Source organism: Catharus ustulatus, chromosome 4 (assembly GCF_009819885.2).
Source record: "Catharus ustulatus isolate bCatUst1 chromosome 4, bCatUst1.pri.v2, whole genome shotgun sequence".
Taxonomy (NCBI): domain Eukaryota; kingdom Metazoa; phylum Chordata; class Aves; order Passeriformes; family Turdidae; genus Catharus; species Catharus ustulatus.
In genome coordinates, this window is record NC_046224.1 from 60,074,512 (window position 1) to 60,218,690 (window position 144,179).

Genomic DNA, 144,179 nt, shown 5'->3' on the forward strand with positions numbered 1-144,179 from the left:
TCCTGTCATTTTTCTGTAGCTGCTGGATATACCTACTCATTTTCACAAGTCACAGAATTGCACTTTGGTATTCAAGACTTCAGCTTTTCATTTTGCTCACAATGGGCAAATGAAAAGGTCCTCTGGTATCTATAGTATTATTAGACCATATTTTTAAGAACAAGAAAAACCCATACAATTGGACAATGTGCAATTGTTTGCTGGGCATGCAAGCAATTGTGAGACTTTTGTCCCTTCTGTTTTGCCAAACACAGCATAGGACAAGAAAAAAACAAATGGCTTTTAATCATGACATTAAGCAACTCGGGCAATTTAAAGTTTACCAGCGGGCAGTGTTGCCTGTGCAGGGCTGTGAATAGGGAATTTCTCTTTTACTCTGCTGAACAGATACATCACTATGTGTCTCCAGGCTTTTTCCCCACAGGCAGAGTACCACAGCTCCATGTTTTATGAGGAATTGCAGGGAATACCTGACCACAGCTGAAAGGAGATTGCTAAGGTTTACTGGAATATAGCATGAGGCTAATTTGGTTGGTAAGTTCAGTTTTAAGAACTAGTTGTTTGTTTATTAGCTTAAAAATATCACACAGGTTAGAGACCTCCTCCCCACTAAAGAAATGATGATGGGATATTAGTCATTCATCAGACACACTTTCAAATTTCTGTGGAAAAGATGTAAAATTTGGAAAAAAAACCCCCCAAAACCAAAAAAACCAACAACCAAACCTGTTAACTTTTATTTTTGTGTGTGTGAGTTAGCAGTGTAAAGTTCCACTGCCTGAGGAACAGGTCTTCTCACCCTGGACAATAAATCATTCTCTCCATGTGATGACCACAGCCAGGCACAACCTGATGTTCCTCAGTGTTTGTTGAGGTTTCAGCCATGCCTCAGAGCTCAGGTCCACCACATAGCCTCATGTCCTGGCAAAGACCACCCAGGCTGAGTAGATCAGCTGTTCCTTGCACACATGCATTCCATCTGATGCCTCAGGAAAGCACCCTTGGAGCGGGAGTCAGGCTTGGGAAGTGCAGGCTGGAGTGCACAGGCACAGATGAGCTCTGCAGGGCACGTGCAGGAAGTCTGGCATGTCACAGAAGCGCAGGGGATGGGCAAGGAAGAACCTGGGAGAGGATGGATGGCACATTTCAGAGCCTGTCACTCAGCAGTGGTCTACTGCTCCTCTTCTGCTGTGACACCGTGCTGACAGAAATCTGCACTAACTCCTATCTGTAAAAATCAAACTGCTCAAGAAACGTAAAAAAATTCCTAAACTAGGCTGTGTTTATTCATTTAACAGTGGTTTTGAAGCACAGGTTTAATTTAAACTACACATAAATAATTGCCAACCAAGAAGCCAAATCAAGTACAAAAAAGTACAAAAATTCAGCCGAAATGATGCACTGTTGCACAGGTTTATATTTATTATCCATTTTTGCCTTCCCCAGTGATTGTCTGAACTCCATTTGCCCAACTGCCTTTCACTTTAGATAAGGGGATCATTTCCTCCCCTATCAGTTGAAATTAATTTTTGTCTGTAGCTACCTAAGTGCTCACATAGAGCATTTTCCGTCTTCAAAACTAATAATTCAAAACTGAGGTATATAACCCTTCTACCATGAAGTAACAATCTGTACAACCAAAGATACTATTTAGGGGTCCCTTCCTTCATTATACCAGAATTTCATCAAAATTCCTACAAATACTGCCCTTGCTGGGCAACATTATTCCATAATATCTTTCCCAAAAATCCATTATTTAAAAAAAAATTAAAATAACCAAGTAACATTTTGTTGACATTTTTTCTGCACCTCTTCAGCTGACACGAAGAGATGTTTGCTGTTCCTGAGCTTTGGAAGGTGATGCCACCAGCCTGCCCTTGGCTAAGCAGATGGAACAGGATGTAACTGATGCAGGAAAGCAATTTTTGAGAGCCCCAGTCTCTTCTGCAGGCAGGGTGAATATCTTCTTTGTTTCAATCCATTTGAGTAGTTCAAGTTAAGGACTATTAAAGCTGAAAAATCAACATTAGAGAAGAAAAAGTAAGATTGCCTATTTTCCTCTGTCAATCTACAGCTAAGCCCAAATGTGAGAGGATAAGATCTGCTTCCTCTAAGATTATCAAAGTCATGGCTACCAGAAGCTTCCAATTTAATTCTCCTTCTACAGGCCATTATTTCAGTTATTTCATAAAATATTTAAAAATCCAAAGATACTTTTGAAAAGCATCAAGTGTAGTTAAGATAGTTTTAATGAACAATTTTCAATTACCTCAAATAAATTTTAATTGAATGTCAGTTTTCATACAAAGAGAACTTGATGCAAGTCGTAAATAACTAAAAATGCCAAGTACTATACTAATGTTACTGTTATGTAAAAACAGAGGGTGAGAAATTAAGTTTTAATATAATATTTTAAACCTAAATTGGATGTATTTAATATGTATGGATATGATGTTAACTCTATAGATGTTAACTCAGTTGAAAAATGAAAATAGCCAGATCTGCTAATACTGATCAGCTGATTCCTGCTTACATGTTTACCGAAACAGGAAAATCCATTTCTCTCATGAAAGACAACCAAAATTTTAAAAGTGGAAAGAAGAAAGAATAGTTGAAATTAAGGATTTGCATCCAGCTACCCTTGCCTCACCTGGAACATTTGATCAACAATTTTGAATATTAAAGACAAAAATAAGTAAGAACAACGCTTAGCACATTTGCTCATTTTTCTTCTTTTTCTTTTTTTTTAAGTAGGAATTTATTACACATATTTCCCATGGGGAAACCACACAGCCTCAAGAGTTCCAAAAAAAGGTGCTTGTAATTACTTTTCTAAGCTTGTATTCATGCATCTGAATAAGTGAATTGATTGTGAATATGTTCTGCAGCTTCTAATAGGTCCTAACCATTAGGCCGATCAAAAATTTCTCAAGCACATTTATATTGTTACAAAACCGCTGTCATGTCAGAATGCAAACTTTCCGGATAAATTCATATGTTTTGCCAGCAATGGAAGTTGCGGGGGAAGGTTTCAGGTTCGGTTTTGGGGTTCCCAGCCTCTACCCAGAGCCCAGGAACTTCTCGGGGGGCAGCCGAGGGGTCCCCCAGCCTCGGGCAGAGCCCGTGTGTGAGTTTGGCTCTGCTCGGTCCTACAGCACCGTGTGTGGGGCTCCAGGACTTCTTTTATTTCCTGCAGAACGTTTCCCAGCGCTGTCTGTCTCATCCTGACCTAGAAGATATGTGTAAGGTACAGTTTTCTTGTCCAGCATGGATATTTTCCAAGTCGGGATTTTCAGCCTGCTGTTTGATCAGCAGTAAGTCACCATGTGTACCAAACCCAGATGTAACTCTGCTAATTGTTGCTCGATATCCAGCACGCTTTCTTGCCTAGCAGGCGACACGGGAACATGCGAGCAGGAATTCAATTTATTCTTGTAAGGAGTTGAAATTTTTTTTCATTTGAGAATCGCTCTGCAGTTGTGCAGTAAAACCCTTCACATGTAATTCGCCTCTCCTCAATGCATGCGTTTAACTCTCCTGCTCTCTACTCATAATATCATAGGAGTGTAATATTATATATTTATGATTCTACCATGGCCTGATTTCGAGGCAGAGGGAAGCTGTGCGTGCTCGGTGCCTCTGAGAAACACACCAGGCGCTGGCAGGGAAGGGACCGTCCCTCTGCCACCCGCTGTGCCCTGCCAGGACCGGACCCCCGGAGTCCCCAATGCCCCTTCTCGCCCACCACCACCTGCGCTGCCCAAGCGCTGCCCGGACAATCCCCCCGCAGCCAAACTTCGCCCTGACCTCTGCGGAAGGACGGGGACGAGCGGCGCTCCGCTCGCTCCCTCCCTCCCTCCCCGCAAGGCCGGCGCGGAGTTGCTGCCTCGCCCCGCACACACGGACGCTCCCCGAGGATGCTCGGCCGTGCCCGGGGCCGGGGAGCGCAGCCTCCCCTCCCGCCGGAGGCGGCCCCGCGCCGCCCCCGCTGCCCCGCGGCGGGAGGGGACAGCCCGCAGCACCGAGCGCCGGGGCTCCGAGCGCCGAGCGCCGGGGCACCGAGCAGCGGGGCCATGCAGCGCCGCGGCCCCCGCGCATCACCGCTCCGGCCGGGCGGCGAGGAGGCAGGGCCGGCAGTGGGGGATTCCTGGCCCCCCAAAGGAGGTGGGGGAGGCGGGGGAGGGGAGGAGGGGGGGAGGGGAGGCTGAGCTCCCGGAGAAGGAGACGATCGCTCGCACAAAATCCTGCGTCCTCAAAGCAGCCCCGGCGGGCAGGGTATGTATTTGGGGGGCTCCCCCCGCCCCCCGCTGCCCCCGCAGGGATGGGGGTCGGGGCCGGGGTCCGGGCGGCTGCCCCGGGCGGGAGGATCGAGCGCAGGGCCCGTTCCCGGTGCGGGATCGGTGCGAGGCGGTGAGGTTCGACCGCCTCCCCCGGCTGGGGACCGAGGAGACGGGGGGGATGGGTCCGCCTGTGTTGCCGTGCGAGGGTCTGGAACCCCCCCAGCCGCACCCCCCACCTACCCACCCCCAAGCGCGTCAGGGCTTTGCTTCTCCCAACCAAGCTTCCCCTTGGCTTCTTAAAAAAAAAAAAAAAAATTAAAAAAAATATAGACATATAATATCTATGCCCCAAAGCTAGAGAGAGTGAGGCGGGCGGGGGGGGAGCGAGGGGGGGAAGGGCTTTTCTGAGGATCGGGAGAGAGGCGGAGGGAGAGGCGCCGGGAGGCTCTCGCAGCATCCCGTGCCCCGGCCCCGCGGCGCTGCCGCCGCCGGCCGTGCGGAGCGGGGCGCGGAGCAAGGTAAGGGCTGGCACCGCGCTCCGGGCACCCCGCCTGCCCCTCGGGGCTGCTCTCCCCGGCCCTGCGAGCTCTCCCGGCCGGGGCAGGGCGGCCGCTGCCCCGCCGTGCCCCGCCGCCGCCCAGCCGGGAAGTTACTTTGTTCGCAGAGTTGCCGCGGAGGCCGGGCTGGGACCCCCGGGAGCCCCGGGCCGCTTGTCCCTCGCATCCCCCCGGCCGTGCTCGGTGTCACCAGCCGACACCGCCAAGGAAGCCCCCGCGGAAAAGCCGTGCGCGCCTTCCCCGCTAGTTTCCCCTCGCACAGCCGGGGGAAGGGGTGATGGAAGAGGAAGAACTTCCCTTTGTCGTAGGAGAGGATTGAGTGACCTCCAAAGTTTTGTTCCGGGAGGAAACCGCTCGATAAGTTTGGTAGGATTCATGCCGATTTGAGTGTAATTTTTTGCGCTGTTGTTCGGTATCCAGCACGCTCAAAGCATCAGGAAAAAAAAAAAAAAAAAAAAAAAAAAAAGAACAAAACTGGGGACGTTTAGATAGAGATTTCAGTTCTTTTCATTGCTTTCTTAGGATTAGGGTTTTCTGTCTTGCACTGAGTAGTGTGGAATACATTTATAAATGGGTGTGCTTGTCCGTGGGTAACACGGAGGGTACGGATGAAGAGATTTTAAAGGTTCCATTCTCTTTGGCGGAAGATCAATAGTTGAAGATTCCTGCTTGCACAGTCTGTACCTTGAGAATATTATCATTGAGAGATCCGCTGATAATGTATGGTATTGATAGCCCTTTCAACTTCAGTTTAAGGGATTTTGTGGTTAATTTAGACTAGTGTAAATGAGCTGTGGATATTCTGGATAAATTGATAACTTGGCATGATTATTAAACTTTGTGATTGGCTTGTGAGGAAGTGAAGTCTCAGTTTTTCTAAGGTAGATATTTACAGTGCAAGGCTACATTTTAAAAGTGTGCATCTGAAATTTGACTACACAAAAAAATAATCTTCTGAGAAGGGCAGTTATGGAGTCATTGTAGAATGGCAATCTGTGTTGCACCTATTCATAATAAACAGTTTAGTGATGCCAGACTGTAGTATACTACAAAAATGGGGGGGTGCTGATTTCTATTTGTTTATGGATCTCCTTGAAATTATTCAGTGTGGTAATTTTCCCATGCGTGATACGTATGTGAACTGATTCATATTAGTTACTACCCATGAAATTTCAATGGTGTGTTTAAACAGTTTCAGCTTGGCTCTTGAGGTTTGTTTCATTGTCTCAAGCTGAGACATAACAAATCTTTAAATTTTCTTGCTTGTACATTATCCTGTCTGTCTCCTTTTTTCTCTTGCTGATCTCCTGTGGTATAATTCAAAGCAGAGTAAGTGCAGAGAATACCTGTATATCTTCGTGTGAAGTAAAATGCCCATTTTAAAGATACACAAATGTTCTTGGTGGACAAGAGCCATCCCCTCATGCCCTGTATGGAAACCTTCTGGGCTGCTATTAACAAGGAACTTGCTTTGGTGTTAGTTTGTGATGCCAAACAACAAACATTAGAGAGTGCAAAGATAAAGCTGGTGCTCTGATCTTTGTTTAAACAGGTCATGGTTTTTATTTAATGCTGCATGCTCATTATGGGAACTGTCAGCAGGAATGTAAAGCAGACTGGAGTTCTGATCTGGCAAACATTCATGGATGACTCTGTCATTGACGTTTCTGCTTCTTCAGTTAATGGTTCATAGAATATAGTGTAGTTTGTGATCATATTTATTAACTGAATGTACTATATTAAATCAGAAAAAAAAATCTAGATTAATGTCCTTCTAGGAGCTGAACATGTTTAGGTCTGCTGCCTCTGGTGCAGTCCTCCTGACCTGAAGAGTTACACAGAAGTGGACTTTTCTTTTTAGCAGAAAGTGAAGAAGTGTATAAAGAGATCATTAGTTTTTAAGTCAGCTAGAGTTCTGCCACTGAATTACAAGGAAAAGGGACTCAAATCCCCTGAAACCAGGTAACTGCTTAGTCAATTACTCAGTCAGTTCCTTTTTTTTAGACATATAGAAACAATATCAAATAGTAATTAGAAAATGCATTTGTAATTGAGAATTTTATTGCTTTTCATCCATGAGAACAGTTTTCATCTCAGTTAGTTAATAAACATAATAAAAATAATTCAGTGCAGTCCATTTGATCTTTGCTGAATCTTGTTTTGAAGAATCCATACGGGATATGCAAGGTAAGCTGAAGGAAGAGCCTTTTCACACATTCAGTTACATGAAGGAATATTAGAATATCGCAACATACAGTGTGAGCTTTCAAAATAAGACTCAGTGCAGCACTGGAAACTTTAATTTGGGTATTCCGGTTCATACATGGGTTTGGGTTCTGTGATCCTTTTCCATAGGTCAGTTCCATCTGTCTGAGAGTGTCTGAGAGCAAAGTGGTCTCTAATTATTATTTCTAACTTTTTAAAAATGCTTCATTTTAACTCCCGGCTATTCTAGGTTATATTTCAAAATATAAGCAAAGTTGGTAATGGAAGAGAGCTCTTTAAGGTCGCTGGATTGTTATCCTTTAACTTCCTATTAGAAAATCGTCTTTTCAGCCTGTGTAATTGCAAATAAAATAGCATGAGAATGTGATGCGCAGGCAAGGTTGCAGAGTGACAGTCCCTGGTAAGATCTATTGCAGAAAGTGGCAGAGCTGTTACAGAGCTGGCAGTTCCCCTGCTTCTGCAGTAACCACCTCTGGGGGTAAAGCAGTTCACTCCTGGGCACTGTTCACTGCTTGACCTCATTGTTGAAACTGTCAACAAGTGTGACAGTCTTGTCGTGCTTTGACAAGGCAGTGGGAATTGTATTAGGATTAACAATTAGCCATCATGGTATATATGTGGCAATTTGCAGTTGTAACTGACTTGGTATTCATTACAGTAACCTAAACACAAAATGCTTAGCATCTTCCATTCAGTCAAGAGTTAAAATGCTATGATTTACCACAGGATTGAAGACTGAGTTCATAATATCATTTAAATATGCTCTAATCTGTGTCAGAGTAATATCAATGTAGTAAGGGCTCGTCTTTACTGATTGAGAGGTGCAATGCAGAAATACATTTCAATTGCAAGTATTAGCCCTCACTTGTTACACGTCTAATTTGCACATTTCTGCTCAAACCAAGAGTAGTTCACTTTTCTTTGCAAGCTTACTTTTTATGTGGTGTGTCATCTTCACCTTTTAAATTGAATTCCTCAGTCAGCCCAGCTTCCCTTATGGCATCGAGGGTCTTGTCATTGAACCAAAGACTGCAGCCAGCAGAGCAGCTGCACAAGTAACATATGAAGGAGGCTGATGGTGACTGATATTTCTGATTGTTTTCCTAACTGGCTGTTTTGCACAAGCCTCCTTTTTGTGCCTGCTCTCGGAATCGCATCACTTCGAGTAACGCGCTGTGTAACTCCTGCACGCCACTTTGCTCCTTATCACCTTTCCCCTCCTCTCACTGACTCTTATCACATCCCATCTTCTCTCCACTTCTGCCTTTTGTGATGCTAATCTTGCATTATTTTTTCCTTCTCCGTAAGAGAAAATGGAAGGAACGCCGTGTGCTGCCATTGCACCGATCATTCCTGTGCTGCACTGATTTCCTCCCTTGTCCTTTGTTGAGTTTCTGGACACTGTAATCTGGGGCAGAGACTTTTACTGTCGGGCTGTACAGTGTCCAGCATCATTTGCTGCTGGGTTTCACCTGGTCTGTGGATACTCATAATGTATAGTAATAGAAGGATTATTCTGGCTTTGTGGGACAGCCTTTCTTCTGGTTCTTTGGCAGAAAAACCAAATATTTCTGCTTGGAGGTTTTCTATACTGTACTGCTGTTCTGAGTTCTGTCCCTCAACACTTTGTCCCTAACATGAGGGGATTTTGGTAGAAGTTCAAGACACCTTGCCTAATGTGGTGGGGATGGGGTAGATTAGAGTTTAGCTGTTAGAGGTTAAGTGTCCTGTACCTTCAACAAGAATAACAATAAATGTCGATTTCAGCACATATTAGTGGAAACCTCAGGTTTGTCAACATGAAAAAAATGTTCAGATTTCACCATGTTGATCAAATAAAACAGAAGGGAAAATAAAATTACCAAAAAAATGTACAGAGTGTTTGTTTCAGAACTTGGTTATTTTCCTCACAGATATTTTCACATTTTAATCTCGGTTTACTTTCCATCTTTTCACCAGTGCAAATAAAAATTTTCAAGGGAGTTTTTCAAGCAGCCAGTGAATCAGCTGATGGATGGTGCACAGTTCAGGGCAGCCTTTCTATATCTCCTATGGACCATGTAGAGGGGCTCTTTGTGGACATGACCTCAGGGTAGGAGGAGTGGCTGTAGGCTGTTTTTTCCTTACATCAGTTCTGGAGGCAATACATGAAAAAAATAAAGGTAACAAACCCACTGACTCCCTCCCTGGACACGAATCAGAAGACACAAAGGGTTTCAACAGGATAAATGCAGCTAAATGAGGGAGAAGTGGGAACAGCAAAACTGATATGACAGCATGCTTAATTTTCAAAGTTTTGTGTATAAAAGAAAAAAATGTAGCTGTTAAGGGTTTCCTTGTTTAATTTTATAATTTATCTCCAGGTCTTAGTAGGAAAAGAGACACTGATCTCAGAAGTAGTATCACTATAAATATATTTACATGTGAGCTGTGTTCTACATCCCACCTTTGGCATCTGTGCTGGTGCTTTGGCATTCCATTCATCCTGAACTACGGGGATGGATAAGCCACTTCTCTTTTGTGCTCGTGTCCTTTCAAGAGTTGTTAGCATCAGATCTCTTTCTGAAATCAGATGAGAATATTGGCAGCAGAAATGAATCCACAGCTGAGCGGTGCTGCTGCACGAAAAGGGAAGATCCTGTCAATTTATTTCACACAAATTCCACTGAAATCAATTTGGATAAAGTGAGTGTTGCAGGCAAGTGGCTCTCACCCAGCAGGGCTTGTACTAGGCTAGGAAAGGAGGATGTGGCCAGTTGTCACCAAAGAGTAAAGAAAAAGAACACTCTTCAATTAAAAATTAAACAAAACTGTGTCTGAAATATGTTTCAGTGCTTCCACAGTCTTCTTCTCAGTTAATAATATTTTGAAAGATTAAGGAGTTTAACCAGATGACATGCACAAATTGCAAACTGAAATGCAGAATCAAACCCCCCAACCCTAATTTATTCCTGTTGAAATGTCCATTTTTTCTAATTTCCCCATATAACCTGTATTTTTGCCTATTTTACTTTAGAGTGAGTATTCTCATTTGGGGACTTCTAGTTTTTCCTGCATGAATACATATACATGGTTTACAGTACTGTAGCAGATTATGTATTACTGTCAGAGACTAAGGCAAATTTTTTAGAGTGAGGAATGATTTTTGTGTCTCTTAGATATTTATTTAAAATTTCCTTCCCTAGAGGTATTTGCTTACATAGATTAGCTACCTCTGCAGGTATTTTTAGATAAGTAAAGGTAGTATTGAGCAAAAATAGTGTATTTTTCAGCAAAAAGATTTGATTTTACTTTAAAAAATGTATCTATTTAAATATTTCATTGAAATATGACAATGTTTTATGTATTCAGGCACTATCATATGTAGGATAACAATTATGCATTAAACCTTGACAAATATTCAGTCTATTTGTCAATATTAAAGCACTCCAGTGTCTAAAATATATTGGATATATGTTAAAGCAGAAGTCTAAGGTGAAAAGAAAGCATGATTATTAGGTTGTGATGATTTTTCAAATTGAATAAATGAACAGTTTATTTGTATGGATGAGAAATTGATTCAGAGAATGACGCTGCTAATGAGCCCAAATAAAACTAAATCTTCATAAATAGAATATTCATTTACTGTATAGTTTTAGGAACCAAACAGGGAAATGAGAAAAAGTAATTTAAAGCCACATGATCATTTCAAATAAGACTGACAAAGAAGCTTTCTAAGTGGTAACTGCTTTAAATAAATACAGAATTTGATTTCTGAGGTGACTGTGCCATTTTTGTATTTTCTGAACTCAGTGTCTCTATCTTTTCCTGGATGCCTGGTCAGAACTTTGGTGTACAGTAAGTGCAGTATATTTTTGGCTGAAACTTCACAGAAGTGGATGTAACTCCTTAGTCCCAAACCCCAAATAATTTATCTCCTTTCCTACTTGCTGTGTCCATATAATCTCTTTATTACAGTTAAAGCTCACAAGTATGTTAGTGTTCTTTATAAAGAAAATAAGGAGAGAAATGTGCAATATTTACATTCTGGAGGAAAGAAAGTAACTAATTTGAAGAAAAAACATTTCAGTCAAGAATTTTCTCATACTGTATGTGACAGGTCATAATAACCTGCAAAGGAGAACAGTGATGTGTGTTTTAGAATGGTGAGAAATCACTTAGGGGATACTGTTGCCATTTTTTTTTTTCTTAATGCAGGTTAAGATGATTGGAATTACAGAGAAATAAGAGGTTTTATTTAAGTCACTGTTTTGTTTCCATGTTAGAAACCAGATTGCTCAGTGCCCCGTAGATCTGCAGTTAACAAATATGTGAGATATATGATGAGGCACTGAAGTATTCACTGATATGTGAAATATGAGATTCTAAACAGAAGAGGACAAAAAGAGGAGAGTTTTGAGGCTTACACGTAATTTAGAATTTTGTTCCCTGGTTTTGCTTATATGGGTGGAAATAGCTATGACTTCCAGGGAAAACATACAGTCACAGAACTGAGCATTATTTGACTGATAACAGTTATCAAACTTAGATTTGCTGGCACAGAAAACCACCTCAGACATTTTATAAAAAGGCTAAGAAGTGCATATTCAGTTTTATTTGTTTTAAAATGCAATGGGAAATGTTCCTATCTCCAACAAATTCTATTCATTTAGGTAGCCTAATGATTCCATCAGGAGAAGTGTGCAGGAACAAACTGAAAATCCACAAGTGTCTCCATGACATTTGTCTGTGCTGCCTTCTCTTTAAAGTCCTCATTTGTCAGGTGAGCACACCAGGCTGCCAAGGGGAGGCTCAGTAGTTTTGCTTTCCCAGGACCTGCATTCTGTTTCGGAAGATGAACAGGAGGAAGAGGAGAGTTTATCTCCCTGGAAAGGTTTTCATCAGCAGCATGATTTCCCTGGTTTATCCTTTCCCAAAGAATAATGCCTTTTTAGGATTATTTCAATATTCATTTTCTGGTGGCAGAACCGGAGATAGCAGACTGATTCCATTGATTGGCCTCTATCTGAACTGTCTGAAATGGGTATTTTAACAAAAACCCTCAGCATTTTCAGCCTATTTCTCAGAGTAAGAGGTTGCTTTTCTAGTCTCAGTATGTTCATTTACTGGTGGTCAGTTTGTAATGAGCATTCTTCAGGAGGTTAAAGCAAAAGCAGGAATGTGTGATAGTGAAGCTGGTGATTATAAAAATGTTCCTGTGATGATCTGGACCATTGATGCAGAGTACTCTGCAGTGATTTTGGGGGGTTTAAATAAAGGGTCTAATTCCTCATGTCAGGGCTGCTATGACAGTTTATTAAAAAAATACAGTTTTGATGTTTTATAGCTGCATGGAAATGCCCTTTTTTTTTTTTTTTTGATACTACACTTAGTTTTTTTCATTGCCTCCCCAAACCACAGCTTGTCAGGCTGGCTGAGCAAAATGAGCATGTTTTCTGTAGCTGCATCTTTACCCCTGACCTTGGTACTGCCTAGTGGAGTCCCAGCAGTCTCTTTCTTTGTCTCACTGGTGGTGGAAAATCTGTTCAGCTTCTTGCTGGGATGTGCTACAGTCACATTATGCTTCTTGACCTCCAGATGTTTGCAACTTAGCAAAGTTCATTCCTCAACAGAGAAGACCTTTATAGTTTTCTCCCAATTCATTACTTTTAAAAAATTATTATTATAATTATAATAATCAATATTTTATCTTGGTTTCTAATTGCTTCAGTGACATCTGCTTGAGCCGTGTTGCTTCAAATCTGGATTCATATTCTGTGCTGCTGGAATTATTTTCAAGAAGTGTCAGTGGTGATTTTGGACGAGACAAAGGGTGGATGATGGAGAGAACAGTGAGGTCTGTGGAGTGAGATTTGGGGAGAGATGGACATGAGAGTGAAACTAGAATAAAACAAAATCTGTGAGTGAAGAAGTGAGATCAAGATAAAATATTGGCTTGAAATGAAAAAAAAAGATAAATAGGATGCATAAAAAGGCTGGGAAGTTCATACAGATGGGGAAATATTTATGCTGGTGAGATACAACACCAGAAATTTCTGGTTGTAAAAGTAAAAAAAAAAAAAAATCTTAATACAGAGATTTATTTGAGGACCTCATAAAGTACTTAAGTATATCTGGGTTGTCCTACCTGCCTGGTCCAATGTTTCAACACTCACAGTTTATGGGCTGATGTAAAACCTTCTGCAGGCTGAAGCAGGGTCCATTGCACACAGTGGACTTTGGGGCCCATTTGAATGCATGGTGGAGAAAACAGCAGGAAAATAACGTACAGAGAACATTCCTGCCTTCAGTAAGGAGATGGCTTAGCTGATTTAATAGCTTTTTCTCAGTCTGTGATTCCAACAGCCAGGTTTGTGATATTTATTTTAGTATTCATGTTCTTGCAGTCCTTTTTACATTTCTCTGTTTTTCCCTGGCAGACATCCCGCAGCTCCATAAGTCTGGGGGAAGAGGATGGTTAGCATGTTGTTGCTGTGGGGATCTGAGTCTTAACTCTCTGTGTTGGTAATGCTGGGCATATAATTTTAAAACTTGCATGCTACAGAAGCAGATAATTATTTCCCTGCTGCATTTTATACTGTGGTTTGGGAAAGCAATACATTTCAGAATATTAAAAGAAAGAAAAAGTTATGATTTGGGGGACTGTTGGAAATGGAAACAGAAAGAGGGGAGTAATGGGTGTCAGTCTGGTTATCAGTCAAGCTGGAAGGAGACAGCTTGTTCTGTCGAACACCAAGAATGTCAGTAGTCAGCCAATCACTTATGCAGGAAGAAAACCATAGACTGAAAGGTAAGGTTCAAAGACATCTGTGTATGTTTCTGAAATGAGCTTGAAATCAGCTTACTACTGAATTATGCTTACTGATCCTGTGTGTTACATAGAAGATTTCTGTTTAGCACAAGGCATTTCTATGATTGCTGTTCATTTTCTTTTGTCAGGATCTGTTCCTTTCCTTTCCTTTCCTTTCCTTTCCTTTCCTTTCCTTTCCTTTCCTTTCCTTTCCTTTCCTTTCCTTTCCTTTCCTTTCCTTTCCTTTCCTTTCCTTTCCTTTCCTTTCCTTTCCTTTCCTTTCCTTTCCTTTCCTTTCCTTTCCTTTCCTTTCCTTTCCTTTCCTTTCCTTTCCTTTCCTTTCCTTTCCTTTCCTTTCCTTTCCTTTCCTTTCCTTTCCTTTCCTTTCCTTTCCTTTCCTTTCCTTTCCTTTCCTTTCCTTTCCTTTCCTTTCCTTTCCTTTCCTTTCCTTTCCTTTCCTTCCCTTCCCTTCCCTTCCCTTCCCCTTCCCCTTCCCCTTCCCCTTCCCCTTCCCCTTCCCCTTCCCCTTCCCCTTCCCCTTCCCCTTCCCCTTCCCCTTCCCCTTCCCCTTCCCCTTCCCCTTCCCCTTCCCCTTCCCCTTCCCCTTCCCCTTCCCCTTCCCCTTCCCCCTTTCCATCTTGTTTTTATGTTTTTTAGGGTTTTTATGTGTTCAGGGCTGGCAGTGAGTGACTGTCACTGAGCAGAAGGCTCAATATGCTGTTACATTTTTTTTCCATTCCTTTTTATATTCTTTTTTTTACATCAAAGGAGATAGGTTGTCTTCCCATTTTTCACCTGTATATAGGGTGAACCTTTTGCTGAGTGTTTGCTGCCGTTCTCTCAGGCTGGCCTAATGGTGTCACTCACTCACTTTCCCGTGTGCAAGGGTTGATTGCCTGAAAGAGCTCTTCAGCACTAAAGGGTGTGCCTGGTGGTGTCCTGGTGTATTTCTGTTCCCAAACAAATTTGTGTTTTGAGTTAGATTGTGCTGGTAAGTGCTATTCCACTAACCCAGAAAGAGGAAGAGAGACAAAGGGTGGATATTGGGGTACCTGCACATTTCTCTGTTGTTTCTGCAGCAGATTTGACATCTGACCTGTGGTAAGTTGTAAAGGACAGAACCCAAAGAGGAGGCTGGCAGAAGCTGTTTCCTCAGCTGCTGTGAGCTCCTGAGAGCTCCTAAGGCTAAAGGGTGATTCTGGGTCCCTAAGGCAGTGCCTTAACTCCTCTGAAACACCGGTTCAGTTGGGTGTAAGGTGGGCACAATTCCTGAATTGTAGAAAAAAGGCTGTGATCTCCAGGTAGTTCTAAATCCTAGTGTAGAGCTGTGGAATCATAAATTTTTTATCTTACTGGAGAATATTTCTAGAGGTCACCAGTTCTAATAGTTTCTTTCAAACAGAAGTAGGTTCACTTAGAACAGTTTGCCCCCTATAAAATCTCTGACCTTGACTATTCAAACTTCTTTACAAATGCATCATTTAATACAGGAAGCTCCTTAGGGAAGGTTCTTCACATCTGCTGTCATAATTTCTTATTTCCTAAATGCAGCAATTTATACTTGATTATTCTTACAAGGATCGTTCCTCCCTTCCCTCCCCCTGCTCTGGCACATTGCTGCTTCTTCTATAGCCTGAGCAGCATCTGAAAGTGTTTGAAATTCCAAATTTTCTTTGTTGATATTCTAGCATTTCCTTACCCCTCCATTCTAGGGGAGGGCACGTAGATAGGAATCTGCTCCTTTTTTTTCTGAGGCTGTTTTGCTGCAGCTTGTTAGTGACAGCAAATTGTCATCGTCTTACAGCCATTCAGCCAGCAACAAAAACCAAGCTGAATCTTTCATTTCGGCTTCCTGAGAACAAGATTTCTCCAAACCAAAATACCCTGCCACTTCTTGGAGCACTTAACATCTGCGGTAGTTAAGCAGAGGGCTGCAGCCCAGATTTTTAAAGATGCTTAAGTGCTTGACTGCCACTAAACTGAATTGGACCTAAGTACTTGTAAATAGCTCTAAAAATTTGAGTGACTGTGAAGGCCTCCCTCATCCATCACTCTCTGCTGTGGTCCCTTCAGAATGGCAGAAGGCACATCAGCATGGTCACAGAAAATGCTCCTGGTCCTGCTCTCCAAAATTCTGCGTATTAGGTAAATCGCTGCATTCTAGCGTGGCTTTTCATGAAATACATCTTTGAGTCAGACTGCTTGTATTCCCTAGAAGAAAAGAGCCCCTGCTTGCATGAAAGTCAATATTTAAGTCAGACAAGTTTTCAAAAAGGAGGCAAAGTTATACTGTAAAAATACCCACCTTTATAGCTCATAATCCATTTTTTATTAAAACTGGGAAATAAGAACAAAATTCACATTTAAATTACTTTCTGCTGTTTCTAGGGGATACTCTTTGCATTCCAGTTGGTTTCACGTTGTTTTTCCCCTACCCATTTCTGGTACTGCTGTTCTAGGCTTGCATAATCTTCGGGGAAAAATTTATTCCCTAACATAAAACATGTTTGGTTTTTATATTTTTTCAATATTTAGTAGCATTTAACTGTGTGTTAGCCTTGGAATCACTCTGTTTTCCTGTGAATCCGGAATGCTGGGCTAGTACTGACTGACAAGTGTTTGAAGAGGGAAGCCCTTCATATTTATGTCCTTCACCCAAGGACTTGTGTCCTCCTCAAGGAGTTCCTTCAGTGATGCTAGGAAACCAGGATCAAGTGCGCAGAAAGCCATTCAGTCTTCTGTTGATGTAAAGAACAGGCACTTGGAATGCTTCTCCCTAATAAATGCCATGAGTTTGGGAAAATTTAGTTGAGCTAGTTCTTGTTCAATTAACTTGCATTTGAGGTGTGTGTAGTCATGTATTCTGTTGTAAGTTTGATGGGGGTTTTTTGAGGGAGGATGGAGAATGAATCTTCATCAGTTCTGTGAAAAAAAAGAAAAAACCCAAAAGGAAGTACAGTAATTTCACAATTATAAGCCACACAATTTTGACTAAAATTTTGGTCTGAACCCGCAGTGTGGCTTATAATCAGGTGCGGCTTATATACGGACAAAGAACGAAAAGCTGATGTTTTAGTTTGGAGGACAGGTGTCTGCTGAGAAAGGCAGGAACTTCTCTTTGAAATGGAGAATGGAAACCCCCTCCCTCCAAATTATTATAATTTTGAAATCAAGGGGCTTTCAGGCAAAAATTTGGAAATTAGGAATAACAGTTCTTTACAGGGAAATTAAAATAGAAATACAGTACTACAAAGAAACAAACGCCAAACCCTGACAAAGTCAGAGTACAACCTGACACCCCGTCAGGCAGGGTGTTGGTAGCAGTCCCATTAAATGGTGGCTGCATCCTCCTGCAGTGACAGATGTGATTCAGTTGGAGCAGTGCTCCTGTACAAGGTGCAGTTTCCCTCCGGAGGTCCAGTGGTGATGTGGAGAAATCCGGTTTTCCTCTGGAGTCCAGTGGAGAAAGGGGCTCCCTTAGTGTCCCAAAACCTCTGTTTTATCTTGGTAAGAAATGTTGGGCTCTTCCCCCTGGCTGGAGCAACTTCCAATGGGATGCAGTAATTTTATCAGTCCCACAGTGGGACTCAATGGCCATTAGCAGAAAATGACTGGCTGGAGGAAGGATGGGTTGTGAAAAGATAAAGAACAATGCCCTGCCTGGTTTCAATGGATGGCCCATTAGCAGAATATCTGCCACAGAGATAAGGATCACTGTCCCCACCCTCAACAGATGGTGATAGAACAGATACCTTTTATCACACTCTGTATTGGAATGTGCGGCTTATAATCAGGTGCGGCTTATGTATGGACAAAGAATGAAAAGTTACCGGCACCTGGAAGTGCGGCTTATACTCAGTGCGGCTTATAATCGTGAAATTACTGTAAATTATTGTCTTGGGAAAAACTGTTGTGATTTTGTGTGGCTTTCTGAATGATGGTCTTGCCTTTTGGGTTTGGATTAAAAGTCTGAAATACTGGAGCTATGTTCCAATTAAAGCACTTCCACCAGGCTGCTGAACTGGGGAAGTTTGCAGCGTGTCCTTTGAGCGATGTCCGCCTTCAGCTGACGGAAAATAACGCAAACCCCGAGCAGTGCCCCGCAGTGACGCTGCCTCTCTCCCGTCCGTAGGTGTTTGGAAGCGGGGCGCACTGGCTGGGCGGGGGGCTGCCATGGTGCTGGCCCCCGCCGCAGGGAGATAGCAGCGATGGTGGCCTGAGGGCGCCGGGCCCGCGCGCAGACATGGCCTTCGCCCAGTCCCACATCATGGCAGCCAGGAGGCACCAGCACAGCCGGCTCATCATCGAGGTGGATGAGTACAGCTCCAACCCCACGCAGGCTTTCACGTTCTACAACATTAACCAGGGACGCTTCCAGCCCCCACATGTGCAAATGTAAGTATTATAGTGTTGTTATGGCTCCGGCGCAGCCTTCGGAATGGTTATTGCCTTGTCGATGGGGTATTTGATGGGCCAGTCAAAAAGAATTCGAAGAACACTGTTTTGCTGCCTTTCTAATAATATTTACTATAATGACAAGAAATCACTCCATTTGAAAGGTACTTTGTTAAAAGATGGGAGAAAGATTTCCTCACTGGTGTAAGTGTAATACATAGTACTTACGTATTAAAAAGAGAAATAAACAACAAGCGGTGGCAATAAAACACGAGATGCTACAAGGATGATACTTTCTGCAATCTTAATAATGTTTGTTTGCTTTGTGCACTTGCATATTGATGTACATGGCTGCTGGAAATACCAAGTCTGGATCTGTACAGCACACATTTCTCTTTGGTTGGTTATATTACAGCTGCATACAAGGGAAAAATCACACCAATACATAAAATACTGTGGGCACCCATCCGACAACTTACTTTCCTAAAATGCCAAGTGCTTAAAGAGTCATTAAAATAATGTGTTTGTTTCTGACTTCTTATATAATGACAACATCAGTAAAATTAACTACTCTGGATGATTTACTTGTAATGTAAAGTGGAGAATTATAATTACGAAACGAAACCTGCCATAAAGTTGAAAGCCAGAAGGAAGAGTAAAACAGTAAAGCTATTACAAATAAATTAAGTATAAAATTCTACTGTAAAATATTTTTATAGGAAATAAAAATGTCTGCACCGTTTTATTGTATTTATTAAAGAGAGAAGCAGCCTTATCTTTTGATCAGATGGCTGGTTTTCATTTTTTAAAGGGATCCCTTTTCCTTTAGGAAGACTGAACAAATAGTCACCTAGCTTGCATTTTTGGTGTTTAATGTGATTTAGTAACTTAAAAACATAGGTCACGATTTCTGCAGTTAAAAAACTCAGCACTTGTGACAGGTTGAATGCTGTGTGTCTAATTAGTGAATGCTTCTTAGGCATAAATCAGATTATATTAAAAAAAATCTGATGACTAACATGTATATCAAGATAGTGAACAAACACTCGCTTTTTGGGGGCAGTATATTATGGTCTGTGTTGGGGTTTTTTAGATCCTACTGAAATGCAAACAGTAAAATGAGTTGAGTGTTAGCACTGGGAAACATCTTTTGTTTATAGAGCTGGCAAATGGTACAAAAAGTACAAACAAACAAATGTGGGTTCAGAAATACTTTTACAAATGAAAATGCCAAATGCAGGTTGCCTGATTTGTTGAGGCTTAGCTATTCTTTGTGAATATTCAGACAGCTTCTGGGCACTCAGGAATTTGTTTCCTGGTCTTAAAAGCTGAATGTTTTTTTACTGGGCTGAAAATAAGTTATTTATTAGCATTCACTTGGTTCTCAACAACAGGCTGTTTAAACTTCTAACCAGTAAGAAATCATGGTACTGGAGGCTTAGGCAGTCAACTACATGATAGAAACACAGCACCCAAGCAAGGAGTTGAAAAGAAGCTATCCTTAAAAAATAGTTCCTCAGAAGAGTTTAGCAATCTCTCATGAATGATTAATACTATTGAAGAAGCTTGTGCAAATAGAAAAACAGGCCAAATCAATTGAAACATGTACCACAATCTGACCTACGCTTTCTCTTTGTACAGAAATAGTAAATAATGTTTCTGAATACCAGCAGGATTGCTTTTTCTTCCTACCAGTGAATAGAACAGTAACAAAGAAGGGAAAAGTAGACATTAAAAGGGTGACAAAAGCACCTTTTATTCACATGATTGTTGTGAGTGAAATCTTAGCCCTGCTTCTGTGCATGCAAGTTTTGTCCTTAACTTCAGGGAGGTGAAGGCTTTGTGCATGCTTCAAAATGCCTCCATCAGTGGTATTGCAGGCAATCATAAACGTTTCACACAGACCTGTTAACATCTAAACCCACAGTAAACTACTTTAACCACGGTGGGGAGGGTTGTGTGCTCCTTTTCTTCTGGATTCGGTCTTGGAGCTCTTCCTTGGTCCTCTGTGAAGTTTGGGTTTCTTATTTGACATTTTAGCTCTCAGAACATGTTGACAGTCCTTTCTAGACCTTTCCTAGTCCGGCATCCCTGTGCTTGTGAGATGACTGAGTTGCCTCTGACAGGAAGGGCGGTGAATTCTGCCAGTGTTTTCAAGTCCATCAGTCATTTCTGGAAAGTGCCTGCCTCACTGAAATCTAGTGTATAAACTAACCTCTAAAAGTGTTTTTGCTCTGAGATGTTCCAACTTCGCTTTTCAGTTTCTCCACAAGTTTTCCTACTGATCTGAAGAAAAACAAAAGCATTTGCACAAAAATAATCAGCAGATCTGTATTCCTCTGCTCGTGCTGCAAGCTGTGCATTGGGTGTTGGTGTGACAGCTGCTGTGGGAATGCGTTACACAAGAATATGGGGATTGAGCCTTCAGAAATTATTTCCAGTAATACAACTTCGACGTGTTTGTGAAACTTGACATATGCTTTTACCTATATATGGTCTCAGTGCGTGCATATCACTTCAACATGAGAAATCTGCATCTCATTTATTCGGGTGTTTTGGTTTGTTATTTTTTTGGTTTTTTTTTTGTTTTGTTTTGGGTTTTTTTTGTTGTTTTTTTTGTTGGTTTTTTTTTATATTGATGCCCTTTTCCCACGAAAATTCTCTGGCCTATTGCAAAGAATTTAAAAGTTACACATACCTCAGCAACCAGGAAAATGCTGTCCACACCTTCCCCATGCCCATCCAAAGCATGTGCACTGTGTGCTGCATGGGGTTGCCATGGTAAGTCTGCTGTTCTTTCCTATGTGCAATGTACACTGCTCCAGAACACCCAGCTCACTGCTGTCCTGAGCTTTAAAAAAATTCAGAAGGAGAAGCACTACCTGCTTTAATGGACTCTAGCATGGAAAGTCAAAAACATGGTGTCTTAGACCAGTCCAAATCCTTCTGTTTGCCAAGGCAGTATCCATGATTTAAAGCTGGCTCCTTAAGGCCATCTGTAACTTGCCTTGGGAAGCGCTGGGCAGGGAGAGCAATAATTCAGTTTACTGGACTGATGCATAATCCTTTCAGCTTGAGTAGCTGCAGTGACAGCCAAGATCAGCCCCTCATCACTTTTACCCAACCATCCTGGTTCATTTTGTGCATCATCCTTCACACAGCTCCCATCTGAGGGCAAATCCTCACCATTCCCCATCCACATTCCTTTGCACCCCTGTTGCCTCCCCTGGAGCTTGCCCTGGGCAGCTCTCTCCTCCAAAACAGAGGCATTTTTAACATTTCAGCTCTTTTCCTTCATCTGCTCTTTCCCATGAGCCCTACATGAGGTGTTTCCAACTTCTCAGAGTCCAAGCACTGCACTCCTTGCCACCCAAATTTTGGAGTTCCCACTACATCCTTGTTTACATATGCCCCTGGCATGTAGCTCATCAGGTAGGATTTGGGTTTACTGCTCAGCTCATATTTAGCTATTTTCTGCTCAAAACCTGGAACTTCAGGAAGACAACCCTAAGGTATTTGTACTAAAAGGCTGCTCCTCCAGTTTTGCTGTAAAAAACCCAATATTTCTTCTTCCTATATGGGAAAGATGGGCACAAAATAATTGGTTCACACTCTGGTTTTGTAGTTACATTGTAGAAAATGCTAAGACCTTTTGCTGTGTTTAACGAGATTTCAATGTTTTAGATTTGTTCCTCACCCTCTCACTAATCCTGTGAAGTTGTCAAAACTACTCAGTTTATCTGCCTATAAATTTCATAGAATTTTTGACACAGAGAAAAGGTTGAGTGATTAAAGCTTATTATCTTACACCTTTTAAGCAATAAAATGCTTTTTGAAAATTTACCTAGTAAACAGAAGTAATATTATTAAAAGCAAAGACCGCTATGATTTTCTTCTCTGAGTCTGTTATGTAAAAGTAAGCTCCTGAATTAAAGCACAACCAGCAAGGGATAGAAATATGTATTGTATACTGCAACAGTGAACAAAACTAATTTTATTTGTCCTTTCAAAAGAAATATTGTAAAAGTAAAATACTTCATAACAATTCTGTATATCTCTCTGGTTTCTAGTGACATTAATATAACTCTTGCATCTCCTGCTTTTTGATTTTTTTCCCACCAGAATTCCCTAACTGGAGTAGCAGATACAGTATAGCTGCATATAGATAGATTTGCTTCTATGTATTCGAACAAAATATGGATTGAGGTTAAAAAGATTGATTTGAAAACAAGTATTCCTTCTATAGCAGAGAGGTGTTCTCTGATTTCCTCTTGTAAATTATGAGCCTCATCAAACTGAGTTAGATATTTTCATTTTTTCAGTTTTGAATGTAGAGATTGGGTTCTGAACAATGCAGCCTCACCCCTCTCAGCATCTGATTTCATTTAGTGAAATTAAGCCCAGAAAGTCGTCACTTTGTCCTGACAATAGTCAGGCTTTAGCGTGCATTTACAGCTGTTAGGAGAGTTTTTATGTTGCTTTGCATTAACACACTGAAACATATCTCCAAAATGTGTTAATTAAATTTGCTGGAATTGAGTAACTATCAGAAAAGGAGTTATAATTAGAAAAAAAATTAAATGTATTTAGGTATCTAAAATAAATCTTTTCCCTGTGTACGGTGTAATCATATTTAAACAATGAAATGGGATAGTACTTTTCCTTTGAAACTGGCAATGCCTTTGATTTATTTGTAAGTATTTGTGTCAGAGTTACTGCCATAGTCCAATCTCTTTTCCTTAATCTCTTTAAATTAATCTATCCACCCAACAAATACTGAAAATGTTGTGATGTGAACATCAAGAATTTTTACACCTCCCATTAGTGTTAGGTTTGTTTTAATAAATCCTTCCATCAGGCAGATTTAGAAGTCTGTGCAATCTTTTGTAAAGGTAGAAGGTGGCATTAGAATTGCAAAGCAGCCACTAAGAAGTACGTAAATACTTTATAACCTTGTTATGATGCATTTCCTACAGGGTTGATCCGGTGCCCCATGACGCTCCGAAGCCTCCAGGATACACACGATTTGTCTGTATTTCTGATACTCACTCAAGAACTGATCCCATCCAAATGCCATATGGAGATGTGTTAATACATGCTGGTGATTTTACTGAGCTGGGACTTCCTAGTGAAGTAAAAAAATTCAACGAGTGGCTAGGTAGGTATTGAATTCTGCGTGGATTCGACAGTAAATTTGTTTACTGATTGTATCTGCCCCTTCTGCCTCCCAGTTAAAAACCATCACGCACTCAGAAATCATGAATATTAATTTGACTTTTAAATTTGAATGGCAGCAAGCAGGAATCAGATTTTTTTTCCCTTACTTTCGACAAATATTTTTGCATTTTTCCAACTGAGCAAATAGGATTTGTGAGACTATTCATCTGTTCTGCCTTCACACTCTCAAGTGTACATTAAGCAACTTCTTGGTGTTAGCAACAATTGAAGTCAGGAGGGCTTTAATGATTTACATAAAACCTCTTCCCTACATTGTTACAGCTTTGCAGCCTCCCCCAAAAAGTTGTTGTGACTGAAAACATTTTTCAGTTTAACCCCAGAGGCCTCATAGGTTTGGAGTTTTTTTTATATCTGAGGCTCAGCTGCGCCACAGAGATGAATTCTGAACAAAGCAAACCGTGTGTGCCTGTGGTTGCTGCCTTGGATGTAGCAGACCAGATGTAGATGCCTTCTGTAGGCAACTTTTGGCATTGCTAACTGAAATTCTGTTCCACTGGGCAAGAGAGTGATGATTTACATGTGCTTCTGCAATGTTTTGTATATGCTGAAAAAAAAAAAAAAAAGACAGTGAAAATTGGAAAGCGTGCACTGTATCCAGACAAAAACCCTCATCAGTGCTGCTCCTGCAGCATTGCAGATACCTTAATTTAGAATAAAACTGGCTTCTGGATTCTAAGACTTCACTAATAAAAAAAGGTGAGAGGGAATGAAGGAGTTGGAGAGAGAAAGGGCACAGTTTAAGCGTAATGGATTTCAAGTTTTTGTTTTGATTTTATTTCCTGTGGTTAATATTTTTGCATTTTTTCCTGTCTTTTTTCCTTTTTTTATGCTACATATTGCAGCATTCTGCACTAGGAAGGCACAAAGCAGACAGATGCATGTAGGCTGAAATGGAATTTAAAAAGGAAAGTCAGGACTTCACAATTTAAACAAATATTTACTAGCAAATAATTATCAGCAAGGCTGATAAATATTTATTTGAGCTTATGAACCCAGTAATATGCCCCACATGGAACAATTGTCTCATTCTGTAACTCTGAAGGTAGGAACAGCATGTGGAATAATTGATATAGAGCCATCAACTCTGTCTCTGCACCCAAATGGAACAGGTTGGTTATAAAACAGCAAGTTTTGACCCTATTTTATAGGTCTCTACCATGTATTATAGTAATGTGCTGAAAATAGCATTTACAAATTATTCAAACCATATGGTTACCCCTTCTAAATAATCCTGATTTTATTTATCTGATGGTGTGGGAAGAGAAGTGCTTTGGGATATTGCTGTTGAGCAAGGATGGGGCTGTGCACATTGCTTGCTGCACAGTTTTTGTCTCCAGTTCTCCATCTGCCTCCCTGCTGGTCACAGCTGTACAGTGTTCTGAAGATGTCTGTAAGCTGAAATCCTCTCAGAATGGTAGGGAGATTTCCCAAGGCATTCCTGTGATGTTCTCTTCATCATTTTTATTCCAAAAAAAAAGGCTTAATTTTCTGACTTTTCAGGCATGCTTCCAATTTCATGGTAGCGTGCGCTTGGGAAAAGGTGATCTCGGAGTTATATTTTTGCAAGAACATCTTTGAGATACAGGAAGTTAGCAATTTAAAAGGTTTTTGTTCAGTTTCTTGGCAATTTAAAATAAAGATTTAGCTTACATTTTTAATAAAGTTTTTGTTTGATTGTTTTAAACGAGCAGTTTATCAACTCCTGAATGTATTGAGTGTTCACAAAATCTGCAGTAAATGGCAGAATGGTTAAAAGCATTCCCATTGGGAAGGAATTTCAGGTTTTGCTGGTTGTCCATTTTTTTCTGAAGGCATTACTCTCCAACAGTTTTGATTTTTCTAGATAGCTGCTTCCAGTACCTTCCATAATTTTGCAATTCCACAGCCAACCCAACCTTCTCCTTCTCCCTTAATATTGTACTGGTTTCTTGAGAAAGTAACTGACAGACTCTGGCACCGACTTTTCCTCCACTGACATTCTTCCTTGCTGCTGCCAGATTTCCCTGTTTATTCCTTCATGCACAGGGCTTACTTTCCCACTTATTTTGTTCTTTGTCTAATCCATGTCTCCTGCTGTCATGAGATTATGACTTTGTTTATGCCTTGCAATAAACACTAGCTTTGATACACCTTGATCTCAGCTACCCCTCAAGCACGAGATACAAATCCTCCTCCTGCTTTTGCTCCATGTCTTCATGCTCAGCATTCATTCCAACCTTTTAGTTTTCAGCACTGCCTCTTGGGTCTGTGCCACTATGGTCTCTCTCTGTTTCATCTTTCCAGATGAACTTGCCCTTCAGCAAGTTCAGATTTTATCTCTGCGCTTTACATAAAACTCCTGTGCCTGTGTGATGGAAAATTTATTTTACATTACCATCATTAACTTCCATGGGCCTTATGGTTCTATCAAGCACATGCTCAAGTGTTGTGCTAATAGAGGCACATCGGCTGGATGAGTAATCCCCTAAAATCTGTTCTCTTTTTCTGACTGCCCGTGGGTTCCCAGGAAGGGATACCAGCTCGGATAATGCCGCTCACGATCCCACTGTTGTCCCTGGCTGGGGCTGGTAGCCCAGGTGCTCTCTTTTGGCTGCCCTTTAGTCACCAAAGTTTATACTTCTGACCCCTAAAGCCCTCTGCTTCATTTCAGTTCGTTCTTTCTGGTGATTAATTTTTTTCCGTCATGTGTCTTTTTCTCTCAGCCCTTTCTCAGGGACAGAGTTGAGGTTTCACTAGGGCTGGCTTGGCGTCTAACTCTGTGGAAGAGATAAAATGTTGGTGATCACTGGATGTGCTAACTTTCTCAGCCTTCTCTGGTAGGCAGTCCAGCATCGCTTTTAATTGAATATGCAGATTTTTCTTTTCTGAGTTTTTAAATTTGGGTCTGTGCAAAGTTTGAGCACAGACGCAGTTTTGCAACAGAGTTCCAGAATTAAATAGGGATTATTCTGAACCTGCTTATTCTGAACCTGTCACCTACTAGTTTCATTTGGTATTTCCTAATACTGGAAGAGGCAAATGAAAAATTTATCATTCTTTATTCTGCTTAAGAATTTTTAGGCTCTTTCCGTATCTGCCCTTAAGACATTTTTCAGGCTGAAGATTGTTCAGAAGTCCTTAAATGCCTTTGATCATCTGTGTCACTCTTTGTACCTCTTTGTTCCACATCCTTTAAAAAGAATGAGACAAGAACTGCACATGTTCTGAGAACACCACAGATTTATCCCCTGGCACAATGAAATTTCCTAGTTCTCTTTTCCTTTCTGGTGTTGTGAATTATTCTGTTTTGAACAGAACAATGAGATGGCATTGTCATAACATTTCCTAATACAATTCCATGAAGTCTTTCCTGAACAGTAGTACCTAGTTCAGAACCAACACTGCATCTATAGTTTGTGTATTATTTTCCAATTTTTTTTTAATTATTCTGCATAAATTTATGTTCAGTTACATCTGTCCTCTTACTGCCCAGTCATGAAATATCATGATGCACTTTTGCAAGTGAGATTGCTATTTTGCTAATGTTTTTCAGGGTAACTTAGAAAATTAGGGGAAAAGGGGATGAATAGTCAGTTTACAAAGCTTACAAAGTGTTCCAACCTGCTCATTGCGCTCCCTTATTGTTTTTTCTGAGCTGACCCTTCTCCCGTTATCATATCTGAACTTTTTCCTTTTCTTTATCTAGTTTGTTCTCTTACTATATTTTACTTCCAAATTTAAAAATTCAGTTTTGGAGAATCAGAAAAAGATGAAGTACAAGGTATGTTTTATGGTAGGACTGAACAGAAGGCCAAGAATCCAGTGAAATGTTCTGATGAATGATAAGAATGCATGGTATGACTTCGAACACGTGCTAGTTTTCCAGCATGTTCAGGAGATTTTAATGATAACACTTCAAACAGACAAAAATAATCTGCAGCATTTTCATTATTTAGGTTTTATTATTTATTCCCTTCTTCCCTACCTGCACAGCAATCAAATATGTTGTAGGACAAATACAAAGACCCATGTTCTGCCTTAGTACTCGTCAAATACTGACTCCAAAACCATCTCTATTTTTTATCTCCCATATTGTTGGCACTGGAAATTGCCTGCTTGGCTCAGTTGCTCATGTAATTCCCTTTGCTCAAGCCTGTAATATCATTTCCAAATTGTGTATGCTCCAGGACCCACTGTCACTTTGGGCTTGTGGGTTACTTTCCTGGAAATTTAACTGAGTAGCTGATCTGTGGCATAAGCTGCAACACATATTTCCATCTTTTCTCTGAGAATTCTCTTCTGTGCATGGATTGGGAAGATTACTTAAACTAACACATTTTTGTAATATATATTGTTTCAGTGTGTTTGCTTGAGATTTTCCAATTTCTAAGACAGACTTTCTATTTGAGATTTAAGTTCAAGGCAAATTGGAAATAAAAAAATAGAAGGTGGCTTGGAGCTGTAATGGAAAACAATAATTAGCTCTTCAGAGTATTTTCCTGAAAATATTATTACATGCATGTTGTACCCACACAAACACAGACAAAAAAAAGGATTACATTTTTTGACATGTACTTCAGAAGTTGACCTAGGAAAATTCAGCACAAAGCATAAGATTTTTATTTCAGACTAAAAAATATTTTTGAGTGAAGATGTCTGCCAACTGTAGTAACCAGCATTACTAGAATTACCTGTTTCTAAAATTAGGTTGTATTTGATCTAATCCTGTGGTATTAGACTCTGTAGACAGAATCAGAGATTTGTCAGTAAACATCATCTCTACTTTTTAAAATTCTTGATAAAAGATCTTCAGAAAAAACTTGTGGTCACTAGGCTTAGCTTTACTTTTGTGTTACTGCTCAGCTTTGCAAAATGATCATAATTTTTTTTCTTCCTCTCTTATCAGGTGTATTTTTAAGTTCAGTAATACTCATATTTAAAACAGATTAAAATCATGTTGAAGATGAAAAAATTCAGCTTCAGAGCAGCAAAAAAGATTAGAATTTATATACTGTAGTCATGCCATTTTGACCACTGGTAATTACACTATTTTTATGTTAATATAGAAACCCCTTGAAAGAAGTATTTAAGCACTAATTATCTGTTTACAAAAGAATAGCTTTGGAAATGTAGTGAAAAACATTGAGCTGTGTAGGGATTTAGAACAGATGTCAATTTTTAAAGACTGGGCATAGTAAAAAAAAGTGTTGGTTTTACTGCAGTTCTTAAATGTATGGTGGCTTGGATGGATTTATACACCCAAGGCTCAAACACAGAAAATTGTGCTGCAACACAGTCTCCCAGTGTTTCTCCAGTTCTGGGGAGTTACGATGTCCTAGGAACTTCAGAATATTAAACTGGCTTCTGTGAGCCTCAGGAATATTTAAGTTGCATCCCTATATTGGGAAGATGATCCAAAGCAGCTGTTTTCCACATACACCTTCTGTGCCATTGGTGAGAAGCTCTAGAGGTGATGGGTGCTAAAGCATTGTTCCTTCATATCCTCCACACGTGTGTGCTTCTGGGGGATTTCTTGCACTTTGTACTAATACTGAACTTGCTTCTTTCCACTAATGCCTTGGAAAGCAGCCAAACTCCAGGATTCTGAGTCTGAGGCTTCATAAATACTGAGATCCCTGACCCTTCAAATGAGCAAGTGAATAAAAATACCCAGTATTATCCCAGACTAGCAGATAAGGGTAGCTTCAGGAAGGCAGTGTGGCCCAGAAGTGAAGAGAACAACGACAGAACTGGAAAGATCTGGGTTGTGAGTCTGTGAACTGTCATTGCCTCTGGCAGAGACATTTGAAAGAGCCTGAGGAAGACAGGCAACCAAATTCTAGTTAGTCATCTTCAGATTTGACAGCCTCTTTATTATTCCCCCTTGTGAAATTGGGAAAATGATGCTTGATCCACCTACCACATGAATGTGTTGGAGGATTAATTATTCTCAGCACAGCACTTTGAACACCTATTGTGCAGCACTGTACACAAACATTAAACATGGTTATTAGTGCTGTGCACCTCGTACGCTGACATGACACACGGCTCTTTGTAGTCTTCCCTTCCAGAAGGTGACAAGTGGGAGATGCTGAAAGCACCTCCGTGGGATCTGAAGATCTGAATAGGAATCTGTATCAGTGTGCACAGAGATCCATGTAGGAAGTGTAAAGTATTTTTTAATTGTTAGTTTTTAACTCAGTTTTCCCAGCTCTTTCCCTTTCATGGTCTCCAGATACAAGTTGTAACCAAAACTAAAATATTTCAGGGGGCAGAAAAGATGTGGTAGGAATTATATCTCCTCAGAAAATTCAAGACTATAACTATCACAGGAAGTAAAAAAAAAACCTGAAAACTTCTGAAAATGGACTGTGACTTATGTAGTTGGTGGCTTTCAAGCCAACAAGTGTCATAAGCTAAGGGGACACATCAAAGAAAGGTTCAGTCCAGACATTGCAGTTGTGTAATTTTGCAGATATCTCTTACAGACCACAAGTGAAGAGAAGGTTCAAATCCAAGTAACCTTTTGTCTTGACTCATTGCAGCTACTCTAATGGCCTAGTTATGCATTGGGCTGGTTCTGCATAATTACAGGGTAATTAAATAAACCAGGCTAAAAGGAAGCCACTTTCCCTTTAGAAGTAATTTTGACCAATTATTATATGTGTGTGGGTGTGTAGAAAGCAGAGGATATCAAAGAGCCTAAGTTGGATTATTATCAGGTGTTTTTTTAGTTTGATTTGCTGTCTATTTTAAGGAATCCTGTTTTACCAATGTGAGCAGTGTTTTATGTGTTTGCTGTTTTAGTGTTTGGTATAATTACTGGCTTTTTCAACGCAAGAATGGCTAGAGCTGGAAGGTTACCGATGACTTCAGAGGGAGTGTTCATTTACAGTATTATTCCAGATTACACACCATACAAAAAGTATGTTAATGTGAATTTCCCAGACATCAGCCCCAGTGTTTAAACACAGAACTGTCAAAAAGATGCTAAAAAGCAATCTGAGACAGTTATGCCGTCTTTCCACTGTATCACTCACTGCTGTATTCTGAAAGGTTGAAATGAGAGGGAAGAAGCACTAAGTGGGCACTTACATGATTGTCGCTTCTTTTAATGAATACTAAAAATTCTGCTCAGTACAAAATACCAGGAGAAAAGCAAAACACATCTGCCTGTACAAGTTTGCATTTAGCTCAGCAAAGTTGGGAGCTGTTACCAGCTGTGAGCTTCAGAGGAGGTCCAAGGTTGATAAAGACGGTTCACTTGGTACAAGGGGAGCCTGGAATACGGACATCATGAGTTTGCACTTGGATTATTTGCAGTGTTGATCTGCTTTACTGGGTTGCTGATAGAACAGGATGAACCCTTAAGCACAGAGAATTCCACTTTGAACAAGCTCAGCTGCAGAGAAATAGCAAACAGACAATGTTGCTCAGCAGGCTGCATTATGCAGCCTGTGGTTCAAGTAATGGTTCCCCAGAACTGCAAGTTATTTTGTAGAAATTATGTTCGCCATAAAAAGAACCTACTGGAGTTTGGAAGTTAAAAATTGCCGCAATAATTTTGTAATTGGTGCACAAACATGCAAAAATTAGATGTTTGGTTGATTTTCTTAATTAGTAATCTGCACTAGTGAAAGGAATAAACAAAGATGTTCCTAGCTAAAATATATATATGTATATATATGTTACCAGAACTGCTGTCACTTTCTTATACTGAACAAATGAAGACTAAGAAACTTTCTGAGGAAGGTTTGCTGTAAACTGACAAAAACTCCAAGGATGAAATGAAGAAGTCTGTAAGATGACAATACATCTGACTATATATGATATCCTGAGTTTGTTGGTAGTAAAATAATCTCAAATAACAAGAAATTATATTGATGGAGTAAATTTAGGGCTGATTTGTTGGTGTGGTGAGTTGTTCTGGGAGCAGAGCCACTGCTGCCTGACTTCTTGGATCGTGTCTCATAGACCTGCTGTGGGTTCCAAGTTTCCTCATTCCTTTGAAACCTCTCCTTCAGACTGGGCATTACTCACCTTAGACAGTTTCAGGAAATTCAAGGGAACATAATTACCTTTGAGGTCTTTATATAGTAAATGGCTTTTCAATCTGTTGGGCAGTTTCAGACAGATATGGAGTGACAAACAGGCAGAAGTTTAAAGCATTGTACTTCAACAAGTTCTACGTTTTCCCTAAGAAAAAAGATATCTTTTGGTAAAACTGCTAAATTAAGGGCAAGATAGTGTGTCTCCAGCATTTTACTGCACATAAGGGGAGATTACAAAATGGAAAGGGGAAAATAAGGCAGGAAAGAAAAAGGGCCATGTAGCTGAGAAGAAGGAAAAAGATGGGAGAAATCTCTTATCCCACAATAAGACAGAGGCTGACAGAGTGGATGGTGGCTTGGAGCCCCATTCCAAATTGGCAGAAGGCAAGAGTTGAATATGGCCTGAAAGAGAAAGCTCTGAAGCCCATGGCTGAATATGAGCCAGTGTGTTTCTGACAGGATTTTGATTTGTAAATATTTCATTCCAAGTCCAAATAGGATGACGTGCATAGAAGCTGATTATGGAGAAAAATAATTTCAGTTTCTTGCAAGTTAAACATTATGAGAGGAAAAAACCCCAACACTCACTTTAGGAAAAAAAAAAGGAGGGAAGTTTGCCTAGAAATTAAATTTTTATTCACCCCAAAATATTTTAAGTGAACATTTTGCTTCATTTTTTTTCCCTTGGTAATGTCAGAAAGCCTGTGTGAATTTCCAAATATATCCCATTCCATCCAAGTGGTATTTTAATACAGAAAAAATATTTAGGTAAAATTTTTCCAATTATTCTAGCTGCAGTTTATGTCCAGATTAGAGGCACATTTCAGCAGAATCTTTTCAGATGCCAAGAACAGAAGGATCCCTGGACTTTGGACAAAAACACTTGCCTTGTTTTGGCTGGTCAAAAGAAGAGATCAGACAAAAAAATGTAACTTCCTCCAAATTAATAACTTTTCATCTTTTTTTTTTTCTTTGTTTGAAATTACATCTTTGACTTCCATAGCATATGTTCTTGCATGTGTTTCTTGGCACTCCTGAAGGGCAGATCTGTTTCTTACATGCTTCCTGCCTTAATTTTTTCTGGGGAATTAATTTTGTCCTGGATATGTGTGCAGAATTCCTGTGACAGCCATAATTTTTCTTTAATATCATTGTATACGCAGAGCTTCTGTATTAATACCGAGTTTGCTACCTGCCCACCAGCAAAGCCATATGCTAGCATCAAATGTTAATTGGTTATCAGTTGGGGATTTAGTCCTACTCATCTGCTAGATGGATAGTGTGAGAAACTTACACCAGAGCTAATGGAACACACTCTCTAGTCCTGTTAAATTGCCTGTCTGCCATAGATTTGTTCCATTGCAATCACAACACAAAATGAGGTTTGGATTTGTTTTAGCATTGCAGGCTCTTTAAAGTTCTGGTTTGTTTTCAAGTGTGTGCTGACAGGAGCCTAGAGAATCAGGGAGGATGGAGGGGACCTCTGGAGAATGTTGAGTTCAGCCTCGTCCTCAAAGCAGGTGTGGTTAGAGACCAGAACCTTGGCCCAGAGAACTTTGATTGCCTTCAAGGGAGGAGATTTCCCAGCTGCTCAGGGCACCTATTTCACTTTTTTACTATCCTCATGGTAAAATTATTTCCTTGTAGCACATTCCCACTTGTGCCTGTTGCTGCTCCTTGGGCACCTCTGAGAAGGACTTGCTCTTGTGAGCTCCTGCATCTTCTCTGGGTCTGAACAGCCTCAGATCTCAGCCTCTACCCTCATCCCAACCACCTTGGCAGCTCTCTGATGGACTTGCCTCAGTTTCTCAGTAGTTTTGCGGTCACTGAAGAGCCCAGGATGGGACCCCACACTCCAGAGGAGGTCTCACAAGCGCTACATGGAGGAGAAAGATCTCTTTGTTCAGTTGGATTCTCTGGTGATTAACGCAGTCAGGTTGCCATGGCCACAAAGACTCACTGCAGTCTTTTTGAGTGGAGTTACTCCATCCTGGGTGTGGCTGTGGGAATAGCTGATGAACCTGGAAGTGTTTGAATTATCTGTGATCAAGAGCTGCTGGGATAAAAAAAGGAAAAGTGTTTGTTCTAGGGTTGTGCATAGGAGCACAGCCATACAACAGCTCTTAGATTATGTGCTCTTGGGGATGTCCATTCCTAGCCAAGGGAGCCAGGGCTACAAATTGTGCAGGAATCTGTTCCTTACACATAACTTCACAACAGCAGGGCCTAGGCAGGAGCAAGATTTCCAAGATTTATACCTGAGTCTGATTTTGTACTTCAAGAGCACTCAGAGTAAAAAGCAAAGCAAGTCTAAAGTCTTCCAAAGAACAAGGTTTGAACAAAATATTGCAAAATCTATGAACAAGCAGCAGAAAATACCCTGTTAGTAAAAAAAATCAAGATTTAAAGGAGACAAAAAACAGGAAATAGTTTTACTAAAGCCTGGTGTGGAATGAAATGGAAAAAACCAAACAACTAAGCTGCATACTCATCAAAAACACAGTTGTTAATTGAAAAGCTGACAGACCTGTAACTACAGCAGTGCCTCTGGCCGGCACTATAATAAATGTAACTGTACATTTAGAGTAATTTGCTAATTTGCCTAAGTAACACCCACAGACAGCAACATGACATAAGTACATTAGTGGAAGCAACAACTATAACCAGCTCATACAGATTCTTGGCTGCTAGATGGATGGATCAGATGAGCTGGAAAAGATTTACCAAACAGAACAGAAATGGAGTTGGTAACAATATTGTGGGATACAGGATTTCTTTATTCCTTTAAGTCCTGAAGATACCCATACATATCACAGCATGTAAATAACATTTTTAACTTGTGTGTGTATGTGTGCGCACACCTGGGAAGGTTGTACAGGTGGAGTACATGTCTGCTAAATGACAAATGTTTCAGAAGTAAAATGGAGAAGCCCTTCAGGTAAATTATTGAGTCTTGAACATTTAACGTGTTATTATAAATATCTGAAAAGAGTTTTTGTTGAAAATTCTAAAGACACATGTATTTGTATGGGAAAGACTGGAGCCTGTACCATCAGCTTTCCTAACACAGATGTCACAAGTGTCTGAAACTTGTACTTCAGAAATACCCACGTCTTCATTTGGCAAAGTTCAGCTCTATGTCACCTGCCTTAGGCCAGCACTGTTCTGTCTTCTGTTCCCATAACTCTGAATCATACTGTCGCATTTTATTCTGAAGTCCTACTCATGACAACTTTTGCCACTGCCTATTAACTGTTTTTTTGCATTCTCTAAGTAGCCTGCCTCCAGGTTAAGCTTGGGCCATTGCTAAGGATTTTTATGTTATCAACAATGCATTTCTAAAGTTAAAACCCCACAAAATTGCTGTTATGCAAGGTGGGTTTAATTTTCAATAAAATGTTTCTCTCTGGTCCCAATCTCCTCTTCTGACTGTCTTCATCCTGATACAAATTAACAGTGCAGAAACAAAGCTAATGAATACAGCTTTGCACAGTTTCTGTCTTTGTTTCCTCCCAGATGTGCTTAGGAGGTTTGTGCTGAGCTGTTTGAGAAAGGCAATGCCAGCACTCAGGGGCAGAATCCTGTGAATAACCAAATGAGGAGTCAGGTGGAAAGTTTCTGTTTCAGTGCTGCCATCAGGAAGAGCCCACGTGTGTGGGCATATATATTCTTGCCTTCATCAGGAGGTTGTTCTAAGGTTTTTCACTAAATACGGGTTGTAAAATATTCTTGAACATGAGTCACTTTAAATTATAGTCCATGGAGCTAAGGGAGTCACTGAGAAAATGGAGTAGGAAAAAAAAAAATCATGGGATAGAGGCGAATGGTGAGATTCCTCTGTGGGATGTGGATTTTTGACAGCCAAACTGAATCCATGCCCTGCTTGAAGGCTTGGTATTAATTTCAGGGCAAAGACCCCTCTGGCTGACCCAAGTTCTGAGTGTTAGACCTCGTCAGTGCAGGCTGACAAAGACCTCAGCTCTGGGAGAAGAGAGCTGACATGATTTTATGAAGCATTACGGCTGATCTTCTTTGAACCCTAATTTCTGTCAAAGAGTTATCATCACTGTCACAGTAAATGATACTTGCAGCACAAATGGCAATTAACTAGAAGTAAATAGTAGAGCAGAAGTCTACAGACTGGTTTTTAAGGTTGATGAGTTGAAAGTAATTTCAACACATTAATGCTAAGCATGCTAAATCATAGTGTGCCATGAAAAAGACAGTCATGTCATTTACCTGAAATCAGCAGGAATTACAATAACATGTAGTAGGGGTAGGCTCAATTGTTTCAAATATGTGAGCATATTACAGGAATCAATAACACTTTGTCTATCTGTTTGCTTTTATCAAACTTTCCATAAAACAAGTAATTTGTTTGTTTTTCACTGTTTTAGGTAGCCTGCCCTATGAATACAAGATTGTGATAGCAGGAAATCATGAATTGACCTTTGACCAGGAATTCATGGCTGACTTAATCAAGCAGGACTTTTACTATTTCCCCTCTGTTTCTAAGCTGAAGCCAGAGAGCTATGAAAATGTACAGTCTCTTCTAACAAACTGCATCTATCTTCAAGACTCTGAAGTGACGGTGAGGGGATTCAGAATATATGGCTCCCCTTGGTAAGCAGGTTTTTAAACATACATAAAAAAAATATTGTTGATTGCTATCACATCAGCCATTTTGTCTGCATCATCTGCATTTGGATTGCTGTGTTAGGAAGAAAAGTAACACTCACTTTGATAAAGATTTTATATTTTCTTGTAATGAATCATTCTTGTGTCAAAATAATGTACTGTACTGTGGGTATGGTTAACCAAATAATGATGGGGGAGAAGTCTGGTGTGCTCTTCAAACTCTCAGCCAGGAGCAGTTGTTTAACAGTCCATGTAGGGGGCTTTTGTGTCATTTTCTATCCTTGGTGAGTTTATCTAATTACAGGTTAATTTTATGGCAAGGGTAAATTCTTTTGAAAATTTCCATCCTACAGATGATATTGGAGGTCCATTAGTGTGTACAGCAGTCATTTAACTCAGTGAGCTTATTTCAGCATCTCTGAAGTTCTTTTATTGGATATCCCTCAGAATCTTACTTCCTTTTAGCAAGTAATAGCTTTCCCCAAGGTCTAGCTGAGCTTCTAAACTAAAGTCAACAAATCAGTGGCAGCTTAATATTTCAAGGATTTTGCTCTACTGCATGGTGAACACTTAGAACTCCTTCATGGAGTGTTGGAGGCAGATGGACTTTAGTTCCTGACTTTCTTGTATGCGCTGCTTCTCTGTCTCTTACTAATGTCCCATTGGTGTTTATGATTTCTGCCAATGGGCCTGTAAATTGGGTCTTTCATGAGCATTTGGTATGTGTTTAAAATAAGTAAAAATGTATTTTAAAAAGCAGCATTTTAAGGGAATATATTATTCTTCCTTTTAACATCACATCAGGCTGAAATGTAGCAAACAAGTTGTCAAACCTGATGCATATATCCCAATGTGAATTTTCAGTGTGAATAAACTGTGAAATCTCTTGGATTTTTTTTTTAAATGAAAATTGGCTTTTTCCCATTTGGTTCCTTGAGATGGATGTTAATTTTGTCTAAGCTTATTATTCTACTTTTGTCTAGATTAACTTCCCTCTTAAATGCACCCTTCTCTTTCTCCCTCTCAGACTTCCAGATCCTTCTGGGGTTTTTTCAACCTACCAACCTGCTGTATTGTAGTTCATCTTCCTCTTGTGTGTACAGTGTATACAGCCAATGTGCAGTTTACTTAATTTTCCAAATTATTTGGGAAGATGTTAGATGGTATCAGTCCCAATATTAACTTCTGAGAAATGCCACTTGGCATCTTTTCCCATTTTGATGCTCAACTGTAAATAGTGTAATTATGCTCTGTTTACAATATGTCTGGCAACCTTATATCTTCATTGCAGTGTTCGTAACCAGGCACCATATTTCCAGTGTCAGTAATCATTTTCCAGGCAGTGAAGTTCCAAAAGTATCATAGAAGTCTAGAGAAATTAAATAAATACAATACACTACATATAAAGTAGCTCTATGTAAAGGCTAAAGAGAACTATTTGAACTTTCTGTATGTGATTAGATCTGCAAAAACCTGTTGAGAAAACCTTTTGTCCACCCACTAACCCATAAATAATGTTTCTGTAAAATCAGCTCTACCACATTCCCTCTGTGCACAACTCTGCACAAGTTGCCTGAGCTATCTGCCATGACCTATCCTTCAAGTAAAAAGAACATTTTCCATCTTTTCTGCAACTCCAGGTTATAGCTACACTTCCCCACTCCACATTGCACAGTGTTGCTAACTCACCTTATGGTCCAGGAAGTTGAGTGTTGTGAGGTCTCCTGAAGATATTTGCTTTCTCCATCTGGGAGAGAGTCTTGCTGAAAGTTTTCCAGCCAAACTGGGTTTTTTTACTCACTATTCAGCAACGCTGAATGAAGTTTCCACGCCAATTGATGACATGTCCAGTGGAAACATCAACAGTAGCAATACCAGCCCTTCATTAATCCATCAGGGCAGCAGATGCAGCGTCCCATCAGCCAGCACAACAATCAGAAAGCTTGGGAAGACAAACAGCTCTTTCTTGGGGGGTTTGACTAGCTGCTGTTGGATTTCAGGCTGTAGTACACTTCTGTGCCTAGTGAGCACCACTGTTCTTTGGCATTTCTGTTGCTATACTTCCTTTGCCCTACAAGGAGAGGTTTAACAGAGCCACTCTGGGAAATCAATCTCAGTTCCTTTCTAAATCATAGCAATGTAATCTCTAAAAAGATACAGAAATTTGCTGAACATTACGTCGTGTCTTTTTTTGACCCAGCATGATCAAGCTAGTCATTAGAAAATATTTATGAACATAGTCAAGACTTCAAAATTTAAAGTTCTTTGAGGTCTCAGAACTCCGTAAGAAAGTTAAATTTCATGCTGTTGCTTGTCTAATATCCTGAAATAATTTTCTTTTTCTGCTTTGAAAATGTGCACCTGGACTTTCAACTTCTGGTTGCAGTGCTGACCTTCTGTCTTACATCACCTTTTGTAGAAATAATTAGAAGCTAGAAAAATCCCTCATTCATAAAACACATATATCAATAGTTGCAAAGTACTTTGAGAACACTGGAGTATGAGTGAAAGCCAAGCAGCATTAACTTAGTGTCTTTTGCCTGTAGCCATCTGCATTTTTATATATAACCTGTACACATTAGATTTTACTTCTATTTAGAATGTTTTAGTTGCAAATTAAACCATGAGAGCTTGATTGGTTTGTATAACATGCCAGTCTCTAAGGTCGTTTAAATATGTACCACTTGTGTGTGGTTAAATATTTTTAATAGCACTTGGTATTTTGTCTTCTATTATTATCTAAAACTAAGTGGTTATTTTTAATTGCACAGAAGAAATGGGACAGTGTTTTGTCTCAGAAACCAATGCTCTAACTCTCCTGGGCTCAAGGGCAAGAATTCAAGTGCCAGATTGAGCCTGTACTCACTAACGAAAATTTAACTGTCTTAATTGTTAATTACACAAGTATTATCATTGAGCAGGGAGCAGCCATTTTGAAATGCAATGCACAAAAGCAGCTACTTAGGAATTAGTACTTGCAAAAGCTACATCTTGGACCATGGATTATCAGGATAGGTGATAAGGAGGAGAAATGTGAAAAGATTAGAAGTTTCACGAGAAACTCAGGAATACCAAGATTTTAAATGTGTCCAGAGCAGTGCTTCTCACAGTGCATATGGGGCTGGCTGCCAGATCTGGATGAGCAGGGCATCCATAAGAATGTAATGTGCTTCACAGAATCCCAGGATGGGTCAGGCTGGAAGGGATCACAGAGGGTCACTGGTGCCACCTCTCTGCTCCAACAGGACCATCCCAGAGCACAGGGCACAGCATTGTGTCCAGCTGGCTCTGGAATATCCCCAGTGAGGAGACTCCACACCCTGTCTGGTCTCTGTTCAGCACTGCCCAGGGAAGAAGTTGTGCCTCCTGTGCAGGTGGAACCCCCTGGGCTCTGGTGCCATTGCTGGACACAGCTCTCCAGGATGTGCCTCGCAGGGCTGGGCAGAGGGGCAGGATCACTCCCTGACCTGCTGCCACTGCTCTTAATGCACTTCCTTCAGTACAGCCCAGGTGCTGGGAACTATTAGGTCTTTGTCAATATAAAGCCTGGACACCCCGAATATTTTTTTCCAAAAACTAGTCACAGTTTCACTGGTGACTAGTTTTTGAAATGCACTCTGGTTTCATTAGAGCAAAACCCAGGGCATGGCCAAAACATATTCACAGATCTGGAAACAATATTGTGCACATTAGCTATAGCTGCTGTGAATGTAAAAGAGAAGACTTTAATTCCTCAATAACATTTACTGTAAAATGGAAAGCTTCTGGTTGAAAAGTACTTTTAAACACTGTCTTTGTTCTGAACTATTATGAAGATAGAAAAACTGGCAGATAGAACAACCCAAATAATGCTATGTAATAATTCCATTTGACTGCTATGAAGCCATTATCTGGAAGTTTTAAATTTATTTTTCAGTAACAAAAACCCGCATGTAATAGAAGTAAAAGTATAAAGAGAGAGGTGGCAGAGTAAACATCCTTGAGTGTTTCCAAGACTTGGCTAGACAGTCATGGCTGACCAGATCTAGTGGTGGTGGGAGGGAGTGAGTGGTAGGTTGGACTGGAGATCTCCAGAAGTCCTTTTTGTGCCATCTTTCTGTGATTCTGTCAAACCCAACTGTGTGTCAGGCAGATACCTGAAATGGGCAGGTGTCAACAAATGCTTTGCAAAAGGGAGTTTGCTGTTGTTATCGCACTCACTACAAGCAGTAGATGGTTCCAACAGGTGGTTCAGAAGTCAGGAAGCTCAGATAATTGTGGAAGTTTGAATTTGGATTTGAAGCAGAAGGTCTTTGTCATCAGACAGGGTTCTGTGTTATCAGACAGGGTATTAACTGTATAATGACATCATTCATAGAACCACACCAAGAATTTATTAGTGAGTATTTGAGTTACAGATTTTCAGCCTTCTATTGTAGCTCATCACACCTGCCCCCAGTACTATTTTACAGGTAAGAGTTTTAGTACTTGCCACGGCTTGAAGATAGACTATGCCATCCACTCTTCTTCTGTACTGCCAAAGATTTTAACTGCACAATTACACACTGTGTTTGCACAAAAAGACCTGATGCATTCAGTGCACAGGATCTACTGTGCTTGCTGAATGAGTCCCCTGTAAATTAATCATTTTACAGTTGTTATTCAGAATGCTGTATAAGAAGAAATGCCTATAAAGGTGCATGTGCATTTATGTATAGACATGAGAACAGGTCTCTGAGGTTTGTAGAAAAGATGTGCACCTGCTGAAGACAGGTATTCTTTGATCTTGTGGAAAATGGCAAGTGGCTTTTCTATTAAGAAGTGGATTATTGTGCATTAGTGACAGAATAAGAGTACACATTTTACTTGACAGTGTAAAAGAAACACAATTGGCAGAAGAAGATCTTTTCCCTAGTTTTCCATAATAATTGTAAGCAGATGTATACAGAGCTGCAGGAGAAACTTTGGTCCTCCTGCTTTCAAACAAGCATACAAGGTGGCAGAACATTTTATCTCTTTCAGCACTTTTTTCCATTTTCCACCACGTGGGAAAGAAAGGGACAATCACAACTGTCTTGCAAACATATGACAGTTTCATTATTCTAAATGACACATTAGCCTGAATAGCTTAAAGAAGCCCTTTTGGATGAGATTGCCTCCAGACTCATTATCCAGACTGGATTTTTACTCGACTTCAATTTTCTGGAGGGATCTATTCCTGTGAAACAGAACCTCATTTTTCTTTTTGCAGAAGTAAATTTTTTTTCTAGTGTCTATGTATTCTCATTTCCTCCTTCATTTTTTTGTTAAAGAACTTCAGAAACTCTTAATTTCCCGGTCAGGGAAGATGGGAGAGCAAATATTTCAGCCTAGAAAGGCATTTGTGACCATTTGTCCTGCAGTGACAGATGCCTGGGCTGGCTTTTATAGTTTCCCTCCAATGGTGCATTGATTAGATTTGGCCTGGCATGTTTACACATAGACCAACAGCTCTGGTGCCACATGATTTTTCCAAAATTGGGAATGAAGGGAAGAAAGTTAAGGGTGTGTATGGGGGTAGCAGTTTCTTTCTGTTCAAGTCTTGTTTTTATTGAGTTCAGCAAACTGGGTGAGGCCCATCCTGTGAGCTCTGGCTTTGTCAGAGGAGATGGATGAATTCCCTCCAGTCTAAAGGACATCAGTGTCTAGGTTGCATTAGCAAGGCAGCCTTGTCAGGGGGCTTATTCTCCAAATCATCATCTCCCTTTGGTTGGAGAGCTGGCAATTTATTCCTGCCTGCTCTTTCCTTGGTGCACTGCAGTTGTCTGTACTCTTCCAGCCAAGTGTCTTTACTCAAGTTGTGCATCCAGTGTAGTGAATAGCGCTTAGCTGTGGGTGTGTAACTCTCATCTGAGTTGTTATTTTCTTGTCTGATTTGTGTTTTATCACAGAGTAGGTGACTTTGTTGTTTGGCTCTTTGTCAAATGTTCTCTTCTTTGTGTGAGTGCATGTGCACAGCTGCACTTTGCATGGAAAGGCTGGTAACTTCCATGTGTAATCAGGGCAGTTTCAAAGAGCACTCAAAGGGCTGAATGAGGCAGCCTTATTTTGGTTCCATGCAGACTCCAGGCCCAGGTCTCCATTTCAGTGCCTTCCTCCTCCATCTTTTCAAGAGCAGCTGTAATAGTCTCTTTCATTCCTCACTGAACTCCGCTTCCATCAGCAAAGATTTATAGATTCATTTCATGAGAGGGACACGCTTTCATTTTGCCGGTGATGAATCACCTAATGTTTACTTTCTGGGACCTTGTACAAATTTTTAGTCATTGAGATGAACATCAATTAAAATGAAACTGTATTAAAATAAAATACTGACTTCATTTAACATAATAAACCTCCCAAGCTGGGAGTGTGGCTTCCATACAGAGCAGCAGCAACCGCTCAAGGTGTTACACTGTGGGTTTCACTCCCCAGAATTCACAGAGTAAGAACTTCTGTCTCAAAGTGGCCATTCCAATGCTTAGTTCTTATATCCCCTTTCAAATCAAAAAACATATTTAGCATCTTCCACATAACAAAAACAAAACACAAAAAAGGAATAAATTTTTTTTTGCTGGACAAAACCATACTAGATGTTTTTCTTAGTAAAAAACTGGATCCTTTTATGTTCTTTTCTTGCTTCACCCTCACTTGGTCAAAAGATAAAAATACAAAGAACTGAAGTGCACTTGCTTCTGTACTGTTTCCTAAGGAAAATTCACTCTAAAACTCTTGCAAACTTCAGATTAAGTAGATTTCTGAGCAGGTGGCTTGTTTGCACATCTGTGCTACAGTTTTGTTTGGATGGATGCAGAAATCCTGAATGTGGATGAATTATAGACTGCTGGGTTTTGGCTGCTCAGAAATATGTTTTTAAAGGGGTAGCTGTTCCCCAATTGTTAAAGTTGGGAGGTATTTGGAGTTGTTTTAACTAGTGACTTTGAGTCAGGCGAGAAGTTTGGCATCTAAGCCTACCTGATGTGGCTGTGTTACTGTAGTGAGAATGCTGAAGATATTTTATTTCAGGCATTCAGTATAAAATATGTAAGATGTGACAGATGTGTAAGAAATAGCAACATGTTCAGAAGAGAGAAAGAAAAGTTCATCATCCTGTTAAAATATATTGTCACTTTGAGGCACATAGATACAGGTTTGATTGTATTTTAACAGCATGCTGGAGTGATATTTTTATTTCCTCTTCCATACTTACAAGAAGCCATTTTCCTTTTTGGAAGTAGTGCTTCTAAAACAACTTAAAACCACAATGCACTTGTAGTTTAGTCTGCAGCATATGGAAGATCATAAACATGATTTTTCCTGCAAAATTATTTTGATCTATTAAGCTCAGCTGTTCGGGGAAATTGGTGTGGAGAACTGAATGATACTGAACTTCTGGAGTGTGAAAGGTTTTCCAGTGGCAGAAAGTGAGATTTAACATTCTGTCTGCTTAAGCATCAGGAACAGATCACTGGATCATTTTTCTCCTTCTTTTGTTTAACAGCAACAAAAAAATAGCTTAAATTGGTGCATTTGATGCGATAAATTTGTCTTGGAAAGCATTTCATTTTCTTCTTGACTTGAAAATACAGGAGATGTGAATGTCATTCAGCAGGCTCTGAGTATACAGGTGCTACTGCTTGTGTGAGCAATCATACTGAATTCAGGAGAGGTCTTTTTAATGAATGCTTCCATACAAATTAAGTGACTGAAACTAATTAGCAAGGATGGTTAACATTTCTGAAAAAAGTGCATGGAAGAAAATAAAAATTCATTAACTCCAAGTGAATTTTCTATATCAAGATGAACAGGTATAGTTGTTATTAACTAATTAAACTCTGCAATAGGTATGTGGACAAATGAAAATGTTGACTGGATTACATCTATTGTAGTCCATAAATACCATCACAGTCAAACCAATGCAATAAATTCCCCTTTATTAGGTATTTTTGAGTCAGTTTAGAAAATCACTTCTTTTTTTTCTTTTCTTGTTGATGAACATTCCAGAAAATGTTTTCTCTCAAATAAAATTTCTTCTCAGCATTGCCTAGGGCTGAGGAGTCAGGAACAGTTCAATCCCAGAGTACCACAATAGAGAAAAATCAGTGGTTTAGATGTTTTGTGTATTAGGGATATGGATCAGTTCTTTAACACATTTCACTGTGACCTCTTGCAGCGGGAGTTTAACCAGTTAATGAAGCCAAAAGTGCTTTGCATCCACTTTGCAGTAAAGCTCTTGCACCGTGTCTGTACAAGTGTGCAGGACACACACATGCATGTATGCTGAATATAGACCAGAAATTATCTTGATTCTAACATCACAATTTTGGGCAAATCCTATTTCTTGTAATGTCTGAATGCTTTGCATGGCTTTGTATTTCTTTCTGTGAGTGGAGATGTGCATTTACTTGCTTTTCGATGTTCCTCGCTTTAGTTAAATTTGAGAGCAGTTGAAAAATATATTGCTTTAGTTTAATTAGCTTGGTAGGAAAAAGTCCTTTCCTGGGCAGTAATTATTAGTTGTATATTATTAAAAGGAAGTAGTTCACATTCAGTTACTTAGCAGAAATAATTGAATCTTCTGATCCAGTAAACTAGCTCACTTTGGATTCAGCTGGTTTTTAATTTAAGACCTGTAGAAGAGGAGACCTGTAATCTCACTATAGGGAATTGGCTTCACTTTCCTGCAGTTCATAAACCACAAGAGTGAAATTGCTATCCCCCACAGCAGTTTTCTCTTGATTTTTCGCATTTGCTTGAAAGTTTAATTTTATGAGACAGAGCTGATTTTAAAGTGTAAAGTGCCTTTCCTTTTGTTGTTTTGTTGCTTTTTCCCCCCATTTTTTTTCCTCCTTGAACAAAAGGACTACCAGCTCTATCTGTAGTCTGAGCTGTAGTCCCAGACAGCAGCAATTTCAGGATGTTTCAGAGATGTAAACACAGTTGGGCACTGCGATGAGCCCTTTGGCGATTTTCCAAGAGAAACACAAATAGCCAACTAGTTTGGAGCGGGTCTATGTGGAGCTGATTCTCAGCTGGAGTAACTTGGCAGTGCTCCACCAGCTTTTGAGCCACTTACACCTGGTGAGAATCAGCCTTCCTACTCTGTGGTAGCTTATATGTGTGCATTTTGCCCAAGTTTTGACACAGAAAAGGGGTTACTACATCAACAAGGAGATGGTGGCTCTACATGAAGAATCATAAATAGAGCCACTGACACAGCAACTAATCGTAACAAAGCTGTCTGAGTTCTTTCTCTTTTCCCTGACCGGATTTTAAGGGGAAAAGTAATTTACCACTTGTGAAACTGTTTTAACATCAGAACAGTTTCTTTGGAATTGCTATTATTTAATTTAATCAATTAGCATTGTTTAAAATTAATTAAAATGAGGCTTTTTCTTCACCATTAAGAAAACAGAGAAAATTGGAACCAATCATAGAATTGTTTAGGTTGGGAAAGACCTCAAGCCCAAACATAAAACAAGCACTGCCAGGGCCAACACTAAACCCTGCCGCTAAGCACATCAACATATCTTCTAAACCTCCAGAGCTCAGCCACCTTCCTGAGCAGCCCCTTCCAGTGCCTGAGCCCCCTTTCCATGACAAAATTCCTCCTGATGTCCAACTGACCCTCCCCTGGCACAGCTGGAGGCTGTTTGCTCTCATCCTGTCCCTGTTCCCTGGGAGCAGAGCCCGACCCCCCCAGCTGTCCCCTCCTGTCAGGGAGTTGTGCAGAGCCAGAAGGTTCCCCCTGAGCCTCCTTTTCTCCAGGCTGAGCCCCTTTCCCAGCTCCCTCAGCCCCTCCTGCTGCTCCAGCCCCTTGCCCAGCTCCGTTCCCTTGCCTGGACACGCTCCAGCCCCTCAGTGCCTTTCTTGTGCTGAGGTTCCCATGTGTGCCCAGGCTCTGAGCTGTGGCCCCAGCAGTGCCCAGCACAGGGGACAGTCCCTGCCCTGGCCCTGCTGCCACCCCATGGCTGGCACAGCCCAGGTGCCATCGGCCTCTGCCCCCCTGGGCACACCTGGGCTCATGTCCAGCGCTGTCCCCAGCACCCCCAGGGCCTTTCCCAGCTCTGCAGCCCCTCTGCCCCCCTGGGCACACCTGGGCTCATGTCCAGCGCTGTCCCCAGCACCCCCAGGGCCTTTCCCAGCTCTGCAGCCCCTCTGCCCCAGCCTGGAGCTGCAGGGCTTGGGGTGACCCAAGGCAGGACCGGGCCCTTGGCCTTGCTGGCCCTCAGAGCACTGGGCTGGCCGTGGCTCCAGCCTGTGCAGATCCCTGAGCAGAGCCCTCCTGCCCTCCAGCAGACCCACACTCCCACCCAGCTGGGTGCTGCCCATGGCCTGGCTGGGTGTGCCCTCAACCCCCTTGTCCAGGTTATCAATAAAGATTAAACAGGACTGGCCCCAGTGCTGAGCCCTGGGGACTCCACTGGGGCCGGCCTCACCTGGGTGTGGCTCCATTCCCCACCAGTCTGGTTTTATTCCATTCCCCACCAGTCTGGTTTTACACCCTGTGGAGCAGGCGTCCACCCGCGCCCTGAGCAGCCTGTGTCCCCAGAAAAATGTGTGGGACACAATGTTAAAAGCTTTCCAAAGTCCAGGGAAACACATGCACAGCCCTTCCTTCATCCACTGTCACAGCAGGAGCTCGGGTGGGCCGAGCAGGAGCTGCCTGTCACAAGCCCACCTGGGCTGGGGCTGATTCCCTGGTTGCCCAGCATGTGGTGGCACTCAGCTCTCGGGTGGATCCATCCGGCCCCACAGACCTGGGTGTCTCAGTGGTGTAGCAGTCACTGCCTATTTCACCCTGGATTATAGGGCTCCATTCTGTTCCCTGTCCCTGTCTTCCAGCTCAGGGGCTCAGTACAATGACAACAACCAAAAGAGTGAGGCAGAGAAAGCACTGAGTACCTCAACCTTTTCCTCAGTCCTTGTCACCGTGTTTCCCTCTGCATCCAATAAAAGATGGAGATTCTCCTTGGCCATCCTTTTGTTGCTGATGTATTTTTTTTTTACCATCTTTTACAGCCGTAGGTAGATTAAGCTCTATCTGGGAATTGGTCCTTCGACTTTTTTTCCCCGCATAACCCACAACATCCTTGTAGACCTCTTGAGTTTCTTGTCCTTCTTCAGAAGGTCATAAATGCCCTTTTTTTTTCCCTGAGTTCAGACAAAGCTCTCCGAATATCGTAACACAGGATTGCACCTGTGCATGTCAAATATTTCTAATTGTATAATATCTACATCAGATAAGTACATTTTTAAGGTATCTCAGAATCCTAGATAGCTGAAGAATAGCTGTTAAGCATCTACAATAATTGCACGATTATAAACCGCATATCCGGATGTCGGCAACTTTTCATTCTTTGTCCATACATAAGCCGCACCTGATTATAAGCCGCAGGTTACAATACAGAGTGTGATAAAAGGTATCTGTTCTATCACCATCTGTTGAGGGTGGGGGCAGTGATCCTTATCTCAACAGCAGATATTCTGCTAATGGGCCATCCACTGAAACCAGGCAGGGCATTGCTCTTTATCTTTTCACAACCCATGCTTCCTCCAGAGAGTCATTTTCTGCTATATGGCAGCAGTTTGTTTCCATCACTGCACTGTGGAGTGAATTTAAGACTGTGTAAATATGATATTTAGGACTGCTTGGATTTTGTTCACTTCAGGTGGACACATGGCATATGAAGTATCAGTATGCGCTTTTTTAAACAAGAAGTAAGTTCATCTGTTGCTAAATTGGAAACATTAATAATAATGCACTTCATGCATATATGCACACATGTTGCATTAATTTATTAGTTTTGGAAGCGTGTTCATGCTTGTTTAAATCAAAATGGATTTGAATTTTCTAAGTAAAAGAAGGTAAAAAAAAAAAAGGGAGGAAATCAGAAGAGAACTGGCAGACAGTTAGTCCATATGACCTGATTACTCCTGGTATTTTGAGACAAGAATGTAAACCTGGTGAATTACTAAATGGAGTAACTCTTGGGCCTGACTGTAACTGGGGGGCTCAGTAATTCAGTGGCTATTGTGAGCGACTTTTTTGTTGTTTCTCATGACACCTGGTACGTATCCTACATATTTTAGTCATGTTTCATCTGGGAGAGCCCCTAAAAGGGATATTCCATCTCCTCAGGTGGCAAACACCTGCATTAGGGGATTCCAACAAACACCAGCTAGCTGAAAGTGTGGAAGAGCATTCTTTTTCTTTAGCTGTCTGGGCATCTGACAGTGAATAACCACAAGGATGCCATGCATAGATGGGCATACATTTTTTTTCTTTCTGGATTGGCCGCTTCTTGGCAGGTTTTACATTTAAAATGAGATTGTGACTGTACTACAGAGGGGCTGTTAGCTCCTCTTCTCTCCTAACCCTTCTTTCTGTGACTGCCAGTTATCACTATCTTAAATATGGGCTTGATAACTTTGCTATATCTATAATTTTAGACGCTGAGAATTCAAAAGACTGGGGGAACAGGTCTGAGACATCAGGAACTCAAGACCTTATCTCTGCATTAAATCCCTAAGACTGAACTGAAAGTCTGTACAGTTCTACATCCGAACCCTCAGCATTGAATCTTTTGACTAATTTTTCCAAATTAGCTTCCACCTTAATTTGCTTTATTATTTTTAAAAAATATCAGATGGGGTATAATCATTTTCCTTCCAGAAGAATGAGATAAACTATCTGCATTTGGTACTGGCATATTTTAAATTCAGTCTTTCATTAATTTTCCTCCTTACCTGTTACCTTCTTGTTTTCTTGTTATGAAGATAAAGTAGATTTCATTTTATTTTTCATTGTTTTATAACATATTAATGTTTAGAAATGATCAGTTCCTATTAGTCATAGCTCATTCTTTCTTCTTTGCAGGCAGAGCTGTATGAAATCCTTTACTAAACAAAAGATGAATGATTTCATGTGTAACTCGAATTGCAAGAGAAATAATTACTGACAAAGGGCCATACTCAGATTTTTATCCTTCTTTCCTTTTGTGAAAACAATAATTTAATTTGATTCAGAGTTTCAAGAATGGCAACCTTGGATGCAAAGCAAGCAAGGCAAACTTCCCTGTGGAAGAAAAGCTGTGTGTTATGGCCAGTAAAAGATTTGAGTTGCATCATTTCCATTTGTTAGTTATAAGTACAAGGCCTTACCTTTCATTAAAAATGACCTGGCTTCAATACTAAGAATGAAAATATTTAAATTTTTTTTGCATACTTTAATTATTTTTGCACACTGCTGTTCTCTAAAATCACATCGCCCTTGCCTCTCTCACATGGAAGTTAGTTGTAATATAAATTTTCTTATGTTCCTGAAGACTTCTGAAACTTGTTTTTCCTTAGATCTCAGTTATGTTTGGCTCAGATGCCCAGACGTTGAATGAAATTTCAAAGCCTGTAAACAAATAGTGCTCTGACAAGCAGTCATTCTTAGCACCAATGGCCTGATAGCTGCTTTTGTCCTTTCCCTTCCTACTTTGGATGACCCTTTCGCATGCAAGGAAGAAAAGACAAAAAGGTCTTTTTTATTTCAAAACTACTTCAGATGAAACGATCAATTAAAAAAAAAAAACACCAAAAAAACAAAACAAACAAAAAAAAATAGGAACTTTTGTGAATGCTTACTTGGAGAGAAAGTAGAGTAAAAAATACTAGAAATACTCAGTAGAATAGTTAATTAGTTACTGGGGAAAGGCTAAAAAGGCAAATGATTGGGTAAATTCAGCTTATGCAGTGGTGGGGAATGTAAAAACATTAAAAATATGAAAACATGAAAATAAATAAGTAAATATGAACAGCTGAAGAGCCTGCACACCAGGGAAGGGATGCAGTGTGTTTAGTACCGTACACCCATGTTCACAGGACTGCAGCTAGTTGTGATAATAAGGTGATATCAAGACCAGGAAAAATTAGACTTAAATGTCCAACACTGACTTTTCTTGGGCTGGGAATCAGGATGTGTTGGAGTTTTGCCCATGTTTGCCATTGATAAATCTGCTTTTTGTGCTCCATGGCCCTTGATCAGTAACCCCTACAAGATGGCTTTCAGCATGGACAGTCCAGTCTTCTAAATATTTGCTTTTTTCAGGAAGAGGAGCAGGATCGAGAAGGATGGCTTGGTCCATTCTTTTCCCACTGAGCTTCTTGGCAGTCACCAACCAATATCTGTTTATTTTCCTGTAGGAGAAAAATTACAACAGTTGTGGAGAAAAGACTGGAGCAAGTTGCATGTGTTTGTGAACCTTTGAAATTTATTTGGTAAGCAAAGGAATTCTAGTGAGAGAACTTGTCATTCAGCTGAAAAAAAAAAAAAAAGAAAAAAAAAAGGAAACAATAGAAATTAGGAGGTACAATGTATTTCAGTTCTGCACTTTTTGCAACCCGGATGTTTGCAAGATGCTGCCCATTGAAAAACTGCTGCTGTTGAGTCAAACCACCCATAGCTCCCTGTGGCTACTGGGCTTTCTCCTTGGAGTCAAAGACAGTAATTGGTGCCTACTGGTGTCGAGATTTGTGTTACTCAGCTTGGCAGCCTGGAGGCAGCTGCTGCAGTAAATCTTGCAGCTCTTGTGTGAGCTGCCACCCCCCAGCCCTGCTGGCAGTGCCAAGGGGGGGTGTTTCTGGGAGTGCTTACTGGTTTTCTGCCCTGTTTGTTTGCAGAGGTGCCCAGGTACTCTGGAGAGCCCCCTTGAGCTGGAAAGGAAGGAAACCATTCTTTAAGTTAAAATGTTTAAATTGAATCAAGGCAATGGAGAATCAAATTTCACTCTTTCATCACTCGCAATAGAAAAATCCATGTGCATTGGTAGTTCTCCCAGTCAAGTGTCCCTTGTTTGTATGGCTGCTTTCAGACTGAGATGGGTACCAGTGGTTTAAAAATGAAAAACCTTCCGTTTTCACATAAAGGGCAAGTTAAATATGTGTGGTGCATCCCCACCTTTTGCAGTAGATCACATGTAAAACTAAGTAAAGCCCCATTTAAATGACAAAAGAATTCTTGGGCTACATGTTAGCTCTTTCCAGTACTAGCTGAATAAAAGAAAAAAAACCCCTAATAAATAATTAGGGAGGTAATATGTTTGACCATTATTTTTTTAGTATGACTTTTTTTCTGTTACTATTATAACAGAAATGATCCTTTCAAAGACAACTAAAGTGCTAATGATAGCTAAGAAGGTCATTCCTAGGAGGTTAAACTGGTTTAATTAGAATTTATGAGAAGGTTACTATAGGAGTGCAGAAAGATGTTAAGGGGTTAACCTATAAGAGATTACATTGTAGTCAGTGTTCTGTTAAAGTTTGAATTAATTTTTCCCATGGGTTTTTCACATTCTAATTTTCAACTAAATGAGACATCTGTTTCAGAAAAGGAAAATTTGCTATGGTTGTCATAGCAACTATCATTCTGTAAGAAAATTATTCCAATGGTTACTTTAGAACAGAAAGATAGAAATTCAGTACATAAAGCAACATCCGATTTCTAGCACAAACTCTGATAATTCAACCCTTTTTGTGTGGCAGATTATTTGGCCTGCAAAACTTGTTCAAATGTTTTAAACATCAGGTTAATTGTGCTGTAAACAAATTCACCTCTGATATATTTTCCCCCTTGAGTCTTCTATGTAGACAATCATTATTCTTATCAAAATAATAAAATGGTTGAAATTCAGTAGAGTGTTGGAGACACTCAAACTGTTCGCTTGAAAAAGGTAAGACCTAAATCAAACTACATTTCTATAGATGAATGCTTCACTTCAAAGGTGAAATGTATTAATGATGCATATCTTTAATTACCAAATAAATTTTTTCTTGGGTTGGTTTCTGGGTTTTTTGAGGATAGTGAATTTTTCTCTTGTAGAACATACATGACAATATTTTCTTTGTCAAATGAAAAATATTATTGAAAAAATACATTATAAAAATAATTACACTTTTCCTGCGTTAGCACTAAATGGGAATACAGAAATTCAGTACTCAATACAAATAATTTGTTTTCAGGTTCTATCATAAATGCAAATTTTAGACAAAGTTGTCTTTGCATGATATCTAGGTCATGGGCTCATTAGTGGGTGTTAGAGAAGAAGGCTTTTCCCCTACTCAGAAACTTTGATAGTTGTTTTGTAATAAATTTTCAGAAGAGATTTATAAAATCCCTATGTGGTTATAAAGATGGTTTTTGCTTTGGGGGTGGGGGCACTGAAGTGTGTGATTTATCTTTCTTCTCTCCAATGCAAAGCATGCCAACATCCTCCGCTGAATCCTTTCTTGGACCTGGGATATATATATATATATTTTTTTTTTTTTTTTTGCCAGAAATATTCCAGACATTTCCTTCCATCTCAGGATTGTCACAAAAGACAGCATAATGGCAAATCACACAAGTTATAACATCTCCCCTTCACAAAAGAACAGCTCCAGCATGCATAACTTACCAGCCCCGCTGCAGTCACCACAAAGGGAGCGAGGGAGGGAGGAGGGAGGGATGGGGAAAGTGCTTCTTGTCTTAATAAGCAGATCATGCCTATTCATAAGGGGAAATGGGCTTTTTTAGAAAGTGGCCCTGTGTAGTTCAGCGCTGGTAGAAGCAGGCAGAGGCTCTCACAGCTGTGTATGCAGTTTGTCCTCTGGATTTCAGCAGGATTAAGCTGACTTCTTGTGAGATCTGTGGCAGTCATGATTATTTCTCTTTTAAAATGCTTTGTTGTAGTTTTAAAATAACTGTTCTGTGACTTCTTGGCCTATGCTTCTTGAGCAAACACTTGGTCTTTCCCTTTGGTTTCTTTTCTGTATTTGGCATACCTGTGGGTTGTTGCCTCCCCTCGCTTCCCATTGGGACCCCAGGGATAATCCTGTCCCTGCCCAACAGCACCACCAGGCCAAGGGAGGGGTGGATGTATATCCTTTGAAACTCTCAATGACTTAAAACACATGATTTGCTGTGGTGACACTTCTTTTGTCACCTATTTGCCCTTGCAAATATTTTCTGTCAGTGAGATCTTGCTGCTGGAAAACGTGCCCTAGGCATACAGACAATTTGCCAAACAGTTGTGTATTTTCCTCTTGGTGAAGAAATATACTTGGCATGTTAGGTGTGGAATGCAATCCCAAGGCAGGAAAGGGTAAAGAGTTTAGAAAAAAACAACCACTGTATATTTTTACTCTGCAATATCCAAGCACCTCACAATCTTCAGGTTATTTATTTTCAAGGCATTCTTGTATGGTAGAACTAATCTCCTTATCTCAGTGGTGAGCTGAATGTAAGGGGGGGCAGATCCAGCTCCACAGAGCTTGTGTGGTTGCCCTGTGGCAATGTCACATGGTAACATTGCTGGTGCCTTGCTGCCCAATAAGCCAGTTAGGAAAATCCCATAATTGTTCAGGAAAAGACCTCTGAGATGATCAAGTCCATCCATAGACCTGGCACCACTAATCCTTGTCCCCAAGTGCCACATCTACACATCTTTTAAAGGCTTCCAGGCATGCTGACTTACCCACTTGACCTATCAGTGAATAATTTTTCCCAATATCCAATCTAAACCCTGGTACAACTTTAGGTCATTTCCTCTTGTCCTGTTGATTGTTACCTGGGAGAAGAGACCCAATTCCCATCTTTCTAAGATCTCCTTTCAGTAAATTTTAGAGAGATAAGGTCTGCCTTGACTCTCCGTCTAGACCCTGGCAGCAGGAAGGTGAGGAAAGGCTGCTTGGAATGTTGAACAGGTAACCAGGAAAGTGTCAGTTTGTGGCCTGATGTAGGGATGAGTGTTTTTCATAGGCAGCTGCCTTGGCCTGGGCAATGTTACTCAGAACAAGATTTGTGCTTCACTGCTAGTGCTGTTAGCATCTTTGCTTCACACACCTTCTTCACCTCCCTCATCACAGCTTCTGGAGGCTGTATTTCTGGTATTTCTGGTCATGATAGCAGATGTTCAAAGTTTCACCTTTTTTTAAATTTTTTTTCCTGGGGCAGCTGTTTCTCAAAACCCTGATTATCCAGGGCATGTGATAAAGAGGCAGAGGATGAGAAACAAAGCCTTTCAGTCATCGATAGTTGAGTCTCTTTTTGTCTGTGGAAGAAAAACTTTCTGTTCATTGTTCTTCAAATATGGGTATGGCTACAAGATGCCAATCAAAAAATTATCTAAACTTCCAACCCAAAACTAACCCCTCAATTTTATGACCTAGAATTGGAGCCTAGTCAGCAAGACATAATTTAACACTGTGATATAATTGCTGTGAGATATAATTTTTTAATCAATGGGATAGCAAGATACAGATAAATTATGTTCTGACTGGCAGTGTTACAGTCCCGCTGCTCCATGATGAGCTGCTCCATAAGTACATTTTAAAAAATGTAAATGCCTGTCTGATAAGGAATCCTGACTATGGAAAGTCTTACTTAAAAGCAAGTCAACACACCAGAGGACAGAAGAAATTTGTGTGTAAGAGAAGCAGCAGCATTCTTGTTCTGATGGGATGTATCCAATTAGGGGAACAAAGCAGCAGAGATGTCTCTGACTTTGGAGCAGGATCTGTCATGGTGCCAGGGTCTGTCCTTGCCCAGCTGGTCACAGGCTAAGGGCCAAACGTGCTGGGAGCCAATGTGAAACATAAATCACATGGAGGTGTCTAAGACAGCTGTTCTTCTAAATGTTGTGAGAGTCAGTGTGATAATCCACACATGGAGATCTTGGTATCCCGGGCTTGTAAGTGGTTGGAGCAATACTGTGAATATTTTACTGTGTGCTGTCTACTGAAAGTGGGGAGGACTGCATGTTTTTGCCACCAAGTTAAACAACACTGCTTGTATGGAAAGAGGGGATTACTGGGCACACAAAGAAGAAAATGAATGCTATTTTGTGTCTGCGAATTCCATGGTAGTAAAGAGTCAACCTCAGTATTTTAATTAGATAACCAGTACATGGAAGTAGTACTGAAGACATTCTCCTCCTCTCTTGGCAGGCAACCTTGGTTTTATGGCTGGGGCTTTAATCTTCCACGAGGCCAAGCACTATTAGAGAAATGGAACCTTATTCCAGATGGAATAGATATTCTTATAACACATGGACCACCTCTCGGTAAGAAAATAATAGTGCTCTTAGCTGTGTGTTTCAGATGATTATATGGTAACTGATGGCTCTCCTTAGAGAGTGCAATCCTGACTTACAAAAGTCAAAAGCAACATGCATACTGATTTCAGCAGCACCAGGGCTTCAGCTCATGATTGCCTATGATATCTCTGCTCAATGGCAGGGAATTAAATAATGGCTTAAAAAATAAAACATTAACACATAAAGCCATAATGAGCTTTATAAATAGCAGGGTCTAGTTTTCCTATGCACATGTCTAACCTGCCACTATTGAAATTACTAGATTGAAAGCATGGAGCCTGTTTCAAGAGAAATGCAGGATTAGGATCTTATTTTTTAAAACTTTCTCCCTGACTTGCTACTGCATTCTCCCACCAACAAGTACCCAGAATCTCTTTTTTTCCCTCATCATGCTGACTTGGGGCACCTTCTGCCTCACAAACCCAGATGGTCCCCATTGTTTGCCCATTCTTTGGATGGGATGGTGGAATTCCTTATCTTTAATACAATTTGGCAACATGAACAAATAAAAAGGAAATAATTTTGCATGTGCATTTCCCAAATATTGATATAGCTGATATAAAAGCTATCTATAATAGATTTCTCATATTCCTAGAAAATTTTGACGTTACCTTTGCTGCAGAAATAATACAATCACACAAACTTGCCCAGATTAAGTAAAGGCTTAAGGCTTTTAAGCTTTTTTTCAATGGATTTAACATATACCAGTCTATATTTAATGTGACTGTGTGTTTGACTCTCACTAATTTAATAAATGGATGTTAATAAGAAGCATGTACTCAAGTGTTCTGCTGAGTCTTACTGTGCTTTGTATGAAATGAAGGCAGTTGGTTTCTTTAAACCTTTAGATTCCCCAATTTCCTGAAGCTAAAACCCTCGTCTTCCACCCTTTCTTCTCTTTCAGAGCTTGGAGGAGAAAGTATCTAAAGGGTTTGTGTTTTGTTTTCTTTAGAAAGACATGTTTGCATTCCACTGCTCACTAATCCTGGGGGAAAGTAGTTCTTTGTGAGCAGAGTTTCTCACAGTTAGGGGTGTGTGTTTTGATTCTTCACCTAAGTGCAGTCTCATGCCATGCCACAGACTGATTTTAATATGAACCTCTATTGTAAAAGTGGATGCTAGAAATTAAGTGTTTCAGCCCTGAGATATCAGCTTCAACCCACTGTTATGGGGGCAATCCCTGCTAGGATCCAAAGCACAGTGCCATGTCCTTCATGTAGTTTTATTTATAAGTCATATTCAATACTTTTTCAGAATCTTTTTCAGCACTTTGAAAACCCCTTTTAAAGCCAGCTGATCAGCTGTAAAACAATCCAACCTTCAGCTGACTGAAGATTCACTTGGAATCTAATGTTGGAAAGCTGAGAGATTCAACCACCTTGCTACTTCAGCCACCAGGCCTCCCCAGTAGCCTCAGGCATCAGCAGAGGGAGGAGGACCCCTAAAGAGCACTGCAGAGCTGGCACTCAACAGACAGACTTTAGTAATAAATGTAATAGTAGATTTAATAATTGAAAAGTAAATTAATAATTGCAGTAATTTGGAGGAAGGGCCACCCATCTCCAGTGATTGTAATGGAGTAATGTGAATTCCACTCATCTCCATGGCTCAGTATGTGTTCTCTTTTTTTTTTCCTTTTAATTCTTTATCTTCAACCATCCCCCAAGAATTTTTTTTTTTAGAAGTTCCTGTTTCTTTGTCTCTCTCTTATTGATGCATTAATAGACAGCTCAGGCACAGAACCCTCTGCCTGAGGGCAGGAGCTGTTAGTCTTCCTGAAACCCATGGCAACAAATATAGCACACTTCAAAGAACTTAGCACTCTGCTTAACTTACAGAACATCTTATCGTGCAGCTCTGTCCACAGACCTTTTGGGAGGCAGGATCCTCCTTGACCCTCCCAGCCAATTATTTTAACCAGAAAGCTGTTTCCTGTTCTGATCTTGGAACTCAGAACCTCACTAGAGTTGTTCCTAATGATCATAAATAGCAATCAGGCCTCTTGCAAATTTTGGGTTTTGTTTTTTGTTTTTAACTCCAGCATGGCTTCCTAAATTCTGTCCATCATTCATTTTTTGTCCTGCTTTCTCATTCCCTCACTTCAAAAGAGTGTTTATCTTCCTAAACTTATTAATACTACATTATTACATAGATTTGAAATGGTCTGATTTAGATGCAGAAGAATTATTAAGTGTTAATTAACTTTGTTTTTCATTTAGCCATGTAACAGAAATCCAAGTAATTTTTCTCTTCTGTCTTAAAGTAGTGCTTTGGGATGAAACCAGGGCAGGGATTCATGGGAGGTTCACACAGGATGAGAAAAACAAAATGTTAAAACAGCTATTTTTTTTACCATTTTATTAGTAATCTGTTTATTATTATTAAAAAAGATATGCAATGTATTTCACAGCTTATGAAATACAGTATTTGTGATTATGGGATCAGTGCTAATGCTCATTTCCATACCAGCATATTTTTGTTTCCTAAAGATCTCCATTTATGATTCTTTTATTTCTCTTCCAAAAGTTCACTTTTTTTTCTTTGTTTTTAATTTAATTTCACCTTTAAGTCTTCATTTGCAGCTGTCTGCTTGATAGTCTGTGACAAAGATTTATACTTTCCTGACAGCTGCAGAAACCTGTTTCAAGTAACCAAACATTAAAAAACCCCTAAGATGAACTCTAATTGTTAGCTAGGTGTAATCAATTATTCTTAGTTTGTGTAGTCAGGTGTACATAATAAGCTGCAAACATATGGGAAGGCTTCAGAAGGGTGATAATGCATGTAAACAAAAACATGTTCAACATAAATAATGCTTAATTTAATGGAGAAGTTAATTTTATGGATTTTTGTTTGTGAAGTTTTTGAAGTGGAAATACTTTTGGCTTTATGTTCACTGCAGACATTTTGACAATTAACTGTTTCAAATCATTGCAGTAGTAAAATCTATGGCTATAATATGTTTATCCTGAAAAAAAAAAAAATTAAAAAGCATGACTTTATTCCAGAGGAATTGCTGGCCTCACTTTGACATCATAAATACTGTTTTTCTCTGCTGAATTTTGACCTCCCTTTGATGGCACAAGTGAATTCAGCAGGAGTGAGCATTGCTCAGTCTAGCTGTAGTTCAGCAGGGCTTTCTTTTTCTACATCCCCTGACAGGTACCAAACACCTTCAGGTCTTTGACCATGATCAGAACTTCCTCTTTTTGAACTTAGGATGCCCCATTACCAACTTTTTTCTGAAAATTGAACTTGCTCTCCGAGTAGCTGTGAAACAAGTGCAAACTTTTGCCATTTTGGTAAAACCTCACAGTTTACCGAGCCCAGTTTTCAAGCACTGGCAGCTAAAGAGGGATTTCTCAATGTGTGAACCTACCCTGAAGCTAGCAAATCTGAGAGCTTTTCCAAGAGCTTGAATACCACCCTTCTGGTCTTTTAAACCAGTTGGTTGGCTGCTTAGCCATACTTGAGTGGACATCAAAAGTAAATGTATGAAAACCAGGTCCAGGCTCTGTACCTCTCGCTGAAAGCACAATATATTCACACTACTGCAGCAAATCCAAGAGATGCAAAGCTATGACAGGCACACAGGGAAAATATCAGAACAACAAAATAAAAGCAGGAAGATTTTATCTTTTAGGTTTCCAAATTTGAGCCTGATGAAAATGACTGAACAATAGAAAGGAAACAGATTGGTTGTTGCAAACACTCCAATACAACATCCTTCTTATACTACTACTTGGAATGAAACATGAGACTTCAGTTGGCAGTAAACTTCCCCCTGCAGTATTTTTAGACAAAGAGGCAAGTTGATGTAACATTTCTGTCTATTTTCATAAGAAATAAATTTTTACACAATTTTTGTGCAAGTCAATGAAGAACTTAAATACTTCTGCAAACAGCCTGAGTTTCTCTTGCTATCTGAGATCCATCAGTTTAGGCAAGTGGGGCTTGCTGTGTCATAAAGTGGTTTAACTTGAGGTTGTTATTTTTTGGGCATGTAGTGGATTCCTCACCTGAGCTCCACTTATGTAGGATTCAGTATGATAACAATATAGTTGTTGCATTGGCGATACAGATTCCATTACATTGGTTCAAGTGTTCAATCTAAAAAAGTAGGTCCCAGGACTGGTTTTAAATAGTTAAATGTTCTTTTAAATTCTTTAGAGGCTCTCTTTGGGCTTCCTGCTCTTTATACCTCATACTCTTCAGGAAGAAAATGGGTAAAGCCTCTTCTGCTTACCAAGGCAGACACTTTTTTTTTTCAATTCTTCTGTGGCTGTTTGTGAAAAGCCATGAGACATGAAATCTCAAGTGTTGTAGAACAGCACAACTTTGTGGGTTATCTGTCTTCTCTTAAAGCCTTCATTTCTTTTCCAAAGGTTTTCTAGACTGGGTTCCTAAGAAAATGCAACGGGTAGGATGTGTTGAGCTGCTGAACACAGTCCAGAGACGAATACAGCCAAGGCTTCATGTTTTTGGACATATCCATGAAGGTCAGAACACATTTTTTTATATATATATATATTTAGAAACCGCAAACAGAGAAAGCTTAACCAGCATTTTCAAACTTGAATGTCTGAACTGAAGCACTTCTAGAATTCAGATACATATTTAGCTGCATATGTGGAGGTGAAATTGGCTGTTACCCAGGTTTCAATACTTGTACTTGAGCTTACCTTTCATTTTCTACATCTATAAAACAGGTTGGTGCTTCCTTCACAGGGATGAGTACAGTGAATTTTAAAAAAAAAACACAAGTCCAGTAGTTACACAAAGTGACTAAATATTAGGATAGAGAGATTATTTTTTTTTTTCCTCAGCAGAATCTGTACTTCACAATAATTCATGAAAAATCTCTGTGTCTCAGCTTCTGTGATTGTAAAAGGGGAAGGAATGTTTTGAGGGTTGCTTCTAAGGTTTGGTCTTCAAGGCTGTACAATAATGGTTGTCTCTCCCCATCAGTGTGTATATGAAGTCAAAATCAAGAGGGATGTCACCACTGACTGGTGTAGAAGTTTCAAGATATTTATGGATGCATTTAGTTGCTTTGGCAGGGAAAACATTTTGTGCTCAGACAAAGCAAGTGGTTCTATTGACTATATGATGTTTAACCGGGGAAAAATAAGAGTTCCCTTTCACACAAGGCAGTAAATGGTGACAGATATGTTCTGCTGAAGTCAGTGACAGCAGGAGTTCATCTCCAGGAAAAGGGAAAGGTAGATGCTGTCTGTTCTGTTCACAGAGTGAGGCAGCAAGGCTCTAAGCAGTGCCCCCACTCCAAGCAGAAAGCAGTGGGCTGTGCAGGAGTGAACCATTGGCGTGTAAGTGTGTATTATCAGCTGCTCAGTCTTTGGCAGTGGTACCTCACTGGCAGGAAAAGGTGCTCCACAACTGCCAGTTTCTGCTCCTGGGACTGCTCCAGCCTTTGCTGTGGGACCTCTGTGGGTCTCACCAGTGTAGAGATGGAAATACTGGAGGATCTGGCACTCAGATACTTCTGGTTTTGTGAAGAACCCTTCCCAAGATATCCCTCTCTGACTTGCTGCTGGGGGCTTTCACCATGGCACATTAGAAGTGACAATCGCTCCTGGTGGAAAATTAATGGAAAAGATATTCAGATCATTATTTTATAGCTCGAGGAGTAGGTCCATTCTCCTTATGGGTCTCATCTCTGGTGACCTGTTAATGCCTGGTTAATGTCCAAAGTGCTGTTAAATCACAGAGTAAACAAATAATGCTGCTAGAGCAGTCTTTGATATTCCAACCAAGAGAGCTGGAGAATACAGTTCAAACTCATTGTCATTTCAGAAATTGTGAGCCGAGAGGGTTGCAGGGGATATAAGCAAACAGCAAGCCATGAAGCTTCAGGCAGGTAAACAAAATCACATCTGCTAAAACCAAGCCCAACTTTGGCTCTCGAGGGAAGAGAATGGCACCTCCATAGAATGGTAAATCCTGTGAATTAATGTAGTTGGCACAGTAGGTATCAAAACACAGAAACAAGGTACTCTTCTTGTTAACTATCATAATTTAGAGAAAACAAATGGGGAACTGCAGAGCTTGTTTTTTCAGTGGGATGCTAAATCTCTGCAGAGGAGAATTCCCATTGCAGGCAGCCTGTGCAAACGAAGCTGCACTTTGTAGAGAGAATGCATGATTTGAACAGATGAGTTCTTCCTCTGAGTGAGCATAGCTACATCTGCAGCAGTCATTTACTGAACATCTGGGGGAAGAGGTGCTTATAAGAGATGTTTCTTCTCTATTCCCTCTCTGAACTACCATATCTGCCAAAAAATACCTCTGCACATAAAAATACCTTGCTGCTGATCCACCCATGGAAGGGACAAGCAGCACGGCAGGGGCTCTGGCCAAAAATTCTGATTTTCCCATTATACCCAGTACTCCACTGAGGTCATGGCCAAAGAAACTCTGCTGGCAGTGGGACAGGAGTGAAAGCTTCCAGCAAAAGGAGTGTGTTAGCAGGCTGATTCTGTTCTCTCCAAATGTGTAGCTGCAGAGACAGAAAGTCCCAGCCGTGGTGCTGACTGTCCTCCGTGCATTTTGTGTTTTCCTCAGAACAGTTGTTCTGTGGCAAACAGAAAAGGATTTAAAGAAATGCCTGTGACAGAAACCTGACAGAGTTTTCTTCCCTCCCTGGTCCCTAATTATAGTGTGGCTTTTCCATGGGAGGTGCAGGAGGCCCTGCATTATTCAGGATGTTTTAAGGAAGCAAAAAGAAAGGCATTTGGCTACTGTTTCTTTGTTTGCAAATTATGCAATTTTCAGTGCTCTGAAAGACACAAAATTGCATTCAGAAAAATCATAGTGTCCTCAGTACCTAGGATTTGAATAGCTAGAATTCAGTGTGTATATAGCAATGAGTACATTTCCCTATTAACTTTTTGAAAGGTGAGATTGAATCTTAGCAAAAATGCTTTCTACCAGGTCATTTCTCAAAAATCAAGCATTTTTGATGAGGAATGCATTTCTTCATATTGATCATAATATTTCAGTGAAAGTTTTCAACATTAAGCTTTTAGCTTTCATGTAATCAAGCTTATGTTTTTTCCTAGAGATTCATTGAAAGATTTTTGACAATGGAGAGTGGGTCTGCTTTTTCATAACACCATGGCTGTCAAAAGGCTTCTTCCTCACTTTCTGAAACAGCATTTCACTGTACTTCTACAGGCATTAGAGCTGGAAATTCGGTTTTCTGTAGATTTAACGCTGGAATTGTTTGCCTCAGGTGTCTAGCCAGACATGAGATGTAGCTGAAGCTTTTTAACCACTGGTGAGGCAGAGGGATGTGTGTGCTCTCCTGTGGAAATGCTCTGGTGTTTTAGGATGTGAATTCACCTTCTCTGTTAGACAATGCATCCAGTAACAAAGCCATTTTTTCTCAGCCTGAGCAGGCATTTTAGTGCCTTTCCATCGAGTTTGGTCAACAAGTTCAAAGACATAGCAAGAAGAGGTTCCTACTTGGCAAATCCTGCCCAGATGCACATGCACACATACTTGCCTCAGTTTAGCAATGCTCTTTCTTCATTGGTTGGTTAAAGGAGGTTCAACACAGGGCAGGGAAAAGAGGTGGGAAGATTAAAATTGCCCAAAGTTTGCTGCACTGATGACTACAAGCCTAAACAATGAGAAGTATCCTTTCTAAAACTAAAAGGGTTTTAAGAGAAAAATATCTGCAGAGAAAAATATCTGTCTTTCTAAGCAGGTTTAGTGAGCTGTCTGCCAGAGATAATAGCCACTAGCTCCTGAGGGCCCATTTTGCTTTTCTTACACAATTTAAAAAGTTCTGCTGTAGGACAAAGATTGTCTTGATTCAGGGAACATTTATGTTTTGCACAAAGAGAATTTTAAAATTCATTCAGAGTAATAAAAAAATGTGGCACTTATCATTGTGTGATAAAAGTAATTAAAAAATAAAGAAGATAATAAGGAGCAATGCCAGTAACCAGAATTTTTCTTCCTTTGTAGGTTATGGTGTCATGGCTGATGGAACCACCACCTATGTGAATGCATCTGTGTGCACTGTGAATTACCAGCCACTTAATCCGCCTATAGTTATTGACTTACCTACTCCAAGGAACACATGATTATAATGAGGATTTAAAGTTGTACCCAACACATTAGCAACTTTATATTGCTGGCTGAGAATCCCAATAGGGAACCATTCAACAAAAAAAAGCAAAATCCTTCTTTTTTTCCCTGCTAGCTCCTCACAGATAAATTTAGAGAAACAAAAGCGGACAAGGAACAAAGACATTTTGGTGCCAGAAACAGATTAAAGACTAACATTTCACCATTAAAATGTTTGTGAACACAGAAAAGTGAATGCATTCCACATATATATATATATATACACACATATATATATATATATATACCTATATATATATCTATCTAGTAGGGGCTTTTGTACATACCATATACTGGACTTATTAAAAGAACGATGTCTTTCAAAGGAGTGTTTCTTTAAGAAAGTTTGCAGTTTAAACATAAGTGTTTAGACTAGGATTTCCTCATTTCAGATGTTTTCCAGTGAGCTCTTGGTAAAAAAAAAATGATGCTTTCCCTTAATCAACATGGCAAATATAAAAGATGGTGCACAAATGACCAGTCACAGGAGGAAAGCTATTTCTCCAAGTCCTCCAGGTCTAAGTCTTTGCATCTATTCAAAACCAATGCAATAGAGGCCCTAATTCACTGTACTGAAATGAAGTTTTACTACATCTGGCATTACAGATGGCAAGGGAAATGGTGCATATTGCCAGCATGCTGTAAACAGCTCTACATTCAAGAAGGGAGACTGTGTTAAGTGCAGTATAAACTCAGGAATTTGTAACCTGGCCTCGCCTGTTAAAAAAAAAAAAAAAAGAAAGAAAAAAAAAAAGGATGACATTTCCCTTAAAAAAAAAGGAAAAAAATATAACTGTGTTTTCATATGGTAAAGAGATATGTGATTGTATTTAAGGAAAAAAGAAAGAGATAAAACCTGCAAAGAGCCCACCCATGATTAGTAATGGTATTTTAAAAAAAACCCACTGGGACCATTGGTTTAAAACCTGCTAATGGGACATGCAGCCAATGATGAGATGACTGGTTTGAATTTGGCCCTGGTCAGGAGGGGTTAAATGTCATTGTGATAATTTTTAACCTTGGGAAACATAGATGGCAAGGGGAAGACATCAACCCAATGTGTAGTTTGGGCACTTGCTTTTGGGTGACTGTGAGTAATGGGTACACACCAAAGTGTGCAGAGCAGAGGTCACCTCACCAGGGGACCTGGTACTGCTCTTTGCCCACTCATGGACACTGCTGAGACCCAGCACAAACCCAGTAGAAACCCACCTGTTGTGTTGCTTTGGCACCAGGCAAAGCAGGGGATGTGTCAGGAGCTGGTTGGGATGGTCCACAGCCAAAGTACTGCTCGTGCAGCTCTCCTGCAGTGTCAGAGGTATGAAGCTGCTGGGATTTCAGTCCTGTACTAGGCAGAAGCTTAAGAATTTATTACTAAGCCACCAAAAAACCCCAGGGCTTCAGACATGTCCTGCAAGAAATGGATTTCTGCCTTGAACTTACAAGCATGTCCTTTTGACTTGGTGGAGATAATTTTACTGCTGTATTCTGAATGTGGACATCCTGAATTTGGGGCTGACAGCATCTAGACATTAATCTTGTTCACACACATTGGGCAGACCACAGCACTGCCAGCTCAGAGTTGGTTGCAGGTCTGTGCATAGCCCACACCTGCACACATCCATTGGAGAATTGTGTGTGTTACATGGATGTAAATGTGAGTTTTACGTAGCAGCTGCATGTACATTATACACATAAACAATTTAAAATGCCTGTGTTGCAAAAGCAGGCCATGTGAGCTTCAACTCTGAGCAAGGTGGGCACAAACTCTGCTTTTCACTGGCTTCCCATGTGCAGCAGCTCTTCCAGGTGCTGCCTGGAGCCAAGATGTTCAAGCCCAGTAACTGACTCATGCTGTGGACCCACAAGAAACCACCAGACCCCCAGAAAACATGACAAGTCACAGGTCTGTCATTTCTTGTAAACTGTTGGGTGACCGTGTGTCTAAACTAATGTGCTGCTTTTTATTCCTGAATACAAAACCCAAAATGATTGGTGACGCCTGCAACTGGTTTTTGGGTGAGTGGTTCACAAGTGCGTGAGCAGTTTGCCATTAATTCAGATGGGGCCACTTTTGTCACAGCTACTGGTGTAGAAATTTCAGCTTCTAAATCAGTAAGAGCTGAAAATCATAGTTGAATATGAACTCCTGTCATCATTGGGAAGATGAACAATAGCATGTAGTTAGAATAAAAGTGGCTTAGGTAGTCACAATTCAAGTGGTTTGCAACAAATGTGGCAGGAAATTGGCTGTATGTTAAAGTCTGAAATGTTTACATTTGCTCATGGCACTTAAATGTTAAAGTGAAGGGAAGAGGTTCTTTTATTAGCCTCAGCAAAATTTCTATGTCAACCATAAAATATTCTCTTAAAAATAATTTTTCCTAAGGTATCTTCCAAATACTGTGTATTTTTATGTGGAAAGGATATGAAAGCAACTGTTACTTCAAAATATCATTTAAAGTACTTGAGGTATGAAAGCTTAAAGATTATTTAATCATTTTGACATAACTTGAGTGTTGTAATTTTTGGTCAAGCATGTTAGACGAATAAAGTCTTAAAAAAAAAAAACACAAACGAAAAACCACACAACAAAAAATAAGGTCTCTTAATGTTCAGCTCATGTGATCAGCCCCATGTTGGAATGACTGCTATCTTCTCCAGGGACAGGAGCCAGGCTGTGGGACATTAAAGTTGTTATGGAGGGGGATCAGCAGAGGGTGCCCTGCTCTGTCCCTCAGCTTCCAGCCACCAAATCTCCTGCAGAGGGTAATGAGTTCAAGGTTGGGATTGCAGAGAGAGGGGAAGACACCAACCACTGCCTGTAATGGATGTATTTTGGTGGGAGAGTGTGCCAGGTGTGTCTAGGAGGGAGGGAAAAGCTATGGTGGGAGTGCTGCAGCACAGCTCTGGAGAGGGCAGGAGCTAGGATGCCATTTTTTGGGAGGGGGCAGCAGCTGGGAGGAAAGAGAGTTCCTGTTCTGAGCTGGGTATAAGGACACATCTTCACAGAGATGGAGATTAATATTTTTGTTTTAACTTTGTGGGACAGAAAGACCTGAGTTTCTGATCTGCTTCAGATAAGGGAGGCCATGAAAAGGAAGATGTCCACAAATGCAGCTGTGCAGTTATCAGCTCCATTTAAATTTGAGCTGGCCTCTCAAGTAATTTCCTGCCACACCTCCCCATTGCTGACCTTCACTGGTATTTATCCAGGTGACTGTGCTCCTGAAGGAAGGTGTGCTGATGTATATCACTAATATGAGCATTCCCATCACCAGGCAGAATTGTTGGCTGAGATTAATTCTGGTTCCTTTCAGCCATGAATAGGGGAGATATCACTGCACGTCAATGAAAAAAAGAAAAAAAAAGATGACAAGATTATTTTTACCTCCCTCAGTCACATACGGCTGAGGATGTGAAATGTTCTTTGACTAAGAAGGAAGGAGCAGGCTGGAACTCAGCACTCACCCAAGCAGCTGCTTTTGGTGCCCCAGGAAGGATCAAAAACCCTGTCTTGGGGTCATGCTGGGAACACAGAAGGTGGGAATGTGCTCTGCTCTTGCTGCAGGAGGGAGCCAGAGGAGATGAGAAGTGGTTTGTCTTTTCCAGTCACTGACTGCTGCCAACAGTTAATGCAAATACTTCAGAGGAAGGGGGAACGAGACATCCCTTAGAAGGCAATTTTTGGAATAATCTGCCCATGGGGATCTTTGCCCCCCTCCCATTTATTGCTGTTTGTGTGAAAATTTCTCTCTTAAAACCCATATTATTGCTTTCTGCTCAAGTAACTCACACAGAGCAAATATAACTGCAAATGGTCTTTCCTTTCAGGTACATTCCTGTCCCTTTCTTGCAAGTCTCTCTGCATCTGTGGTTTTAGTGATATTTTGGAACAGGGAACACCCTGGATGATTATGCACAGTGCATTAGAACAACAGTATTTCGCTTCTCCTTGTATGTGTGCTGCTGCTTGGGTTTATTGACTGTCCCTTTGCTCTCTTTTTATGTGAAAAGTGAAAATAGGAGCACTTACACACACCTCTTTTGTGCCATTTGTTATTTTGTATATTGGCCATTATATTGCTTTTTACTCACTTCATCTAGAAATTAAAATAATTTCCATTCTAGCTAGACTCTATTTCTAACTCCCGTACTTTCCCATCTTGGAAATGCTCCCCTTCTCTCTTTTAGATGTGCCATTTGGGAGTTGGTGTGAGCAGCAGTGCCAGAAGAGGACCTCCTCTTCCTTCCTATCTGAGCATTTAGACACAGTTCTCTGCTACTTTCTCTCCTGCCTTTTATCTGATATCTTCAATTTTTAGGAGTTTTTGGGATAATAGCATATATCTGTAACCCCAATGGACCACTGTGGTGAGTTCCCCAAGGCCCTAGCTCAGTTTTCTCTCCAAGAGGTGAGAACTGATCTGGACTTACCACAACCATCACCCCTTCCTCTCAGGGAGTCTTGCCCAGGCTGTGTTCATGTTGGGGATCTTCTTCCCCTACTCTGGCCTGTTCCCCTGGCTTTGATGGTGCCCTTAGCAAGCCTCATCATCCCTGGCTGGGCTTTGCTGCTGGAGGGTACCTCATCCAGCACTTGTGGGGAGCTGAGGGTGCTGCTGGATGGGATAAGGAGCTGTGTGACATTTGCACAGCCTTCATCCTGCTTTTGGGGTATTTGTTTCTTAGCTGCTGCCCAAACCATGACCCTTTTTTGCCTCCCATGAATAGCTCTTCCACAAAGGTCTTTATCAAAACCTTCACAATTGTCTACACCAATTATATCAGCGACAGCTCTTCTGGCCAGGACTTTGATGTACAAAAGCTTTCAAACAGATTAAAGGAACTGGCTTTTCTTTTGCACAAATCGGTCGGCATTGTTTCCCTCCTCCCAGTGAAGTGTATTCCCTCTCCAGAGCATCATGAACTAAAACTGAGCAGAGCAATTAACCTCACCACATGTCACTGGCTCTGTGCACACCATGCCCTTGTGCTCTTTGCTCCCATCCAGGGCCATGTGGGTCTGGTTAGTGAACAGATGCTTGCTGCTGTGGGAGAAGGGCCCATTCTCTCCCTTGGAGCTCTGGTCTTGCCTCTGCATGGCCTCAGGAACAGGGGGACAGTCATGGGAAAAAATGAGGCAGACAGGTTGGTTGTTTGGAGTACTCTCATTGCATTTACCCTGTCATTCTATCTGTGCTATGAATGGGGTGAGCAACTCGAGCAGGGAAAATGCTGGTTGCTATAAACACATTGCAGCAGCTTATGGCAGAATGAAGCTTCAAAATCAGAGTAAGGAAAAAGCTTTGCCCAACCACATGAGCTCCCCAGCACCCAGGAAAGGCTGGGAAGAGTCAAAGGTGAGGTTAAAGCATGCTCCTACCAGCGCAACCCCAGGTGCCCCTTCCTCACTGCAGTTAGAGCCTGGTTGGGGGGGCTAGGGCTAGCCCAGCTCACTGACAAGTGCCACTTGGGAATACCAGAAGATACCAAGATTGGTGGTACAAACCTTTCCCCTGGAAAAGTGGGAAGGGGTCTCAAAGGGTGCTGAGATGCCTTCTCTCAGTGAGTGCCCCCTTGTCCACAGGGGAATGTGTCCTGGTGGGGACCCTGCCTGTGGGGGGGTGGGGCTGAAGCTGATGGAGGGGACTAGGGGACTTCATCTGTACCTCTGCAGGGCACAGAGCCGGAGGGCCCTGGTGTTGTGTGCTGTGAATTTCAGACAGAGCCTTGTCCCTGCTGGGTTTTTCTTTCAGCCTGGTGGTGCTGCTGCTTTGCTGAAACACAAGGGACAGAAAGCAACAAGGTCAGGTCCTGCATGGCCCTGCACCTCCAGCGTGCTGAGGAGGCCTTTGTGCAGACAGAGATACTCTCCTTTGTGCAGTGTAATAACCCACAGTGCCAAATTTCAGGGTCTCCTGCCAACTTTACCTCCCACCATGATGACCTGGGCCAAATTTTCTACAAATAATAAAATTATGCAGGATAAACCAGTTTAATACAGGCAATGAAACCTGTATTTCTATAATTTTCTACTCTTTTCTAAGCTATTGCATGGCACAGCCATTCTGGTTGCATCTGTTACACAGTATTTTAAAATGCTCCTTCACATGTGCCAGTCACTGATTACGTTGCCTTTATCAGCAGCTCCTGTGCTTCCCATGTGCTTCCCTGTGTTTCCTATTGGTCCCTGCCATTTCTCAGCACTCACACTGGGGCGCCCTGAGAAGCATCTTGCCATGGACACCCCACTCTGGATACCTCTCTGGGCTCCCCAAGGGGGATGTATGAGGGTCAACACAGCCTGGCCTTGCTTTTGAGCCCACAGACAAACACCAACAGCAGCATTAGCTCCAAAGACCTGCAACAAGCCATGAGTGGTGTAAGAAAATGAGACAGGTCCTCCTTCTTGGGGTGAGCCTGGGGACAACTCCTGGCATCACCCCAAGTCTCTCCAGGTGAGCCAGTAGCTGCATATGGGGTAGGTTCCCTCCACTAGGAAGGAAGAGCCCTGTTCTGGGGGAATGAATACCAATACCAGACAGAGCAAAGGCAGAGCAGGACAGCAAGGTAAAGCATGGTAGGGCAGGGAAAACCTCCAGAGAAAATGGCCCAGTGGGGTCCACAGCACTGGAGTTTGTTCCATCAGTTTGTGAAACTGTACAGACATCTGGAACCCAAAAACCTTGTGGCCTGCCCGTGGTGATTCCCACCCCTCATTCACACACCGGGGGGTGCAGCACCTCTGCCCTTGCTTGCAGTCCCCTGTAGTGACACACAGGAAAGGGAAAGCTGCCGTGGGGCCACCAGGCAGTCGTGAGAGGAACTGCTTCCAACCTGCTTTCCCATCACCTCAGCCTGTGCTCTCTGGATACTCATCTCTGGAAACCATGGTTTACCCCCACATCTTCAAAGCACCTTCTTTACCCACCTGTTCCAGTTGGAATGCAGTGTATACATAATTATGTTTATTGCTTGTTCAGAAAGAAATAAAAGCTCTGAAGAGTTACCTGTCCGTTTCGTTTCTGCAGACACCCTTAACAACAATTAATCATATGTATTAACATGGGGTCAAGAGACTTGTCAAAACTGCAGCTCTCGAGTGGTAAACAGAGCACATGCAATTAGCAGTCCCCACTCTGAAAAAGCTTGGATTGATTCATTGTTCTTTCTAACCCCTAAGAAAGTCAGGGAAGTAATAAATCATGAAGATATAGACAAGGCACTCAGCAAACTATGATGAAGACACTTCATCAGCTGCCTGCAGCTCTGCATCCCTGTGTTTGCACGGGAGTCAACACTGAGCTGGTTGCACGAGAGCTGCAACCACCAAGCACTCACAAATGCTGCAATAAACTCAGAAATTTTGTGCCCTCTTCTGAGTTAAAATTAGGGGATTTCTTAACTGCTTTTAATCCAACTGCTACCAAGCTTATGCCATCCCTTAAAATAAAGGAACAGGAGCTTTTAGTGCACAGATTTTAATCAGATAGTAGGACTTTCTCTGCCAAGCCCACAAGGCTGTGTGGATGGAGGGGAAAGGGTGCAGCTGCCTTTGCTGGTCAGGAAAGGGTCCTTCCATCTCTCCATGAACTCACATGCCACAGTGCAAGATAACCATCTCTCCTGGATCTTGGACATGCTTTATTAAAGCAGCTCCTTTTAACTAGCAAAAAAACCAACAGAAAAACATCCACAAAAACAAAACAAAAAATTTGCCAAAGGAATAAAGGAAAAAGGGACAACGGTGGCAGAAGAGGAACAATTCCTCCAAACTGTGAAGCTGGTGTTATCTATTAGAAACAACAAAAGGAACTCAAAGCTGGGAGATGGAAAGCAACAAAATGTATGAAAGCAAATTACTTGAATGTGGCTCTCAGAAGTGCTGGTGATGTTTTGTGCTCCCTATTGGCTTTGTTTCTGAGTGAAAAAGGAGAGCATACTTTAAAGAACAGCCTTATCTTAGTAGTCTCTGCTAAGCATTATTAACAGTGGTTGTGTTCTGCAGTTGTGATATTGGTCTAAAAATCATCAGGAACTCACAGCCTACAAGTAGAGTTGAAATAAGAAGGTGTTATGTGTGCTTTTTTTTTTAATAAAGAGAAAATAAAGACTGTTTTTATTCCTTACAAGTTCCTTGTAGTTGTAAGAGGCAGTCACTTCTGATTCTTTGATGATTTCACAGAGGCTTTTCCTTTCCTGGGTACATGACTTCAGAGAACTGCGAAGCTGCTCCCACAAGAAAAGGGTGGTGATACCAGTGGGAGTGACTCTGTCAGACGCCCAGGGTCCAGTCCACTGAGTCTGGAAACCAGCTGTGGGGAGCTAAGGGACCCAAGTCTCTTTTCCAAGTTGTTCAGGTCAGAGCACCTCTGGAAATAGCCAGTCTAACCTCTTGCTTCAAGCTGTGGAAGCTGCTCAGGGCTGCTCCAGTTGAGCTTTGAGTATCAAAGATGCAGAGCTCATCATCCCTCTGGGTATCTGTGCTGGTTTTTGACCACCCTCATGGTGTAAAATGCTCTGTCCTGTGCAATGGAAAGCTCAAGCCCTGCATTCCCAAGGGAAGCCACCTGCCCATGTGGCTGCACAGTGGCAGCCTTCAGGGTGATGTCCAGAGTGGTGGCCAATGCCAGGCAGCCACCACATCCATCTGGCTGGCCCAGCCACTCCAAATCTTAATGTACATAGAGAACCACAGCAAAACCCTGGGGTCTGGCCAGTTTTATTTCTGGTGCTTTGATATCTTCAGTGATTTGCTTTGTTTGTTTAAAGAGAGCAGAAAGAAAACCCACTCTGAAGAAGTGAATGCTGGACTTGGTCCTTCTCAAATCAGCAGAAGAATGAGCACTGAGCTCAGCAAAATGAGCATCTAAATAAGTATAAGTCAAAAGCATCCTTATATGACCTCACCCTATGAAACCTCTCAAGACCTTTTCAAGAGAAACTGTGTTCATCTTTGCACTGTGCTCTTTTCTGGCTGGGCTGAAGAAGCCAAGAGTGACACCCACTGTGCTGAACCTTCGCTTTGCTGGGCTGCTTGAGAGCAGCCTCCTTTCCATGGGAAAGGTTTAACTGGGATTTGAGACTTCAAGTGCAGGAACTGGAGCTATGGCAAGCAAAAAGATCCATTCCTTGGGGAAGGATTTTGCTTTAGAAGTTGTTCAATTGATGACTGATAAGTAAATATGGTGTACAGCCTTCTTTCTATTTCCAGAAGTGAAGTCTAAGGAATTTTGTTTATTGGGACAGTGTAAGGCAGAAAGCATCCCCTCACTGGGACCTGCAAGAAGCAAGAAAAGACAAAGGCAAGGAGGAAGATCAGCTCCTGTTGCTTGAAGAAGAGGAGGAAAAATATCCTACAAAGGACAGTCTGGCACTGAAATGATGAACTGACAGCAGAACCAGAGTACAAAGGACAATACCTCCTGAAAACAGAAGACATTGCTGCACTGATTCATGATCTAACTTTGTAAAATTCACTCTCCAAATGGGACTGAGGGAGAGGGATGTCATCTTGGAGGAAAATGAAGGAAATCAGAGGATGTAAGGACCTGACACTAAAAATGCTGCGTAACTGGGAAGTGCAAATTAAATAATTTTTGCTTTTTGAGGCAACAGAGAAACTGCATGGCTTGGAAGAACTCCACTCCTGCAGAAGACAGGGCTGTATGGAGCTGCAAGGGGAGGTTTCAATTAACAGAAATGTCTGAAAAGAAGGGACCACCAAACCCTCAGGTTGTTCAAACACTCGGTGTTGGCAACATATAATAGAGACAGACTATGCAGTGCAGAAATTCCTAAATTGATTATATATCAAGATTAAAAGCCCAGGTAATAAATGCAAGGAATAGAAATTGCCTGTTTAGAACCATGCATTAGAACAAGCTGATATTAATGAAACCTAATAGGATGACACATGACAGGAATGTTGATTAAGTTGTTTATAATCTCTTTAGAAAAGATCAACTGGGCAAAAGGGAAATAAAACTGGCTCACGCTATAAAATGTTGATGCTGGCAACTATGAAGTTAGTCAGCTGGAATATTTATTCATCCATTACACCTAAGAAGTAAAGCTTGTGGTGTCCCTCTAGGAGATACACGCTTCACACCATTACATTCAATTCAATCATAGAATATCCTGGATTGGAAAGGACTTGCAAGGATCATCAAAACCCAACACCTGGCCCTGCACAGGACAAAGACAATGCCGAGTATCCCACTATGTGTGTCAGGGTGTTGTCCAAATGCTTCTTCAACTTTGCTGCTGTGACCACTACCTTGGGCAGCCTGCTCTAGTGCCCAGCCACCCTCTGGGGAAGAAAGTTTTCCTACTATCCAATCTAACGCTCCCCTGACACAGCCTCAAGTCATTCCCTCATGTCATTCGTGGTCACCAGTGAGAAGAGATCAGTTCCTGATCCCCTGCTTCCCTCCTGAGGAAGTTGCAGACTGTGATGAATCTTGTCTTAGGCTCCTCTTCTCCAGCTGAACAGACCAAGTGTCCTCAGCCACTCCTCACGAGGCTGTCTTCAGGCCTTTCACCATCCTTGTGGTCTCCTTTGGACACTCTCCTATAGCTTAATGTGTTTTTTATGTTTTTTATGTTGTGGCACCCAAAACCACCCACAATATTCCAGGTGAGGCCACCCCAGCGCAGAGCAGGACAATCCCTCCCTGGCCTGGCCGGCCATGCTGGGCCTGGTGCCCCAGGACAGGGATGTTCCTCCTGGCTCCAGGGCACTGCTGGCTCATGTCCAGCTGGCACAGCCTGGTCCCTTCCTGCAGCTGCTCTCCAGCCTCTCATTCCTCAGTCTGTCTGTACATCCAGGGCTGCCTCATCCCAGGGGCAGAATCAGCCTTGTCCTTGTTAAACTTCACACAGTTCATCCAGGGCTCTCTGCAGGGCCTCTTCACCCTTGAGGGAGTCAGCAGCTCCTCAAGGGTTTGGTGTCATTGGCAAAATGACTGAATCTTCCTTGGAGTCCTGCATCCAGGTCATTAGTGAGGGTGTTGAACAGTGCAGAGCCGAGGATGGAGCCCTGTGGGACACCACAGTGGCCAGCCTGGTGTCACCCTGGTCACTGTCACCCTTTGTGCCCAACCACTGAGCCACGTGCTCACCCAGTTTGTCCAGAAGGATCCTGGGAGAGGCAGTAAAGCTTTGCTGAGGACCGAAAAGATTCCATCTCCTGGCTTCCCTAGATCAACCAGGTGGGTTACCTTGTCATAAAAGGAAATTAAATTCATCTTTTATCCCTGTAGAGGAAGACTACTACTTAACCACACATCAATATTGTTTGCAGCAAACCCTCACTTGTCATTGTGAGGCAGCTTGTTCTGAATGGTAAAAAGTGGAAATTTCAGTCCGCCAGAATTTTTGAAGTCCCCAGATGGCGATTTTCTGACAGAAAGGCTACTTCCAGCAGGGACATCTACATCATGTCTCATCTTGGCGGCCAAGGAGAAATCGTTCACAGAATGAAGGAGCTGAAGCAGCTTGAGGTATCAGCAGCACAACTTTGGTCACATCCACTGTGTGAACATAAAATAAAGAGATAAACCACGTCAGATAAACTCTTTGTTTTCCAAAAGGGAAATTTCACAAAGCCAAATGTTAGCACAGCAGTGAGAAGGAAAAACATTGAAGCAGGAAAATAAAAATGGTATTTGCAAACTGTTTAATCAAGTTTGCCAAAGAACAGTCCCAGAATAAAGAGAGACTCAAATTAGTTAAAAAAAACCCAAAACCCACTCTGGTTGGGAGGGTAAATAAAAGCAGACTTGGAAAAAAAGATATATGAAGGGAAAAATTTGTGTTAGAAAGGAAGTAAAACAAACACATAAAGGAGCTATCAATGGCTTAAACCAGTAATAACAAGAATACAAAAGCAAATGGACATGGGAGATATTATTAAAACAGTAGAATTTTAAAATATCTTTGTTATTGCAGATAAAATGGCCTGCAGTGGTGGTGGGACATTGCACACAGTTACTTGTAGGCCTAGTAGTCCTGAAAGAGCATGTTAAATGGCAATTATCAAATTTGTCGACTCAGAATTGTATTTGAATAGGTAGGTTTTTAAAGCTGCTAATAGTGAATGAGTGTTCAGACACATTAGGACATGAGAGAAGTCTCAGCAGTCCAGAGAAGGCTGAAATTGTGCCAATATCTTTGAAAGGTAGAGAGAATAGCCAAAGCAAGAGAGCATTACTCAGACTTTGATCCCTGGGAAAAAAAAGCAGTGGTGGGATTGATTGTGCAAGACTTTAGCAATAAAGAATTAAAAGACTAATAAAATTAAATGCTAATCAAGGTGGGTTTAAGGTAAATGGATCTTCTCAAACTAATTTGATATCTTTTTATGGGATTACAAGTTTGGATGACAAATGAATTAGTCTTAAGCTAATAGACTTGGTAATAGACTTCTGTAAAGCACATGACTTGGAACCTCTGTCTGGTATTTTCAGGAGGAAAGAGGAATGATATAATTTCAACCTGGCACACAACAAATGAATTAAAACCCACCAAAGGATGTCATTAAGTAAGGAATCATCTTGAAGAGTCTATATGTTTTGCAGGGTCATCCAGGTACTGGTTCCTGCCCTGACATGAATTACATGCTCCATCTTGATCAGGAAACCTGCCTCCCCCACCCCAAAAGGTGTCATTGAAGCTTTAAAGATGAACCAAGTGTTGTTCTGCAGGAAATACTGAGTGGGATGTTTCACAGAGACACTCTGGTCCAAAGATTTTAGCAAATGAGGTCCAGCAAAATGGTCCTACATTTCAGCATGGACACACCTGAATCTCTCATCACAAGGACATGGAGTGACTTGCTTCAGGGAGAAAAGCTCTGAAAAAAGAGGCCTTGGATGTGTGTCTGGCTGGCATAAAGTGTGCCCAGAAGAGCAAATGCAGCAGTTGACTGGGCAAAGCTGGCAGAGGGAGGCTGCACAGCCTCTGCCTTTGCCATCCCTACAGCTGAGATTTGAAAATGCTCAGTTCAGACATCCTTGACTTGAGCACGAATTTGAGGAGGCTGAAATTGACTCCAGAAAAACCTGTGGAAATGGGGAAAGGGTCAGAAAATTTGTCCTAAGATGTGAAAATCTGCTAAGTTCACTGTGTCTTGCTGAAAACAGAAGAGGTTTAAGTTGATTTTGCTGTGACCTTTATGTAACTGCAGGGTGCACCAGCTGGAAGCTGCACAGAGGCAAATTCATATCTGAAACAAGGACACCATCTTAAAAATGTATGTATTCATATGATTGGATATGGTGCTTTCTTTACAAAGACAGTAATTAACCACCAAAACAACCTTTGAATGATTACACTGAATCTTTGCAACTGGCAATTTTAAAATCAAGGTCTGATGTGTATCTTCAGACAGAAAATAATTATGGGAGTCCCATTCATTAGCAATAAACAAGTAAACAAACATCCATGCGAAGCCTTTCAACTCAAGTGATTGTGATTTGGATCAGGCCCTGCCTTAGCTGGGGGAATGACCAGTGGCCAGGTTGCTTCAGCCTCACTGTGCAAACCTCTGCAACTAAAGAAAATGTTCCTTTACCTAGGCATGTCATTTCACACCCCGGCAGGCAATTAAAATGCAAATTAAAAATGTTAATTAGAACTGTTTCAACATCTATTCTAATGCACAAGATGGGAATTCTGTACAGTGTACAGAGAAAGATGCATTGTTCCTTAGGCAAAACACTCCCGCCACTCTTGCTCTGGAGTGAGCAGAAAGAGCTGCTTTTTTTTCTTGTAAACCTGCAGGAAAAAAAAATAAAAGAAAATGGACTGCTGAGATCTGATCCTGATCTCAAATGCTGGCATAAATCTACCAAAGCCAGAGGAGTGGATGTTGATTTAAAGAGGTCAGGATCAAGTCCTGTGAAATTATTTACAGTGAAAGGAGGTGAAAAAGGGTATCTACCCCACAATGAAACATCTGTGTAAGAACTCATTTTACTGTTTTCCTCCTGTCCTTTTTGTAAATCACAGCCAATTTAGATGTAGTGACCAAGACAGACTCCAGCTAAGCTGAGGCCACCTTGTTTCAATGGGGATTTCGGAAGAAAGGAAGAGGCTGTGCCACAGCACTGAGCCCCCATAGCTCTGCCTGCACAGCACTACAACTCCATTTTTACACTGACAACAGCTCTGTAAATGCATGCCAGCAGGTCTCCTTTCCACGTTAAATATGTAGTTGCTCATCCCATTAAGGCTCATCCCAACACACCCTGATGTTTAAGACAACTTTCTTCCCTTTCCTACTTGAAATCTACCTACATCAAAGATGAAATCTTGATGCTGCCAGAGCTGTGATGAGGTTGTTTTTACAGCTATTTGAGCAGCATGTTATACCTGCTTATTTGAAGATGATGATATTTGTATTGTTGCTAAGAATTCATGCCAAGCATAATTTTGGGGCGTTGTGAAGATATCATATTTGCATATTTTAAGTATTGATATAATACAAAATTCTCTTTATGACTCTTTTCACAGCATAATAATGCTCTTTCCACTGCATGACAGCCTTTAGCTTAGAAAAATTCAAAAACAGAAGAAAATTACTTTTTTAGAAAATGGATCTTTTTTTAAAATCTGATTTTCATTTTCCCGTGTTTGGAGCATCCCTTACTGCTCATGACCTGCTGCACATCACTCTGATAAAAACAGTAATTGCACAGAGATACAGCCACTCCACATAGTAATGTCTTAATCAAACAAATGACTGCATTTGTTTGATTTTTTTTTCCTGAAGCACTCTTTTTTTGTAGTCTTACAGACCTCATTCCAGTTGTCTTTGTAGAAGATGATCCATATGAGTCTCAGGGTGGAAACACAGGGGTCAGCACATGGCTGACCCTTAGAAAACAGGAGCAGCTGCCAAAAAATCCCCAACTCCTCTTCTATTGCAGAGTTTATCCATCCAGCAGTTTGCAATTTTAATATGAAAAATCGCTGTGGTTATCTCAAAATGCTGGCAATTGAAATTCAGTTTGTTGGGGTTTATATTTTTGAGGTTGTATAAACAGTAGCAAAGTGACATCCCTGCCTTTAAGAACTCAGTAAGAAAACCCAGCGTGATTTGATTTGTTTTTACAGCGGAAAGATTGTTCTTTAATCCCTTTGGAGTTGTTGGATTTGATACTCCTGCCAGTCGAACTAATGAAAAATCCTCTGGCAGAGTGTGTGTGGAAGCTCAGAGACATCCATCCCCTCACTGCACTGCCTGTCCTGAAGATGGTGGAAGCCTGAAAACTGCAGACAAGGGACAAAACTCCTGCATCCCTCTGAGTAGCTGCACTGCATGCCAGAAACCAGGGCAGGAATGGAAATCTCACTGAATTGATAAAAAATTAAAACCAGTTATCAAACAGGAAGTAGAGGACATTTGGGGAAAACAAAAAGCAAACAAAGAAAAGACCCAACTGAGCAAAAATACCCAATAATCTTGAGTAGTTAATTTTTTCTCCTTGGTTATAAGCAGTATTTGTGTTAATCTTGGGTATCAAAATAGCAATTCACTGTTTAATTAATATGAATGATTAATTCACTATATAAACTGCATGGAATAATAACAGAAAATGTTTCTTATTAATGGAACTAGGAATTTTTGCAATGATCTAGTGTGGGAGAACATCCCTAAATAACAGCAGTTTCAGTTTTCTCTGGTAATCAACTATCTAAGTTGCAATTTCAGGGACATACAGATAGGCATCAATTTTGGGAAAAAAGTCTAGCAAGCATTTTTTAATGCTTATCTGCCAAATCCATCCAATTCCAAAGGTATTTATTTTGTAGTAGAGTACTAATTACACAAATCTTAGAAGCTAAAAGAAAGAATATGAAAAATCCAACCTTAGGCCTCCCCAAAGATTTTTACAGTAATTTCACGAATACAAGCCGCAGCAATTTGACAAAAATTTTGGTGGAAACCCAGAAGTGCGGCTAATAGTCGGGGGCGGCTAATATGTGAATAATTTTCTGACATTTACAACCCCAGACGTGCCAGCCAGAGTGCCGAGCCAAGCACCGGCCAGTAAAAGCCGGCATTCCGCGATTGTTACAGTGTTACTGTGTTGCCCTGGCTCCCTGCAGGCAGCACGGGGGGCGGGGAGAGAGGCGGGAGAGCTCTCTTCTTTCCTCCTCTGCCACAGCCCAGGGGAGGCGACGGGGGCCCTGCGCCGCCATTGCCGCGGCTCCGGGAGGAGGAGGGGTGCTCTGCCCCCGCCCTCCGCCGCCATGGCGGGAGCAGGGGGTGCTCCGTGCCCGGCCAGCGCCGCGGCGTGAGCGGGGCCGGGGCGAGCAAATCCAGAGGCGGTGGCCAGCCCCAAGTGGCAGTGCCGGGCTGGGCCACCTGGCCCCGTCAGCAGCCCCTAGCGGGCCGAGTCTGCACAGCCTTAGTTGAGCCAGTAAACACCCCGCCATGCCGCGGTTCTGTTAGTATTTGGCAACTTTGTTGCACGCGGGTCCTTGCTGCGAACGACAGAGCGGCTTATATTCGGGTGTGGCTTATTTATGGACAAAAACCGAAATATTTGCCAACACCCAGAGATGCGGCTTATACTCAGTGCGGCTTGTATTCATGAATTTACTGTACTTAAAATCTTCACAGTATCTCCTGAAAAGTTTCAAATGCAAAGAAGCATTTTCCCAGAAGAAAAAGCAAACCATATGTTAAAATTTTTTGCCCTGAGAATCTTTCAGATTCATGTAATGGTTCGTACATTCGCTAGAAATAATAAGAAAAATAAAATTACATTGCTCTACCCTTCTCCATTCCAAAGACTTTCCTTGAGATATAAATATACACTTGTATGTGTGTTTGTACACCCACAACTTGCTCCATTCCCCCCACCCCCCATAATATCTGTTGAATTCTCTTTATGTTTTACTTGGGGGAAAGAAAGATACCAAATCAGCACAGCTGACAAGGGCCCTTCGGTGTTCTGATGAAAAGGATTCTGGTTTAGGAGCCAGACAGTGAAATATTTATCTACCAATTGTTCAGAGTGGGTGTTTAGCTGTTAATATAATCCCAGGAAGCAGGCTCTGATGATCATGTTAGCCTTTAATTATCACAAGAGTTCAATGGTCAAACAATTATCTTTTCGTTTCCTTGCCAAGATCTAAGTACCTCTTGAGATATTCAAAAAGGATTTTTTTCTAGAACTGGCAAACTAACCAGAGATTTTTACCTGAAATTTACTGTTTATTGTGTAAATACATACATACATAGGTAGATTTACGCTGTATATATAGATACTATTTATTTATTTATTTATTTACACTATAGAGATATTTATTTATATATTTAATAGACTGTGGTGAGTACACCTCTACTCTGTTCCCCCTACTTTCCCCATCCTTGGACCTGCTCTATTTATTTATTTATTTATCTATTTATTTATTTATTTATTTATTTATTTATTTATTTATTTACACTATAGAGATATTTATTTATATATTTAACAGACTGTGGTGGGTACACCTTAACTCTGTTCCCCCTCCTTTCCCCATCCTTGGACCTGCTCTGTAGTCTGAGAAGACCCTGATAAGCCTTGACCAAACTGGTGAATGATGCCTTGAAACCAATGGAGGTGTGAGGCATCCACTGAATTACCAGGAGCTCCTGCATGGCAGAGGTGGGACCATCAGCTGCCCAGTCAAGGTGGGAAACAAAGGATAAGCAATTATCCCCTTTTTTTTTTAACCTGAATTGTGTCCTGAGTGAAACAGCACCACTGGGAATTATAGCCTGAGTGAAATGTTATGATTGATACTGAATGTCGGGCAAGAGAAATACAGTAAATATCAGCTTGGGTTATGGCCAGGATGGAAACTGAGTGGTGACCCAAATCATCATCTGGAGACCCTATAAACAGTGTTCAGTCCTGAGTGAGGCCCTCCGAGCTCTCCTGGATTGCAGCGGCTGTGCCAGCACCTCCCTTTGTGGAGCTCCAAACCCTGAAGCTTGTGATGCACAAACTATTGTTACTGACCACAAGAATATCCCCCCACCCCTCTGCAGGTCTTGAGGTGCAACCCTTCCCTATGGGAAACTCCAGGGCATTTGATGTGGGAATTTCACTGATTCCAAAGGGAACTTTGGATAGGTGCCTTTGCATGCGCAGGTTTTACCTGTGTGTGTGTGAACTGATTATGGTACGGATGTTGCTGCCTCAGATTCATAGCTAAGGCACTCTTATAATTATTGTGAACCCTACTGAATTGCTTTGCAAATGTTTAAGTGTTTAAATGCTGATAAACCCTTTTTTGCCCTTATCTTTGCTTCAATATCCTTTGTACCCTGACACTCTCTTGCATCCCCAGTTTCCTTGTAAGCCATTCCAGTTTGCTTCTAATTTCATCTTCCTGTGGATGTAAGTAATAGAGTGGACCTTGCCACTGAGCTTTGTAAAGTCGCATTTCCACAAATTCATATTAAACTCTGCTTTTGCCAATAACTTTGATGGTGTCTTAAAGCATCCAAACCTGACATTTGCAACACAGAAAGGTGGGGTATCCACACACAGCTGGCTTCTGCTCAGATTTTAGTGCTTGGTCCATATAAGCATGTCCTTAAGAATACACATACAGCACTGCAAGCAGGGGAAAAAAGATGCACTGAGAAATGGCATTCTTTTTTATGAATAATGAAGGTAAATGTATTAGAAGTAATACAATTGGAAAATGCCAAATGAGAAAATTCAATAGTATGTCTTGTAAACCTTTTCAGTGAAGTTACATCTGTCAGTAATATAATGCATAAAATTTAAAAATAATTTCCTTAAATGAATTGCTTCTGGAAACGTCTTAGGAAGCATTATTTTGACAATGTTAATTGTTGTCTTTTACTTTTTTGATAAATGGATTATGCAAAATTAATTCCCTCACTGTGTAGATTTAATCCACAACACAGGACAACTGTCAGAATTTAAAACTATTTTGAGTTTTCTAATGAATAGATACAAAAAAACTATACTCAATTAATTTATTAGTTTGAAATTATAAATCAGTCGCTGTCTTTATCTACAGTTTCCTTCATTTGGCCAAATCCTACTGTACAAATTCCCAGAGAAAATAATTATAGGATGTTTTTGAAGACAAAGTTCTATCACAGTGTTATAAAATATTGGGTAACCTCCCTTCTCTTATGTCAGTGTTTTACTCCTGAAGAACCTACAAAACTTAAAAACTTATTCCAGTGCTTTGAGTGAGAAAAGTAAAACCATTCGTTTACCTCACTAAAATTTCTTTTTAAAAAAACTTGATGATCCAGGTTCACTCTTAATTTTCCCAGACTATAAGAAAATCAAACCTTCCTTTAGTATCTCTTGCTCTAGCCATGCTAATACTGTCTCCCTGAATGGATGTAAGAGCACCAGGATATGGAGGGGTTTTGTCCACTTTCCACTGGGAGTGGGCAGCACCTCTGTGCAGAGAATCTAATTTACAAAAATTAAACATTTAGAAGGCTTTTATTATTGTCTGGATATGAGGTGATGAAAAGGTGATTGTCCTCTCTATCCTTCTTGGGTCATCTGCATTCAGAGAAACAGAAGAAATAATCCAATCACCCAAACTGAAAAGCCCCAGTCATATATCACAGGGCCCATGATGCAATTTTAATTTTAACTTTAGCACTTAATTTCCATGGGAAAAATGATCAGCCTGCCTAAGTGAGAACCCAACTGGAACAGGGTTCATCTGGTGCTAAAATACAGGTGCATGTGCCTGACATCTTAAAGGTATTTCATCTGGTACATCTTTCAGCATTTCAGCAGTTTTAAATATTCTCAGTGCTCTCAAATGAAAGAATATATTGCATTGATTTCTGAGTTTTACTTCTGGGTTTAAATACACTGAAGAATTTAAACCAGGCAACTGGCCAGCGACCTGATGTGTCCTTGTGTACTTATGCTGGTTTTATTTAGGCTCCTGGAAAACTTGGATTTTTCTGCCCCTTTCACTGTTCAAACTCAGCATCAGAAATCACAGATTACCTCTTGCAGATAGTACAGCCATAAATAGCAGTGTCAGTACAAGAAGTTAGTGGAAAGTTAATTTCCCTGTTTCAGTAAATTAAGTTACCTAGGAGATAAAGGGATCTGTACAATCACAAATCACTTGATATCTTGTCAAACAGCAGTTCATACCTGTCTGGTAGGATTTTGGAATCAGAAATTGCTTCTTGGTCTAGATCCATGAAGATTTAGTGTTGATTTTGTGACTGTTGGTTTTTTGGATTTTTTTTTTTCTTTTTTTTTGCCTAGCTTATGTCATGTTAGAAAGCTGGACTTGAAAGCTGTTGCTTTAACCACAAATGGTAATCATCACATCCTGGAAGTGTCCTAACACACACAGCATTGAATGAGTTCAGGGCCCCACTCTATTTTTTTTTCTTGCAATTGAATAGCAAGTATTCAGTATTATTACAGATAGTGATTATTATTCTTATTTTATTAAAATTGCAAAATTAGTAAAGTTAAGCAAAAGTCAAATGTCTCATGGGTCTAGATGAAGAATAACTAATATTCAGAATATGTGGGTGTGTATTTTCTGTTTGAGGAGATACAAGGTACCTGAACACTTTCAGAGGAAACAGAACCCTTACCTAGTAGAAAATCATGAAAATTTTCCATCAGAAAGATTTGATTTGACAGCTATAATTTTCTGGCTTGTATTTTATAAATGCAACTGACTTGTCTGAAATCTGCAATATTTAACAGTTCAGACAGCTTTATGATAGAATTTAGAATTTTTCTTCGTTGGTGTCCAGCAGTGCAGCATTTAGGGCTGAACTGGCCAACAAAGATGGATGAAAGTGACTGGCATTTACTGACAGCATCGTGAACACAACTGGGCAGAGCTGTAATGCAGAATGAAAAGATGCCGGATTGTAATAATGCCTTAGTCTGTGACTGGCTGCTGAATACTTGTTTACAAATTACTGCAAGATTCTGTTTACACAAGATTATTTTAACCTATAACATTTTGATATTCTTGGGAAGTGCAGATGGTATATTTACTTAATCACTGTCAAAGCCCTAACTTTTTATTATTTTAAACTGATTCTGAAGTCAGTGTTACTTCTGCTCAGTGTTTTTGCATGTGTTACGCTTGCCTTGTTTCAACTCTTGTTTCAGTCATTTTTAATTCTCACCAGTGTTCATTTTTCAGAGTGAAGTTTTTCTTGAAAGTGACTGAATGCATAAGCCAACAGCGGGAATGGTAAGGTGTTTAAGGAAGGACCCCACCCCTTCCTACACTTCTTCCTGTGTTAGCAGTTTTTGAACCTTTCTATGGTTCCACAGCTGGACCATGGGGTTAAACTTCCTTGGGACATGTTGTGACCTGTTTATTTAAACTGGCTCAACTTGTTACATTTCTGTACCCTGAACTGCAAAATTAATTCCAAAACCTTAACACTGGAGTGATGAGTAAGGGGCTTTTCCCAAAGGCAGCAAGCTCCAATCCTCTGGCAGGCTCTGGATCTGATCTACTACCTGTTTCTTTCTTTAAAAAATACATCTCCATCTCAGCCTCTCCCCACACTCTCCTGGTATTTATTGTTGTAATTGGGTACCAGCTGTACTTGTCAGTGAGTGGAGTTGTCACAGGCAAAGGAATGAGTGGGTACACAAATAATGCAGTTTCCAGCCCAAACTACTGAGTACCCCTGCGGACTGCATGGAGGGAGAAAGCAATTTATGGTGACTGCAACTTGGGTTATTTTCATTGCTCAGAGTCTGGATGCTTCCATGAAGCCTTAGGCTGTTTATTCTCTCAGGCTTTTAAAAGAGAGAAGGAATTGTGCCTGCCACCAAAAGAAAAGGATTTTATTTGGGCTTTTTATGATTCTTCTTGATGTGTGTCTGTATACTTAGGTGGAAAGGACTGAGAAATCTATGAGGAAATTTAAGTCAGAATATTACCTTATATGAAGCTGCTCAGACATGGATTGAGACCTTCATTATTTTTTTCTGAATAGAATAAATTAAAAAAAAAAAATAATATTTGAAACAGATGCATAGGGGCTTCAATATTATTGCTTTATCCTCTCCAGAATACTGGGATGGAATTTCACAGTATTGAGTTTGTGTATAAAGGAAACCTTATGTAAAATAATGAGGTACTTTGAAGCAAAACTTAATGGCTTTACCTTACTCTCCCTACTGGTAGTGAATACTTGATAATTACTAATGATGCTTTCTTCATACCTTCGTAGCAATATGTTCATTCTACATCTAAAACCAGTTTGGTAATGTAATTTCTCTATAAAACACTGCAACTAACCGTATCTAAACTAATTAGGCACAGTCAGAAACAGCCTAAAAATGTAGCATGCTCGCTGAATGAGCAGATTTGGAATTTGGCACTGTTCCTACTACATAACTCGATTGGGATGCTATTACTGATGCCTTCCTTTCTGGGCCACAAGAGCCAGATTTCTGTGTCTCCTCTGATCTCCTCTGCCCTGGAGCAGTACTGTGGGCAGAGGGGAACAGCTTGTGTGTAGCTGTTGTGCTGGGGCTCCTCTGCCTCTTCTTCACAGCTTGGGGAGCAGAAATGTGGGGCAGGGAGAGCTGCAAGGGCACAGTGTGACCCGACCAGTCCTGGCTGCTGGTTTTTAGTGACCACCACCAGCAGTACAAGTGGGAACCTCCTCTGGGCTTTCCTTACAGTGCAGCAGAAGCACTGTAAGTCCTGCTGAAAGTCAGGGCCATCCTAATATAAACCTCATGCACTTTTTATTTCTAGCTTGCTTTTTATTTCAACAAAAGCTCTTAAACCATTAGCGCTTGTGTTTTCCCAAATTTTAGCAAATGTGGCAAATTTACTGTATAACTTTGATACACAGAGCATGATCCCAAGCAGTTAAATGCTCCAATTGAAGGATTTACCAAAAATACTAAGCCATTAGTATCTCACGATTGAAAAAAAGGAAGGAAAGTCCTTGCATAAAGTGACTATAGAAACAGGTCATGAAATACCCTGTTAGCAAAGCAGAAACTTATTCTCCTGTGTGTCCAACCATTGTAAGCCCTTTCCAAAGACTCTAGGTAAAAAAACGTATGTTGTATACTCTTAGTGTATTCAAAATGACAGTATTCTTTTAATGGCCTGTGACCATTTTGTTATTCTTTTGGCTTAATCTGTAAATCATCATTGTTTCTCCAAGCTCTTTGCTATTAAACAACAGATACCGTGTTCACCAAAAGCACTGAAACACCATCTCAGACCAAACACAAACCAGTGCAAAGTCACTGAATTGAGATGATTAGGCTGTCACTGGGAGGACTCTGCAGTGATCCTGTGCAGAGCTTGGGAGGATCCTGATGCTCCATGTCTTCCATTGGTGCCTCAGCAGGACCAGGGGAGAGGTAGGAGCAAAACCTCAGCCCAGAACCCTACAATTTATGCACATGCGCTATGTTGGCTTCTAGATCCAACATATACAGTAATTTCACAACTATAAGGCGCACCCTTTTGACTAAAATTTTGATTGAAACCTGGAAGCGCGCCTTATAATCTGGTGCGCCTTATATATGCACAAAGTTCGGAAATTTGCCAACCCGGAAGTGCGAGCTGCGAGCCGTGCACCGCGAGAGCCGTGCCGGGGGCAGGCAGGAGTGCTGGGGCCCACAGCACGGGGAGGGCACCTGGGGCTGCGTTTAAAGGCTACACCAATCTGTGAAAAATGTTTGCAAATTGAGAACCTACCAGTAAACCTCACGATCGCGGGATTCCGTTGCTAATTTGTTACCTTGTTGTGCGCGAATCTTCGCTGCAAAAAAAAATGTGCGCCTTATAATCCGGTACACCTTATAGTAATGAAATTAATGTAATCTCTTTTTGTTAGTGGTTTTTCCCAGTGCTGCCTGGAGAGTTTCACTGGTGCACGCTTGCTGAGGCCTCACCAACACTTCCATTGAATGAATGCTGCAGGAGCGTTCATCACGATCAAGGTTCAGGCCAGCTGGGTTCTTTCCAACAGCCCCAAGTTTTTGGGATACTTAAGTTCTCTTCCTATTGTCTCACACTGCCCAGTCTAGCATTTATAAATAGTAACAAGGAGTGTTCTGTTGCTTTCTCTGAAAGTTGGATCAAATCACAAAGGATGCATGCAGCTAATTGTCTGGGATTCTGTAAGAAAGAACCTATAGTTAATGCAATAACTGAGCTCACAATGGGCCAATGTTTAGATTTACCAGCCCTGACAATTTGTTTGCATCTTTAATTTGCTCAATCTGTTATTTCTTTTTCAGTAGCTAAACATTTCTATGTAGAAGTAGTCAGAAAACTCGAGCATGTTCCAAGCAATGAAAAATTCTAAATATTTTGTTTTCCTGTTGCAGGTTTGGTTGTGCTGAAGAACATGGGTGCAACTCTGCAAGTGGAATGTTTCATTTTTCTTCCTGGAATGATTTTCCTACTTTTATGTGAATCTTATCACTGGGCTGAGGCCAGCATGACAGTGGAGAGGACCAAAGTGCATTTTTGATAGGATCTGTAAGTACTGATGCCAAAATGAAACATAGCTACTACATTCCTAATCCTTTTACCTCTCTCAGATCACTGATCTTCATGGCAATTTTATCACTTAGACTCTCAGGCACTAACAGCTGTAACTTGGCATCCACAAGAAAGTGGGAAAAAACAGCAGAATATTTTAGGACAGGCCCCTAGCGGAAAACCTCACCTGCCAGTCCTGCCTAGCTTTTTTAGATGACCACAGATAAGCTGCCTGTATTTTTTTATGCTGCTTTTGCAGCTATTAGGTCTTTTTAATTTGGGGTAGTCTTTTTTGTTCTCAGATACCTGATTATGCTTGAATGCACAAATTTAATTTTTGTCCAAAGAATATGAAAAAAACATGTCAAAAAGAAAGGGAGAGGATGCTTTGGAATAGAAAAAAAAAACCCCTAGGGTCCATCTTATTAAAAAAAAAATACAGTTTACCTGCCAAAGCTTGCACAAAACTGGGAGAACAATGAAAAAAGGTAAATCCAGGACATTTTTAATTGAATTAGGCCCTTAGTGTGCTGTTTAAACTACTAAGCCTCATGATTAGACATAGTGATTGAGCTGCAGTATAGAAGAATAATGCTTCAACATGAGATGTAAATCAAACACATGCTGCACTGGCATCCTGGCTAAGTACCATTGAGGGGAATTTCTCATGCTATGGGGTGCACCTGAGTAATGCCACCATCTCAGAAGGCCATTAAAGCTCCTCAGTTATTGTTTTTGTTCCAACAAATTATTTCACCCCGAGGGCAAAAAAAAAAAAGAAAAAAAAAGAAAAAAAAAAAAGAAAAAAGGAACATAGAAAATCTTCACAGCCTTTAGGATCATGTATAGTGTATGCCAAACAACCCTATCTCTACAGAAGTGCTGGGCACTCTTGCTCCTGCTGGCTTGGCACCTTCTGAGCTATGGATGGAATTATGAGGCTGAGCTGATTTCCCACTGAGCAGTGCTTTATTCCACAAGTACGGAGTAAAATGGGACTCATGATATAAGCTACTAATCAAAGCAAAGATTATCACAGCCTGCCCTTAGATGAGCTGCACTCAATTCGTGACTCTTTCAAGAGTTATCAGTATTGCTTTTTAGGGTCTTCATTATTGATTTTTAATATAGATCCAATTGGGAAGCTCAGATCGTTTTTGATTTGATCTTTTTCGGCAGAGACTTAAACCCTAAAGGAAGCTAGTCACCTCTTTGATGCATGTGCCAAGCTGCAGTCAGACTTCAAAGGGCAAAGGATACATTTTGAATTTCCTTTCAACTTTCCCCCATTGGCCTGGCTGCTACCACATTATGAATTATAAACAATTCTATTTTGCTCTTGTCGTTGCGCTTCATAAAAGGATCTCAAAGTGTGTTACAAACTTCAATTAAATAGAACAATACCCTGAAGAACTGGGTTAGCTACATTTGGAAACTATTTCAACACTCAATGAAGTTTAGCCATTTGAGGGATTGCAGACAGTTCAAGCAAGTCAAGGGAGTACAAGTAAGTGCCTGTGGTAAAAAGGGGGATGTCATTAGGCGTGATATTAATCAACATCTCACTTGCAGTGTTTTTACCATCCTTAGCCTTTCATTAAAAAGGCCACAGTATCAAATTCAGAAGACCAAGTAGCCAAACTTCAGCAAGAAATTCTTCATCTACTACTTGAGACAGACTCCAGCTGAGCCTTGCTAATGGCAAACAGTAAGTGGCCATCATCCAGGAAAGGCTAAAAGAAGACATTTTCTGTGAAGTCACCAGACTACAACTATCAGGAATGCTTCTGTAACAGCTCTGAGCAATGACAACAGTCAGAATGGCAGGGGTTTGGATTAGCAGTGGTAAAATCTCCACCCAGATTGGAAGGCTCTCCTGGGGCATCTTCATATAGATCTATGTAGGCATATCTTTGAGGGGCCTGTCAAAATCAAAATATCTCTGGAAATACAGGGCTTGAATCTCACTCACACAGAGGCTGGTGCTTATATAAATGAGGCTCCTCAGGCCTGCCTCTAGTTACTATTATGGATGACAGTTTCTATCAAGATTTTTTTCTTCACTTGTCTGAGGTTCTTTTAAGTGTAAAATAGCTCCTGTGTCCTTTTGCTTCTTCTTGAGTGTAAAGTAGACAAGATCTAGCCTGGAGGACTCTTCAGCTGCCTCACTGCTTCCAAAAGAGAAAGAAACCATGAGATTTTCCACAGCTTAGGAAGATGTTTGTTCTCCTGCCTCAGCCAGGGTCAGCCTTAAGCCCACCCTGGCATTTCTGCCTGGTGTTTGAGAGGGAGGAGCAGAGTAGGATCATGCTGCCACTTTTGCTTTCACCTGATGTTGAGGCTTCAGGTTCAGCTCAGCACTTGCACTTGGTAGCTCACCAGAAGTGTGGCTATTAGGAGGAGAGCACACAGACTGTCTTAGGGGAGTTCATGCTATTTTCAAGGGGGAAAAGGAAAATATTTTTAGTTTGTTTTCAGTGCATCCATCTGCAATTTTACACCTCCATAGCAGTGCCTGATAACATGGCAGACTGTGCAACCACGTTGCTGTAATTACAAAGCAGGCCCCAATACTGCCTGCCATTTATAGCCCAAAATGTTGGAACAAGAACTCAGAGGGTGCATCTGCAATGAGCCAAGTATCGGAGCAGTGTTTTGTAGTCACAAAGTCTGAAGGCTGCGTGTCTTGTCCTTCAGTTTGCTTCCCAGTGGCACCCATGCATTCATGGGCAGGAAGGCAAGAGTGATTTTAAATAAAATCTGAAATCTTTTAGTCAAGGTTCCCTCTGTTTCACCTTAGTCTTGAGGGGAGGGAAAACATCCCATCAAACCAACGATGGCAAAGATAAATAAATGTATTTTTTCATTTTAAGCTCAGGAGAAGCAGACTCTTAGGACAAACTGGTTTCTCAAGATTCCCCTGAGATTAGCACCATCAGATGGTTTGTGCTGCCCTGACTTCAGCAACTCATGCTGATTTTAAGGTTATGTGAACTATTAATGCTAAACTGGTAGAATCTTTAACCAGGAAAAGTAACTGAGAGGTGGCCAGGAAGTATCAAATGCCCACCCCCTTCTTTGTCCAAGGAGGGCAGGACAAAATAGTTATTGGGAAAAAGGAATTTGCATTAGCTCCCATGGAAATACTTTTTATCCCAGGCTTTTATTTCTCCACTGGAAGTGGATTAATTTAAATTGAAAAAAGGAAACTTCGAAGATAGAAAATACATAGACAAAGAGCTAGAGAAAAGAACTACTGTGCTTTAAATTCACACCTTCACTATTAGCAATATCATCTCTGTGACTTTGCTTCAGAAACCATGTGATTATCATAGTTCATAACCATACTCAGAGATAAGGAAAAAAGTAATCTCACACAAATGCAGCAACAAATGTTCATGGAATGATAGTCTGAAAACATTTCCATTTCATCCAAATTTTTAAACGGCTTGCCTACACACAGGAGTATGCAAACACATGTCTCTAGCCACAGCCAATTTACCCAGTTGTACACTTAAATTAACAAGACAAAATAATATCATTTTCTTACTTGTTCTTCAGCCACTGGAAATGTCAGTTACATGCATCCCAGAACTCCTCTTTTTCATACTGTATTATCTTTAGAAAAGTAAATATCTTGAAACTCTTTTGCAACTGTGCTAAAACCAGCAGTCAGTACTTCTGGTATCTGTGAGAGGATGGCTCTCCCTTACAGCTCCCAAGCAGATTTAGGCAGGATGACTTTTTGCCCTTCCTCTGTCTAGACAAGCAACATACACAGAGAATCACTAATGGATCCCCTGAATAAATTATAAATCGTTGGTGTGGCATTTAGCCAGTTGAAGAGGGAAATATCCATGGAGAAGGCAGCCTCTGAGATCCTGCAGGCAGTAAAACCTGCTTCCACGAATTCTGGCTTGCACCACAAAAGAGAAAAGGGGCTATGCAAGTAGTTAAGGGGGAAAATAGATTACAGGTCTGGTGACAGGCCAACAAAAGCACAGGATTCTGAGACTGACCTAAACTAAAAAAAAAAATGGTCTAAAATATTCGGTGATCTTACAAAGAGGGTTATTCTGTTAATGCAGAAAAAAAGGGAAATGAGTGCTAACTAGCCCAAAAAATCCCTACCGTATTCTTCTGTCTGAATAGTCTTTAGCAAGCAGTGGAAATCTCTTTGATTGAAAAGGCACTTCAGTCCTGAGATGAAAGAGAGGGCAATTATGTCCCTTTCCTTTCTAAGTTCAGGTATACTTAGGGTGGTGCTTTTTAATCTGGTCATCCACAGTAGGGTCAGTGCAGCGAAATGATGCAGCTGAAGGCTGCAAAGGTACAGAATGAGTGAGAAGGGGTGGAGGAAAGTGTGTTAAAGCCAGCACAACCCCCTGGTTTTCAAAGATAACACTGGAGTATGGCTTTTAAAACCTGCTACTGGAGCTTATTACTGACTAAAGTCCCATTATGCATTCTGCAGAAATGCACACTTTGGGTAAATACAGGAGAAAGTCATATGGCAGGCAAAAATAAATAAGACAAAAGGCAGTTGGTTGTAACAAACTGCAGAGTAAAGAATTGCTAGGCTTTGTCATGGACACACCTGAAAAAGCCAAAACTCAAACGGCATGCAAAAGGCTACATTTCATAAAGTTAAATATCAATGAAGTATTTGCAATATTTGCATTCAACCTCCAGAAGTAGAAACTTCAGTTTTTTAAAATTAAACCAAGTTTTAAGTATAAAATAAGTCTCAAGAATGGCACAATATTGAAGAGTAAGAAAAATAACAATTTTAAAAAACACTATCAGAATTTTGAAGAAGAAGCTGCTTATTTTTGGGAATGAAAGCTGACTTTCCACCCACTGCGCTGTCTAAACTAAATATGTAAAATATCTTGAAAGCAAAGTTTTCACAAACACAAGTAGCAGCCAGTTTTACTATAGCTGTGGTTAGAGGTCCTGGTAAAAACAGCAACAAAAAAAAGTCTTTTTGGTTCAAAGCCATTTCTTTACAGCATGTAAAATATTACTATTGCATTTTATGCCCCCTTGCTGAAGCATAGAATCTTTGCCACCTTCTTGCTCCATGGAATATGAAATTCCAAAAAAGAAACAGATGGCTTTTGGTCCTGTGCTCTGTTTCCTTGTCACATCTCACATGATCATTATAACTGGATGGAAAAGGAAATATGTTTCTTACAGAACTGCAAGAAACCTGCTTCCTAATCAGAAAAAACCTCCTCTATCTTGAGATACAAATACTACTTTTCAGTATGACTGAAAAAATCACTATTTCGGTATTATTTTAGAGAAAACGTGCATGTGGGATAGGCATTATGGTTGGATTGTGAAGAGAAGAAATAGGAGAAGTGGAATTGTGCATGCAGATGCAAAACTGGACTGTGCCATAGAAGTGAAGATTGCAGTGTGCCTTCAGCCTGCCTGACATTGCTGCAACTTAAAGGCACTGTACTGCTGCTTTCAATTCTTCTAATGAAGACTTGGGGAAAGTGTTACTTCTGTAATCTTCTAAAGAAACATATTTTGTAAGTGCCAGCTTTCCTGATTTATTTAATCTCAAGAACTTTTTGTTTATTTCAGGAGACCTAGTGCACTTTGATCTTAAAATGGTTGGGGAGCCAATAAAAAATTAAATCACTTGTTCTTACAAGTGATTTCCTGTACCATGTACATTCATTGTGTATCCTTGACTCCATCATCTGTGAGCTAAAATAATCCCCTTTAGCTGAAATAATGGAGCTGGAGATAAAAATCTCAAACCTTGGACAGGGCACCAGGATATTTACAGTAATTTCACGATTATAAGCCTCGCTGAGTATAAGCCACACTTCTGGGTGCCAGCAACTTTTCATTCTTTGTCCATACATAAGCCGCACCTGATTATAAGCCCCAAGTTACAATACAGAGTGTGATAAAAGGTATCTGTTCTATCACCATCTGTTGAGGGTGGGGGCAATGATCCTTATCTCAACGGCAGATATTCTGCTAATGGGCCATCCATTGAAACCAGGCAGGGCATTGTTCTTTATCTTTTCACAACCCATCCTTCCTCCAGACAGTCATTTTCTGCTCATGGCCATTGAGTCCCACTATGGGACTGATAAAATTACTGCATCCCATTGGAAGTTGCTCCAGCCAGGGGGAGGAGCCCAACATTTCTTACCAATTTAAAAACAGAGGTTTTGGGACACTAAGGGAGCCCCTTTCTCCACTGGACTCAAGAGGAATACCGGATTTCTCCACATCACCACTGGACCTCTGGAGGGAAACTGCACCTTGTACAGGAGCACTGCTCCAACTGAATCACATCTGTCACTGCAGGAGGATGCAGCCACCATTTAATGGGACTGCTACCAACACCCTGCCTGACAGGGTGTCAGGTTGTACTCTGACTTTGTCAGGGTTTGGAGTTTGTTTCTTTGCAGTACTGTATTTCTATTTTAATTTCCCTAGAAAAGAACTGTTATTCCTAATTCCCATATTTTTGCCTGAAAGCCCCTTGATTTCAAAATTATAATAATTTGGAGGGAGGGGGTTTACATTCTCCATTTCAAAGAGAAGCTCCTGCCTTTCTCAGCAGACACCTGTCCTCCAAACTAAAACAGCAACTTTTCGTTCTTTGTCCATATATAAGCCGCACCTGATTATAAGCCGCACTTTGGGTTCGGACCAAAATTTTAGTCAAAAATGGTGCGGCTTATAATCATGAAATTACCGTAAGTGGCATTTCTGCATTTGAAAGTAACCTTGAATGCAGTGTGGGTTTCTCTGTCTGACTCTCAGCTCATGGATGAAAGGGAGCAGCAGGAATGAGCTCATTCAGGGATATGCAGTTTGTTTCCCCAGCAGTGTTTACAGGACATGTATAGTGGAATTTCCACAGGATAGAAATTGTGACTTTTGGCCATTCACTGCCACGTGCCCAATTCACCCCAGCAAGCCCTGTGTGTGTGTATCACTTCAGAATCCAGGGCCATGGATTTTATCATGGGCCACCTTACGTAGCTAGCCTGCTGTTCAAAGTGGGGCTGTATTTTTCTTCTTTAGAAAGTTCCTTGCACAGCCTCATGTCCTTTTCTATAAATGGCATAACTGTGCTGATTAGTAATAAAAGAAGGTTCCACCACCCACACCTACTCAGTGAAGCTGCATTCCTGCAGCTCCTTCCTGTTTCTGGAAGATTTTTCTGTTAAGAGGAATTCTTAATTAGTTAGTAATTCAGTACATAAAGAAAAATTAGCAATTTTCTGGACCTGTCCAGAATTGCATTGTCCTGCCACAAGTCTGACCTTCCCTCTCTGGAAAAGCTCAGAAAGCAAAGACCTTGGGAAACAGCTTACATGAGGAGGCCCTTGTATCTTCCCCTGAAATAAAATGCATTTTCCTCTTTGTATGTGAGAATGACCTTGACCAGAAGGAATCACCCTTTTGACAGCTCACACAGATTTAGAGACTTCTGAGCTTAGCCCGTGGGTCCTCCTTTAGCCTCACAGCACATATCTTCTAGTTATTTTATATAAATTCTCTTCCCTAAATATATGTGGAAGCAGTAGGCTTGGTTGCCTGAGCATAGATTGGGGTGGAAATGTATTTTCTTCTCATGTTCATATAACCAGTGATTTACCAGCCAACCTGTTCCAGCTCTGAGTCTCAGCACTGAAGAGAAGCTTGTGTTTTATCCCTGGTTTACACATAGAGCTGTACCCTCACCTGGCAGGGATCAGTCTGGCTCCATTAACCTGAGTGCTGATTTACACCTATTGAGGATGTGATAGCTGCTGTGCAACAGGAGCTTGCAGTAATAAACCCAGCTACAAGCAAAAGATGAAAACTCCATTGAGGGTCATTCTGTGATGGACCTTTTTCCTTTTGATCAAATCTCGGCAATGCACAGATTGATGTTTTGGGGTCACACTTGCAGAATAAAATATTCTTGGGAGTGTTTGGAATATGCAAAATATACAACAGTTTGACAAAATTATTTGACACAATGAGTCAAAGGTGGGTTGCGTGCCTCTATCTTGCATGGGAAAAAAATCCACATTCTTCTAAATGCAATTAAAATAACTATTGTATTAAATGACTATGAAATATTAAGTTCATATAGAAGGGGGTAAAGAAATGGGAGCCACAGTGAGGCTCTTTACATATTCCTGCTGCAACTTCACAGAAGAACGGGTCAGAAAAATCAAGTTCAGGTCCCCACATCTGAATGAAGGGCTGGGATAGTAACCTGAATTTAGGAAGTAAAGTTGTGAAAAAAATGAGGATGTCACTTCCCTGTCACTTCCCTGGAGGTCCAAGAAGAAATGCAAACTTCAAGAAGAGATGCAAACTCACTGTACAGGAGGAATCCTCCCTCAGGTACTGGTCCAAGCAGAAGCAGGAAGAGCATTATGGATGAACAGACAAGCCTGCAGTTTTGCAGGCAGGGTGATTAGATGGCACTAGTTGAAAACAAAAGCCACTCAACTGCTGAAGAAGGCACTTGGCAGCATGAGACAGACTGCAGAGAAACTCAGAACAGAAAGATAAACATGAACAAAAATAGAGAATTTAGTGTGGAAACAGAAAGTTCAGGATGAAGCTAAGCCAAATGCCTGATTTGATATTGAAATATTCTGCAATTTTTTCTGCAAAGTCTTGGAATTCAATCTGATTTCCAAATATCATAATTTTAGATGAAAAGCCTTTTTTTTTATTTTTAACAAAAGCTTAATCTGTTTCCACTCATTCCAGTAATTCCCTTTGGCAGCTGAAAGACACAAGTGTCAAGAAACTCCTGGTTAACTCAGCTCCTGCCCTTGAGCAGGCAGGAGTGGTAATCTGTCACTTGTGCCTGTCATCTCAGCCTGACCTGCCCTCTCTCCTCACTGCTGGGTTTGACAGGGGAAGGTTTACTCTGCTTCCAGCAAATCACTCAGCAGCCTCAGCTCCAGAAGGCTAAACACTAAATTGTCTGGCCTTGACCATAATCCATCCTTTCCCTATGCATTCCCCTCTCCAGGCAGCTGTGCTGATGCTGGACGAACACCTCACTGTTCTAGGCCAGACCAGCATGCCCTGAGTTAGTGCTTTTAACACTTCACTTTGTCTGCTTCCACTTCTGGAACAGCTCACAGGGGGGAAGGACATTCTGTTCCGGGGGAAGCCTGAATCCTGACTGCAGCTTTCATTAGTTCTGACAGCACTGGCCACTTTCTTCCAGACCCGAAGATCTCCACTCAGGCCTTACTAATTACAAGACTGGCAGGCCAGCCAAGAAAAGTGTGTGTTCACAGCTCCAGGGGCTGGGTTTTTACAGATATTCTTAGAGAATCCACTGATGCTTCGTGGCATCCCAGCTAAGCCAGTGCCCTGTCTCGTCCCTCAGCTCCTCTGCAGTTAGCTGGCAACATCCACGCTAAATGTCATTAACCACTATTCTTTCCTGCTGGAATATTGAGCTGCAATCACACTGCTTAAAAAGTCATACATTTCTTCAATTCTATTTTTGTGCAGTGCAGCCTTACAGCTCTACATTGATGTATTTCAGTGGGCATCCTGCTCAAATACAGATGCTGCAATGTCTATTCTAGAGAGTTAATCATAATGTAAAGCTCATCAACATATGTCAAAGCCATCAGAAGATCCACGTGACACATGAAACATTTAGAAATAATTTCCACATGATTTTTTTCATCTCTCCTTATTCAGCTGTTTTCTAGGGGGAAAAAAAACCCCAAAAGTTAAATCTGTATGGCTTTTACGTTTGTGAATGTTTTCCTTTGTGGTTATGGGTTTTATTTATGAGGTGCCATGTGAGACAAAAGTCATCCCAGGCTCGTACTTTACTAGTTCAGTAAATTTTCCATACTTTAATGATCAAGCTGCATACTTTACTTGTTACTTTTTAATATACTTCAGTGATCAAATTGTATAGCATAATGATCAGCTTTCCTAATGTGCCTGAATGAGTTGCATACCTCATTAATTTACATACATACTTTACAGGCTAAAACTGTAGAGTGTTTGGATGAAGTGAAGAATTTAACAAGCAGCCTTTTCTCACAAGCTGCACAGGAGCCCAGGAATACAGGACAGGATGAAATTGTAAAGGTGTGGGTGGGAAATGTTGGTTTGAACTTGAAATTAAAACAAAGGATATCAGAGCACCTGGAAAGCTGAACCAGCACTGCAAACCTGGTTTGTATTTGCTTTGTCTTTTCAAAAACGTTCCCTTATGGACTAATTTTGGATTTTAATGATGGATTTATCCGTTCTACTCCTAACACAGCCCAACAAGTTGTTCAAGTGAACACTCAATATTTAAAAACAGCAGTTCAAGCTCCAGCCCTGTCATGGACCAAGTACCTCTTAAAAGATGTGGAGACACCTTGTTTTATTGCTGAGTTGAGGTGCAAAGTATTAGGGGTCTTAGAGGACTCTTAAAAGAGACTTCATGTAAAAACACACAGTCCTGTAGAGTTTGAGCACATTGAGCAGCTTGATGAGCTGTTAAGGATGCTTGACACCTCCTTGGAGGAGGAGAGGACTTCACAGCCAACCCTGCTAACAAAAGCAGCTGCGTTCTAAAGGTAGCCCGAGAGTTTGCTGGTGGGTCAGTATTACAGGACAAAAATAGATAATTTCAATAATTATGCAGGCACGTTATAGCTCATTCAGTTGGTCTTTCTGTTGATATGACTCAGTTGAAACTTACTGAATTTATTCCAGCATAAAAGCAAGAAAGGGGAAATGTGTCATTTGCAAACCTCCAGAAAGTATCCCACTATTTCACACATGAAAACCATGTATTCTATTAAGACTGAGTTTTAATTTCCATAAGCTAAAAACATAAATACTTTTAAGTCCCCAACTATTTTAAAATAACTATTATTATGGACAAAGTAACAGTCGCACCACTATAAATATTAATGCTGAATTTACAGAGAATAAAATACATTTAAGCAACCTTATAAAATTTTTAGTAAAGCTACACTTACAATAAGCACTTTGGTAAAACTGCCTATTGCCAACTGACACACAAAGTCTCTAACCAGCTACAAATGCCTGTAAAACATTACAAACGTTTAGAAACACACTGGAAACTTCTGGAGCTGTTTATGGATTTTCCTTCATTTGAAACCTGTGGTACTTTCTCTTCCTTCTCTTGTGCATCACTCAAGCCCTGTAATTTTGATACCTGACAGACTTTGACTCAGGATTTGAAGAAGCTGAGACAGGTCTCACTGGTTTTCCAGCTTTTACTTTATGACAGAAGGTTTAATCGCTGTATAGCTCTGTTTAGCACAACATCCCAGCATTACCATGGCAATAGAGAGGTACAGTTTGCCATTGGATGATGATGACTTTTTTTCCTAATTTTACTTGTGCTTCAAGCACATACTTTCGAAAATGAAACATGGTTCCTTTCTTAGGACACAAACTGCAAGTTAATACTCTTTTCTAGTAAACAACTTTCACATCCTTAGCCAGGTTCAGAAAAGAGCTGTAAGGAAAGGTCATTTGGGCTCCTGAACACTCAGATCTACTCACATCTTTGGTTTACACATTTGATAATGTTCCTGTTATTTACAAACATGGTAAGGATGGCTGCACTGATAACAGGGCATGATTATGAACTGAGGGATCTGCTCCTGCAATCTGCACCAAGTGAGACACTGTTGGCACTGACCTCTGCACAGAGAAACAGCAAATCTAGTTTAATTTGAGTTGTTGCAACTCTCATATTCATAACATTAGAAGACCCTGTCTGTGTCTGCAGTCAGGATTTTCTCTGTACAGACTAATCTCTGTATTTGACCTTCCTGGTACACCTCCTCTGCTATTCTAATTTGGCACCAAGAATCGGGTGGGATTCCCACTCCACTCATTTTTCTGTATGTCCCTGCCAATCCATCAGGAATTATCTGGCATTTTTGGATGGCCCATGTCCTGCATGTTGTAACTATGGTCATGCTTCAGGCTTACTGCATGTGCAGACCAAACTCTAAGTGAGTGTACAAGTTAACTTATAAGAGCAGTTTGGGTAAGGGCTTTGTGGAGTTAAACAGAAGCCAAAAGAAATATTTGTGACTTTTTGAAAATATGTGAATATATGTGAATCACATGCTTAGTATGTCATTGCTAACACATCCAATCCCATCTTTTACATGCATGTACTACAGCTTGTTGGCTCTTTTGGTGTCTGAGGTGGTTTATATTTCTCAGGACACCTGCCAGTGAAATACTCACAAAAGGTTCTTGAGAAGGTGCCTGAACTGTTTGTCTCATCATTTAAAGGGAAAATGGCCAAGTATTTGCTGAAATTCCAGTGCTTACTTACTCCACTGTCATCTTTCTCCAACAGTGAAAAATGCCTGAGAAGCAAGAATTCAAATTATTTAAGCAAACCTAGACATTCCAAAAGAGCAGTCTTTTTTAGTAGCCATTTAGCAGTTCACATGGAAACACCTGAGATCCATATGCCTTTTACTCACAGGTGTTTTTTACATGAAGAAACAAAACACATTTCTCAGAACCACATTTAACTTGAACCTTTCTTTTATTTTAAAAATAAGTTGCAATTGTTGAAATGAGCCAAAAATAGTTTGCGGCTCTGTGATGTGTAAGTATAAGTATGGAAATAAACAACAACCTGCAGTAAAACCTTAAAAGCATTATAGCAAATATCCAAACGTTCCAGAAAAGGTAGTGGTTAAGACAAGAGATGAAGCAAACAAAAAATATTAGAGGGCTGCCTTAAATAATTTACATTAAAATATTTTTAAATTAAACTCATCTGAGCATATTCAGTTTGCCTTTTGTTCCCTCACACCATGAGTGCTGGTCAGGGGAGTTCATTTTCTTCTCTATAAAGGACTCAATAGCCTTTCATCCTCATTAACTTCAGCTCATCCTGAAGGCTTACTTTTTTCTCATCCTCCCTTGCACAAAATTCCCAGCCTATTCATTGTGGGACTGTTCCAGAAGTTTCCCAGGGGAAACAGTTTAGGGAAGACTTGCAGCAGCAGAAATTTTGAGAGAGCAGTTCAAGAGAGTGGCAGAAATACCAAAGTCTAGAAAAGCTGTGGGTCAGTTTGTTGTGGAACAAAGCTGGGGCAATGTGACCCAAATAAGTTTGGAACAAGCATTCCTGGAGTCTCCAGATAGAGTGAAAAGAGATTTCTGCAAAGCAGCAGCATCTCTGTGGAACTCTTTTCTTTGGGCTCTAGTTCCAGGGACACAATTAGCAGTGTGTTTGCTGAAACGTGTTATTTCTGACTCACAGACTGAGGTTTCAGAAATGAAGTCAATGATGACAGGGAGTTTCTATCCCTATTATCCTCCCAGAGACTGTTCCCTTCCCCTTCCCTGTGCAGGCAGCAGGTCTTGATGGCCACACACAACTGCTCAGGCTTTTATTACATTGATGTTCCTTGACCCAGGCCAGAGGGCCATAAGAAAAGTGCTGGTTTTGACCAAGGCAGAAGGCAAGACCACGTTGCTGGGGATGCAGGGTCTGTCTCTAAAAACATGAGCTTAAACTGGGCTTGAAAATGCGGTGCAGATGACATGGCTCTAGAGTTCTTTGTGATGACAGCATTTTTTTCAAGGTTTTTTTGATTATTCTTTCCCATGCTTGATAACAATCGTGCTATAGCAGAAAGAATTATTTCCTCTAGAGGCTGCTGCGTTTCACTAGACTGCGACACAACAGACTACAACAGACTAAGACTACTTAGCATACAGGATTTTTTTTTTTTTTTCCCATTCAGAGCTTTCCAAATTCTAGGGAGAAGTGGTTATTTTTGTTGTTCTCATTTTACAGGTGGGAAAACCAGGAAACATGCTGCTTGACAGCTAATGCATCTTATCTGTCTGTGTCAGAATCAGAAATGGCCCAGAGCATAAATGCAGATCCTTGCAGAGCCCCAGGTGACAGGTGATAACTTCTGCAGCCACCAGAATGTGCTCACATCTGATCAGATGTCTTTATTCTCAGTTGCTACATGCTTCTTCTGCCTGATAAAACCATAATGCCTGCCTGCGGTAGCACATTATATCTAGTTATAACAAGTCTTAGCTTAGAAAAATCAACAGAACTGTTTGGAAGATGTGATATTTACAGGCTTGGGACACAATTTACAGACAACTGGAGGAGGAAAGGGATTTTATTTTTTTGGGAGAGAGGAAGGTCCTGATAATTTGCTGTTTGCTTTTTCTTTTCCAAATCTTACTGTCATAACACCTCTAGGCTTGATTTGTGGAATTTCCAGAATACAATTGATTAAGAAGCCTAAAGTTTTCAGAAGATGGTATTTCTACATAGGCCAAGGTTGCTCGTAGCACTCAATTGCAGAAAAGTTTTGAAGCCTCTGGGGTAGTACCCAGCCAGGCAGAAAAAAAAAATAGACATTAAATAAGATGAAAATTACCTTATACAACAAATCTTGAGATGATGTAACTGTTTCCTTTATCTTTATTAGGGCTTGTTCTAAGCTGAGCTCTGCAAAGCTTGCAGGTGGTGCAGCCTGCTTTTGTTTCTGCTGGTATTCAGATGCTCTGCCATCCTCAATTGCTCTCAGGAAATCAAAATAAGAGAACTTGCTGTCATGAATGCTGATTCCTAAGCTAAGGAAAGAACACAGAATGAGATATCAAAGATTTTAAATAATTATCTCATGTTGTCTGAACCGATTAATTATTATGATGTATTATTTGTACTGCAGCAGCACTTCAGGATATGCTTGTGGTGTCAGTGTATAAATCTTGTTAGTTCCAGCCCAAGATTTTTATCAGGTCTAAGATACCCATCCTGTCATTTGAATTCATCCATAATCTCAGATGCAGGTGCAGATGCAGATTCAGGCAAATCTCCAGATGCTCAGGAGGAGACCTGCTTTAGCCTGGGCCCCAGTGTGAAACCTTCCTGTCCATCAGCAGTAACTCCTTGCTTTTTAAACTCAGCACAGTGTTTGGATCGCCATTTACTGACTGGCTCACCATCCCTGACGTGCAGCCTCCCAGCTTTGTCTGTGGAATTCTCTTTCACATCACAGAGCAAACACAATCTAATGGACCCTGGTGAGGAATGGATGCTCTTGGTGCTAGGTGCTGCTACTGGTCCTTGTCTTTGAGATTTACAAAAACACCTTTGACTCACAGATGCTGCTCAACCCTCCTAAATCTTGTGATCATTCTGAGAGGAAGCAGCAGAACCACAGACAGTCTAGTAAGCTGTTGCCAGACCTGCACTGTGATATCCAGTACCTTTCTGAGCTTAGTTTTGTCGATGTAGCAACACAAATCTATACTCACAATTTCTCTACCACAGGGGAAATAACCAAACTTTTTTTCATACGGTGCTTCTGCCTGTGGTTATGACAAAGGGTTTGACTTCTTTCTCAACCTGCACTTCACTTAGCATGGCTTGGCAAGCCACTAGAGAATTATTTTACACATTCTTGGCAGGACTTGGCCTCACTGCCTCAGGCACAGGTCCTGCCCTCTTTGGGGTGCCCAGTGAGCTGCATTTGGCCCTGCTGCCAGTGCCTTGTGGTGTGAAGTGTCCTGCAAGGACTTCTCTCCTGGGCACTTGTGACCAGCCCAGAGCTGGGAACCCATCCCATGCCTGTAGCCCATCCCATACCAGGGAAACCATCCTATACCCGGGAGCCCATCCCATATATGAGAGCCCATCCTATACCTGGGGGCCCATCCCATGCCTGGGAGCCCATCCCACAGCCTCTGCAGGCTGCACTCAGAGCTTCCCAAATGTCTGTCTGTCACCTGAAACATCTGCTGGATCAGAGACACTGGAGAATTCTGTGTTCTGTCACACTGGAGGTGGAGTGGGAAGCAGAGCTGACTGCAGATAGCTCCAGGTAACAACAATGAATATGTTTTTGCATCAGATATCAGCAAGGGGAATCATGAGATATTGCAAATGATTTGGGAATGGGGTTTTTTTTTGCAGAGGACCATGTTACCAAACTAAATTAATTTTTATTTGCATATTTTACTCTAGAAGGACTGGAATTCAGGCAAGCTTCACTTATACATAAAATATGTGACTCTAAAAGTTATTTAGCATGAAAATTTAAGACAAGATGAATAGCAGTGACCCTTACATGAAAAGCTACTTTCAGTGTCTTGTGACCTGTGGTTTCTTAATGAAAAGGCACCTGGTATATTTTAAACAAGGACTCCAAACAATCCCAGTGAGCTTGTAGAGTTCATCACCACAATGGATACAGGAACAGGGGCTTGCTCTGCCCTCATTTTCCCTGCATTAAGCCAGTGCAGCCAGACTGTGTAATTTCCTGCTCTTAAAAGATTACCAGAGAGCCTCCAGAATGCAATTTATACCAGACATGTTTGATGCAGATCCACTGGCTGCCATGGAACCGTTCCAGACTGACTTTAGAGTTACCATCTTTGGAGAAGTTCATAAAAGACTTTAATAACTTTATAGCCAATTATCAGAACCATGGGTTCTTCATACACATGTATTAGGCAGACAATTCCTACACTGCAGGGGAAAGCCTGCAGGTTTTTTCCAGTCTTGCACTCAGCTTTTTTGTTATTATGGTAATGGCAAGTCTTAGAGAGCCAAGATTTGACAGAGGAGATGGCCCCACCACACAACCTCGATTTTCTTGTTTAAAAATGAATTACTGTAACACACTTTTATCATCTGTTTCCACAGCAAATCACCAGGGACCAATGCCTCAGCTACCAATCACCAGAATATCCAGTTACAAGAATGTCTAATTAATGGGGAGAGCCCGTAAAACAAAGAGGAAGCTTTATAAAACAGGCTGGAAAAGAAATTAACTATAGACCCCATATCTGCTAGTAAGAAAAAAAACAACATTCAAGAGCCCTGATTTTGCATCTTGCAGCTGCACAGCACTCCCACATACTACCCGTGTCAAGCTGGCTCCAATATTGGAGACAGTGTGTGGAAAAGGAAATAATCAACACCATTTCAGCAGAGAAATAAATTGCCAAGTGGGCATTAAAATTTTAGTAATAAAAACTAAATGCATATGCTAATCTACTCTGTATTATTTAGAAAAGACTATTTTGGATCAAGAAAGGAATAATCTGCACAAAATTACAATGAATGGAGGTGTTTATCATCAAGAGGTCTTTGAGAAAGAAACAAGCAGCAGATTCCTATTAAGGTTTCAATTCACAAAAAGTTGATCACCCAATTAAAGGTGAACTATGAAAAGACTTGGTTAATTTTATTTCAAAAATGAGTCTGGTGTGGCAGGCACTGGAGAACAAAACCCAGTGCTGCCAGGCATGTGACCTCTGGGGGCTGGCTTGGAGCAGAGAACTGCAGAACCCAGTGTTGGAGCAGCTCCTTTGTGTTCTTCAGCTTCTACAATAGATATTTTTCTTTTTTCTCATATTAATAAGAGAATTAAAAGGACAGCTTGGCATGACAGCAGCACTGGATCATTTGAAAGCTAATGTTATCTTATAGCCAGATTTAATTGTGCTTCCATTTTGAACAAGATATTGCACATTCTTGCTCAGTTAAACTGAAATTAAATAAGTGAAACAACCTAGTAAACAAATGCACATACTCAAAGAATACTTCAAAAAAACCAAAAAAGTAATAAGCCATTTAAAGTTTTTTTTTCCCCCACAAAATCAATTCATTATGCAAAAATATTTTTCACACATCTGCAGTTTTAAACCTGTGGGTATCTCCATTAGTTTTAACAGAGTTTTTCCATTTACTTAACACTCACTAGAAGCTTATAGGCTTCGGTGGGTGTGAACAAAGAGGTCTTAAGGAGATAATCATACAAACCTGTTTAGAAAATTGCTGAAATCATCACCATCAAGATAAGGCTTGAATTCTTGTAATGTCCTGTGCAGCTCATATATTTTTACATAGCCATCTCTGCTTTTATCCATTATGAAAGGTGTTATTGAAATCCTGGAAGTCATCCCTGAATTTATGCCTGAAAGAGAGCAGAAGTTTATTTTAGCTTCTTTCTTAAATGGGTAAAAGGATACAAACAAATACACAGAATAGTGGTGGAAGGGCAGAGAAAGATTTTGAGCTTTTTTATCTGTGCCTGGTAAGTTCATAAAATTTATTCAAAGATTGCCAAATTGTTCAGAAATGAACTTTAAATCCAATATGCCCTCCACTTAATTTGTACATGGAATTGTATGCCTTGGGCTTCTTGTTATAAAGAAATGCTACTTGGGAGATAAACTGGTTCCTCTTGCCATTCAGAACTGCAGATGCAATACACAGTTCTCTCTTATAAAGCTTGTCCTTACTACAGCCATTAAAATTATAAGGGTTTGGTACCATAACTCTGCAAGTTTTGAGGCTCCTGAAACTCTGTCACAGCAGGATAACTTTAACAAAACCTGCTGGACCTGATCAAAACCTGGAGCAGAATAAGGCCTGATCAGGACCTTCAAACCTCTCTGAGATACCACTTCTTGCACGTGATTAAATTCAAGCCTCAAAGTCTTGACTTTCCCCCCCTTTCATTTTGTCACTTACATTTCACTGACATGAGGGACTTTGATCAAACTTTGGGAACTCAAGCAATGTGATTCTCTGCATCTTGACTCAATCAAAAGCCCCTCTTCAATTTGTTCTCAGCTGTTTTCCTCTCAGCTTTGCAGAATCCTTTATTTTCTATTTGTTTTCAACAAGTTATAAGCTCAGTCTAGCCTCTACAAGGACAATCTATTTTCCTGGCCTATTTTTTCTCCTAAGAATCCAAACTTTTGGAGTTTGCACTTCATAGGAACAAAGAGCAAGTTCCCCATAGCCCTCAGGGTCCAGGAAACACCACTGAGTATAGAATGACCCACCTTAAAAAAGTCTGAATTATGATATAGCTTAGTGGGTTGTTAGCAGTTTATTTATTACATGCTTCAGATCCACTGTATCTTTCACTGTTATGTGCACTAACTCTCCCCTTAACCAAGTTTAACTGATAAGAAACCATTTTCCAACATTTTTCTCAAGTTCAGTTGAAAAGTATGGATTACTGCTCAGCTTCAGAGCTTGCTTGATTTGTATTTTAACAGTTTTGGCTCAGCTTTGTGTTGTATTCAAAAATCTGGAGACTCCTTGAATTCTCTGTAAAGTGTCTGATCAGTAGGTATTTCTCCAACCTTAACTTTATTATCAGGCTGAATAGGTTTATAGGTTTTACTTTAAAAAAAAATAATCCAAACCACTAAAAGTGGTTTCTACATTCTGGAAGCTGGTCTTTCCTTTGCCTTCAGAGTGGTTTGTCTCAGTTCTGATCATACAGGTGGATTAGCAAATATGAGACATTCCTTACAACCAGAGAGCAGAGCCAGACCTCTGCTGATTACAGAAATATTCCATATTAGTGAGAGCCAGGGCTTTGCTCTCAGTCTGTGCCCCTGCCCTGGTTTTGACAGCTGTCCTAGAAACACAGGCCTCACATTTCTCTTTTCCCCCTTTTTTTTAATTTAAATAATACTGCCTGTAAGCCATCTTTTGAAGTCTTTGAGTGTCTTCTAGCGTCACTATATGTAAGGTCAGGGGTTGTCTTTATTAATGTTTTTAATTTGGGAATTAGTTTCCCACATTTACAGCTCAGTATGTCCATGTTGTGTACTAAATCAAAAGCTGCTTGCACAGATTTCAGTGTGAAATGAAATCTCATGTAAATTCCTGTGCAAAGTGGCCTCTGGACACTTTTGCTTTCTTTGTGGATGGCATTTTTATAATGACTCGGGCTTGTATTGTTGGCAGTTCATCTTTTATGATATTTCTTGTCCTTTACATTTGCATTTTTGTCTAATCACATTCTCAGGCCCTCAGATGGTTTTTTTTAGATTCATTACTAGTTTTCTCTCTACTCCACGTCTCCAGTTTAAGCAGGACAGCTTATTCAAGTGATTGGCTTTCCCTGTGAAAACTCAAGAATGAACTCAAAGCCTAAATAAAGTTTTTGAAAGCAAAACCTCTTGTCCAGCGGTCTAAAACTGCAAGGTGTTAAGCGCCTTGTCAGACACAAGGAAGTTTGCTTAGATCTAGCAGAACAATCTGGATTTTTAGTTTTTGTAAAAAAATTACTGATATGTGTAAACAGGTATGCAGCCTTTTCCCCTGAAAACACCATTTACAGGACAGTGGCCATCCTGAAACAGATACTTGGTCCCAAGAACAATCTCAGTCACTTCTCTTTTCATCTTGCTGTTGCTACCTAGCTCAATTTCAAACACCCCACTATTACTCTTAAAGATACCAGCTCCTTTATGAGCTTCTGTCTCTCAACCAGAGGGATGCTCCCAGCAGCACACACTGCTGTGAAAGCACAGCTCTGCATTCTGTGTCTCCTTTTCCCCTGACACTAAAGATTTCTGGGTGCTGATCTCCTGTGTTTATGGATCCTTCCTCAACTCAATGCTTTAACCAAGCCCAAGGACAGGCATATTTAAAAAAACCAAACACTAACTCTTTCTGCCTATAAATTTAAACTACTCTGTTTATCTTTTACAGATTAAGATAATTCAATCATTTGATACAAATCAGATTCTTGCCAGACACCCTTAGTTTCAATAGTCTTTCATCTACATGGATATACTCCTAGGGCAGATATTTTGCAGTGTGTTTGGAGCCACAGCAGTGACTGATCAACAGTTTTTAATTTAGATGTTGTTTGTTCTTAATCTTCAGCCCACTTTTGATACTTTTGCACAGCATTTCTGTGTGATGTTGTGTTGTATTGCATGTTTGTGCACCATCACATAGATCTGGGGATATGGGGGGTATTCTCTTTTACCTCTGCTTTTCCAGTTGCAAGGGCCTGCATTTCCTATAGCTGCTGCAGGATTTCTAGACTCCTGAACATAATGTGAATCTCTGAATTTTCACATATTTCACTTTGGCTATTTGCAGATAGCTCTGAAGAGTCTTTAAATTTTTCTGGTTTCCTTTTCTGAGAGACAGCATATCCTTCTCCCTTTCTAGTATTTCCATATTGTCCCTTACAACTGTCCTAGCTCGGTTAAACAGATTTTTCTAGTATACTTTTTTTTTTTTTTTATCCTACTTTTCTGGGATCTTTTCTGTATCTTTGGATCTTTGATTTGATCCTTTAAAATGGAATCTCTGAAATGTCATAGCTACTTGACTGATCTGTTATTTTAAGATCAGCCAAAAATTCTTCAAAGGATTCCTACCTCTGCATTCTTATATGAAACCTGTTTCTTTCAAAAGTTCAAGTTTCCTTGCAAGTGCAATATTCCTTCAACTTACTTTCTGTAACTGCATGGATTGCCCTCTCACCCCAGCTTGGCTTCATGCCATTAAAAACTTTGATAGCTCCTACTCCTGCAATATTCCAGAAAATAGTTGTGATCTTCTTTATGATTAATCTGGGCACTGCATATAAGTTCCAAGGCATGATGTGAGGCTTTTCAAGGAAACTGCAATAATGCCCGTGTGATTTAGAGGCTCTAAAAGGCCCTAAAGAGCTATCACTTTTTCTCTTACTTTCAAATCTCTCTTTTTCTGCTTAATTCCTTCCTCTCTTTCACATCCTGCTGCTGATACCATGTGGCACTGGGCTTACACTCCCAGCAAGGTTTGTACATGGGAGGGCTCTGCAGAGGGTGCACAGCAATCAGGGTGCACTTGCACTGCCTTCCTGCTGGCTTTGCTCTCCCCAGTCTCCATTCCTAATTACTGACTAACCAGCTCAGCCTCCTCTTACACACCAGACCCTAGAGATCCAACATCTGCTAATTACCTCTCCAAGTTTCAACTTTTATTATGTTCAGAAGCCTGCAGACTTTCCAGCAGAGACACAAATCTAAAATCTCCTGTCAGAGGAGGGCTTACTTTTTTAGAGATGATGTGCCATGTTTAAATCCCACAGTTTTACAGGAATGGGGCAGTGGTGGAGGAGGATGGAGACTGAGGCCCAGCAAGAGACCAGGAGAGTCACACCAAGGAGGCAGGACAGCAACTTAAAAGCCAAAGCCAGCTGACCACCCCAAGGAAAATTTGTGATTTCAGCCAGACATTGATCTCTGCCAGCCCTAAAGTCTGTCCAGCACAGCCCCTTCCATCTTGCTGGGGTGGGCTTTGATGGGTCGATATGGTCCATGTTGTGCCCTCATTGCAGGAAAATTCATCAACCCTGTTTCTACTATATTTATTTCCAGTGCCACTCTTCATCACTGCTGTCATCTTCCACTTAAATCTGCACAGAATCACAGAATAGTCCCAATGAAAGTAAAGGCTGAGATTTTGAGATTCATATTTTTGGAAAATTGAAGCATTCAACATTTTTTGGTCTAATAAAAGATTTCCAGGTGGTAATTATTCCACTCACAGCAATAAATATCTACATGGAGAAAATGTGGATTAAAACTATAGATCATGCTGCAGTGCCAAAAAAATAATATTTTCTTGCAAATGTTTCACATTTTTTCTTGAAGAGCTGCAGAGCCACTGCACACTGTTCAATGTCTGTTTCTAATTTGGGCAATTTGTTCCAAAAGCAAAAGGGAAAAAAAAAAAAAGAAGTGCAAGGCAGTATGTTTTGAATTGTAAGATGTCCAGAGTTTTTGTCTGCCTCACAGTGTGCAATCATAGGTCCTGAAACTGCTCCAAAACTGGTGGGGTGAGGTTCACAGCCCTTGCAGGAAGCCAGAAGTAAGGACACAGGCTGGATGTGGCTACTGGGCAAGGAAAAATGTGAGGATTTGTGCAGGATCATGGAAAGGGGAGCTGGTGCTGCTCCCAGTGCTGCTGAAGTGGGTCCTGTAAACAGCAAATCCACACTGCAGGCAAATATCTCCTCCCAGTTGGAATGGGAGAGGTGAAAGGAATCATTTTCCCAGCACACTGAGAAGGAAGGGTGGGCCGAGGCTCATATGGAACACCCTGGCTTGGTTTTGCAGCCCCTGCATTGGTTTTGCTGCCCAAGAGCTGATCTCCTTACACTCACCATCAGAGGGATGGTCCCCACCTCTGCTGCTCACAGCTCAGCTTTCTGAGGGGCTTCTGCAGCAGGAGGTGACACTGGACTGGACTCCTGCCTTCACAGCTCCACACACATGGAGGTTTTCATCCACTGTACAGTGACTGGCTCTAGAGTCACTGATGGCTTTCCAGGGCCTTACATGAAATTTGAGAAGTCCAGAGGTCTGGATTCAACTTCTCTTGCACATCCAGATATCCAAGAGGGAAAACCAGACAGGCACTGCTAGCACAGGGACTGCTCCCACTGTCCAGGAGCAGGGTGAGGAATTGTGGGAGGCAAAAAGAGAACATTCAGCAAAATTGGAAGGTGGCAATAATCAATAACAAGGCTTACTTTTGCAGACCATGAGTGATTAAATGGTGAACTCATTCCCAGACAAAGCTGCAGATGACAAATTTCAAAATATTAAAATCAGAACAGGGAGTAAAAAGATTTATATAAAAATCAAGAAAAGCAGAATCTAATAAATAATTAGAATGCAATTTTGGAAAGGGTTATAAAAGTCCCCTCTGCAAACTGTCAACACTCAGGATGAGGGAGCCCTCAGTGCAGGGGTCAGAATATTCCATGTCCATGTATTAGAGCTCTGCTCTACCTCAACCAGGAGCTCCAGCTGCTGGAACTTAACTACATCCAGTTCTATGTGACCCAGTCTCCAATCTATTTTTTTCCACATAAATTTAAACAATGTTGTACCTGTGAGTATTGTTGCAGTTCTGACCATGGTTGTTGTTACAATAGGTTCACAACAGCAAATGATTCTGAAGGACACAAACCTGCCAGCACCACATTTCATGACTGTTTTATTATTACCTGGCATGTCTTCTCCATTGATTTGATTACTCTCCAGCTGCTTCAAGAGGAGTATTTGCATCCTTGAGCCACACAGTAAAATTTCTGCTTGCAGCTCACAGCATCTTCCTGACTTGCAGAGCTGCTTCTTATTTATAGCACTGGATGCAGGGCTGCCTGGCACTTGGCATTGCACTAACGAGAAAGAAAGAGCAGGTTCCTGACCAGAAGAGCTCTTCATCCAAGTCAGACTAGAGATAACAGGCTGGAACAAAAAGTGGAGTGGAAAAGCCCAGTGTGAGGCAGTTTCACATCAAATACAATAATAAACAAAGCCTGCAACACAGCAGCTGCCTCCCCATCTCTGCTTTATATTACAAAGTTCTCTACAGGTGGAACTCTTGTTGGTACCTGCGGGTGCTGTAAGTGCAGTTTATGCCAGAGAGCTGCAATGCAGGGGGGAGAGACATGATGCTGGAAAAAAAAGGATGGTTTTGCTCTTATTCTTTCAGGCTATTTGGGATCCTGAGAAGCAAAATTTTTAAAAAGCAGAGTAAAAAGGCAAAAGCTTAGCTTGCAGGCTTCTCCCTCTCTTTTGTGGAGCAGTTGTGAGCTGATTTCCCAAGCTGCCTCTTTATCTGCAAGACAAGGCTGCTCTTCTCTGTTTATGAGTGTATCAACTTCAGCAACAATGTCATCGGGAATTATCATTCTTATAAACAATAATTTATTAGTTTCTACAACTTCCAGACTCTTTCCAAGCACAAAAGAAAGCAAATCTGTGCTCCTGGGGATGTATTTTTACATGGGTTTTGCTCCCGAGGGTTTATACTCCTAAACAAAAATAAAAAATATAATGCGTTTCAGGAGAAGAGTGAAAGCACAAGCAAGAAACATGATAAGCATCCAGGTGGTGTTTATCCACAGAAACATGAAGTTTTAACAGCACTGTGGTGGGCAGAGGATTCTCCTGCTGCCTCAATCTGCTGGCAGGTGCAGGAATCTTACAGGAGCAGGAGCAGTAGGCTAATCACTGCTGACTCACTGGGGCAAGCATGGATCATTAGACTCCACTGCAAGCAGGATATCATTTTGTCATTTGTCATTTTGTCAAATGCTCCTCTCAGGAGCAGTGACCTCTTAACTGTGAGTGTTCATTTTGTTTCAGGCAGAGACTCAGAGATGCGATGCTTGTTGGGGTCCATCCTTGTCAAGGCTGGTTTTGCTGCACTCCAGAGCCATTTCCCAGCAATTTAAGGAGCTGCTAGAGGTATGTGAAACCAAGTGTGGTTGTTACCCTTCCCTAATCCAAGGGACAGGGAGTGAGACAGGACCACAGCATCCTACCCAGCCAGTCCAGCTGCAGAGAAAGCCCCTGGTGAGCATAACCAGGTGTGAGGGTGGCTGGAGCAGTCTGATGGGGAGGGACCTGCACTTGCTCTTCCCCTTCAGCCTGAGCTGACAGCAGTGTTAGGACTGGAACCACGAGCTGATGCCTGTGGATAGGCCAGAGTGGCACAGGGGACACCCAGCACATCTCTGCCAGTGAACATTCTCAGCCACCCCAAGGGAGGAGCTGCCCTTGAGGAACCCTTGCTCCCAAGCAGTGCTGGGAGGGAGCAGGGCAAACATTAGCTGTCCCAAGTCAAAGGTTTGGCAGTCCAGCAGCAGTCTGGGAATGTCTTTGGACATTCTGCTTACCAGTAGAGATGCTGCCACCAGGTCTGTGTAGTAAAAGATAGAACCCATGGAGAATATCTGTGAAAGGTCTCCCAGTGCACACAGGCTCCTCTCCAGCAAATCAAGGGAATAACATTATGGATAAGCTTGGTCCAGCACCTTGAAAGACTCTTTTTCAGAGCCTTTTTTTCAGTAACATTGTATTTGCATTGCTCACAGTGTCATCTTGACAAACTAAACACAAACACTGAAAGTTAAATGCTAAGCTCATAAATAACTTACTTGGTCTGATTTGTAATTTCTTTTACATGCAGAGCTTTATTTTCTGCTGTTCCTGCTGCTCTTTCAGCTTTGAATTCTTCTTTGTTTATTATTCTAATAATAAACAAAATTAATGCTTGTAAATGTGCACGGCTGTCGTTTGTGATGTGTTGGCTCAGCCTGTCAGTGGATGGAAACTCTATCTCCAGTTTCTTAAAAATTCTTGGTGAGTTAGTTATCCTTTTTCATCTGTATCATACCTTGAAAAAGAAACACTCTTTTTAAATATTCATGTGTTCCCCATAGAAAGGCATTACAGATGTCCTTAACTGACTTAACAGCTTAGCTCTCACTGACTTCCCCTCCTTACAGAGGTGCCATACCACACTGAAATGAGAGTGACTTTACACGAGGGTCAAAAGATGGGGGTTACATACTGTAATCAGAGTCACTTCCAGAAATACTGCCCTGAGGAAAAAATTGTCAGGAGCATTCTCCAGCTCTCACTGCTGCAGTCTTTCAGAGTCTGGTTTGAGATGCAGGTCTCCAAAAAAATCCATTCTCAAGTGTCTCAAAGTAGTCATACAAGATGCTCAGAGTTGTAATTGTCCTTCAGAAACGTAGGTTTAGTTTCATAAACACTTCTCATATTTTCTGAGATATAAACCTTTCCATAGGCTGTTCCTCTGGAGTTTCCCCCTCTGCCAGTGCTCTGATTCATGGCAAGGCCTAATTTAGCCTCAGCTTCACTCTAATTCCTTTATTCAAGTTACAGACATATCAGGCACATAAGAGACTTTAGCTATTCTCTAAAAGGAGTGGCTAATGGGAGTGAAGTTGTGCAGCAGATAACTGCATGAAAAGGACACTCTTCAACAAGCCATAGGAATAAGGAATAAGAATGGCAAGTAAAATCTAATGAAGCAGAAAATAGTTCATAAATGAATCAATGCTAAGAAAAATCAATATAGGTAATGCAGTTTGTAACCAAAATGCAATACACTGAGATTCTACATATTAGAGTGATTACTTTTCAAAATAGACCTGTAATGAAGGTAGCTTTTTATATAATGTCACATACAGCTGACATCTGTCCCACTGCAAACACAGTTTATAGCACAGCTCCTCTTTGTTGAAGATAGGCAAGCTGCCCTCCACTTCATAGCAAATTACTTGTCTATACAAACATTTCATGATATTACTTGAAATCTTTACACAGCATGAAATTGGTAAGTATTTGGTGTGTGGCTTTTTTTTTTTTTTTTTTTTTTTTTTTTTTTTTTTTTTTTTTTTGGACCATGTTTTTATTTAGGTTGAAAATCTTGCAAGTAAATGTAAAAGAAGAGGTTGTGCCTTCACATAGGAGTGCAAAGTGGACTGTCCACAGGATGGAAGCTCTGTTTGCAGTTCCCACCTGACCTGAGATGCCTGGAATTGACTTTAACCTAGGACACACTGAGCTGGGCGTTTGTGTGTATAAGAAAAACCGCTGGAAAAGAAGTTACTTTAACCAGTGACCTACAGTGTCATCTGAGAAGAATGTGTATGTTCAATTAAAAGGATCAGAAATACTGAAGCCAAGAGGAAGTTCCATCTTTGAATTCATTGGAAACTGATGGATCTAACTGAACTGAGTATGATAAGACATTGCCTCCTGTAACAGTGTCGTGTTCTGAGGTTGCAATTGTAGCAAAAAAAAAGATTTCTTGTGCAGTGTATCTTGTGTAGTCTATTGTCATTCACAGCACTAGCAAAGGCTCTGTAATCCTATAAAAGATGCATTATTGCAAGACCTAATCATTTAGAGTTGTTATACCTTGCCCAAAGCTGCTTCAATCCTTCCAGGGTGATTGGAATGCCAAATGGGAACAAGAACTTCTTCAAGTCCCTTGGCTGTATAATGCCATTTCCTTCACTGTCAAACCCTTGAACATTCTGGAATGCAAAAGAAATCATCACTAACAAGAACCAACAAGTTTGACAAAATGTCTGATCTCTCTACAAGCTGAATAAATCATGGGAATTGAGAAAGGAAAAGAAAATAATAGAATAATAGAATACTTTGGTTGGAAGGGACTTTCAAAAGCCATCTAGTCCAATCCCCTGCAATGAGCAGGGACATCTTCAAGTAGATCAGGTAGCAGACTGACAATGAAGGACCTGCAGATTTTCTCTCCAGTTCATTCTACAGCTAATACTAATCAGATTTTGCTCCAGGTTTGGGTTGGTTGCTCGGGTTTATTGGTGGGTTTACTAGACAATTTGTAAACTGAGATTACCAGTACTTTCACGATTACTTTCACAAATTACTTTTACAGTAATTTCACGATTATAAGCCGCACCATTTTGACTAAAATTTTGGTCCAAACCCAGAAGTGCGGCTTATAATCAGGTGCAGCTTATATATGGGCAAAGAACGAAAAGTTGCTGTTTTAGTTTGGAGGACAGGTGTCTGCTGAGAAAGGCAGGAGCTTCTCTTTGAAATGGAGAATGTAAACCCCCTCCCTCCAAATTATTATAACTTTGAAATCAAGGGGCTTTCAGGCAAAGATATGGGAATTAGGAATAACAGTTCTTTACTAGGGAAATTAAAATAGAAATACAGTACTACAAAGAAACAAACTCCAAACCCTGACAAAGTCAGAGTACAACCTGACACCCCGTCAGGCAGGGTGTTGGTAGCAGTCCCATTAAATGGTGGCTGCATCCTCCTGCAGTGACAGATGTGGCTCAGTTGGAGCAGTGCTCCAAGGTGCAGTTTCCCTCCGGAGGTCCAGTGGTGATGTGGAGAAATCCGGTTTTCCTCTGGAGTCCAGTGGAGAAAGGGGCTCCCTTAGTGTCCCAAAACCTCTGTTTTTATCTTGGTAAGAAATGTTGGGCTCTTCCCCCTGGCTGGATCAACTTCCAATGGGATGCAGTAATTTTATCAGTCCCACAGTGGGACTCAATGTCCATTAGCAGAAAATGACTGGCTGGAGGAAGGATGGGTTGTGAAAAGATAAAGAACAATGCCCAGCCTGGTTTCAATGGATGGCCCATTAGCAGAATATCTGCCACTGAGATAAGGATCACTGCCCCCACCCTCAACAGATGGTGATAAAATAGATACCTTCTATCACGCCCTGTATTGTAACGTGCGTCTTATAATCAGGTGTGGTTTATAATCATGAAATTACTGTACTGTTTAATGTACACAGTTAGTGAAAAAAATAAGAGTCTTTTTTTGCCTGTTGATTTGTTCACCAAATATTTCCAATATTCGAGAAGTTTAAAAAGATGGGGATATTTTTATAGGATAGATTTATGAGAGTCTTTTTGCATGGTGAAAGCATCACCCCTCAATGGCTCCCTGTGATGGGAAGCATTGAGTGTCAGCAGAGCAAAAAGTGCTTGTGTTCAGTGTCAATGGCCAGGCCCCAGGTGTAGCCCATTACTCCTCTTAGAACAGAAAAATTAAATAAAATTAACAACAGTAGAATATGAAGAATGTTTTAGAAGTAACCGTAATAGCATCTACTACGTAATGAATATTGCAAAAATTGCATATTATTCAGACAGTGGATTTCTTTTTAATTACAGAGTAAGTTTTTATCATTAATGAGCTATTTTGTACGGGTCTCTTTGAATATTTATAGAATCTGAAGATCAACATTGCATGATGTTCTGAAATCTATTAGTGCTGCTTATTTATTTAAAGAAAACATTCTTCTTACCCTTACTAGGTCATACCATCTGGTTCTTGCTTTGATAACAAGATAGTAATGAGCGTGATCACAAGCTAGCTCTGCATCCCTTATCATCTGTTTTTTTCAGAGAAGTAAAAAAAATAAAATAACAACTAAGTGTGTTGTACATTAGTGGGAGCTTTAATCTCCACGAGTTTCCTTCCCTTTTGTTGTTCTTCATGGTGGTAGTGGCTTTGTTTTCTAATTTGTAAGATACACATTAAAGATTGTTACTCCATATCTGTGTAAACTTAATTCTTTAAATATTGCCTTATTTCCCTGGTTGCAGGTTAGTGAAGATGTTTTAAATTTTGTAATTCCCTATTTATTTTCAAATCAATGCTGTTCAATTCTCCCTCAAACTCAAGAGCCAGCACAGATCATTTATACACATAGAAGGAAATGTTAATTATCTCAGAAACAATTATATCCTGGAGTGACTCCAGGAAGATTATCCTTGATTTACATCAATTACATAGACCAAAACTATCTCTGTGAGTCACCAAGGCATGGCTAGAAATGGGGAGTAAGGAAAAAATACGTTTTCAAATTCAGTCACCATTGCAAGTGCCTAAATTTTGGGAGCTGGAACTTCTGGTTGAATCCAAGCATGCAGAGGAATAGGGGAGACTCAGGTGAGGTTGTTACACTGCACAGAAACCTGACTAAATCCAGGTGCTGCACAAGGACTGCCACACCTGAGAAGCACTTCTTGAGAGAACAGTCCATAAACATCAACAATTGACCAATAAAATAGTCTTGAAAACTTTGCTGTGAAAATGTAAATGCTCTTCAGGCTTCCTATTACTGTATTTTTTGTTAAACTTCTGAATCAGCAAGAGTATTTGAAATGGGCAAGTTCTGGAGCTAAAGTCAAAATATTTCAATTTCTAGCTAAGTATAAACTGAAACAGAAATGAGAGCACAACAGTAATTAATAATCTCAGATTCTAACTGGTAGCAAGATCCAATCATCATTTGGGAGGTTCAGGTTGGATAACAGGAAAAATTATTCACTGAAAGGGTGTTTAAGCATTGGGACAGGCTTCCCAGGGAAGTGGTGGACACAGTACCCCTTGAAATGTTCAAAAAATGAGCAGATATAGTAGCACTTTGTGATATGGTTTAACTGCCATGGTGATGTTGGGTCAGAGGTTGGAGTCAATGATTTTGGAAGTTTTTTCCCAGCTTTGATGATTCTGTTTCCTTTCTTGTTTTAGACTGATGTCCTTGATTCACTCAGTTGTCCAATTCAGGAAAAAAGAAAAGCAAACCAAGCAGATAAATATTACTACCATCAGAGCCAACAGTAATGCTGTAAGAGACAAATAAAAACTGGGAAATAAGCCTATGTGTATATATCACATCATCACTGCCACAGCGGAGATGAGTTGCTGATCAGGAGCTTTTCCAGTCCTGTTGTATCTTGTCATTATTTTTATAAATTTGTCTCTCTTTGCATAGCTAAGCAGTTTCACACTGAGCTTTTAGGATGATTCTTTTATGGCTTAAATTTTATTTATTGTTGAATATAAGCTCAAACTTTAAAATTCTGGACATTTTAAGCAGTATTGCTTCTCACACGAAAGGAAGATGTGGCTCCACTCTCTGTATCCTCCACCCTCTCCACATCTCTCCTGATCTTGTCTGCTCCTGGTGCTCTGCTGGATTAAAACTCCGGAGCACAAGGCTCCACTGCACCGAAATACACTGGAAGCAATATTAGTGCCAGAGCTGACAGACAGTCTCAGGTAATTCCCTGCCTGCACTTCCCTCCAGAAAGACAGCTGATTCCCAGACCATCTCCCCAGCCCTGCATCATGCAGCAAAGACGAAGCGAAGATGCAGCAAAGTTGTCCAGTTTGGAGGCTCACTCAGCTCTAAGGCTTCATCTCAGGCACCAGTTCATATGTTTGAGCTCACAGATTAAAACAGCCACCAAGGGTAGTTGTGGCATTCTAATCCAGACTCAATGGATGCAATGTCTAATTAAATGCAGCCATGAACCATTGAGAACTTGGTAGAGCTCCCCACTTCAGCTTGATAAAGATGTATTTTAATATCACATCTTCATTTATACCCACTACGAGTGTTCACGCTGTATATTCAGTTCTGTAAACACAGCAGGTTACTGTAGGTGCTGTGAAACTTTTTCTTGCTTACTTGTGAGATGGCAAGAGCCAAGGAAGTACTTCCTTGCCTGCTTGGGTGTGAAACAGTTGAGAGAATTCTTGCTAATGTAACATGGAGGACACGTTCCTTCCCAGCAAACCCAGTGGGTACAGGAATTCCTCAAGGCAAGCAAAAAGCTGTTCAGGAATTGCTGATACTGTCACTGTTACTGCCTGTTTCACAGAAGGAAGAATAGGTGTCCCAACAAGAAATATTTAACTAAACATATGAAATTAAATATATATAACAGGTCTACTGCATATTTTTAAAATACAAATAACAAAGGTTTGCCCTTGACTTGTACATATATATACACATATATACACACACACATATACACACACATATATACACACATATGTATACAGGTACATGTACATATACATATATATGCATATATACATATATATATATGTATGTATATAATACAGACAAGTATATGAATGCAGTTTAAGAATACAAACCATTTGCAGGTTATTATTACAGAAAATAATAACTAAATGTAGAAAAGCTGGAAAATCAACTTCTGATTGAGATCACTGTGTTGCAAACCTTGGGGACTAAGAAAACCTTCTTGAAGGATCATTCTCATGAATAGATGGGCCGTTCCATGAATGAGTAGTGCAGAGATACTCTTTGCTAATTGCAGAATACTTAATAGCTATGCTTACAAAAGGATGGCGAAAAATAACCCTGAATGTATTTTCCTGGCAGAGGCTGAAAAGAAAACAATTACGAATTTAAAAAAAAAAAAAAAAGGGTTTTGCCTTGAAAATTGAATGTATTTGAACTGGAAGTTTTTGAGAACACAGAAGACTTGAAATTCAACCTAATTTTTAGAGCCACTTTCCCGACAGCTCCTCCAAACCAACTTTTATAAAAATGTTTGGATCAAAATAGCTCCCAGCTTCTCTGCCAAAAGTGAACCAAAGCTCAGTGTATTCACCCCATAGACATCCATCAGCATATCCTTAAGGTGACAGAGAAATTCTTCAGCAGCCATGCAGTGGCATTTAGCATCATTTGCTTTGCTCTGTGGTTTGGGCTGTTACATAATGTAGCTCCTGGCCCATTCAATCTCCCATCTGCAAGAATGAAAGTTAAGTATAGCAAATATTTAAAGTATATTAAAGATAAATAGCACAGTAATAAAGCATAAACAAACCAAGAAACCCTGCAACTGGATTCTTTACAGCACAACTTGACAGAGTCCAGCAGTTCTCTGCAGCATTAGTGGTGTCCACCCAATTTGCTATAATGGCCTCAGATGCTGTCATTTCCCCAGCACAAGATGAAGAAGGAAATCTCAAATTGAAGCAAGCCCTGCTCCAGTCTGAACCTAAAGGAGCTGTTTCAGGGGATTTGCCACCAAAACCTCTTGACTTAACAGAGCATCACACCTGAAACTCTTCAGCCTGATGTTTTGGCAAGGATCTGACCCACACAAACAGATTTGCATTGTCACAAGTTTATTATCCCACAGCCCAGAAGGGTCAGCCACCTTCCCAGCAGGGCACTAATGTCCTTTCATTCCTGAAGGACTAAAGTACTTTTTAGGCCAAAGAAATCTATTTTGATGATTGTCTGAGATCTGATCCCTTCTCCTCATTGTACTCTAGGAGCCTGTTTTGCTTTGCTTCTGTGAGGAAAAAGAGAAATAGCATCTTGTGTAACCTCTTGAGCAGTTTAGGATTTTTCTGCAACATATGAGTCACAAAGATGAGTGAAGAAATTCATGACAGATTTAAAAATGGGAAAAACTTGCAAAGAAAAATGTACACACTGGCATTTCACTGCACCCTACTCCTGATTGATAGAAAAACCTCTAAGATAATGGTCTGTTGTAAAGGAATGTTTCATTTATTTTTAAAAGAATTACATATGCTCGCATACAGAGCCTGTACAACTGCTCAAAAATCATAAATAGTTTTCACTTCATCATTTTAATTTCTCCTAATTTTACCCTTTAAACTCTGTTCTTCCCTACACACTTGCACTAACCTTTTTTTTTAAAAAAATTTGAGTTTCTATTGAAATATAGTCAAGAACATTTGCACTTATGTTATCTTTCCACTATAGATTATAAGAAGAAGATCAAGTTTCTTTTTCTGTAACTATAGACCACCCTCTACTCCAGTGAATCACAAATCATTGAAAAAGGAAAAAAAATGTTAGGAGGGTTTTTTCCTTTGCCTTCTGGTTTCTGAGACTTACTTTATATTAAATGTGGGTCACACTTCCTTTTACAACTATGCGATATAGTAACATATGGAAAGAAAAGCTGTGATTCTCATAATTGGCAAAAGCTTTAAATACAGACAAAACACTGTTGATCCTTGATTTAAATCAAAGAGCTGGCACACTCATTTTCCCTGAGGTCAACCTGTTTCAAAAATCTTTTATTATGCTACTGGATGTAAAGGTGCACATATTTTGGGTATGGTGGATACCTGATTAGCTGGCTACATTCACAAACTACATTCACAAACTTCTAAACTTCGAGGCCTGAATGAGAAAAAACCTGAATGTTATGTCAGCCACCCACAAGCCAGCTCTTCCTCTTGTCTTACTCCTAGAAGAGAAATAATGACAGTAGAAAACAGTAGTAACAGCACGAAAAATGTAAATGCAGCCTCTTAGAAAAATTACAGAGGCACAATATGTGAGTTAAATCAGGCCTTGAAAACAATGACAAAACTGCCTTTGACTTCAGTGGCATCAGAATTTCACCCACAAAATTACACCTAAAGCATAAATTTAAAAAGAAATGAGGAATGGATAATTACCTACTAGCTTCAGTCTGCACTGAGGGTTCCACCCCAAGCAATTGGCTCAGATTCCACCAACTTCGTCTTTAAGGGCTGAAAATGAAAACCCTGCAGTGCCTTGAAATCACTGAAATGACTCATGGGATAAGGCATGTAGCTGACATGAAAAAAAGTGTTCCCAAATTATGAGTAGACTCTTCTTTTATGCACTCTCTAGCAACAGTAAATCAATGAAGACCACATCCTCACTATATGGGTGAACAGGACATCTGTACCTACACCAACAACAAACCTTGCCCAATTACTGGGATTCTTGATACCCTAATAAAACCACCAATTTCATTACAGGCAACAGCATTTCAGCATTCTCTAGTAGCAACTTTCCTTAACAGCTTAAACATCCAAAAGTAGTATTTTAAATTAAACCCAGACTACATCAGAGTTCTTGCTGTATGTACCACTGCTAAAAACTGGGCATTAATGTCTTTCCTTGAAGGACTGGTTACTCTCTTCTGGCTTTTTACACAGAATAGAAAAAGTTGCTGAACGTCACTACTATAAATCATCAATGATAATTTAGGATATAATATAATTCCAAGACTGTGAGTAAGAGTTTCAAAATGCTGAGGATGAGGATCTGCTCAAGGCAGAGCAATCAGTCATTTACTTTTTGCAATCTGTTAGTGGTGACAACTCCATAGCAACTACCTGTGGATCTTAGTTCACATCCCACATGTTTCAGCCTCCCTCTAAGCCTGATCAGCAGCTTAGCTAGATCAGCAGGCAAAGAACAGAGGCAGTGTGCTAAAAATCATATAAATGATCTCTTCCTAATTTCACCAATAGCCTTCACTTGAAATGGAAAAGTTCTAGATCTCTCAGGAAAGGTTTGTTTCATGCTTTATTGCTGTTAGCTTTTTTTAAAACTTCCAATATTGCTACAAAATCCAGATAGCTCAACCCTCCATCTGGTAACCCTAACTTCAATCAACTAACAGTAAATTAAATCCACTGTCATCCATTGGCATGTCATGATCTTCCAACACATGTTAGATGAGAAATAAAGTCCTAGAACAGCCCTTTTTTTCCCTTCTAAATATGCTGTTTTGAGTAATAAATATCTGGGTGGTTTATCCTATGGCTCAATTTTAAATTACACTGAAAATTATCTCCCGTGCATTGACAGTAAGCCATTTAAATGGAGTTCTATTGTGTGCAACTTCAAATCTCTCCAGGAAGAGTCAGCAAAATTTGTCTGTATTTCTGAGACTGGTACTTTAAGCAAAAGCACTGAGATAAAACTTCACCTGGAAAGCAACAAGTGCCAGAAAAAATCCCATTAATTCATTTTGCAAACTTGAGGAAAAGTGTCATTTATAGAATTTACTGCTATCCCTGTTCCTCAAGAGCCACAGTTAATTCCTGGAGAAGAAATGCTGCAGAATGGATTCAGAACCACACCAAACTGCAGGGAAGTGGCAAGCATGATTCCTTCACAGCAGATCTAGGGATCCATTTGAAGTCATCTGTTTTCCAAGGAAGTTTCTCCTCTTCCTTCCTTTTCTTTCTTTGTGCCCTTTTCTTTCATTTTGCTGCCTTTCTGCACCTAAGAGGAGCAGCAGTCTTGAGTGGCAGCTGTCTCCCATTGTGCCCCCTCAGTGTTACCTATCCCTGGTTTTCTTGTACTTCTCCCACCTCGTTTTTCTCTGAAAAGTTGTAGTTGCAGCCCCTCCTGCTGCTGAGGGTTTTTTCAAAAATGTTTTGTTTCTTTCAGCTGCTTTGAAACTCTTGATTTGGATGTATTTTTTATAAGTATCTTGCACAGTTCTGTCCTGACTTCCCAAATGTTCCTACAGTGATTATTCTTGCCATTTATATTTTATTTAATTATACAGATTAAAAGAAAAAATCATTAAATAACAGAGCAGCATAAGGAGGGCTAAAATTTTGAGAAAAATTAGCAAATTATAATTCCTCTCTATGAATGTAAAGCTTCTGGATAAGTAAGCACATTTTATGTTCAGTTGAAAAAGCATTTATCATCAGATCAAATGCTTAATACTAGTTATAAGGAAATCTGGCTGCACAAATCCAATCAAAGATGGAGAGAATCAGCCACAATAGTAATGTTGGTGACATTGACAGTCTCAACTATGAACACTTTCATCTGGAGAAGAAAAACCTGATAAAACTCTGCAAAAATTGCATGCAAATTAATTCATACTAAATTATGTGACTAGGTCATTGTTCTGTGCTAACAAAAGGCAAAGTGTCTGTTTATTTAAAATGAATGGATTGATGATGACCCTACAGGGAGGAGGAACTGGAAACCTTTACCAGAGTGAAGTCACACATAGAAATGGTGATGTTAACCCAAGGTCCTTAACACAGCTGCAGTTACCATCTTTCTGAACTTGAACTGTATTAAAAACTAGACAAGTCCAAGGGTGCAAAGGTGGGGTCTGCACCTACTTGCCCGGTGCCTGGAAAATCCAGGTCAGTGAAGCCAGAGATACTAAGGTGCTCTTTGGAAAAGAAGCTGTTTGGCATTTTCCTTCACTAACATCTCATACCTTTGGTACTCACACAGAATCCCAGAATGGCTCAGGCTGGGAGGGACCACAGTGGCTCCTCTGCTCCAGCCCTCTTCTTCCAGCAGGAACATCTTGGAGCACAGGGCAGAGGGTTGTGTCCAGAGGGGTCTGGGATATTTCCAGTGAGAGAGACTCCACACCCTCTCAGGGAAGCCTGTTCCAGTGCTCAGGAAAGAATTTCTTCCTTCTGTTCAGGTGGAACCACCTGGGATCAGTTCCTGCCCATACTTCTGGTGCCATTGCTGGACCCCACAGAGCAGAGCCTGGGCCCTGATCTGAGCCCTCCCTAAAAAACCCAGGAAGATCCAACAGTATAACCCTGCAAGGGCTAACTGGTGATGTTGTATCTGCATTTCTATTCAAGCATACCAAGATAATTACCTCTCAGAGGGTGCATTCTGCCCACTCCCATGGTGTCACTGTAGCATGATGTTACACAAATAAACAAAGTTTACCCACTTCCATGCTGGGGACAGCTTGTGCCCACTTCTGCGGCTTGGTCTGGAATAAGAAATCAGGAAACAGGTATGGTGTTATGTTTACCACTATCACACCACACTATCACTATTGGAGTGACCTGTCACTCTGAGGAGCAGCAGCTCTGCCCAGCCACGCAGCAGCTGCCTGGCTGCTCCAGGTGAAGCTGTGGATCAGAGCAGCAATGTCAAACATGCCACTAAGGTGGGCAATGGCCTGGGCTCCTGCTCAGCTATGTAGCCAGGACGAAAAGCAGTTGTGCTGCCAGGGCAGGGATTGATGAACTTCTTGTTGGATGCGTCAGGGAAATCAAAGCAGGAAGAATGTGAAAACTCCCAGATGGAATTCCACCTAGACAAAGAAGTGCTAACTCCCTTTCTTTTACAAATGTTGCAGAGGTTCTTGAAGACCAAAAGTGATGGAAAACCAGTTTCAGACTGCATTTCACATGAGCACATGTGTGCCCAGGCAGTTACCAGAGACATAAGGGAGTCTGTCACTTCAGTTCTGACAAGGAAACTCATTTAACCACTTTACTCCACAGAGCTCTCACCCTATTCATTTCAGACTTATTTCACTCAGCACAAGCAGGGCAGAAGAGGATTATTACAGAGAAGCATGTCCCATTTGAATGATCACAAACACCAGGAGGACAGAGTTTCTGGGCCGTCTTAGAATAATAGAATGATTTGGGTTGGAAGGAGCTCAAAGATCATCTCATTCCAACCCCTCTGGCACAGGCAGGGACACCTTCCACTCGACCACAGTATTGAGAGCCCCATCCAACCTGACCTCGGACACTTCCAGGGATGGGGCAGCCACAGTTTCTCTGGGCACCCTGTGCCAGGACCTCAGCACTCTCACAGGGAACAATTCCTTCCCAATATCCAATCTAACCCTGCCCTCTGTCAGAGTGAAGCCATTGCCCCTTGTCCTGTCACTCCAGGCCCTTGTCAAGAGTCTCTCTCCATCTTTCCTGTAGCTCCCTGCAGGCACTGCAAGGCCACAATGAGGTCACCCCAAAGCCTTCTCCTCTCCAGGCTGCACAATCCCAATTCCCTCAGCCTTTGCTCCCAGCAGAGCTGCTCCATCCCTCTGATCCCTTGGTGTCCCTGCTCTGGCTCCAGCAGCTCCCTGTCCTTGCTGTGCTGGCCCAGGGCTGGGTGCAGCCCTGCAGGGGGGTCTCAGCAGAGTGGGGCAGAGGGGCAGAATTCCCCCTCCCCTGCTGCCCTGGGGCTCTGGGTGCAGCCCAGCACAGGGGGGTTGTGGCTTGGGGCAGGGCCAGCTCTCACACACAGCACCTCCAAGTCCTTCTGCCAGGGCTGTTCCCTCTGCTCATCCCCAGCTGGATTGATCCCAGGGGTTCCTCTGACACAGATTGTACCAAATCTTGTGAGTTTTCCATGGAACTGCACTCTGGATGCTCACACATTCCAAGAATGTCACAAAATAGTGATGCATATCCCTGGCTGCATGAAAATGGTGAAGTTTTATCCTTTGAGCATTGCCAAAACTTGAGAAATTTATCCTTTCTGGTGTAATCTTTAATAGTTGCTGCCTGTTGTAGCTCTCTGTCATTCATCCTTTTAATTACTTCATCAACAGTTACATTCTGGGCCTATTTGTTAGTTTGGTCTTCAAGCTGTTTGGTTACAAAATTGAAAGACTGTACATGAAGATAAGTTACTTATTTTGTAGTTTCAAACATTTGGTTCAGCAATAGTGAGCAAGAACTGCTGTAATGACAAACAAGACATAGCCATGATAGAAACTTAGATGCAAAACAAAATGATAGGTTCATCAAGTTAGAACACACATTGATTCCAGGGCCTGTGTAGTGCAAACATTTCCTTTACAGAAAAAGAAAAAAAAATTAAAGAATTACTGATACTGTTCTGAACGATTTCCTTTGCTAATGGAGATTCTAGACCCCCAAATCCCAGGCTTAGTTTCTAATGAGCCCAAGTTTCTCCATCAGCTAAAGAGCCACCTTGATACTTTAATACCCCCTCAGTTAACATGAGATGGCTAAGCTAACATGAAAGAAATTAATGAAAGCATTCCCATTGAATTTAAAAGGAAAAAAAATTATCTTTTGACATTTTCTGTCCTTCGGGACAGAAACTATATCAGTTCCAAGCTTTTTCCCTCTGGAGGAATGTTCATAATACTTTTCTTTCTTGGGCCCTATAAGAAAGTGCATAAATAGGGACTATATAACTTTCTTTCTGAAATATCACAAGCTTCATCACTGAGCCATTAAAATAAATAACAATTAAATATTTCATTATTTTTAGAGACAGAAGGAAATTAAATTAAAGTGTATGCAATGTGTCCCACTTGTATCTATTTTACATCCACTATGGATTTATTCTAACTCATGAAAAGGAAAGTTAGAACAATTATTTTTGTTAAATTTCAGAGCATGTATTTCCATATAAGCAAAATGCAGAAATATTCAGCAGTCTCATTTTATAGATTTATTAAATGTGTTTTATAGTATTCCCTAAACTTGAAGATAATCTTAACATTTTAACACTTACTCTAAAAATATGGTAATGAAAAGAGTTTTGCTTTGATCTGAGCAGCACACAGCAGATTAACTCTAAGCCTCCAGAAAAGGGATCAAAAGATGACAGTGACTGGTGACTCCCTCACAAGAATCTTGGATGGACTCATGTGCTGGGTCTTCTGAGATCTCTGCTCCCCTGACTGAATGGGAAAGGTGGCCAAAACATCACCAACACTTCTATAATGCTCCTGCCTATCAACATGGGCCTTGCCATGGATACCCCTGAGAAAAATGAACAGGTAATTAAGGGACAGGTGATGAAGACAAGCTCAAAAGGCCTTTACACCCTTTCTCCCTGCTGAAGTTCAAGCAGTGAGTGAGTGACACTTGCAGGATTCAATTTAAAATCTCTCTTCCCTGTCAGGATCTTGTTCACAGAAGTGCTCTCTTTGTCCATCAGCTTTATAACCTGGGAGGCAAGCCCTAGACCAGACCGAAGAAAGGAGCTGCCAGAAAAGCTCACAAGAAGGGATTAATGACAGCCTTTAGCTGAGGACCTAAAATTAGACTTGGGTTATGCATAACAGGGTCAGAGGAGACAAAACAAGACAGAACAGATGAAGAATGCTGGTTGTCAGCACATGAATACAAGAAATGTGGTATGAAGAGCAGGACCTGGAAGTCTTTATGGTTCTTGCTAGATACTGGAATCTGGAGAGTAAGTTAAGCATTATTTAGAGTTCTATGGATAAAAACCTATGAGAACATCAGTGCTACAGTGGTAGGATGACTACTACACATCAGCCACAGGGACAATAGTATTTAGGTTTTAGGCTCTTGGGGATCTGGAGATTTTTTCCCCCCCAAGGATAAAAGAGTTGTTTGTAATTGGTTGAGTAACTATTACAGCAGAACAGGGGTTGTCCAGAAGATCATTAGAATGTGGCAGTGACATCTTGTTGATGACACGAAATCCAGTGAAGGGAAAGTCTTTCCATATTTTATCCGGGTTAACACAGAGAAACTGCTTGAAATGGTGAACTACAGCTTAGGCGGGAATGATAACGAAATGACAAAGTTATGACATTTACAAAGGGAAGGCAGGAGAAGAGGGGGGAAAAATGTAGATTTCTACCTTCTCAAGGAACTGTAGTCTCATGGGAAATGAGTCTAAAGAGAAAATAACTTGAGGATAGCTACATGTGCATCAGTGAAACATCCCAGCACAGTATATACGACGAGAATATAAAAGCCCAGAGCACAACGAGAGATTCAATACAAAAAATAAAAATACCAAAAGTAATAAGAATTCCTATTAGTGAAGAATTTGTAGAATGAGAAGGATCAGGAAAAAAATTTGGCTTTCTATTAAACAAAGAAAGAGCACTACCTACAGATTGCATTAAGGGGATGAAACACTTAAAGCCTATTTTGTATCCATCTTTGATAGAAGTCAAATATCAGCAGGTTTCTTGAACAGTGAATATCAATTACAAATAAGGAAAGAACAAATTACAGAATATTGCTATGTATTCATATTAGCTCCTAAAGAAGTAGCTAAAATTGTCTCCTAAATCTATGCAGAAATGTAAAGACACTACCTAGCTTTAAAAAGAGGGAAGAAGAAGAAGAAGAACTGGAGGCTTACTGACATATTTCTAGGAAATCTATTCCTGCTTTCAGGCAGTAATTACAGAGTCACAAATAGTTCAAAACCTGTAAAGAGACACAGGAGTCACTGGGGATCCTTGAGATCTATCCTGAATTTGGGCTAGCTTATATTTTAAATTATATTCCCCTCCAACATGCACTACTTTCACCCTGCTCTCCTAGGAAAATAATAACACAATCAGCTTTTTCATCTACATCTGTCAGCCTTTCCCCTAAATTTGGTGTCCATTTAGCAATTTCAGTCAAGCTGGAGAGTGCTAGGGGCCTTCAGACACAGTTATTACAAGTCTTGTGATATTGACAGTCACAAAAGGGAGAGACACTCTTCCTGCTTCTATCCATTATTTTCTCCGTGCATTAGCAGCTCGCCAAGCAATCAGCATATGTGCTCCTCTGGGCTAGCCATGGATTGTGTCTTGTCCAGCTGCTTCAAGTGTGCAGTGAGAGGAATGTTGTTTTTCCACCTGTAAGTAATAAGCCACAAGCACATTTCCCAACTGGGTGAGGCACCAAACTTGCTCCCTGCACATCCCCATCTCACTGGGGCTGGGTCATCGAGTTCCTCTCTCAAGCCTAACAAAACCAGCCTAACCCTCTACTCTGACACACCAGTTCTGGGTGCCAGGGAGCTTTTTGAAGGTGTGGATAAAGCTCCAGATGGTGGCTCAGCAGAAGTTGGGGATGCAGATATTTGTTAGTGAGGTCGCTGATTTATGTTGAATTTAGCTTTCTGTGTCCTAGTGACAGAGCTGTGTTTCATGTTGGTGAATCATCTGCAATTTTTGTATCTTGCCAGGTCTCTGCTTTGACAGTCTTTCAGTAGGAATGGTGTTGGACCTCAGTAAAAGTAACTTTGAGGAATTTCTGAAAGATCTTTTGACCACAAGAGCAGGAAGGACAAACTCAACTTGCAGAAAAAAACGCAGGTTTGATTTCTTGACTAAAGTACAGCTCATATTGAAGCCAATCTTGGAAGGCATCTGCACAAACACTCAGTACCCAAAATACATTACATAGAAGGAGCCAACCATAAGGTCTTAGATATATCCTAGTGTTTTGCAAAAACAAATTTAGAAAGAATTTCAAAGACTGAGGCAGCCTGCTAGAAGTTTTAAGGATTAATGAAGGTCATGTGGAACAGGATCTTTCACCTTAACCACTCCAACCTGTTAAAGAATTTACATGTGGAAAGATGTGGAAATATCAAGGTTCCACCCATTACAGACCATTGGTCCAAAATCACACTGCAGTAGCAGAGGCCAGATTTGCTTTTCTAGAGGCTTCAAGTAATATTACTTTTCCATTACTGGTCACAAATTCTCACTAAAGAGAGGAGCTGGAGGACTTAAGAAACGCAAACAAGTCAACATCATTTAAGAGGAAACAAGGAAGACTGAGGAGAATCTGGGGCAAGACAGGCCATATTCCTGTCTTGAGAGGTCTTGACAGAAAAGTGAGGGTTGCACAGGGCATTCTGTTTTATGGAATACCAGCCAAAAAGCCAGGGAGGATAAGGAGTGGGCATGCCTCCAAGGACATATCAGAGTAAAGCATCATCTGGGTCAAGGGAAAGGAAATGCCTGTGTCCTGGCTCTGACCACACATGGAGGTTAGCATGCAAATACAAGAAATACTTCTAGAAGCTCACCCCGTTACAAGAGACAATTTGTTGATGTCTGCTGTGTCATTGTTCCCCATGCCCCCATGATTAGGTAGGCATTTGTATATATTCAAATTAAAAAGAGAGGTGAATCAATAGGTGGTACCTGTGTGTACCAACATTGGTGCCATGGGGTGTGGGCTGTGCCTGCAGCAGTCACAGCCATCAGATGTGCCAGAGCTCCTGATCCTTTGAAAACATTCAAACCCAGGTCCTGAACAATGAGCTGTGCCCATTCTGCTGAAGATCATGAGATTTCTTTCTCTTCAACTCTCGTCATCTGCAAAATCCCAATTTTTGGGTGATGGGCTCAGATATAATCCTTGTGGGCCCTGTAAAGTGAGCTCAACATTTGTACCTGAATCCCAGAGTCTTTGATGAATGATCTATGTGTGTTTGTTCTCCTGTTGCAATGCTTTGAGAGTTGTAAAATTCTGAATGCATCTCTATGAAATGAGAGATCAGCCCAGGACAGTACTTACCATTAGAAAAACATGTATCCTCAGTATATCTGAAAGGCTCCTTTCTAGACATATTTTTTCCTTGTATTAAACTGAAAATTGTCTATAATAACAGTAACTTTTGAAAGCTCTGTTTGCCTTTTTTCTTCTCTTTGTTGTATTTCTTTTGATATATGTGAGCTGCTACCACTTAAAGTCACCAGGAAGAACAGCAATTTTTAAGTTATCTAAAAGCATCTTATAAAAGATTCTATCAGAAGAGTTATCCTTCTATTTATTGTATAACCCGGAACAAATAAGAATAAAAAATAATTTGGGAGGTTGAGAACAATTTATAATACAAATTTCTTAAGGCAAAGATGATCAAAGCAATAAATTTCCTTTCAATACACAACTAAAGGCATTATTAAGGAAGCCATCCTTGGAAACTCGCCTTTGCAGGCTCCTTCTGTTAACTATAGAGATAACAAGAACCTAATTTAAGCACTGTATCATTACCTGGAAGAGCTCTATTGCCTCTAGAAGGAGCCTAAGGATACAAACCTTTGTGAATACCCTGCATAATTAAAGCTTAAACTGTATAGTGGATACTGGGAAGAAGCTTGGCTCACCTGACACTGACCTGTCAAATCAGCTGCATTAGTGGAAGAGGGAGCTAAGATCACAGCCACTGCACGAATAAATCAGTTGGAAATCATGAATGAAAGCCCTTGTTTGCCTTCATTCAATGCCTGGCATACAAATATAAACTGAAATCCCTGGCAGGCTGAGTCAGTGCTCCTGGCTTTAACCAGGCACGCTGTTTGCTCAGCCCCTCGTGTTATTCTGAGGGGAATTTCCAATGCAGAGGTCGAGCTGTTATTCCCTGTTAAGTGACCCTCTGAATTCACTCCTGTATAAATTAGCAGTGCTCAAGAATCAGAGCCCTTGTTATCACTGTGTCACTGCTTTCCTGAGCTCTTTAACCTTCCAGGATTTCATTCATGTTCACGAAGCTTTGGAGCAGTGTTGGATGAAAGCAGGACACATGGCATTCTCTACACTTCACTTACTCCATTTCTATTTAGAAGACACTAAAAAAATACCTGTGATAAAAAAAACCGCTTGTAACTGAACACATCAACTGCCTCCTTCCTATGCATTCCTTCAGGGGAGAAATAAGAAGAGAAAAGAAATCAAAGCTTTCATTTATTTTCAGAATTCCAAGCCACAACATATAAACTGCAGCAGAGAAAGTGTCAGGGGGGTGACAAGGAGGGGAAAGTCACCATATTCCAGCAGTTGTGAAGCTCTGTTTAGCTAAGACAAGTGTAGCCTTCACACAGAAAATGGCTGTGAACACTACACAGCAACATCTGCTTTGTGATTCTAATCCATAAAAGGCTTCTAAATGCCCTTAAAAATTGTTCCCTCTTTCCCCCAGTCTGAATGCCATCTCCCAGGAAGCCATCTGGGACAAGCATGCCAGTTATTCTGCTGTAGCGATGGCAGTATTGTCCTCAAGTGCCTCTGGATGAGTCACATCAAAGCAGAAGTCCAATTATAGCAGGAGCCCCCCAAAGCAGAAGTATCATTTCAAGTAAATAAGACTGATGTAGCTGAACCACTGGAATTCAGAATGTAATTCAGTCACTTCATCACCTTTTGCTCAAAACCCCTGCATCCCTTAAAGCGCACGTGCTAAATCCCCAATCTGGTTACAACATTCCCAGCACAGATGTGATAGTCTTAAGCCAGTGTGTATGCATTTAGAGGAGTCAATTACCTTTCTTTTTTTTTTTTTTTTTCTTCTCCTTATAATTTTAAAATACAGCCTTTTTAAAACTAGCATTTCTTACCACATTAGAGTAGCGAATGAACAGTGCCATCCACTGTTTCTCTACATAATCCACAACATTTTCCTAGGATGCCTTAAATAAGATTTAACATAAAAACTGGAACCAAGAAATATAGATTGGTAAAAAGGCATGAGGCAAAATGCATGTTTAAGGGGTCAGGCTAAATCACAGAGTGAGAACTCAAAAAGGAGATTACAACAAAGGAGGTTTCATGAAATATCTCCTCACCTGTGGGTGAGCTATTCTAACCTAATTAGCTATACCAAATACTACTCCAATAAAGTAGTTTTTACATTGCTGAGTGTGAATTCTCTCTTCATCTTATTCTAAGAACTACATTTCCTCTCCAGAGCAGTCATCAGCTGCCTAGTCCATGACCCTGATCAGTAATATTGCTAAAAACAGGTGCCTTAAGAGATGTTTACTACAGAAGAATTAATTATATGGTGTGAATGGATTTTTAAACATGGTCAGAGCAAAAGTGTATGTCCCTGAATGCCCCTGACAACAGAACACAACCCTTGTTTCCAGATGTGTAGTTTAGAGGCTGTTTGTAACAAGGAAGGGAAGGAAGGAAGGAAGGAAGGAAGGAAGGAAGGAAGGAAGGAAGGAAGGAAGGAAGGAAGGAAGGAAGGAAGGAAGGAAGGAAGGAAGGAAGGAAGGAAGGAAGGAAGGAAGGAAGGAAGGAAGGAAGGAAGGAAGGAAGGAAGGAAGGAAGGAAGGAAGGAAGGAAGGAAGGAAGGAAGGAAGGAAGGAAGGAAGGAAGGAAGGAAGGAAGGAAGGAAGGAAGGAAGGAAGGAAGGAAGGAAGGAAGGGAGATTCCAAACTCATCCCGTTTATGCATCTCACTTGGCTAAATACCTGCACTTTTCAGCAATGCCACATCTTAGTAATGCAAATGTGCACATTTTCATTATTAAGCCATGCTCACCCCATGTTCACCCCAACAGAATCTTAAAAGTGTTATCCCCACACCTCCCTGCACTTTGCTAGAGCACAGCCTCAGTGCCCAGCATTTTCCTAGACTGATCTCACAAGGCTTCTCCTTCATCCTGTTAAAACGAAAGCAGAACAGCCATTGACCACAATGATGAATGAATTAAACCATAACAGTTTGCCTCTCAGTACCTTACTCCATATTATTTTCTTAGAGGTAATGTTTTGAATTTCAAGTAAGGGCCGCTTTCCAATTCAAAGTGGCTGCAATTCCTGACTTTTCTTACAGTACAGATCTCTCATTGACACAAGTAATGGTAGAAACATTATTTAGAAAATTGTATAACTGTCGAGTCCCAGGTAATTCAAAGGATAATTACTTGTTCATGATCAATGACTAATTATATAGTACACAACACAGAGCTATAAAACTGACAAATGGTGAAATCACATAGTTATAGCCCACTGTGCAGGCAACATGACTTTCATGAACCCAGTGCATTACACCCAAAGTCTTCTCTTAAGATATTTATAGAAAGGAAAATGTGTGTGGTAGAATTGGTTGTACTGATCACGCTCAGGCTCATTCATATTTCAGGATAAAAGACTGTTTTCCAAAAACCATTTCCTATCGATGCTGTTTTGTTCACTCCTCACACACAATGATTCAGCAGGACACCAGGTTGTGAGGGCCACACTGGAAATTATTTCTTTGATTTTTCTATTATGTTTTCAAACGTAAGAGAGAGTTCTATGTCTTTTTGAAAGTCACTAGCTGTAAGCCAGTGAGAAAACCAGAGCTCCTGAGAGTAGATTAGACCTGATTATAAACTGACCTGATTATGTAACTGAAATGTTATCACAATAAAATGTTTAATATAATTCTCTCTCTTTGGGGCATGGATATTTTGACCTCATGCTACTCATGCTTGTAGCTCTTTGGACTCCCCACTTTGGGGACCCTGTGTATATTGAAAATTACATTTTATTTTGAGAATATTAAATTCCTTGTTGTTTACAACAACAGTATACTGAATAAAGACATTAATTAACTTTGATTTCTTTATGTTTGTTAGTGCTAAATAATATTTCATAATGTGGCTCTGCAGCATGGATTTCCTTAGTTGAGAAAAGGCTCACATCTGAAATGATGAAATAATGCCAAACTCACAAGAGTTTCCAATATTCAGAGACTAAAAAAGTCACAAGCTGATCACATGAGGAATGGGGCATCTCCCCCACCAATCTTCTCTTTCTCACATGTTTGAGGTAAACCAAAAGACTCAATATCTCCAGCTATACCTGCCATATTGAAAGACAGGAAGAAAGTTGTGGTAAGATAAGAACTTACCTTAAACTATTACATCTCACACATCATCAGCTTGCCTCCCAAATTGTTGATCTGGCAAAGAGGGACAATACAGCTGCAGAACTTCTATTCATCGTGCTGGTACACTCAGGATCACAGGACTGCAAAACCTTCTGAAACTCTTTCCAGTTTTCCATGAATTTATCTGAAAGGATCTCCTCCACCTAAAAGATGAATGAATTTGTAATGCTAGTAAGAAAAAAAAAAGTGTTCCTGTAGTTTTGATGGCATTACTACAGGGAGTAATGAACTAAAATGACAAATTTTACACTTAAAATGACCTGGGTTATCACTTACAGTATTACAAGCTGGAACAAGAAAGGCAGGTTTCTTTAGCTCATATGTTCTATTAAGATATTTGTAAACCATCTAAGTTAAAACAAAATTATATTCACCTAAAAAATTAGTGTACTAATTTCAACATCAGGCCCAAAACTCACCTGTGAAAATATTTGTTCTGAAAACAGACTGGAAAGGCTGCAGGAAATCATCCCCTCATCTCCCTTCATAGATGTGCTTCTCTTCTGTAAGTGCCTGAAGAGGCAGGTCTGTGACTGCTGAGGACACTGAGTTTTGCTGTCTGCTCCTCCTCTCAGTCCTGTAAAACAAAACCCACTCGGACTGAGTGCACTGCAAGAGGCACTCAAATCACTCAGGGCGTAATTTGAAGACAATGGATTTGCTCAAGGGAAAATAATGATGAAATCTGACCTGCTGAACCTGCCTTAGGATCTGTCTGTAGCAATAGCGCTTAGGTTAAAAGTGTTTTTCATGCATAAATTTGGTGTATCAAAAACAGAAGGTTCAGAGAAGAAACAAAACCAGGATCCTGCTCTGATAAATAAAAGTCTCAGCATAATTGCAGATCTGACCAAATATTGTACTATGCAAAATTTCAGGTGACCTTAAAGGAGGTCTTAGCTGGCTGGGGACCTAGATTGGTTCCAGGTTCTGGTTCTACCAAAAACTAGCTGGAATGGACTTGAGCAGCTGCATCAAATGTTGCTGTTGCTGGAGCCATCAGAGCAGAAAATCAGCCTGTTTCAGCTTCTAATATCCAAATATTTTAAAGCAATGCACACAATTCAGGGCTGTTCATTGGAACCTTCTTTTTGTGCATTTAGCATCTCTCTTGACACCTGTGTATGCCTTTGGTATCTCTGCTCTCTCTCTTGATGCTTTGGTACCCGTCAAAAACACTCTCCAGACACCTAGGACAAAGCTAAATATGGAGTCTGTTTGCACACCAATGCAAACCTAAAAGAGAGTTGATATTGAAAATTATGAGCAGCTTCTTTACACTAGGTAACAGATTTGCAAACTGTAGCTTAGGTTATTTCTTGGAATAACTGAGTGAGCAAAAAAGTATTTATTTCTGTCAGGGAAAACAGGCTGAGAGTTGCCTGTGGGTTTCAGCAAATAACCTCTCTGTACCTTGGGTGAATGGTTCCAAAGGAAACCATTGTAAGGCAGCTGCAAATTCAGAAGTGTCAAAGCTGTGCCCAGGGAAATATGCAATGTCTGTGCAGTACACAGAATATATTTTTAAGGAATCACAGAATATCCTGAGCTGGAAGGGACCCACAAGGCTCATCCACTCCTGGCCCTGCACAGACACCCCAAAAATCCCACCCTGTGCATCCCTGAGAGAGTTCTCCAAACACTCCTGGAGCTCTGGCAGCCTTGGGGCTGTGACCATTCCCTGGGGAGCCTGGGCAGTGCCCAGCACCCTCTGGGGGAAGAACCTTTCCCTGATATCCAGCCTGACCCTCCCCTGACCCAGCTCCATGATGTTCCCTTGGATTAATTGAATCGATGTGCATTATAAAGAATAATACATGTAATAAGAAACAGCAAAATATCAGAAGAACAGATCTGACAACAGAAAGCTAAGAAATATTACCACTGTTCCTCTGCTGCATTCACATGGGTGAGCTAGAGATTCTGCTGGAGTTTTCATAAACTTCTAGTAACCATAAGATATCTTTGCAACTGATGCTTCAGAAATAGAGTCTAGAAAGGTTGATTAGGATTATTTGATTGCTAAGATGAATGTGAACCTACTAACTTAGCTCAAAACTGTACACAGAGCATAAAAACTTGCAAAAACCTTTTGCCACAGTCATTATGAAAGAGGCTTCGATTACAGAATTTAAAATAAACACTTACTACTGGTTCTTTTTCTCCAAACAAGTCTTTAAGTTTACGATAGTCAAGCTATCCAGTCTGCTTTGGATCAATTAATTAACTTCTGGAAGGCTCTATTTTTCATTTGAAATACCAGGTTCTCTAAAAGCTGATGAAGGTAATTTCTTGTGATCTTTTCCCCACAAGCATAAAAAGAACAAACATTTACCAAAACAATGCTCATCCCAACATGTCACTCTACTCTGCCAGATCATCCTGACCTACAATAACTGAGAGGCTGCACACATTTCAGTAGCCTGCATATTTTTTATATTGTTTCTTTATTTCCTCTAAAGAAACCTGAGGAGACATAATGGGCAGAAAGAAGGAAAAGTGGAATAAAGGCTTTGGAACAATAACAGAAAAATTAGGAGTAAATAGTTCCTTCAGTGATTCAGTTTTCTTGGCTAAGCACTAGACAAATATCTTTCTGTTCATAAAATTCACCCTAAGAAAATTCTGTTTCCCTTTAGTCCTCCACAGAGATCCAGGGTGGCAGTAATAATATAGAGGATGAGCAATTATTTACTTCATCAGTTGGTTTGGGAAATACTTTAAAGTTTGGCAATCAAAAGATAATGGTCTTGTGAAACTACTATCTGGTATTTGAATTTTCTTTAGAGACTCTTGTCACTGCATTAAATCATATGGAAGCAAAACCTGATAATGTACCTACCCCCCCAGTAAATAACTTAGGGAATCTGGTACTGAAACTACAAAGACAGCTTGTACTTCACAAGAAACAATTGTACAGACTGACTGGATCTTACCCATGAAAGTGAAATATCTCTTATGATAAAAAGAAATTGCATTTTATTCAAAACTTAGATAATGTGGGAATGTTAAGACATACTACTTCAGGATTTATTAAACATTTGCTTATTTGGCTACCTTGCAGGTTCAACTTTATTTAGTCAAAAGGATTTAATACTGTTTCCCAGATCATTATCTAAGTCAGTCCAGCATCAGTGATGTGACTGGAGATGTACTGATCTATTCCAACCAAAAAAAATATCATAATGTTATGTATAAATACAAGCTATTTTACATTAATTTCTTTCACAGTGGGAGCCTCCAGATGCTGGGGATTAAATAGTTCTTTCTTCTGCTTGTCTTTGCACCATCTCCAATACCTCTGCCTTTGTTAACAACTGCATTCAGTAATGCTCCTGTTCAGTAAATGAATAAAAATCATAGTAGTAAAGTGCTTTACTGAATCATTGTCTGAATATTGTAAGCATTATTATTATTATTATTATTATCTACTGCAATGTTTGAAACTGATTTTCTGTTCCTATAAATTGCTACATGAATTCTTTCCCTCTGAGGTCATACATGTATATGTATATGGATGAAATACTGCCGAGCTAAAACAAACAGTTTTTATGTAATTATATTAGAAAGGAATTGTGATACATCATCTATATAAAACCGTCTAATAAAAAATGCCAAGAGTGCTTCTGAAGATATGCCCAGTGCTTCCTTTGCTCATGTCAACCAGACTGAGAGCTTTAATTTTTTTCAAACTGTTATTTGCTCACTCAATTTAGGAATACAGAGCCTACAAGTTAAGGAGTGCAATATGTAGCAAATCAAAGTAATAAAAGAATACAGCTTGCCCACCAAAGGGATGATCACACATATCATGGCACTCCATCAGCACAGCCAGGAAGGCATCCCAGCACAGCTCTGTGCAGTGTGAGGGTGTGGAACTGGCAAGGACAGACAGCTCTTATCAGCGCTCATGTTTAGTTCAAACACAAAAAGGAATCCAGAGTGTAGGAAATGCCAGAGGAAGGCACCGCTGAAAATGCAGTGAGCTGTGGGACAGCAGGTTCAGCACTGCCAGTGTCACACAGGGTGTTACAGTCCAGCTGGGAAAGTCAGTCAGATGGGAAACTGCAAACACAAACCTCTTATAAACACAAGAGCACTCTGTTTATATTCCATAGTATTAGCTTACAATGATTGCTATACAGTTCTGATTCCCATTAACTTTGTCTGTCACACTGATTTTATCTCTTCATCTAAAGAGATTTGCCTGTCTGTGGTTCCCCCCACGTGCTTGGGGGTGTACATCCACTGCTAAGAGCCATATCTGGATGTAACACACCCATGACACCCACCCTGCTTCTCCAAAATGCTGTATCTCAGCATTTTATTCACCTGCATGTTAAGGTGTAGCTTTATCCTGCACGTTTTAATGCCTGCCTTGAACTGAAATGTCAATCACAACCCACTGGTCTCCATCAGCACATCATGTTTTATAGTTGTTCATGCTCTGTAGTTTTAAGAGATAATATTAAATCCACTGTGCTCCTTGAAACACTTTAGAACTCTCTGAACAGTAAAGTTTACTTCATGCCATGTTTCAGAACAGGAAACAAACCAGATTTGTTTCTCTGGTGAACCTGATGCATTTAAGAGCAAGAGTAAAGAGACTTAGATATAAGACCTGAATTTCTTGACCTGAAGTGAACAATCTCCTCTTAGAAGAGACTGAGAGAAAAAAAAAAAAAAAAATAATAATAATAATAATGGTGCAACTGAAAGGTTACAAATTGATATTGCAATCCAAATTTCCAAATTTTCAGGAGATGCAAAAATATGACTCTGAAAGTAATTTTAAAAATGATGTTTCATCTTCAAGTGACACAAGTGTCAATGTTTTAGGTGACTGAGACAGCACATATTATCAACACAAGAACTGCAAAATAATTCATTTCATAGAATGCAATGTGTAAAAAATAATACATACAGCAAGAATATTTTTTAGTTAAAAAATCACAACTAATTTATTCCATATATTGCCCACTCAAATTATTTTCATACCTTTTGGTTTCTGTGTCTCCATAAATATGAGAAACTCTCTGAAAATATTATAGGAGGCTAGAGAAGCTGTTTATTGTTATTTCTTTGGTGTTGGAACACTTGCATCACAGTTTTTTTCTATGATCTGAGATTTTAAGTAAATCACAGAATATTACACAGAAGATTCACAACAGAATATCAAAGGGTGCTTCACTCATCCTTTAATAAAACATCAGTCTCATTCAACATTTTAAAGTCAAATTGGTAGTACATCCAGAGGGAATATTATATTCTAGCTTGCATATTAGAAAGCCATAATACTAGGCTGAGGTTTTGCTTTCAGGACATGGATTAAACATGTTGGGACCAGTGGTATTTTAGACTCCAACATACTGAGAATAATTTGGAAAGAACATCAGCTGGAAGAAAAGGGAGCAGGCCATTACTTGTGGATTGGGCAGTGATGTGATGAAAAATCAGGAGGCTGCTACATGACCCTTTTAAAATCTTATGGATAAAAACAAGAATGGATGTGAGTCCTGGAACAGACAATATTCAAGTTCAAATCTACTTCTACGTCCTGAAAAAAAAAGCAAGAAGCTTCCTTTTGTTGTCTCTAAAACAAGAAGAAATGTCTTTATTTGATTTATATGGGTTTTTCACAGTAGCTGGAAACCTACTGACATTCACATAAATATTTAAGAATAATACAGCAGCTGAGTAGGAAAATTTAAAAGTAATTGTTAAATGTTACTGTGCAGATGTTAGTGTGAAAATATGATGTCCAGGAGGACTTGTCTTGTGTTGATCATGTGGATCTGAACACTTTGCATAGCACTCCCTCTCCATTAGGGGTCAAAGCCAGCAGGCATCACATTTCCTTTCACTTAAGGGAGTCAGTCACACTTCATGGCACAACAATACATAGTAATGGATAGATAATAATAGTAGAGTCAACAAAGGGATCTCAACAGCTGCAAATTTACACATCTGGATCCCTCTATTGGCAGTAGCAGATACCAAAGTGTGGTGAGTAACAGAACCAGAAAACAGAAACCTTCAAACAGATTTGTGGCCAATAAGCCATTCTCAGCTAGGTCTGTTTCTAATGAGGTCTTACAGGGGCTGATTTCTGCCCCTGTCCTATCCATACATTTTAGGCACACACATCCATGTATATGTGTCTCTGTGTGCGTGAGGGTGTACAGAGTTAACACATCCCTCTCCATAGATATCTATATAAATATATGCATAAACACATGTACAAATAACCTGGAAAAAACCCTCTCAAAAACTTTGAAAGATTGGGTGGCCACAGATAACTAAAAATTAAGTGGAATGGTAAAATGATGAGGAGAACATACCACTAACACAGCACAAGTGGGAAGAATAAGGAAAGAACAAGACTTCTAACAAAGTCCTACAATGAGAAACAGAGAAAATACGCCAGAACAGAAAGGGGTGCTTAATTACAAGCTTTATTAAGAAATGGGCAGTTCATAACATATAATCAAAGCATAAATAAATTGCCAGTATGATGCTAGGCACAAGGGACTCAGGCAATCCTTGGCTGTAGAAACACTTAGGGGAACACTTAGCAGTACCTGAGGAGTTATATTATTTGCTTATTTTTCTCATACCAAGGTAACTTCTGTGAAAGCACTCATTTCTGCCATAACATTTCATGGAATGTACAGAAAAACTAGTAGGAGTTCAAAGGCAGCCACAGGGAGGATTAAACTACTGGCCAACATGACTTGAAGCAAAATTGTAGGAGGTCAAAAATTTTTGGTCTTCAGAGAAGTTGTTACTGATTATTTAGTCCCCAGCTACACATATCTATGTTAAAGAAACTTGAAAAACAGACTCTAGCAGGAAACAAACACTGGCAACCACCAGTTGACTTTGAATAATATATGAGACAAATGCTTAGCTGTAATAGTAATTAATGGAGGCAGCTCCTAAAAATAATTGCTCCTTCCTCATCAAGCATAAAGGAAGCCTGCTTTAAAGAGGGATGAACATCTTGGATGTATCTGCACAGCTTCTGAAGAACAGTGTCACTAGAGAAATGTTCATCTCCTTTAGCTGGATCTATTCTGCTAGAGGAAAAAAGAGTTTGCAATGCTTTCATCTCTCGCCCTCTTTCACTCACTGTATTCTTCTCAGAGCAGGAAAAAATAAACCACCTCATTAAGACTTTAGGTTTGATAGGATTCAAAATAAGAATGTACTTAAAGAAGCATTGCCAAGAGATTTTTAACTGAATTTAATGAAGGGTGATCTCTGCGTGGACACGCATCTCTTCTTCAGTAAATATGTGACTCACATAACAAATAAGAACTCGTGGCTTATTTATGTTTACTTTTTCTCAAAGGAATTGTCTGTTTGTTTTCAAAGGTGCTCCCAGGATCCTGGAGTTTTTCCTCAAAATTGTTGCCACACAATTTTACCTGTGGTTTTCAGTCCAAATCTGATTTTTAAAAAAATAGAAAAGTGCTTTTTAGAGACTTTCTTATAAAAGTACCCTACGTTCCAATAAAAATTTTGAACTGGAACATCACATCATCCCTACGATGCCAATGTGTGCAACTCTCATCATTAGAGTAAGCTTGCATAGCTTTTCTTTGTTGCTAAATATGTAAACTGAGCCAACTTATTTCCTCCATTCCAAGTGGCTGACTGTGGGATTCATCTAAAATGTACATGCCTGCACCTGAGCGAGGCACTCTCAGCTCCCTTTATAGCCATTGGGGAGGAACAGGCTCTTTCTGGACAGGATTCATCTCATCCTAAAGCAGACATCTCTAACTGATTAGGTGAATCCTGCCCATTGTTCCTCTCCAGTGACTATAAAACAGAGCCCAGGAGGGGCAGTTCAGGCACAGACATTCTCATTACGGATGCCTACAATGAGATAGTATTTAATGCATCTCTTCTCATTATTTACACATAACAGTAGAGAAACTAACTAAGGGGAATAGGATATTGCTCTGTTTTAAGTGTTATGATGTACATTGTACCCAAATTTGAAAACATCAAAAGTACTGTGCTGGAAACGTTAAATTATGTTAAAAATTCTGGAACTTCACTAGTATCATATTTCATAGATAATTACTTTAAAATCAGTAAGGACCTGTTCCCACAACCCCCAAACCATTGAAATATCTCCTATTCAGTTTCAATGGTACTGCAGAAAGATCCAATGGCTAAAAGCACTCCCACTTCAGATGGTTCTTTGTAGGCAGCTACATCCCTCAGGTATTATCAGA

At 40.6% G+C, this 144,179-nt stretch overlaps 1 protein-coding gene across 3 annotated transcripts; it reads left to right on the forward strand.

Annotated features, from left to right (window-relative positions):
• The first annotated feature begins 4,067 nt into the window (after positions 1–4,067).
• MPPED1 (metallophosphoesterase domain containing 1) lies at positions 4,068–67,556 on the forward strand. Of its 3 annotated transcripts, none has more exons than XM_033058191.1 (7): positions 4,068–4,164; positions 17,986–18,248; positions 23,225–23,406; positions 35,914–36,139; positions 55,124–55,239; positions 59,658–59,771; positions 63,265–67,556. In XM_033058191.1, the coding sequence occupies exons 2-7, from the start codon at positions 18,097–18,099 to the stop codon at positions 63,381–63,383; spliced, it is 909 nt and encodes a 302-aa protein (XP_032914082.1). In that variant the 5' UTR covers positions 4,068–4,164; positions 17,986–18,096; the 3' UTR covers positions 63,384–67,556. The 3 variants fall into 3 exon arrangements, with proteins under 3 accessions (XP_032914082.1, XP_032914081.1, XP_032914083.1); XM_033058190.1 differs by lacking the exon at positions 4,068–4,164 and adding an exon at positions 4,199–4,275; XM_033058192.1 differs by lacking the exon at positions 4,068–4,164 and adding an exon at positions 4,769–4,798.
• The last annotated feature ends 76,623 nt before the right edge of the window (positions 67,557–144,179 follow it).

Coding starts and splice junctions, on each gene's coding strand:
- MPPED1 (XM_033058191.1), top strand. CDS start 18,097: ATGGCCTTCGCCCAGTCCCACATCATGGCAGCCAGGAGGCACCAGCAC. Junction 18,249..23,224: donor CAGCCCCCACATGTGCAAAT/GTAAGTATTATA, acceptor CATTTCCTACAG/GGTTGATCCGGTGCCCCATG. Junction 55,240..59,657: donor AACACATGGACCACCTCTCG/GTAAGAAAATAA, acceptor TCTTTTCCAAAG/GTTTTCTAGACTGGGTTCCT.